Below are 104,970 nucleotides of genomic sequence, written 5' to 3' on the forward strand. Positions count from 1 at the left end.
CCTTTTTTTGGGAGTGAACCTTGGCACAGACATGTTTTTTCTGCAGAAGATGTACAGCTTTCTTCTCTTATTTGTTTGCTCTGGCATAATTTATTTTTGGCAATTAAAAAATGTTGCATAACATCAAGGTCATGCAAGAAACATGGTTCTACATCAGTGGGTCTGTAAACAGGGTGCAGATGTTTCCAACAGTGGAAACTATACCAACATGTGCACAACATTAAAGGTCTGCACAGGCAGTTTGCATATTCTGGCCCATTCTCTACAAATCACCTATGCACTACATCAAAGCAAAACCATGGTACTGTGATTTGAAATACATTTACAGCTAACCAATGATTTCCATTCATTTCCATTGTTTTGATTTTATATCTCCCAATTGTGCTCTGATAAATCCACAGTTACTGCCCCTCTTCAGCATTAAACAGCAGACAAAGGAAGTCAGCATCCAGCTGGTGAACAGAGTGGGGTGTTTAGCAGTTAAAGAGCCAGCTATTTTTCTCATGAGTTGGTTGAAAACAAAACACAGCTAAAAAGAGAGTGAATATTGAACACAAAACAGAACTCTAAATGTATACTAATGTTCCTCTGTGTTTGTTGGATGGGTGAGCAATGACCCTATAATACTATAATAATGTTGATGATATTATATATATTGTTTAGGACGGGTATGGTTCTTAACTTCTTAAAGGTACCATATAGTCTAAAGGTAGATGTCCATTAGTTGATTATAAAGCAGGTCTAGGTTCTATATTAATACTGTGAAAGTATCAAAGCGCTCTGTCCACAGAGAAATGCACACAGCCTGTATTCAGAAACTGAGCCTTAAAACCAGCCGTCAGGACCTCTTTGACTTTGTGATGTCACAACAAAGCAGTCTCTGCTCTAAGTCATGCCCCAAGCTCCGCCACCTGGACCCACCATCCAACCTTGCAGGATTTGGTTTCTCTGAGTGTTTACCTGAAATCTGCTATATTTTTATTTGATCACTTAGGAAACAGTCAGCCAATCAGAAGAGAGACTCAGAGCTTCCTCTCTTCTGATTGGATCACCGACCTGTTACTAGAGCTCCAGAGAGAAGCCTGAGAGAGGAGATGTAAAACTACATTGAGATGGTTTTTGGTTCTTAAAACCACAAATATACCTTCTATCAACACACACCAAATAAAACAGGAAAGTGTATCATATGGACCTTTAACTTCTTGATTTTGATTTGAATATGCACCTAAGTTTCTTTAAATCTAAAAACACTTTAACAAAAAGGGTACAGACTCTATAATATAATACATATAATACTTAATTGAAGCTTTCCAATGTAGGGTTTGGTGAGTTAGATTGGAATAAAAGACTTGTGGTGGTTGGCGACTCCTAACGAACCACAGACTACATTTTTCTCAGACTGTCTACCAAACCCTTTCCTCTGTGAAACAGAATAACATCCTCTGGCTATTTGGAAGCAACAGTAGTCAATAAGTTGCATTTTTTTTGTGCAGCCTGAGCTGTGATCCAAACCGTGTCAGCCTGTTCTCCTCTGATGTTGATTTTAAACACACGTGGCTCTGCAGAATGAATGTCTAGGAATCCTCCCAAACCTCAGTCGGGTGGTTTTAACAATCACTCTATTCTGCGTCCACCCTCATGAGGCAGAACTAATGTACCCTACACCCCCACCCCAGTCCTCCACCTCCCTGCTGTCTTCCCTTAGGTCCTCAGTTAGAGCAGCTTGGCACTCTCATGTAACACTGAACAATGGCTGGCGTCCGACAGACTGTGGAGCTGTAATCATGGGACTGAGTAATCCCGACAGGCATTTACTGTGTGTATGTGCGTGTAAGCACTTGTTTTCATGCTACTGTATGTGCTTGTGTGTTGACATGTGTGTTCTCCATCCCAAAATGTTGATATATGTATTTTTTTTTTTTCCAGTCTGTGGTTCTGTCTCACAGCAGCCAGTTCTTCCAGCAAACTGAGACCTCCAGCTGAGGGTTTGTTGAAGTGATCCCCGGTGGCCAGAGCTCAGCAACATGTCGGACTCCTTCGAGATTATCACCAGGCAAAGTTATTATTTTTCTCTTTTTGCATGAACTGTTCACAAAATGTGATCTGATCTTCACTGAAGTCATAAGTACAAACAACCACAATGTGCTGAAGCTAATAATGCTCAAACAATTACAATCACTCGTGTCTTTATTGAAAACAGACATTAAACATTCACAATGCTGGTGGAAAAAGTGAGTGAATCTAATCACTGGTTGAAGCAATAACCTCAGACCAGATCCTCCAGAAGCTGCAGATCAGACCTTCAATGTTCAGGAGCGTTCTTCTCACAGAACTGCAGAAATTACGGGACTTTCAGACAGAACGCAACAATGGCACCGCTCCATGATGATTTGTCACCGTGCCGAGCAAAGCACACGCGCAGTGCAACGTGCCGTTTGGCGAGCCTGTGAACATGCAGCCAATAACAACGATGCATCACACTCTTCCTTGCTTCTCCCCTTCTTCTTATTGGCACTAATTTAACGCTGCTTACTCTTGTGTTTCAGCACAGGAAAAGAGCTTTACTGCTGGCAACGATAGACTCTAGCTCGTAGTGACCTGTCCTGCTGTAGGTTTGAAAAACTCCCCCGAACAGTGCACTGACCCGGGGCCGCGAGCGTAGCCCAAATCACATTCTGTCTGAAAGCCCCATTAGTTAACATTTTGGTTCCTCCGGTTCCCTCGTCCTGAAGTCTCTGGTGTTTTTGGTTAGATGACTTAAATAAGGTCTGTGGTTAACGACAAGCTCAGACCATTTTCAAGTTTTATTCTACGAGGAAAGGCTTTTGTAGAAGAGGTCAGAGCTAAAGAAAACTACAGGTTGAAGTCTTAGTAGTGAAGTCATGTGACCGTGGTGTAGTTGGTTTATAACCTAACATCAGCTTTTACTTCTGCTGACTGTATTTAGGCGTCAAACATCGTAAAGTGGTGTTGATAAGTGAAGATGATCCTGCTGAAATAAACCTGTCAGGATCAGAAACTGTTGTTTATTTTCTATAATAATCCAAAAGACAAGGGGAAAATTCTATTGTCTTCTTGTGGAGGGAACCAGGGAGATTCTAACATCTGGGTTTTCCTACAAAAATACATCATCCCTGCAGCACTCAGTACTCAGGATGTGTGGTGTGAGCGGCTCTCATCAGGTCACTCCTCAGAATCTCTACTGGGCTAAGGTCTGGACTCTGACTCCAACAGGTGGACTGTCTTTTAAGCCATTCTGTCGTAGATTTACGTTGATGTTTAGGGTCATTGTCCGGCTGCATCATTCAACCTATACTGAGCTTCATTCATATTTAAGACATATTTATACATAAATGCAGAAATTCTACGTGTATCTACATCTTCTCTTGTATCTCCTGAGAAACCTGCTCCTGCTCCGTGATGCACACAAGGCCGGAGGATTATCAGATCAGTTATGTGATGAGAACGAGACCAACATGTTTGTGTTTTCAGTTCGACTCGTGGTGAAGTGTCAGTGAATGTCAGTGTGTCAGTCACAGTCCATGTATGGATGTATGTTTGTGTATTCATGTTGCTGTGTTAAACTTTGCCCCTGCTGCTGAGCTCAGCTCCTTTTCACACTCCTCTCTATTTCCTGTCTCTCCAACACTCCCTATGTAAACACAGTTTGCACTAATAAGCCTGACACAGCACAGTTTAATTGGTCCATCATTTCCTACACAGGCCCCCCCAACCCCCAAAGAAAAAAAAATAAATTACACAAGTGTGCACACGCAAACACACACACACACACACACACCGCCTCGTCCGTGGTTAAATACCACACCACAGCTGAGAACGTTCTCCTCTTTTCTCGGCCTTATAGCTTCCAGATCAACCTGGAGGTCTGTACCCTCCTCCCCCACCCCCCACACCCTACACCCTGTTCTTCCCAGAGAGTCCTTGTCAGCCTCACAGATGTTCCAGCACCCGTAGGTGTCACATGCTCCAGCGCCGGGTGTGTCCGCTCCAAATAAAGACCAGAGGACGGACTCTTTATTTTATGCCAGTGGCCCATAATGAAAACACTGTCAAACAACTGGAAGATGGAGTGAATGTTATGGACTTTATTTATGCTGCTGTGGATAAATCAGCTGAGGGATTGTACACAGTCGTTGCCACTATAGATGATCTTCATAGATGAATGATGAATTTATCCTCCATTACTTTATCCAACACTATGTAAGGTAGAACCTAGTTGCAGCGTAGAGGCACCAGGTGCGCAGGGGCCTCCCACTTTAGAATCGTATGAACATAAACACACTCACACACACATATCCGTCATACATATGCATGAACATACATGTAGGCATACCTACATGCAAATGTAAAGGCATGCACATTAAAAATCGTTGCGGTTATTTGAGATGGAGTTGTATGAGGTGCTTCATCCACAGTCAGTGTTTTACTTGCAGTTATTGTTCTGTCAGTTTGCAGCAGCAGCAGGAGCACAGGCTCAGTAGCTGAGTTTCCTCTGGCTTTCAAACAGAGCTTTCCTCTGACAATACGTTTTCTCTACTGTTGAACTTCCATATTCCTACACATAATCACTGTGTTATGCCGCAGATCATGAAGGGCTCTTTGACAACAAGATCAAGCGGTGTGTGTATGTGTGTGTGTGTGTGTGTGTGTGGAATAAGTGGAATATATTAATTTTTGAATAATGTTCATTGTTTAATGAATTATGAATTATGGAGAACTAAGATGGTGCTCCATTCATTCCTGTGAAAGTTTGCTCGCTGGGTGCATGGGCTTCCTCCTTCCCTCCACATTTTTGGCCCCAGAAAGCGTGCTCTCCGGCTTCCTGTTGGCTTCCCACATATATATGGCTTACAGCAATTAGATGGCACGCCTCTTCTTTATTTACAATTTTACAACTGCCCTCCTTTCTGACAAGTGTGTTTTGGAAAAGTGCTTTTTGGACCAGTGTGCATCATCTGATACTGACTGAGTTGTAATACCAAGTGTGGCCACAAAATCGGCTCACAGCACAAATATAACAATAAATGTTGCTTATTATATTATATTATATCAAAACGTGTCGTTGGATTACTATGTTCCATCTGTTTGGGTTGATTGTTTTTGGGTGGGGGGGTGGGGGTAGCCTGGGGGTCTATGATTCAACTCCATTGTAACTTTTGAGGCTGTAGTCAGCATTGTTGTGTTGTATTGTATTAGGTGTTCCTGTTTTTTGTCACTTCTCTGAGAGCACATACATGTGAAGGTCGTTTTAAAAAGCTCAAGTAAGATTCAAACACTTGGAAATTCTATAAAATGTATTATTGTGGCTATTTTTTGGGGGGGGGGGGGGCTTTATTTTGTCCAAATCTTGGAAGAACCATGATGTAGAAAATATACACAAGCCACATCTCAGTTGCCTCAATTCTTAAAATCTATCTTAATCTTCAAGGATGTAAACCATCGTAGATTCAGCACATTCCTTCCTCTATCAAAGCGTGTGAGGAAGTCTCTCTCTCCAGACACATTTCTCTGCACTGAAACATGAAACAAGATGTTCTCACGTCTCTGTTTCTTCCCCTCGTCTGTGTTTACTGACATCCTGAGACGGTGTTATCTTTCTTCAGCGTGTCCCCGGGTGTCAGTTTCTGTTTTAATACCACCAGAGAAGTGTCGGGGGGGGGGCTGACCTGCTGAGAGCATCTCTTCCAGGTTGAGGAGTATGTTTTAATGTTCCAATTTAGGTCGAATATTTGTGTTTTATGGTGCATTATAAACAGAAGGAGGAAATATGAGCCGTGAAAAATGGTTTTGGAGAAATACATTCATCTTTCTGTCCTTGTTAAGATGTTTTTCACACTTTCCCATGTTGTTAGTTTGATTTTATATGGATAGAATTTCCGTTTTTGAAATTCCCCATTAATCTGCCGTCAATAACCCACAATGAGAAGTGATGTTTATTAAAGATCAAAAGCGGAAATCTCCTTCTAGCTCTTCTAGTTTTTCTTGGGGAAGTCCTGGGCAGTTTATCTCACTCTTCTTCTCTCAACCTTTGTCAGACTGGAGAGGAAACATCTGTGAGCTGTCATCCTCCGGTCTTTCCACAGGTGTTCTATGGGATTTAAGTCTGAGCTTAACTGGGCCACTCAAGGACAGTCAGAAACGTGCCTTGTCTTGTCTGTGTGCTTCAGGTCACTGTCATGGTGAAAGGTGAACCGCCACCCAGTCTCGGGTCACGTGCACGCTGGAGGAGGTTTTCTTCAAGGACCAATGTTTCATGTTCTCGAAATGTGATGGAATGTAAATTAAAGAATATAAATGAATCTTGCTATGTGTTTATTGTTAATTAATTAATTTATTTATTTATTTTAAACCAAGCCCCGCCCACCTGGACCCATCATCCAACCTTAAAGGATTTGGGTTCTCTGAGTGGTTACCTGAAGTTTTTATTGGATCACTCAGAAAACATTCAGCCAATCAGAGGAGAGGCTCAGAGCCTCCTCTCTTCTAATTGGCTGGACCGGTCGAGGCAGAACCCCCTCACCCCCCCACCCTGACCCCGGTTCTGTTGGAGGTTTCTTCCTGTTAAAGGCAGTTTTCCCTCCCCCGTCGCCAAGTGCTGCTCTCCGGGGAACTGTTGAGTTTCTCTCTATAATAAATGAAGGTCTCGACCTTACCCTGTAAAGTGCATTGAGATAATGTATATTGTGATTTGGCGCTATACAAATAAAATTGAATTGAACTGAACCTTTAAGGTCTGTTTCCCTTAAATAAACAAAGCCACATGGTTTACTTTTGGGATATGAGGGTGAAAAACATTTTTCAGACTTGACACTTGTGAGCTTCAGCTGAAAAACAGATTGGATTCCTTGCGTAGAAATATCCAGACTACTTACCTTTTGAATGAAACTCAAAGTTAAAAGCACCATCAATCAGTCAACACTACAGATCCACTAAGACTAAACTTTCTCTGGACATAACTCCAACATCTAACCTTTCATATTAGACTTTTATTAGAATTTGTCTTGACAAGTAAAAATGATGCACTTATTTTGTTCTGTCTGGATATTCACGGTCAACGTGAAGTTCAGCAGTTGTACCTCTCTGTGTGTTTTCTGCTGCAGTGTTGTTGTTGACCTCCAGTCAGCGGGAATGTTGGAGATGTGGATCGGCCCAGACCTGCTGTGAAAAGCCTCCTTTGTCTCGCAGTCTGAGACCTCGTCCAGCATCGTGTTTCTAATGGCTTCTCCTGGAAGTCAGAGCGCGTGGCTGACGTAACAAGTGAAATTAAATGTCTCGCCAAAGCAGATGTTAGACAGAGGCTTGCTGGCTGAAAAGATGTGGATGTGTGAGAGGGAGAGAGAGAGAGAAAAATGGGTGGAGCTGCTGCCTGGAAGTAGAAGTTTAAACAGGAAAGGAGAGAAAATGAGGTGTGAGGTGTGTGTTTGTACGCGGTTTTGTCCGTCTGTCCATTTATATGCTTCTGAACTTATGGGAACCGCTGGGATATTTTTGTCTGCACGGCTGCAAGGCTAAAGGGTGGTGATGCCAGACAGCCACTCTATCTGTCCAACACTTTGTTCTGAGGCAGGAGAAATTCTTAACCCTAATGAAGACATCAGACCGGCTTCATCAGAGACCAGGTCTCAGCTTTCCAGACCCTGCCTCGGTTGCCCAGTCTAATGAGGCACCAGTTTGAGCTTCAGCTGACGGATTCTTTCACCATTTTTACATGATCACCGTAGATTTGTGCGCAGAACAGCACATCAACTACATCTGCGTAGTGAAGTTCTTCAAACTTTCTAAAATTCAATAATGATGGTATTTTATTTTATAATGTGCAACCCTTTTTTTCTAAAGGTCACATTTATATAATACTAAAAAAAAAGACACCTAATGCCACCGGACTATGTTTTTCATTCACAACAAAGAAGCCTTTTTAACTAATGTCTCTGTGAAGTCACAAGATGTTCATTCCAGACGTACTGGTACTGTTCACACTTTTCATTTGTCTCCTACAATCTCCGTTAATAGCAGCTGAGGTATAATTAACCTTTTTAATGATTATGTTTTGGTCTCTTAGCACTTAGTTAAAGTTAGGAAAAATTTCTGGGACATCCCCCATGGCTTCGTGGTTTGAGACACGTACCCTGTAGTTATGATGTCCCCTGTTTGATTCCAGCTTGGGAGGTGAAACATGTGGCAGCAGGTCTGGTTTTCGATCAACCCAAGAACATGTCACTCTAATTCAAGTCACTAATGCTCTGAGCCTCTCTTCTGATTGGCTGACTGTTTTCTGAGTGATGAAATAAAAATAAAGCAGATTTCAGGTAAACACTCAGAGAAACTAAATCCTGCATGGCTGGATGGTCCAGGTGGGTGGGGTAGGTGGCTGAGAGCAGTGACTGCTTTGTTGTGACATCACAAAGTTCCAGAAGTCCTGACAGCTGGTTTTAAGGCTCAGTGTCTGAATACAGGCTGTGTGCATTTCTCTGTGGACTGAGGCTTTGATACTTTCACAGTATTAATAAAGAACCTAGACCTGCTTTATAATCAAACAACACATGGACATCTACCTTTATACTATATTGTATCTTTAAACACACACACACACACACACACATATAAGTTATATATATATAACTTAGTACTAAGACCAAGATCTACTGTTGTGCTGAAGCTTTAGTGATGTCTCTCACATATAAGTCGCTTTGGATAAAAGCATCTTCCAAATGAGTAAATGTAAATGTTAATGAAAACGACAGGATGTGTTTAATTGTGTATTATTTAACCAAAATCACAGATTTCCCCACAAATTAACAAAAGTTCTTTAGTAATTTCACCTTCACAACACACAGAACACAGGATGTGGTCCACTGCGAGTCCTCGTCTCCCACCCACCCTGACCTCTTCCCTGCCAGTCCTCTGCGGCACCAGAGTACAGCACTTCTTTGACTGGAAGAAAAACATTGTCGAGGAACATAATCCAGCCAGCAAGTTTGAGGTTTCCTTCAAAACTTAATGACTTGAAGACAGGGTTTGCATGTGAGCCACAAAAGGAGGTCAGAGACTCAGGTAGATTTCACAGTTAGTGAATTAACAAGCAGCCTGGACAAAAATAACTTCAGTACATTTGTATTTTTGTTGTTGTTTTCAGGATGAGCACTGGTCAGATCATGCCTTTATGATGATGCCATAAATAAGAAAAATGACAGTGATGGTTTGTCACTGTTAAATTGTCTAACCTATGAGGTCAAACACTGATGTTGGTCCATCATCTGAGAGGGCCGGGGTCAGACCTCATGAGTCACTGGACATAATTCTCCCAAAGAAAGTGCTCCCTGTGACAAATGAAACCTGGAAACAAGCCGTGTGTGAGTGTGTGAGTGTGTGTGTGTGTGAGAGAGAGTGTGAACACACCTCGTGCATGTGTAAGGCATTAGGTGCTAAAACTTGGATCAAAGGCTCCGGACGGCAGCGGATCTGTCTGCGTTTTCTCATTGTTTCCGCCCCAGACATCGAAGTGTGTAAAGCTGCAGGTGAGGCCCGTCAGACGGAGGAGTCTTCCAAAAACAACGGAATGCTGGGAAATCCAGGAGTCAGGCAGCTGTTTTCCATCTTTAACATGTGGACACGGTGGAAGGGGGAGAGATTGAACTGTGGAAATACCAGATCAGACGGTGAGAGGTGCAAGGCCAGGAGGGAAAAAAGACCAGTATCCCGGCTTCGATGGAAAGTGACGGGCAGGAGACGTTCAACATACACAAACACAACAGGCCGAAAGAAATTCTTTCCTTTTATTGATCTCTACTGTATATGCAACATACGATTCACACCAAAGGGCCTCCAGCAGCTCAGAGCTCAGTACAATCGACTCAACTGATTACTGCTTTCTAAAGACTACTGACTATATATATTGGTCATTTTTGTTAAGGTGGCCAATCACATTACTGTTCAGTAGTGAGTTAGTTGTTCAACTGTCAGCATTTAGTTCAGTATAAAACTGGGCCTCTATAAGCAGCATGTCTATAATGATAAGGCCACTATTACCAGTATTGTAATATTTGCAATGGATGAAGTAACAGCGTGTAATGTGAAGGGTGTCGTTCATAGTCAATAGTGTAGCAGCCAGTGGGAGAACTGGGACTTCTCCAGATGGGCCGCTAAAACATCAGTAAAACATCAGACACTGCTGTGTTGTTGTGTTTATCAGATCAGGGGAGCAGGCTGCTCGGCACCCACTGTGGGTCTGTGTGGCCGTCCTCTTCCCACCGTCTCACTCTGTCAGGTTTGTTATGTGTTCGTATTAGAGCTGGAATGTTTGAGTGTTTTTTTTTTCCTCAGTATACTGGGTTTGCATCTCTCAATGTGTAACAGCACATGCACCAGCGTGGTGCACCTCTCAGGCCACACTAACATGATGCTGTGAGATAATAAAAGTATTTAAATCAAAATGCAAAACAATTACTAAATGCAAAAGGCATGAAATGTTGTGTAACTTGCAGCAGGAATCAGGAGTAATATCCACAGGCTGGGACACTAAGATGCTAACAAGCACCGAGTCCATGGTCTGGCTAAGGTACGTGAATGAATCTGGTGAACTCATCAGCGCTCGGCATGTAGATGCAGATGCTGATGTGAGTTGAGGATATGGGTGTGTTTGGGTTTGTACTGAACATCCCCAGCAGTGAGTGCACGCGACTACGTTAAACACCCGAAGGAAAAATATGTGTCAGTCTGTCAGCAGCTGGCTGGACTCTGTCACACAGGTGAGTTTGTAAGTCGTATGAATGGCAGTTTGTTAACACAAAAGCTACAGGTGGGAAAAGATGATAACTTTCATCAGTATCTCACGTACAAGATTGAGGGTGTGGCTATTTCCTGGAGGAAGTATGTACCAGTGGCTGTCAGTTGCTACTGTTCTATCACTGTTCTATCACTTTACATGAATAACAAAGTTAAAAAACAAACAAACAGTGTAAAGGTCTGGCTCCAGAACTCCAGCAGAACAGTGTCCAGTGAGGAGGAAATGATGTTTTACTGGTTTGGATAACAAAAAGTGATGTGACAGTGGTCAAGGCTTTGTTCTGTATCACTGAGCTGAAAATGAAATGAAAGGGAAGGAGTTCCTCAGAGCTCCGCAGTGGGCGAGGACTTTGGGCGAAAAGCTGAGATCTGTAAACAGGGGTTAAAATAATCACTGCCAGATCCGAGCAAAACAGCTGAGAGAGGAAACCTTGGTGTTTTTAATTTCCTATTTGGCCAAAGCTTTAGGACAATTTGTTACCACAGCTGTGAAAAAAACATGTGAGTTCATTTTGTTCTCGTCTCTGAAAAGAGAGAATTGATATCGACAGTTTAAATGCATTTAGTGAAGCAAAATGTCCTTTTGGAACGCTTGAATTAGACTTGTCCAGATCTGCTGTAGCTGCTCAGAAGGTGCAGGGAAAATGTGTGTTGGGTCTTTAATCAATTTGCACTCACAGTTTGCATGTAATTACTAGTTAATTCACTAAGTAGCAGCTCATTACACAGTCAGTGCCTGGATTGTCCCTGCAGGCAGACTTCTAGCACGGAAGCCCATTAAAATCCTGGTTTACACAGCCAAGAAATCTGCTTTCTATAACCTACTGTATGCTAATCAGGTTTCTAGGACTCATTTATTAAGGAAGCTCATGGTAATTATTAGAAATGTCAGAAGCCTGCTCGTGTTGCAGCCCCTCTCCTTTATGACAGCTGAGCTCTAGAGTGAAGTATCCTGCTGCATCAGCCAGTGAAAACTAGTGTGTGTGAATGTGAAATAATAGCTCCAACATTAATAATCATTAGCAAAGTAGTGTCATCATATTATCATATCAGCTGTCACTAATTAATATTAATTCTGTCAGTAGCTTGATGTCAGGTCTAAATTAAACTTGGCTGTGGTTGTGAGCTCTCTGCACGCTGCTGTTAGTACTTAACAAAGATAGTTTGTATCAAAAGAGCCTCCACTCTGCACGACCACAAGTTAACAAGGGTTTCTTTAGTTCCAACAAATCCAATGGAGTGAGACGTCTTCTTTCTAGTGGATCTATGTCACTGTCAGGGAGCGCAATCTCCAAACTGAACTTTTATTCATCTCATAGCAATAATTTTTGCTTATACACTTACATTTCCAAGCCATGAGCTTCAATATTTGGATCAATCATAAAAACTAACTACAATGATATGTAACAGGGTGAATGGTGCCTGTTCCATCACTCCCACACACCCTAAATACCTGTTCTTGCACTATGTAACATGAGTTCAGCAGGTGGCAGGAGTTCCAGGTGGACGGGGCCTGGGGCATCGTTGAGAGCAGTGACTGCTTTGTTGTGACATCACAAAGTTCCTGAGGTCCTGACGGCTGGTTTGGAGGTTCAGTTTCTGAATACAGGCTGTGTTCATTTCTCTGTGGACTGAGGCTTTGATACTTTCACAGTATTAAAATAGAACCTAGACCTGATCTATAATCAAATAACACATGGACATCTACTTTTATACTATATGGGACCTTTAAAGGACTTTGATTAGGAAAGAATCCAAGATGAAGTCTAGATGAGCTGTTATTTCCTTAGAACATAATCCCTCTTTGGATTCTTACGGACTGCTGGAGCATCCCCAACCAAATAAAGAGTGTTTGGAAAGTTAGCACCATCACTCTTTGTATACTGAGGATTACTTGTTCTTGAGCGCTGTGTACATCACTTAAGCATGTGGAGAAATCCAAAGCATGACTGTGCTAGTTATGCCTAGTTATGGTTAAGGTTTTATAGTGATTATTCAGAGTCTTGACGGATCATATTGTCTTGTATTAAATGTGGTTTTGGGAACTACCTGTTTAAGCTTCACTGACCTAATATTAGTAACATGCAAGAGAAACTTTTTATGAAGAGACTGAAGCTATTGTTGCTAAATACTGCAAAACAGACTCTCACTCAGATTAAGGTGAATACATATCAAAATTTCTAAATTCTCTAAGTTTAAATTTGATTATAGTTAATCTGTTAAGGCTTTCTGGAAATGCTGTGTAAATGGGAATTTATTATTCAGTCTTAACGAGAAAATAAAGCAGTCCATGTAAACACATTCAGTGACTTCACACAAAGCCTGTAATCTGTGAAGATGAATACACGTACAGCATCCAGTTTAGACACAAACACAGCAGTCTGAGTCAGACACGCAGACATTTGTTCTGTCCGAGTGTCTGCAGAGGGATTATATAACTAAAGTAACAAAAGATGGATGTGGTTGCCGGCACAAAAAAAAACAAAAAAACAAGGTCTGTCATTCCAGGAGAAGACGTAATCCAATCTGATCTCCTTTAAAAACCATTATGAGCACAAAACGGAGAGTGGGACCCTTCACTGCAGGCACGACACATCTGATCTGTGGCGGTTTTGTTATATGTGGCAAACTGCATGTGGGAGAAAAAAAATGGTTCTCTAAAAGTGGATCCTCTAAAAATGTTCAATATTTTTATGTTCCATATGTTTCCCTTAACCCGTTCAATAGGTGATATCCTGCGTATCTTCAAAGAGCCGTGCATCGTGTGCCAGTGTCCACATTTAACCAGCTCCACAACAAAGAAGACCCACGAATGCTAGGAGCTATTTTTCCAACTCCTTTTGAAGAGTTTCCAGGTAGATTTCCCCTCCAACGTTCACTTGACATCCTCAGTCTATTTAGGTTTTTTCAGCGGATGTCAGCTGCGCTAAGTTTGCAACTTTCTGACAAGCTGTCACCCCCCCAACCACCCCCACCCCCACCCCCACCCCGCCCCTGCTACCGGCTTGTTTTTCAAGAATTCGACTTCTGACCTTTTGTTGCAGGGCCTGAGTACAGCAGAGCTGCCCGCCACCCGTGACACACACCTCCATTTGGGAGACACACTCGCACCGCCGCCAAAATATCTCTGTCGACGGTTTCATGGCGTGCAAATGAATTTCCCTGAAACTGATCTGCTTGACAGACCCTGAAGAATTTTAATTGTCTTGTAAAATATTCATAGAGGGTTTTCCTTCAGAAAGCTGACACTCACCAATAAACTTGCAGCGACGTTTAATGCTGCCAGCTGACAAAATGTCCTCTCTCTGCTTCTCTTTCCATATTCAGCTCTCTCTCTCTCTGTCTCTCTCTCTCTCTTACACTTTTTTTTGTGATAGTTCAGCTTTTTTTTTTTCAAATTTCTGGTGTTTACAGTCAGTTTTTTATGTGCAAATTGCAAATCAGTATAAAAACAGGTGGAAGGAAATACATTCAGACAAAAGGCCTAACTTGGAATTTAAGTTACCAGCTGCTTACGGTGGCCCTGAGAGCTCAACACACTTCATCTTCAGAAAACACATGCAAACAGATGAAACACAAACTAACTCAGAAAACAGCTTCATCAGTTTAACACCTGTGCTGCAAATACTCACAACACAACAGAAAAACGTTGTAGCAGTTATGACAGGAGCAAAGGGAAAAGTGCAGTGATGTAGTATAAAGAGAGACGTAGGCCACGTCAGGAGGAGGTTGTGGTGTTTGATTCCCATGTGAAACCAGCTGTTTGTGTTGTTTCTATTATCCGTGACTGTTCGACAAAGTTAACCATGTTGTTATTATTGTAACCATGACAACAAAGATTGCCCCACAGGGGTGCTATTTCACGGTTGTTCAGGTTGGAGGAGTTGTTGTGTTCATGACGCATCATCACACAAATGTACTAAGATGGGACTGAGTCATGATCTTTTGTGCTTACTCACACACGCACGCACGCACACACACACACACACTCATTAACTAACTCAACGGTCATCAAACCTCTCTCCTTCATACTAAAACACCCAAATTGTTCACTCTGTGTTTTCATTTGCGAGTTCAGACAGACACACACACACACACACACACACACACTCCATCTCTTATTACATGGATCTGCTTTCCGAGCCCCTTCGCTGCAGACGTTCTGAACGCCTCCGATGGAAAACTGCAGTCCATTCACATCGTTAGTTCAGATTTTGGCTGCAGCGACCCCAATCTCTTTCACCACCACGACAATTGCCTTAGCAGACAGCCAGCACCACTTTGCATGGCCACAATGCTCAATCCAGACATTACCCAATATCCTGAGAGGGTCCGGGGGGATACATGCTGCTCATTTACACACATGCTAATACACCGTACGACTGGTCGACAGGTCTGCGGTTTAAAGTCCCAGGGGAGATTTATTAGGACAGATATGAATGACACTGTAGGAATGACTTAAAGGGAAAAACTCACCAGAGGACATTTACTCTGTTCTCTTCTGTTCAGTTCGTGACGTTCAGTGCACGTCTGGAACTTATTTTGTGGTTTGAATTTAGTTTTCAAAGCACCAGAGTATCTTCAGCCAAAAACAAGAGAGTGAATTTTCAAAACAGAGAGAGTCCTTTAATTTTCCACATAAAAAATGACCAGTAGAAAATTGGCAAATTTAATTAAATTCTCTAGGATCAATGTATGATTAAGCTCTTGGGCCCTTTATCTGTTTGCTTCTTTCCTCTCTGTGCTCACATATACAGAATTTTAATACCGCTGAATTCACAATAAAGCTGTTTTCATTCACATGTTTTTCTGTTTCTGTTGTCAGGCAAAGTAGCTACGGTTCGTCCAAAGTGATAGACCCACTGTACACGACCTGCCCAGCACCAAACAGACAGGTAGCAACTCACCTGGAAACACAGCTGAGCATTTGGCAGCTAAAGAGCCAGAGGTTTATGTGGGAGTTGGTGGAGGCCAAAACAGAGCTAAAAGGAGAATATAGGACTTAAATTCATCAGATGGATTCAAACACAACTCAACTTAAATTGCCAACCAGTGGATGTGTAAAAAAGCAGTTGTTAGCAAAAATGTTAGTCCTTTCAACTTTATAAGGTGATGATATGACAATGATGTGTTTATCTTTTCTTCTGCTGCCCCAAATTAGCCAAAAAAAGTGATGTCAACTCATTTTTCAAAATGGAAAATTGTCCAAATGGAGGAAATGCCTGTAAATATGAGGGGCTTTCTTAGTAGTATGTGTGAGGTGTATTGTGATGTGACGGAGAATCACTGTCAATCAAGTTTCATGGTCAAGATATGCAGTAATAAAAATAATAATTAATAATTGATTAAATATAAAAGTATTTATGGTTTAATCTTCTTTCAAGCAAGAAGAAGAAAGTGCAGAACAGAATGGAAAAATCACACTGTCAAATAATTCTAAAAATGTTTGGAAAAAGTCACAGCCACATACTATATGTATGTATTGTATGGTGTGTGTGTGTGTGTGTGTGTGTGTGGTGTGTGTGTGTGTGTGTGTGTGTGTGTGTAATGAGATGTAAGATAAAGAGCAGATAACCCCCCTCCAGCTCAGCTAATGTCTGGACCAGCTGGCTCACCCTCTCACTCTCTCCGCCTCACACTACTAACCTCACATACCTCGGGGTCAGAGTCGTACTAGAACTGGATTAGTGATGGGTGGCGGCGGTGGTGGTGGTGGTGTTGGTGGTGTGGACAGTTTCCAGGAATCACACTTGTCCCCTTCCCTGCCCTCTTATCCTTCGCTGATTTTCCAGTTTTCACAGCCAGCCTGGAAAATGTGAGTAAGCGTTTCCTGTGGAAAACAGTATTTTGGATAGTAATTTTGAATCTACAGTCGCGCTACTGTTAACAGACGGATGAGAAACAGTAGGACAGAGGGAAAAGAAAAACGCTGTGTCAACTGTGTGATGACAGATCTGAATTTAACTTTCCTTAGAGTATTAGTGGAGAGAAGCAGAGGAAGATGGATGGTGGGAGGCCTGTGGCAGGTCAAGCTCTCTTCAGCTCAGGGTCAAAGGTCAACATTTTGAGGACACTGCACAAGGCCTGCACTATAAAACAGATATTTATGGAGCCATTAGTGTGAGTGAGGCATTAGCTTATAACTCAAAGACACAATTAGCACACATGGGTATGCACACTTGGATATTGTGCGGACATAAGATAAAACACATGCAAGCACATGTTGTCGTTAATATAGCATCTTTCAAATTATTATTATTTTTTTAATATTTTTTAAATGAGCTTTTGTTTGCAGATAAATGAGACAACTGCTGCAAAAACTGGTGCAATCTGTGTCGCTCTCAGCTCTTAATTCCTCCAGCGGTGGAAAGCAACACCAATTTTAATTTTTGTATCTATACACTCTAACTCTAACACTTTGCTGTTAGCTTCACTCAATGAGCTGAAGACGGGCTGTGAGAGCCTCTCTGCCTCAGTACCTCCAGGAATGTTCATCACCCAGATTCACCTTATCACCAGCCGATAAACACACATGACAGTGAAATAAGCAGTCTCACCTGCCAACCCAAAATAAAAAGGTTGAGGCACGTGAGGGCTGTGTGGCCCACAGGCGCCAGGCTGCTGTGTTCAGGCTAATCTCATCTTCCTATCGACTATTATTACAGTTTAAAGAGCAGCAGTGATTTAGTGCCACAGAAAAATGCTTTGTTGAATTAATTGTGAATCTTTGTTTTTATTGCTGTAGCCACGTGATGGACCCACACACACACACACACACACACACACCTACAGTAAATTAAGCAAGAGTTCCGTGAAGCTTGCGTGTCAGTTTTTCAGTAAATGCAGACACGCATGTGTGTTCAATCTGCCACTGCTGCACTACATTATTCCTCTCTGACATGTTTATCATCTATAGCAATGCTTTGAATGCATGTTCATTCACATTACTCATCTTGACTCACTTTCTGCTGCACTGATACTCTGGTTTTTGGAGCAGGTCATACAAAACAGAAGACACAATTAGCATATGGAGTGCTATATTTTTTGACTTTACAAAACAACACACATTCAGAGATTCAGAGTAGTTTTCTAAAACAACATCAAGGTGCAAGGAGAAGGGGAAAAGTATGAAGAGGTCAAAACTCCAGCAAGACACATGGTATAAAAAATTGCTCTATGAGACCAACAAGTTTTGGGATGTGGCCTTCTCCAATACATTACAGAGAGCATTTAAATAAGATAAGTATATATATATATATATATATATATATATCAGTAAGTTATATGAGAGATAACCAAACTTGTTTAGAGATTTAGATTGTTTAGATTTTTATGCAAAAAGGGTTTCATACGTTTTTAAAAACACTTTATAAAGTGCCGTATATATACTATATTCATTGTAAGTGTCTTAAATATGTGTCTCTCTGTTTTCTTTCTGAGAAAATTGACATCACCACTTATTTTGGCTGCACTTCTGTGTCTATAAATCAACCAGATTGGAACATGACTAGTTAGTTTACTTCATTCTTCTTAATAGAGCTAGCCTACTATGTTCTGTGGTTTCCTACTTAAAAGAGTGTTCTGTTCTACCGACAGTCGATACAGGCTCCACACTTAAAATTGCCTGGATGGCAGCCATAGCTGGAAATGCATTAGTCTCTGCATTAGTAAAGCTGTTCTTTATGCTGCAAGAGTTGTTGTAGTTTTAATTGCTTCAGACCCCTTAGTTCATCAGCTGTGGTGATGGAATCCAGTGCTGTTTCTCACCAACATGATTCAACATGTTGCTTTCCTCAACAGTAGAAATCAAGAAAACACATAAGTTTGTGTTTTTTTCTCAGACCGTACATTACATATATCTGACACTTTCCTTTAATGATATCGATCCATGCAGATAATTTTGGTTTTGTCTCTCAGACTGTCTCTTAGATTTCTGCTTCTTCACAAGGGCGTGGGTCAGACATTGTCCAGCTATGTACTGACAATACTATCAGGGATGGAAATTCATTCAACTTTTCGGACATTTAAATGTTATTCAAAAGAAAGAAGCGAGAGAGATTTATTTTTATTCAGGGGTGACGTGAGGTCACATGTTTATTTAGTACTGTTACATGGAGTTATTCAAATAACGACCACTGATTAAAACTGAAAAATGAATGAAACCATTTACTGAACCCATTAAGTGTCTCATTATACAACAAACCATCAATGACACAAACAACAAGCAAGGCCTTATGCAAGTTAATGACCATGTTGTGCCTTAGCCAAAGTCCTGAAGATTTAAAACCTCCTCCTCTCTGGCTTCCTCAGTACTAACATATTTCTTTCTTGTAATAGAGAGCAGTGTGACAACATAAAGGTCTCTGCTACAGCCCCAGCATGTCTACACTGGGGTGATAAAGGTCTAATTAATAGCTGTCAGGGAGAGAGCAGCCGCCTGAACACACAGCTCGACCTGTAGCACATTCTGTACTTTACAGCTGTTGTTCAGGCTGAACGACCTTCATCCAGCACTGACAGATCAGCACTGCTGCTGTTATGAGGTTATAAGTTGCCCAAACACTTATGACTGAAAATTAGTGATTAGATTAAATTCAGTACTACTGTACTGCAGTGATTCCCAACCACTGTTCAGTCCGCCAGAGAATATAGATTTGATTAATGGCTATATTCACAATGAGTTAGTAAACTAGCTAGTAAGCAAGCTTGCAGGAGCGGTCTAAATAGAAAAATAAATAAATATAAAATATATATTAAATAATGGAAAAGTAATGGATAAATAGTTCAAATATTTGGCTAAAAAAAATGGATAAATGGTTTGTTAGCTTAAGGTAATGGATAGATGGTTTAAGTTAGCTAAAATAAATGGTTTAAGTGAGCTAAAAGATAATGTATGAATAATTAAGTTAAGTAAAACAATGGATAAATAGCTAAAAGTAATTGATTAATAGTTGAAATAGTCAACATAAGCTAAAATAATGAATAAACATAGCTAGGTGGATACAGTAAGACTGAAATAGATCGCTTAGCTAAAAGTAAATAGTTGCAACGTTCAACTGCCACCAAGTGGTAGTGTTACAAATGTAAACTTAACCAAGCTGACCTAAACACTGGCAGTTCAAATAATAAATATTGTTAAACAGCATCCACTCAGAAAACCATTCAGATCAATTCATTTGAAACATCACGTTTATTAATTGATTAATTAATCGGGCTGTGGGGTTACAGCAGACGAAAAATGCTTGTAACTGATTAGATCTGTGTTTATGGCTGCTTAAAGGTCATAGTGAATTAAAAAAAAAATGTGTCTGATCATATCTATTCTTGAATCAACTCTTAACGGTTAGGTTAAAAAAACCAATAAAGAGACAGTTACACTGGAACATTGCAGCACATTCAGTTAGATTAGTTTCTGACTGTCAGAGATGTGTCTTTTTCACTCCATAGGTTGTATAACAGTTTCTCAGGGTAGTTACACAACCCATTTGCCTCACCTTCAGCTGCCACATGAATATTTGGTTTTGATGAACTACAAGAGCGAGGTGCACAGTAGAACACTGAGTGCAAACAGGCAGATGTTATGCAGTCTATTCAGATGCTTCCCCTCTGATTTCTCAGGGTGAGCGAGTGTGCTCCCTGGTAAAGGACGCCCACATTTCACCTTCAGGTATTCAGACAGACGGCCGACGAGTGACAGCCAGCTAATCTTTAAGAAGGCTGTGTTCCCTGCTGCTGCTTCCTCCAGGTACGACAATACGTCAACTCATTCTCAGGATTGTTTATCCTTTGAAAAATGACTGTGAGTTCACTGAGTTTAGATTCCATTTAATCATTATTTCTCCAACAAACACGTTTCAATGAAGAATCTGCCCTGTACAGGGAGCAGCCGCAGGGTGAATCTGGCCGGAAGAATTAAAAGAGCAGTGCCTTCATTACCACTGTTGAAGTGTCCTTGAGCAAAGCGCTTAACCTGCATTGCTCCAGTTTTGGAGCTGTACAGAGGTCAAGAGGTCAAACTGTCTATGAAGTGAGACGCTTTAGGTGAGAATGTGGGTGTGAAGCAGAACATTTGTGATCAGTGAATCTACCCTACATTTAAAAAGCAGTGATTTTAGTTGCTATGGAACATCTAAAATGTGTTTCAATAAATATCACAGTAACTGACCAATCAGCCACCACCACTGTTAAAAGGTGTGCACAAGTAGCACTAGACCTAACTCGAACTAAATAGGATTTCAAAAATGTTTAAATAAATCCAGACTTCTTCCTTTAAAATACAAAGAGGCTTTCATAAGTTAAAGCTTCATTACCACTATTGACGTGCCCTTGAGCGAAGTGGCCAGCAGGTCAGACTGAGGTCGTACTGGGCGGCTTCCAGGTGTGCATGTGTGTAACTGGGAATGTGATCAGGGTGCTTAGTATTGCCTCTGGTGCGAGCGTGTTTCAAGCTCCATATTGTGTGGAAGCAGCAGTCATAACCGAGGTTCCTGGTCAGACTAGTAGCACAGCAACATTTATCTCTATCCTCATGAAACAGGTGGTTCTGGAAGGGACTACACAGGCCTACAGAGAGTGTTGGTGTGCACAGTATATAGCTGGTGGGCTAACAGTAGCTTACACTTTCACTAACAGCACGATACTACTCAAGCGATGTATTTGTATCATGGACTCTTGTCTACAAGCTATTCCTCTTTGTGCAGAGCATGGAACTCTCATTTCCACTGGTTTGCACTGTCCAGACAGTTTGCTATTGGCCAGTGTAGCACACATTTGTAAGTCAACATCAAAGATTTGCACAATTTACTTTGCGCTCTGTACAAATGCTGATTGCAAGTCTACCAAGGTGAACTGACCCTGTGTCTAGAGATCACAATGATACAGTACAGCAACACTAAAAATTTGTAATTTGGGCTTCAACAGAAGTGAATGGTTTGGTGGCGTCTAGAGAACGAAAACTATTATATGTTATATTATATTATATGCCCAGTTCCATTGAGGATTGGGATTTAAAACTACTCTGCAGTTCCTGGATTAATGACACACAACTGGTACAAGCAATTTCCTATTAAAATAAGAAATAATAAGATAATATTTCAGAAAGAAAGCAGAACGATGACCAGTCCTTGTGACTGTCCAGATCATCTGGAACTTCTGTGGAAAGAGAGTGAGCCGTCCAGTGAGCTACTGCTTAGAAATCATGCGTCACAGCAGCTGAAACGAAGTCAGAAAGGTCTGCTGACTTCTTTCACAGTGGAACGGCTCTATATTTGAGGCAACTCTGGGACGGGGGACTCCCTTCAGAAAATACATCCAGATGGCTTCATCATCAAGTGTCCCTGTACAGTGTGTGTGTGTGTGTGTGTGTGTGTGTGTGTGTGTGTGTGTGTAACCTTGGGTGTTGACTTCCAGACACACGTGAATATTATTTTCTCAGACCAAAGCCGCCTGTTTCATGAGAAGTGTGTGTGAGCAGACTCGAGGGCGGAGGCCAGACTCCGACTGACTGGGATCCTCTGGACTTCTGCTGAAACCAATTAACTGCAGCAAGAACCCGGCGTACAGAAGTCTTTCATTTAGTGGTGGAATCAATAAAGTATGATAATCATAGTGTTAATCACCTACATCTGTTTTCCCCAAAACGCTTCGCTGTGTTCTCTCCAAGTTCTAATTTACAAGCTGTGCGTTTTCTGGGTTTACATGTATGTGGGTGGGTCTCTGACTTCTTCTTCTATGGAATTTATGATGAAACAGGGTTTAGTCTGACCAAGTGTCCTCCCTCAGACTCAGATCCTGATAAGGCAGCAGGCGGTCACGGGTGGAACACAGATTTGACTCATAGCATTATGATACTAAAAATGAGCTTGCATGGGAATCCAAGATCTCAAGTTAAACACAAACAAGCACTTTTGAACCCAGAGTAATATCTTATCCTTCAGATATTATGAAGCTAAATGTTGAATGACGTTCTGAGAATAATGTATAATGTATAATTATATATATATATATATATATATATATATATATATATAATTTCATCCTTGTTTTTGATTTGTAATTACACACTGCCTTGCAAACCAATAAAGTAAACTGGAATAACCCACTGCCACAATGTTGAGTTCAATCAGTGAATGTGGCCTTTCATCTCAAATCTGTAAAAAAAAAACAGTGGGTGTATAGTGATAGTGAAATTAGATTAATTAGCAATAATTAAAGTTACATTTAATTGAATCTAAGTTTGGATTTCACCAGTACAGGGTTTAGAAAACCATTAATACTGATGATAATGTTTTTGGATTTAAAAGCCGACATGTTTGTCGTTAAGAACACATGGCCAGCATCACAGCTTTCTTTCATGGAGTACGCAGTTTGAGCTGGACTTCAACAGATTTCAGTGAGGAAGATCAACCAATACCCATCATTAACAAAATGGATTGGCTGGATTGACCCTGATCCCATTGCTGCGGACAAGCTCAGAAAATCCCTGGTATGACAGAGAAAAATTAGTATGTAGAACATATGTCACATTAAAATTAACTAATGAGTTTCAGCTGGTGTTTTTAAAGAAATCGCTCATTCTTGAACATTTGGGGAAATAACCCTTTTTCTCCTTCTTTCCAAGTGTGAAATCAGGAGATTGATATCGGTGTCATGTCAGTGTGTTAAGCATGAGACATGTGACTGTTCGCCTCAGTAGCTGTAAAAAGAGGGAAACAGCTGAAACACTCTGGCTCTGTCTAGTATGTAAATAAGTGTGCAAGCCTTTAAGCCAGGGTTATCCACCCCTCCTTTTCATTAACACTGCGTTCCAACAACAATTAGCTACTGAACAATGCCATGAACTCTATGAACAGTTTAACATTACATTTTCATGTAGCTGTGGTCAACAGAGTCATGATCTGATGATATATTCAGTATTTAATTAACGACACTAAATCAGATCCATTCTTCACCCCACTTATGAGCCATTCCCATTCCGAACACACACACTTATGTTAACACCCCGCCATGTTCACTTCAGATTTATACACTGTTGTAGCTCACTTCCCATTGTCATATATGTAATGTAGTATATTTACATAGGAATTTACTGTAATTAGCCTTAATGGAAGCTAATCATACATTTTCTTCCACTCAGGATTCTCTGCTTTGAACTCATCTTGATGTCCACATGATTTTACAGTAAGTGTGAGTGAGTATATTTGAACTTTTTGTGCAGCTTGAGGCATGTATGTGCAGCTCACTTCAGTCTGCAGTGTCTAACTGGGACAGGAGCATTTGACCATCACATCATCCAGCTCTGTTTTTCTCTGATCCCACTTCCTGTTTGCTTTGCACCTCAAATCCACAATCTACCCTCCTTGTTTTTTTTTTTTTAATTTATTTCCTTCTTCTCCTCTTGTTCTGCCAGGAAGTGATCCCCTGTCTGTTCATGGTGTAATGAGGAAGATCAATTTCTCACGAGACAGAGGGAGCTGTGTTTCCTGACAGGCTCTGATTAGTTAGCCACAAGATGGAGAGTGACCATAATTACAGGAGCTTGTTTTCTCTGTGCCCTCTGGGCCTGAACACATGTGGTGCTGACTTGGGGGGGGGGCAGTTTGGTGTTGGCTCACTGATACTACAAGCATCTGGCTGACGAATCATTTCTTTATCTGTGGCACAGCCTAGTGGTAAGTGAGAGTAACTGAGCTTAGTGTAGGACACAGGCACTTTCCTCAACCTGCAGTCATGATTTGAACTTTAACGGCTAAAAAACAGTATTTCACAAATGAATTTTCATGATAAAATCAGCAGACGTTTACATTTGATCACGTTCAGAACTTGCACTAAAACTTTACAGACAAATCCACCACACACCAGGAGCACAGGAGGCATCTAAGCTTAGGACTGAGTATCAAACTTCGAAAAACACCTCGTCATTTGATACCAAATTTCAGTCCCTAGGGAGTAAATGAGTCAATCTTGTCAGTGTATGTGAGCCAATCAGCATGCAGCATACTTGGGCCAAGCTCACACGATTTACACCAACACGTTTGAGTGTGTAAAGAGACCAAGCTTAAAAATAAAACTAAGGAAAAACTACAATTTGTAGCATAATGTGTATTTTAAATTTATTTTCGTTAAAATGGGTTTGATACAGTCATGGGTGGCTGCCTGATCGCATTTAATCAGTGGAGTAAAAGGTGTTAAAGTGATAGTTCAGGTTATTTGACGTGGGGTTGGATGAAGTACTTATCCATAGTCAAGTGTATGACCTGCAGTAGGTTCAGATCAGTGCACTGTCAGTTTAGAGAAGCAGCAGGAGGACCAATACAGAAGCTGAGTGATGAGCTGCTGTGGTCGGGGACAACAGTATTTTACCCTTAAAAATAATATCTGCCATTTGCTTCGGAACTACCGTATTCCTATGCACAAGTACACCTACAGCATGCATTGTATAACTCTGCAGATCAGCTGTTTGAGTCAGTAGGTGGCTTGAGCGTGAGTCAGTGTATATGTGGCTAAAATACATTTTAATGCTGACTCCGTCCACAGCAGCACATCTCAGCTTCTGTGCCGGTGCTCCTGCTGCTTCTCTAAACTAGCAGACTACAGACCAGCACCTCACACACTATCACTTTAAAGCAGCTTTAATGAATATTTATTATATTAACTATGGCTCAGATGACTACATACAGTGTGAAAGGAGCTGCTCATAGCGATGAACCATGACTGTAGTTCCCCTGAGCTTTGCAGAGCATTTTAGTATCTTTTAGCTCGTTGTTTTGGTTTGATGGCAACTCACGGTCTCACTGCTCTCATTAGACGCAGCAGGCTGCTGTTTACTGTGTTTACAGCAGAACCGCTCTAACATCCAGAAACATTAGTCAGACAAAGTTAGCAATTAGCTGATGAACATAATGGAGCATTTAGCAGCTAACTAGTTAGTAAACTATGCAAACATTTCCTAACACATTCACCAAGTGGACTCAAAGAGCAACATGAATCTGAAACGGAGAACCTGACATAAGATCAAGAGTTGAGGCTCAAGGAATGTAGCCATGTAGCACAATGCTAACCAGTTAGCTAGAGGGAAGAGCTGTGTTGTCAGCATCAAGTAACTAATATGAACTGTTCTTGGTTTGTGTTTAGCAGACAGGAAACACAGTTCAGGTGCTAGAATGTAAAAAAATGTGTAAATGTCCTTTGAATGAAAGTCAGGTTGATGCAAAAACACGAGAACAACAAACACGTCAATGGAACAATTTATTCAATAAATCAACATTTTTGTACAGTTCAATAAGACAAATATTTATGACACATTTCGTGGGATGATTCGACAGCTTTTTGTAGCACCTTAAACAGATAAATCAGTGTGTCCTGAACATCAGAGCGGATTAAACCTGACTTCATTCACTTTAATAAGAATACTTAAACTGAGCCGGCACCGTTTAATATGACGAACCGGGAGGAAAGTTTCCCAACAAGCCAACCGCTCTGTTGCTCAACCTGAAGTCCAACATTCCTATTTTGGAGTTTTTGTTTTTCATCTTAGATAACTGGACATACGCTGCATACCTGCCCTCCTCTCTGCTCTTTCCAGACCCTTCTGTAGACTTCAAGTGTTTTGTAGTGGTTATTTTAAGCCCTGAGTACAAGCTCCATCTGTATCGGGGTCAAATATTTTATAATGCTCTAAAAAGGAATGCTCCATATGAAGAAGGAGAGATCTGTGCTTCGGGATTATTTACAGGCTAAGACTATAATGCCTTTTTTTTAAGGAAAGGAAACTAGTCCAAAAACCTTCTAAGGATGGAAGATTATTTTATAGGAATTTATATTCTGATTAAATGAACTCCCACAATTTGGCCCACAAGACAAGCTTCATATTAAGGCCAGCATCGTGCAGCTCGGGCACGTTTAGGGAGAGCGCCAAATCAGGAGAGTGAACTGAGAGATTTGGATGCAGCTCCACAAGCTTGAAGTATTAGTTTTGAATGCGTTGTAAAGATCTGTCATTAAACAATAAACACGGAGGTGCAGACGTCTAGGAGAGCTGACAGACGGCCTCTTGCTCTTTAAAGCCGTGCGAGGTAACTGCCCGCTGGCAGCTCCACACAGAGGCAAGAGGTTTTGAAAATTGTGAACTTAGACACCTAGAAAATCCTGAAGGTTGACGTCAGTAAACGGCACGTGGACTGTGTTTAATGTTATAGATCAAGAAAGGGAAAAGAGAGGAAAAAGACCGAGTTCAGCAGAGGGTTCGGCTTTTTATAGCGCTTGTTCACCTCTATTCTGCTGTTTTAAAAGGACTATATCAGTGTTTTTGCATGTTTCACCCCATTTACCACGACACTCACTTTGTATTTCTACAAAGTGAAAACACACTGTAAGATTTGCTGTATGTATATATTCGCAATATGAAAATCAGTTTCCAAGTGGCACCCCCGTGGCCTGAGGTGTAAGACTCTGACCATGAGCTCTCACCCCTCACTTCCTGTCATGTCATTGCCAAGTATCGATATTGATTTCTTCCATATTTGCCGATTTCACACTTAAAGATTTTCTTCCACTCGCAGTGGTCGATGGATCTGCAGGAAGTAGCCTGCAGTAGTCTTTATGTAGCAGATTTCCTCTTGATTCCCTTGCAACATCAAAACACAGCCAAAAGCCAATCATCAGAGTCAGCGACTTCCTATTGAGTATGACTTATTCTTAAAAGAACGCCGCGACTTAAAAACAATTTGTGGAAACACATGAGCACGTAGCAACTCCAGCTTTCTTGTTTGTGTCTTGTAGTTTTCTATCAGTGATGAAAAAAAACATATTTTTAGTTAAACAAAAATCTGAAAAACACTGATTTAAATAAAGGTGCTGTGTACCTTTCCTAATGTTTCAATTCAATCTCATAGTGAGACTCAAATAAGGAAGTTGGATAAACAGCACTATGCTGTGGTTTTCCTTGGTTTGAGATGTCTCAGCAAAAACTCTGTTATTGTTTTGAAGTTTTTATTTCCTGTGGGTGAAACTTTATTTGTGCAGCATCAAATGCAGCTTCAACACGAGAGCAGACAGAGCGTCCTGAAATTTCAGTTCACTGTAAGAGAGGGAGCATGAATTATTGTTTAAGAGAAAAGAAAACAACAAAGGTTGATTTACTGTTGTAAATGTGTTTGAGGAGAAACAGAGACAGAGATCATGAGCATTTACCCACAGACAAACCCTGTATCCTCAACTTATCTTCAAGTGTGTGTTTGGCCTGATTCAACCTCCATGGATAAATTAAAGATGAAGCTTCTGAAAGAGGTCACGTTGACTTTGAACAGAGCCAGTAAATCAATCTAAAGCGCTTTGTGGAATTCACGAACGACTTCCTGCACCTCCCTCTACAAATACCAAGACCCGACTAAGCTCTCTGTATCTATGAGCAGATTTAATGCAGCAACAGACACAAGGCTATAAATAGGCAGCCAGGATACTTCAGTGTCTGTATCAAACACTGGCAGTCGCCAGGCTTGGGGGTTTGAATAACAGGAATCTGAGATGAAGCGAAGCAGCATCTGGAGAACTTCACCCCGAGAGCTGCTTGGTATTCCTAAAGACATTTTACTTTCAGGTATCCAAGGAATGCTCAGCGAGCACAGTTAGTCTCTGTATTTATGGTCCACCTGCGAGTTCAGAGGCATGCTGGCTTTTTCCTAGAAAATCCAGGAACACCCCCCCCCCCCCCCCCCCTACTTCCAGCTCAGCTGACTGAGGGTTGGTTTTCACTTCAACCAATCACATTTGTCATCTCTCATTTCAATGCAAGCCTGATGATCCTCCTCCTCCGCATTCACCTCCAGTTTTCATCGGAACCAGTGTCCATGGGCCCGACCTCTGACCTCTGCAGAAGTCCTGCTGCACATCACATCCATGGACATCCTCAGCTGCTGCTCAACCCCTCACCACCACTGTCTAGACCAATGACTGTACATAAAGATGGGTAACATGGCAGCTCCCTAAAAGTGAAGCCAAAACATCTCCATCGTCCCCTGGTGGCTGGCTGCAGTATAGGCCATAAACCCCGCCCCCTCCATGTTAGCAGATGTATGTTCAAATGTTCATTTTTCTCATACGTTTGGTTTTAATTAGTTATTTGATACCATAAAACAGAATGTAACGTCATGATAGACAGCTGTGATTGATTTGCAATTGGGTGGAGTAGGTGTATGGGTGGGGCTTTGATACTGCAGCTCCACCCCCTTATCATTACTGCAGAGACTTGATGGCAGCACTCGTAGATATTTTGGTTTCATTTTTGCACAATGGGAGGAAGTGGAGACGCGCCATCCATCTTTTATACAGTCATTGGTCTGGACTCCATCAGGGGATTTTCCTGTGACTACCCCCCTTTGAATGATGACATCACAATGGTGTCTAATCTTCATCTTTTCTGTTGCCAAAAACAATGCCATTTCTCCTCTCCCTCTCCCTGTGCTCAGTCACTTTCATCTCTAGGTAAATAATTATAGTATGTAATCTGTTTTGTATAAATGACAAACCTTATTAAATGATATTTAAGACTTGTATAGCTGCGATTTATAGTTAAGATTACATGTGTCCATATCCAACTATCAATAAACAGATTAGGTAATAGTTTGTTTATTTGTTGTTAAGTGAATGTGCCAATATCAACATGAACTGTTTTACAGTCCGGTGTGGCTGCAGACAAGAAACAGTGTATTTGTGCTATTTATAATAAGACAGTGAGAATGTAAGTTCAAGTTGTAACCACTTTGCATTCAGTTGATTTTTGTGCGTGAACAAAAAAAAAAAAAATCACAATCACAGCCGAGAACAAACTCCTGCTAACATCTGCAGCAGCCTACATTATCTGCCTCTCAAGATGGCCGCTGCGTCAGATTATGTGTCTAAAGTCATTGATCGCCTGCCGTGATTTGTGCAAGGAGAGGAAAACTCTGACATGCTGGTTTCTTTGGGCGTCCCCATGCTGCAATAATGGTCTTCTGCTGTGGCACAAGGGTTGTTCCCCAATTCCCCAAATCGTTCTGCTCAGCCCATCACTGCAGTGGTTCCAAAAAACTTCTTAAAGCAGTATCTGTTCATATGAATTGTTTTGTTGTGGCACCCCCGTACTTCTAAAGCTGATTATCTTATACTGACTTTAATGCTCCAGGTCAGCTCATACTTGAATTTCTCAGATTGTGTTGAGAGCTTCGTAAGTTTTATTTATTTATTTTTTTCACTATTTCTACTTCAACTACACAACGCTGGCAGCATTACTACGATACCCAGAAAACTGTGAGCTATCATGTCATCAGCTGCGAGATTTTTAAAAAGATTGATTCTGATGGCTATTACCTGCATCGCAGTTTTTGACCTGTCGCAGGCAGAGCAGGGAACAGGAGGACTGCTAGCTAGTGAAAATGGATGTTAGCATGCAATGTGGCTTTGTTCGAGCTCAGGTGAATAATGTAGAAGTAGCTTGTTTGTTTATTTACAAGAAAACGTCACAGGGGACGTTTAATCTAAATGTTGCCTCTGCCTCTATAAGCCAGTGTAGGAACCACTGCATTGATCATGAATTTCCCCTAGGGGATAAATAAAGTATCTATCTATCTATTCATCTATCTATTGCTGAAGTGATATTCTATAGTCATACTGTATATTCCACAGACTGACAAGAGTTCCTGTTCAGGTCGTTTAAAATCTAAGTGTTTGCATGATAGCGATTCTTTAACATACATAAAATCATTTTGTTAGTGTGCGTGTAAACACATTAAATACATTTACATTTTGCTTTCAAGTCTTGAAATGAAAGTAGAGTCGTGAAAACGTGAGAGAGCTGTGCTCGTCACTAACCTTTACATCTACTGTTAAATCAGAGAGAGGTGTGAATTTCCACTCTCTCTCTTTGAGCATCGACGCAGCTCCTCCTCCCAGGTGAGCTCTCACTGATAGCAGAGGTAGCTGATGATGAGTTTGGGTATGTCCAGTTGACCTATGACCTTCAGAGCTCTGGTGCCTAGCTTCTTCCTCACGGCCAACCTGCTGAGCTGCTGCAGACTCATGGGAGAGGCTGCGGACAGAAAACAAGGGTTAGATGCTTGATTTCAATATAACGTGGCTTAATGTTTCACAATGATAAAACTGGATGATGTGTGTCATTGCTGTGGAAAATGTAACTATGGTGTTTGGAAAAGTATATCATTAATTCTTTCAATAATAAATATGGGATTTTTGGAAGTATTTCTACCTTTGTCTGCTTGTCTTCTGGCAATAAATAAATAAAATTAAATGAGGACAAAACTGAAATCCTGTTCAATAACCTGGATTAAATGTGAGGTTACAAGTGCTGGTGTTATCTTAGATTCAGATCTGAGCTTCATTCCCACATCAACAAGGCGACAAAAACATCATGCTTCCACCTTAGAAACACAGTTAAACTTCAGCCATTTATAAATCAAAAAGATACTGAAGGACTGATTCATGCCTCGATCACTGTAACGCACTTTTTACTGAGAGACTTCAGCTCGTTTTACACCCTGCGGCTCGGCTGTGAACCAGAACCACGAGGAGAGACCACATCAGTTCAGTTTAACTTCCTGTTACATTTAGAATCCTTATATACAAAGGCCTTAATGGGCGAGGACCAAGCTACTTCGCTAACTCCCTTGTTAACTATAGACCAACAAGAACACTGAGATCATCTACTGCTGCTTTACTGAAGGTTCCGCTAACAGCTGTAAGAAAATCAGGATCAAATCAAAGCTGTGGAACACACAACCTGTAGATATCAGAGAAGCAGCTGACTAAGTTTTTTTAAAAGAAAGATTAAAACTTCTCTCTTCACTTCAAACCAGCTCAGAAAATTTGCAATTATGCACTGGAGCTCATCTTTGAAATGCTGTTATAAGTCATTCTATGTGATCCATTTCAACTTTTTTTTATTCATTTACTGTTTGTATTATGTTGTTAACATATTATTCCATCTCATTTTACATTAAGATTTTTAACATGTTTCTATAGTCTTGGTGCATGTAATGTTTTTGTTGTAAAGCATTTTGCGCTGCATGTCTTGTATGAAAGGTGCTGTACTAATAAAGTTTATTATTATCATTATCATTATTATTCATTGTATTTTAGTATTAATCATCACCTTCTCATATGCATCAGTTACAGTGTCTAACCTTTATATGGCCGACTGTACATATGAGCATCATGGTAAACAACAGGTGTCATTGATGTGAGACTTCCTGGAGGTGAATAATGATTCTTGCCTGCCATCTACTGATGCTACATTGACACTGCACTGTTGTATTGGTTTAAAGGCAGCTACACAAACAGGCTAATCAAAATGATTATTTCTACACGCCGCAGTGACTTTTGCAAACAACCTACTCTCATACAACTGTAGGCAGACTGCAGAGGGAGAGCCCGGCGTGGTGTAGTCCACAGGTCTCTTGTTGTGATGATCTCTGGCGTAGATGTTGGCCCCGAACTCCACCAGCGTCTCAATCATCTCCAGCCGCATGTTCTTAGCCGCGTGGTGCAGCGGCGTTTCATGTAGCCTGGTAGCGTTCACTTTAGCACCTAAACAGAAAAGGACATTAAAGGTCCCATATAGTGTAAAGGTATATGTCCATGTGTTCTTTGATTATAAAGCAGGTCTAGGTTCTATATTAATATTGTGACTATGACGAGTTTACCAGATTGTCCATGTTTGCAACTGCATTATGACACAATTATAACATGGCTTTGCCCAAAACAAAAAACTGTACCTAACTCATACAGGATTCAACTTCCTGACTCTCACAGACCACTGAAAAAATGAAGCTAGTGAGGTAGGAAATTAATGTAATAAAACTGGGCAGTTTATACCAGCGATTCCCAACCTTTTACAAATCAAAGCCCATGTCAAAATCTCACCCACATCTCAACCTGTAACAAAATGGAGACCAAATCATTCTCAGAGCTCATTTTATCTTAATGAACAAATGATCGAACATTCAGGACTGAACTGAAAGCTGGGGAAACATATAGGAATTTCCATTTTTCTTTCTTGTTTGGCGGTGAGGTCACTGGTCACTTGATTCACCATCTGTCTCTTGACTCTCTTTCATATTAAGTCTTCTTGTTGCTAACCAGCTTAGATGTTGATAATCCAGTTTTTACCATGGATGTAATCTGTTAGTGCACAATCAGACTGAGATAGCAAGCAAGTGTACGATGTCGTCCGGCGGCGACAACATAAAAGTTCATATCTTTGGCTTATCGCAGTGATAGGCCTTTTAACATTTAAAAACATTATTTATATATTTTTTTTGTATTATTACATCTTTTCAACAAAATTGTAGTGTTTTGCGAATGATTTGTTGGCCCACTCGCAATACCTTTGTGGCCCACCAGTGGGCCCCCGGCTCACTGTTTGGGAACCACTAGTTTAAACAATTTGTACTAAACAGACTGAAACATGCAAAGTACTCAGTATGGCCACATGTTAACCTGGTGCCTGGTACCATGGTGTCAGCTGAGGGAGGTATTATTACAGACCAGCTAATCTGTCCTCCACTTTCACAAGAATTGGAATCAAAACCCACAAATACATCTTCCATCTGACTGGATTTAACATGTGACCTCAAAAATCTGAGTGCAGTTAACATATAAGCAAGAGACAAACTTAAAGTCATGCAGTTTGTGTTTCCACTCACCTGCATTGAGCAGCACTTTGACACAGTCTATGTGTCCGTTAACACAAGCCACGAGCAGCGGGGTCCCGTAGTAAAGGTCGTACGCCTCCAGACAAGCGCCCATGGTAATCATGAGCTTCACACAGTCTGCGTTACCTGAAACACAAACGGCAGTGTTGTGTCATAAAAACCAACATCAGCCATTAAAGACTGGGTAAACTTGATTCCACAGACACTAGAGGGCATGTGAGGTGCGCTGAGGCACTCACCACCCATACAGGCCTCATGGAGAGGGGAGGCTGTGCGAGAGGTGAGGGCGGGGTTGGCCTTGGCGCCGTGCTCCAGCAAGAGCTTCACACACTCCAAACTACCAGCGGAGCAGGCATCACACAGCGGGGTGCTGCCGTCTACGTTCCTCGCATCCACCTGAGATGCATCATGGGACATATATATATATATATCCAACCTCTTCCCACAAAATAATATTTCCTCTCCTCATTCACTCAGTTGGTCTAATAACTCTGGAAAACTCCCCTCTGTGTCTTTCTTTTACCTGAGCCCCAGCTTCCAGCAGCAGCTGGACACACTGGGCCTGTCCGCGGAGGCAGGCCTCGTGCAGTGGTGTGATGGAGTCCACTGCCACGACATTGACTGAAGCTCCGCTCTGAATGAGGTGCTGTAGCTGGGAGGCCTGGCCGAGAGACGCCGCCTTGTGCACCTCTGTTCTCTCTGACCAGCAGCCTGCAGGAGAACAGGGTCAGACACTGCACAGAAACCTCAAAACATATATAGTCTCCTGTTCATCTCCTTGCATACACTGATCTGCTGGAAACCTGAGGCACAGCCTTATTTATAACAGGCCAACACTGTCTGCAAGTTGAGTTACTTGAATGAGCCTCTGTAGTGGATCAAATCCAGCTGAGCGTCATCTGAACACAAGCTTCAGTGGATACAAGAGAGGGAAATCTGAGCTTTTGTACAAAGGAGTTAAGTTGGTCAATGCCTCAAATTAGCTTATATTTGATTGCTGACCTAGAAACATTACATTAACCTAAATACATGTATCTGACCCTGAACTTTCTGATTATTTCCAGGTCTTCACTATTGTCATTACTGTCTTGCAATTAGGGCTCTGGGTTATATCTTATACACAGTTTTTTCAATAGTGACATAAACCTACTCAAATTAAAGTTGAAACTTTTAATTTAGTATCCAGACTGTTATTTCATTGAAGCACAGTCTGAAGAAAAAAAAAAGTAACTGTCCAAATACTAACAGTCTGAACTATATGTGGAGAGAAACATGACAGAAATATGACGTATGACATGTATGTCCCAATATCAAGAGTGATGTTGCCATGTTTGTAACCTATAGTCGGATATAATATTATCACATATATAGGCCTACATCCTCAGTATATGAAGATATAAGTTTATAACATTGATGAAATACACATAGTAATATTTGTACATGTACATACATACATGTACAAAATATGTATATGATGAATTTTATAAGGTATTGTGATATATATTTAATTCATATATGCAAGTTTATTAAAAAAACAGAGTATAGATAAAATGTATATATTCTTATATATGTTTATCTTATTAATTATTATTATTATAGATTAATCTATCTTCACATTCAGGGAAAATGGTCTCTGACTGTTGGATCCCACTGTTTATAATATCGACATATATTGACAGGCTCTGGGATGGATATATATTTATGTAACATATGTCTACAATATAAGCATACATACATAAACAGACAAACTTGTATGGGCTAGACATATAAATGAAAATTGTTCCAATCTCTAGGTTTTATATATAATTTTTACATATATATTTTTCATGTATGGACATATATGAAAATTCAATATATGTACATATATTTGCTTATGTGTTCGGTGGCTAATTAATGTGTAAACAGTATAAACTTTAACACAGACAATGCTACATACTAACGCAAAAAACTGTCACTTCCAGCAATTGTCCTTAAATTAAAGAAAGGAGTCTTAATTTTTTAGCAAAAGAGCCTGTATTTACCACACTGTTAGCATTCAACTCATATTTTAAGATGACAGAAACATATTGAAGTTAGAGGATTACTCTCCATACTCTACATTGTAAGCACCGCATATGTGTAATGCTATCTTCTAGCATCTACTGCAAAAGCTGTTAATGTAGTACAATCAGTGCACCATTCATAGGTGAGGCTAAGGCTAATTGCAGATTACATTATCCACAGTACAGTGTTGACAGCGCGTTACAGTTAACACAACACGCCGGGGACAGCACGTTAGCTTACCCGCTGTCAAACTAGGTCAAATTCTGTGAAAGTGGCAGCCTCCCCGGCCATGTTGTCTTTATTTCATACTCACCGATGTCTCCAAAGAAATATGGCTGAGCATTTTCAATCTCCATCCTCCTCCTCTTTATCCACCCGGAATTAGCGATGCTAACTCACAAACAGCAACACACGAGATGTTTGTAAACAGCAGTATCCGGGTAATGTTTACATGCGGCTGCAGCAGCAGACGAGTGGCATACCCGGGAGTCGAAATGCATGCTGGGAATTGTATTTTTCTTTAACACCAGTATTTATTCTTCAATATAAATAATGTTACATAATACACGACATTATATCATAATACAACGACATGGACATAATTTAAGACGTAATGATGCAATGACGACATAATTCCCGTCAACCCACACAGAAATGTAATATATGACATATATGTCCCTTTATCAAGAGTTAAGTTCCTATATATGTTAACTATAAGGGGATATATTATTATTATTATTATTATTATTATCATTATTTCATGTATACATTCTCTGGATATATGAAGATTTAAGTTCATAACATAGATGAAAAACCCATGGTAAAATTTGTATATTTACATACATTAAAAATATCGATTAGATGAATTTTTACCGTATATGACATGTTGCATCTATTAAAACAACATACATTTAAAAAATCTATATGATTATCATGTTTTTCTTATTCATTTCTCATAAATTTAAGATTTCTATCCTGTAATATACTAATAATAAATAATATATAATATCAACAGGCTTTCGGATGGATATATATTCATGTAACATATGTAACTTAAATATATGTAATGTACTATATAAGCATATGCATAAACATACATATTTGTATGGGTTATACATATATGTCAAACTGTTACAATTTCTAATAGGTTTTATATGTCATTATTACAAATATGTTTTTATTTTATATGTATATATATTTCATTTATGAAAATTCAATATATGTACATATATTACATCTGTGTATGGGACATGACATACATTAATCAATTTATGATGGATAACCTAATATGTTTTAAATTATAAGTAGATATGTTGTCCATGATGCAGTCTCTCATATATCCGTTCATGTGTCCCTCTGCAGTGATGGGGGACGGTCACAGTGCTGGAGGTAGCTGTGGATGCGGGGGGATACGTTCAGCTGACCTATGACCTCTGAGGCTCTGGTGCCAAGCGTCATCCTCACAGTGATTCTACAGAGCTGCTGCAGGCTCAGAGGATTACCTGATGAGAAGAAGAGGTTTTCAGATTAAAAAAAGCAAAACCAACAGAATCACAAATTAAGAAATGACTTCTAACAGCTCTCTGTCTTCTTTGGTTGTGATTCAGAAACAATTGAGGAATTTACTTTCATAAAACTCCAGGCAGGTGTGAGAGGGAGACGCAGGTGTTGTGTAGTCCACAGGTTTTCTTCCCAGGTTGTCACTAGCATATACGTTGGCTCCGAACTCCACCAACAGCTCAATCATGTCCACCATGTGGGCTCGAGCTGCATGGTGCAGAGCTGTCTCATGGAACTTCACTGAATTCACTTTGGCACCTGCAGGAAGTCAAGTGGAACTTATTTTTTTACATTTATGGAATCATTACAGCTGAAATTATCAGAATGATTTGCTAAAATCCATCTGACAATAAGCCTCCATTCCTGGGCCCATGTTGTTTGCTTGGTGATGTATTTTTCTTTAGCATGCAGCTATCAAACATGGACTTTGTCATAGTTTTGTCATTAGTCTCTTAGATCAAAGAGCAAAGGTCAGTCTGATGTTCATCTATCATACAGTAAGAAATGCAGGATAAAAGAAGAAGAATAGACCAGAATGCAATGCAGCCACACAGCTAAATCATATGATTTAAGAAACAGAGTAATTCAACAAGTCAATACTCAACTGGAAAAAATTTATATTCAGTTATTCAAAATGGAAGAAGCAACAAATCAAATCATCCCATTCTACTGCAACCAAAGATAATCAGCCTGTGCCATGGAAACATTTACTATATAGTTTAGAAATGTTGGCTTTTAGTCTGCTAAAGACAAAAGCCTTCTAATATCACTGAAACACGATGCACGTTTGTTTTAGCTCCTTAGTTCATTACTTGTGTATATTCAACTACTTGTATGTTCTTGTGTCATGTCATTATAAAGACATAAGGATTTATATGTTGTCATTTGCAAACTTAAGATAAGCATCTGTTATTATAAGTCATAACACTGGATTCAGACTGCAGCTGAACAATTACTCAAAATATTTCAAAATTGCAATATGCCCAAGTGTAATATCCAAATTGCCAGAGCTGCAATTTTTTAGATAAAGGTAAAATGTGTCATGTGTTAACAAACCGTAAATGAACCATTGTGGTACTCCAGAGACGCCCTGGCCCACAAATCATATTCTCCAGAAGTAAAGGAAGATGTTTGTTTGGTACAAGACAACAAAAACTACATCATCATCAGTTTTAGATTTTTTTCAGTGAAAAATTAAAAAGCAAAAATGACTAGTGACTCATTTTACAATATCTGCCAAAATAATCACAGTATGACTTTTTACATATCCTTCAGGCCTAATTTAGAGGCCTCTTCTCTGCAAGTTGTTGTGAGCATTGTGGGAAATGTAAGAAATTATTATTATTATTATTATAAAAGTAGAATTAAATGAGGCAGATTACAGGACAATGGGTAAATGTGGGTAATACTGACCTGCAATCAGCAGCTCCTTCACACAGTCCACGTGTCCTTTAGCACATGTGATGTGGAGTGGAGGTCCAAAGTAGACATCATACGCCTCAAGCTTAGCACCGCTGGCTATCATCAGCCTCACAACGTCGACACTACCTGAGAGGGGGGTGTACAGTTTCATTCACAGTGAATAAGGATGACATGACTGGGTGAACTCTCTCTTACTGCTGCTGTAGTGTTACCTCGTATGCAGGCCTCATGGAGCGGCGAGGCAGTGAGAGCTGTGAGGGACGGGTTCACTTTGGCTCCATACTCCAGCAGCAGCTTGGCACACTCCAGGCTGCCAGAGGCACAGGCGTTACAGAGAGGGGTGCTGCCATGGATGGTCCGAACATCCACCTGGAGAGATCACAGAAAAATCACATTTTATTTTTTCTATACATCTTTAGATGATTGTCAAGATTTTAGTAGCACATGTCGCAGTTGGCAAAGTATCAACTTCAGTATCAAATCCATTGTAACATTTGAGCCTGTAGTTTGCTTCACAAACCGCACAAAGATAGTATTTATTCTGTATTAGATTGCATCACCACTGCTTGTGATAAGGTGTCCCAGTTTATTTAAGCATTTTATTTATTCAAATCTGCACGAGTCAGGTTTGGTCCTCCATAGATTGGGGTTGGGTGGGTGGGGGGTGGCACAGGACCAGGGATGTTTATCTCACCTGGGCTCCAGCCTCCAGCAGCAGCTGGGCACACTTTGGATGAGCCTGCATGCAGGACTCGTGGAGCGGAGTGATGTTGTCCACCGTCACCATGTTGACCGAGGCTCCCCTCTCTATCAGCTGTTTCACCTGCAGCACCCTGCCGTGGAACGCTGCCTCGTGCAGGGCCGTCCGGTCCGCCCAGAAACCTAACACACACAGCAGCACAGAAACAGTACAGTTACACATGTATAGATACCACACAAGCTTTGTTCAGTTATTCTGTCAATCGATCAATTGCACAGGTTTATCTCTATGTAAACACTATTAATGTTACAATAAATAAACTATGAATATTACTCACTATTTAAAAACCAACAACATAAACTTATGAACTTAATATTTTGTCTTAGCTTAACTTTTTTTTTCTGGTTGTAAAAAATAATAATAATAATATATAAATATAACATAAAATTATAATAATACATACACACATATATACATTCTTCTTTCAAATGCTGTTATAAGTATAACGTCTTACTGATTTTATGCATGCTGTGTTATCCATTTTTAACTTATTTTTATTTATTTTTTTCTGTTATTATTTTATTATTATTCCCTCTATCTCATTTGACATTAATGTTTTAAACGTGATTTTACATTTATTTTGTGTCTTTTCATGTGAAGCACTTGGTGCATGTAATGTGTGTAATGCACTTTGTGCTCCATTACTTGCCTGAAAGGTGCAATACAAATAAAGTTTATCATTATTATTATTATTATTATTATTATACAGTGGACCCGACTGTACATACATATACACGTGTATACATACACACACACACACACATACACACACACACACTGATAAACCCCCTAGAGTTTTTGTTTATTTACAGTAAAATAAAAAATAAAGTGATAAAGTTATCATCTTTATGAAGCCTGCTGCCTAAAATACTTAATATGCTTAATATCTTCAGCCATAACTACTGAAACTACTCGATAAAAATGTATAACACTAACTGCTAGCAATGCAGTAAGTATTTAGCTAAAATGTCATTTAGCCTCACATAACTCTCGTATTAGCCTGTATGTGACGGTCATGGTTGACATTATTGTGGTCTGAATTTTAACAACAGTGCGGCAGAAAAAGTGACAGTACGAGCAAGAAACTGACAGTCTCGACATTCATAAGGAAGCTAACATTAGCTGCTGTGTAAACCTGTTATAATTGCTCACCGATATCACAAAGAATCGAGCGGCGTGCAGCTGTCACCTCCATGTTTTTACCGCTAATAACACGTTAGTGTTGGGGGACACCGGCTGAGGCACAGCACTAAATCCATAAACATTAGATATAACCATAGGATATAATGTTACAAGTGCCCAGTGGAGCGGGAGCAGAGGATTGTGGGACTCGTAGTTTCACAGGTGTCAGGTGTCCTGTGACGCTACTTGGAAATATTGTCGTGGTTTTTCTGAAGTCCCCAACACATTAAAAACTGAATATCATGTAGTAACACTGAAGATATCTAATATATCAGAACTCCATTGATAGAATTGACCAAACTTTTACTATATTTAATCGGTTTTAACTTATTTTTTATGTATGCTGCCATATACTTTGTGCCTAGAAACATCTATTAAAAGGTGTAACTGACACCTACCAGACATATTGGTGCACCTTTAACTTCTGTTGGGAGGCTGCAGTAACTCAGTTAAAGGATCTTTGCTATAAATAATTTCAAAACACCGGACTTACAATAAGTGTTAGTAATATTAAAATAGTCTGCAACTGTCCTAAAGGATATCATTTGTAGAAATCTATAGATGTATTTTCACTTCTGTTGTACACATTAACAATCATTCATCACTCCAGACACTGAGTTGTAAGAAAGAATGAAAGAATCAAACACAGTTTTTGTTTTTGACAAAGTTGTTTTTTTACTTTGCAGTACAGAAATCATTTGAGCCCAAGATGTTTTTTGAACGGTTGTCGAAAACAAGATATCACAGGGCTCTCATCAATTCAATACTGCTGCAGTACACATTTGGTCCTTCTTAAGCAATTACAGTCAAATCACACTTCCCATCAATCTGCTGTCAATGCTTGAGTTTTCCATCATTTTGCATAATACAAGAACTAATACATCTCCACTTATGCGTTATATTAACTGACTGTTGAAAACAGGTTCAGGTAGTTTATGCTGGACTATAGTTACCTTGTGGTTAAGTTTACAGTTTACTGTCTGGCTGTGCTGGAGATTAGACAACATAAAGGGGGTAAAGACACACAAAAATATCAAGCGCACACACCCCTAAACCATTTTAATTCACAAACTGACAACTCAAGATGGCAGCTGAGGCGCTACCTCACACAGCTGTCTGCTGCACCCTGTGAGGAGCACTCAGCTGCTCATGATTTTATTCAGACGCACAAAACCAAGCTACTTCTCTCACATCCTGACATGGAAAAACACCTGCAGAGAAAAATAACTTATATGCAGATATTAAATTTCTTCCAAACACCTTTTATACAATGACAGAAAAATTGGTTTCCCCTCCACACACTCTCTCTGTCAGATCCTACTGATTATGAATTATGATTTTATTTGGCATCTTTGGACTATGCATCATCGCGACATGATGACGCAGTTGAATGAAGGGTATTACTGTGTATTAGGCATAACCATCCACCTGAATGTGATTTGAAAAAGCATAGCTCCCTCCCTGAACCCTATCCAACAATTCTATATCATCTCTCTCTATATATCATGAATTTCCTCAATGGGCAGACCATTTACTGGGATAATCGGCCGGCCCATTGGTGTGTACATTTTTGTGTAGGTTTTCTATTTTTTGTAAGATTTCAGTTGTCGGCAGCGTTGTCTTTGATGATCAGGAGTGATGCGGACGCCTCTACTCTGCGGCGTCGCCGAAGATGTCCTGCTTCCTGCGCTCCATCTCGGCAAAGTCAAAGTCTGAGCCAGTCATCCTCCGATAGATGTCCTTGATGTCGTCACAGGTGGTCTCAAAGTGAGTCGTGGCGTCGTATGTACGGGAGATGAAAATCTAGATAAAATACAAAAAGTTTACATACGGTAATTATTCACGGTGATTCGTTTCAGATCCTCAGAACACACAGCGTTTCCTGTGTCGGCTGACACCAGCACACACAAGATGGCAGCAAAACGGCACAGTGGTGCAAAGATGGCATGTTCTCACACAATCGGAAATTCATCCGTTACATTAAATGTTACAAAGCGAGTCACCTTTATGCAACATGATGACAACAATAAATGTAGAAAATCTTAATATAATTTCCAACACTGTCAGGGTGGGGATCATACACATATACATCCACACAAAATCTGGTTTATGTTACAATGTAGTGTTTGGGATTTTGGGGCATATTTAATGTTATTTTTACATACCCGATCCTGCATAGCTACTTCAATAAACCCCACAATTAGTTAATTACAATTAGTTAGTTTTGGTAATGTTTCAGCCCATTTATACTTTACATGGTAGCCTGTCTTTAAGAAGACTTCCACAGGTTTATAGATTGAATTTCTTGGTTTGATTTATGGATCAAAATCTCTTGTTTCACCTGGCCTGTGTCACTGACATTATTTATGTTTGTGGGGGGCATTTTTATGCTTTTATTATTATTATTATTATTATCATTTAACTCTGAAAGTAGTGCAGCACTAGTCCCTGGTCAGACAAATATCTGAAAGCCAGATCAATGTGTTCTTCACATTCAGTAATAAAAGCTACGTTACTGGAATAGCTGAAATTACTTATACATTATTCTAATCATTACATTCAAAAGGGACACCGTACTTTATGGCGGACCAGGGATGTCACAGGAAAAGTATAATAATTTTACATTTCAATACACATTAAAAATAGGAATTGTACAAAGAATTTATAAATGAACGATTCATCCATCAATAAATAATCTGAAAAATATGGCTGCGTCCACACAAATCGTTTTAAAATCAAAACGGTCTCCGTCCAAGCTATCAGACCTGCAAATGCATATCACATGGCCATTCACGTACACTGGGCACGTGCTAGTGTAAACAGGAAGCAGATTGTCTACTCTGCAGTTGATTAGTTGCACAAAATACTACCAATGAAGAAGAACAAAGACGGTTGTAGTTAAAGCGTGAAAATACAGAATTTAACTGAACAACAGCTGCTAGCCAAGACAACAAAGTCAGTGACACTTGTAATTTGTTATCCATGTTGCTTTGAGCCTCCGTTTTAGGCATCAAACACTGTGTGTGGAGCAAAAGAGATGCGTTTTAAAACTTCAACGTAGAAGTGTGGACGTAGCCTAAAGCTGTAGGTATCAAATATTGAATCCTGCTGACAGCTTTCAGTCATGGGCTAACACATGCAACGACTGCAGGGAGGTCCTGTTTATTTCATATTATCCCGGTGGTTGTACCTGGCTGTCAGTGCCACTGTCAGTGGGCGCATACTGGTCACTGATGCTGACAAACTTCTGCTCGATGGGCTCCAGGAGGTCCAGGGCCGGCTTGATCTCTTTCTCTGGGTTGTTTGTCTCCACTGTAGTGCTGACGATGGCGATGTATTTACCCTGTGCTGCCACGTTGTGAGCAAAGGATATCATACAAACGTAGATGTCTGGAAAGAGGAAAAGCGACAGTTAAAGTCTGGTGCTTTGACTGTGGAGAAGTTCAAATATCATTTATTAATTCCTAATGTCTAAGATGTTAAGATCGGTGCGTTTAATTTGACTCAGCTTGCTGTCTGTGTAGTCTATTCATTGTCATAGCTCTGGGTAGAACTTGATAATATGAACAAAATCTGTTAAAACCAGAAATACCAACACAGGATTTCACACATTTACCACCACGTCTGTAGTTTTAGATATTCCAATGAACAGAATAACATCAAAAGTGGATAATACACTTAAGCAGCTGTCGCATTTATCTGCATTTCTATGGCTGTTTTAAAAAATTGGACTGGATATAATTTTGTGCACCAGAACACATCAGACCCCATTTTTGTTTTCTAAAATCTAAGTTATTTTTTCAAGAATTTTTATCATTTGTGTATGCAGCTCTTAACTTAATCCTAAACTTCCCTTTCCCTCTGCAATACAACATTTTTGTTTTCATCTGACATCAGAGGAGTCAGCCATGTTCAGGCCATCATCTTTTTTCTTCCTATGTTCTCTGTTTAAGATAATACAGAAACGATGAACTTTGAAGTCTGTTTGTGTCCCCTGTGTTCTCACCGTGCTTCCTGTTGACCTGATTCTGGGGGATGATGATCTGGCAGGAGTTGATGTCGCCGGTGTTGCCGACTGGGTGACTCAAGATGCAGATGACTCTGATCACTTGACCCACTTTGGTGGTGCGATCCATGACATAACTGGGGTCACAGATCAGCTGCTTGCACCTGGCGATCTGTGGTGAGTAAACACAGGCAGAGGTCAAAGGTCAGAGGAGAGAGTGGTTTAATTCCTGGTAAAGGGGATTTAAGAATGTGATTGTGCAATGGTTTTTTTCTTTAATAACTTCATCAGTATACACTCACTGAGCACTTTATTAAAAGACCTGTGCACCTGCGTATTCATGCAATCATCCATCAGCCAATCATGTGGCAGTAATGCAATGACAGATCTGCATAAATGATGTGATGCAGGCATGTCAATATGAAGCAGAGTCTCAGAGGAAAGTTTCAGACATCTGGTGGATCCATGACATGAAGAACTGAGGCCCTACCCTTCCTTAGCATGGCATTCCTAATAAAGTGCTCGATGACTGTATGTCTCTGTGGGATTTATCTTGACCTGTGTTCTTATTTGGTCAAAATTGTAATAAGCAAAGAGAAGAAATCTGTGGTTCTGCCTCACACTGTCAATAATGGTAATTTGATTGGTGCAGTATCTGTGTGGGTGAGCAGTAAAATAATTAATGATTAATAATAATTTATTATTAAATTCTAATGGATGCCAAAAAGCTGTTAGCTGTTGCTAAATCCAAAGTGCGACTCTCTATGCTGTGATTCAAATCATGAGGTGATGTACCAAGTGGTGAGGTCATAGCACCACCTGCTCCTGTTGGTTGTGACGCCTGATCATTTGTCGTCACCACAACTGGACCCATGACACAGAGACAACTAATGGTAGCGAGAACCCCTCCTTACCAGTGTTTCCCATACTTAATCTCCCTGGGCAGGCTGCCCAAGTCGAGCCTAAGACCGGCACAGGGAGATGAAAGGTTTTAAATGAGGTAAATCTTTGGAACTCTTTCAAAATAACTAATTTTTATCCACACACCTGTCTGCATAGTGTACACTGCATTGCACTAACTGAGTGAGGACTAGAGGCTTCTCTGTGCGCAGCTGCCAAGCTAACATGCATGTGAGGCGTTTAGGGGACGTGCCACCACAAAAGCAGACAAAATCCATGCTCCCATTACTTTTTCAATTTTGCAGTAACCCTGACTGCTGTACAACAGAAAAATCACCTCCATACCAGTACAATGCCTTTAAAACAAAGCTTATGTTTTTTTTTTGACCACCCCAGTGTAGTCAAATACTGTCTCGATGGTCACTCAAATGACAGATGTTTAACACAGGAATCCAATATGTTGAGAACAAAACACTCACCTCTCCCTCAGACTTGACTCCAACCACCTTCCCATTCTCCACCACGATCTCCTCGATGGGCTTGTTCAACATATACGTGCCACCGTAGATTGCACTCAGCCTGGAATGGAATCACAATGTTACTTCCTGTTATCAAAAGATAAGAGCTGAATGAATGGTAGCGTTTTGTATGAACCTATCCAATATTAATAACATCACACAGGAATATGTTTAATACTGAATCAATAACTTCCTTAATGATGGGGTTCTACGGTACTTTTCTTTCAATGACGAAAGCATGACGAGTTTGTGTATGTTTTGCGTGAAATATGTGGTGATGTGAGGCATCGCAAAATACAATGACTGAATGAATGACAATTAAGAAGCACTTCAGTTCACAATGCTCAATCTCCAGGTATAGACTCCTCTTGAGGTGAACATTAATACAAACAAAAACAAACATTACAACAGTGAAGGCAGTGTTGTAACCTCACCTCAAAAAGTTTCGCCATTTTTAAAAAAAAATTCTTCATCATGTCCTATGATCATGTCTCACTTGAACTACTGGCTACACTGCCCTACGATTTCCAGTGGTACCATTTCGTCTGTGTCCCTAAGCTTTCAGAAAACGTGCACAAACACAGATGAAAATAATGTAGAGTACGGAGAGAAGGTTCTGTCTCTATCTAATGTTGAGCATAAATGTTTTACTGTTACTGCTAATGTTTATTAATATGAAATCAGTTATGATGCAGAGGAACTGAAAACAGGAGTCTGCAACAGAGCATTTTAGTTCCTTCTTCAGTTCCTTTGCATCAATAGTGACTGGAACATTTTGCTCATAAAGAGCCATGTGTGATGTTACTTTGAGACATGACGTCAGGCAGTTAAAAGTCCTTGTGGGAAAAGTGCACCGACACAACAGATACAAATATTACACAGTCGTTCCTACCTGGCGAAGCCTTGTGGCAGTTCTCCCAGGCCATACAGAGGGTAGAGGTACGGGCTCTTGCCGTATCTGGCCAGAGACTCACTGTAAAGCTTTATCCTGTTTATTGTTTCAATGCAAGGTTGATCCAGGTAACTGAGTGAAGAGAGACGGAGACCATTTAAAACTCTCAATTTATCGAGGCTGGGGGAGACAACATCACAGTAACGTGCACTTTAAGTTAAAAATTACACTAATCAAAGAAAAGCCACTGACTCGTCTGTGCGGTAGAGGGCGAGGGAGTGGCCAGTGAAGTCTATGACTTCCTGGCCAAGGCTGAACTTCTGGAAAATGGCCCTCATCGTCGTCTTGTTGGGGTCCACGCCTTCCATGGTTTTGGGGTCATTCTCGTCGAAGTTGGCGATGAAGATCAGAAACTTTCTGAAGCGCCGTTTCTCAAACAAGCCCATCAGACCTTTAGGAGACCGAGAGTTTAGACTTTGAGTGGACCCATGTCAAAGGCAACGGAGTGAGAGAAAAGCAAGCTTTACTATATCAATTCTACATGCAAACAACTTTTGAGTGTGTGAAGGCCTAGAGCCAAACAACATTATTGAAAAACTCGTAAAACCAGTGGCTCTGTCAAAAGACTGAAATTCAGCAAATGAATCAAAAACATTGTGATTGTTTCCACATATTTTTTTCCTAATCCCTGTTCAGTCATTTTTCACCACATTTTCTAATAACTTACTGGATGCCAGAGCCTCAGTCTCAGTAGAGGGGACTTTATAGATTTTGCCGGCCTTGTACACGTAACTGCCTTCAATCACTTTGAAATCCAGGTAGCGAGTCACCTGTGTAATCAGCAGCATGCGGACCAGCTGACCTGAGAGGAGGAGACGCAAACATCACTGTTACTTGCACAAAAACACAAAACGTTACTTCATTCATGAAAATATTCATCAAAGATCAACATCTTTATAATTTTTACCCTGTTACTGATCTTTTCTAGCTGCAGTCAAGTGTTAACTGTGATTCCTGCTGATACTTGAATACATTTTAAATGTTAAACCTTGTTTTAACTGTGACACTCCTTTTCCAGAAAGTAAGGAAGTAACAGGAGTCAACATTCAGTAATAACTAAGCTAAAACTCACAGCCCTGTGTGGAAACAAAGATCCAACTGCAGTTATTTGGTTCACACTTAGCATGCCCTGTTCTGCTAAAGAGGTCACAAGCTAAAGCTGCATGTGATATGCAGACGGTACACAGTGATCTAAGTATACCATTGGCCATAAGGAATTTAGGGATGAGGTCCACGTTCCAATCCCGACCCTTTCCCATCGACTCAGGAGGGCTGCCAGGAAGGTTGAAGCGCTTGTAGAGCTGTAGAGAGACATAAAGTGAGGTAACTATTAGAGTTGGGCTCACTTCAGTAAATTTTCAGGAAATTGTATTTCACAAAAATGTCACACTAAGCTGGAGGTACCAGTGAATGAATGGTCTTTCAGAACAAGGTTGATCAAGTATAATCCACCGAGTTAAAAAAGCCACTTCAGCCTAACCCACAAAGTAAATATGCCGACGTTTATTCATCACAATGCCACAGTCTGCAGCTTCTTCATATGGTTTTAATTCCAGTGTCACAAATTCGACTCACATCTTCCAGCGGTGTGATGGATGCGCTCTCGGCTCCATAGTAGGAGTTGCGGTCCATGTGCAGAACCTTCTTCCCCTTCACTGACATGATGCCTGATAAAATGCATTCCTGTTGGGAGAAAACAAAAAGGGGAATAAGACCAAGATGAACTATACTGGGAAACTCCCATTTCCCAGTCTCTACCTACTCTGCACCCCGCTTGTATCAACATACATGCCAGTCATCTTTGATTTTATCAAACATAGGGCAGATTCTCTCAACATTCTGTGTTTTGTTGCTGTGATTAAACTAACTAAACTCTTTCCAGTCGTCACATCATCCGCCACTTTGAAATAAATGGACAAATGTGAACTCTGTCTGGCAGGGCTGTGGCTTTTAATCCTCTGATCTGTATGGTTGAAAAGTTTTGGCCTCAGTGGGCCGGTCCAGTTGGAACAGATCACTGGAACAACTACTGTTGTGCAAAGTCCTCTGCAGACAGTCAGAATGCCACACAATACTGTTTTGGTCAGCAACTCATCCCTGCCATCATAGAGAAATTATACCACTATTTATAATTACCTGATCAGTGGCTCTGTAATTTTTTCTTTTATTGTATTTATTATATTTTTTCTATTGTCATTTACTACATTAAGCCAAAAATGCAAAATTGTGATTTCATAACAGCATTTTTCTCTGTTATCCCGACCCAGCTGAGTGTTGAAGCTGAGTGTTGAAGTAAGCATCATCTCAGGGTTTATTGTCTACTTTCCTCTTTACAAACTACCGAGAACAAGCGTGCAGCGTTGGGATAGAAAACTACTACTACTACTAAACTACTGACTCCTTTATAAACTCCAGCCAGAGCTATGACCAGATCACCGGAGGCAACAGCTAATTCTGCAGTCGAACAGGCATGTTTCCTATTTGGGATAATGAACATTTTCCACACATCCCGAGCAAAAAAACATTTCATGTTGATCTCCTCAGAAGCTCTCGGTTATTCTGGGTTGTTTTCTACGCCCCCCCGCCCGCCCGCCTGCACACACATCTAACCGCTGACCTCGGAGACCCCTCTGTAAAACCATGTTGCAAATCAATAAGTGGACTTCAATGGGGTATCCTGATAGACACATACCATGTAACCTTAGCATGCCTTCCAATGGGGGTCCTTTGTTGTGTCATACACTTAGTCTCTCCCCTTGTGTCCATTCTTTTCTGTACTTTGAACTGACCAATAAAGACAAAAATAAGTATCTCTGATGTTTAGCTCCCTGCTTTGTCAAGCATTTCATTGACTGTATTAACCAAAACCAGACATTATCTGTTCTTGGCCACCAGAGCCACACAGAAACTGGATTTATACTCAGCACAAGGGATTATCTACTATAGACAGCTACATTGTAGGTTTTGATTAATACTTTAACATTGGATTAGTGCCACCCCAACACTAGATGGACATATTGTATGTGATTAAGCCATTTTGCGGTAATTTTATCCTTGACAGTAACATATGTTCTCATATAAGTTAATGTACAACTACAAATCCTGCAAGTTATTCAGTTGTTTTATACGAAAACTTAGGTGTGATCGCTCCTCAGACATTAACAGAACCAACAATAAAAGAAGACATTGGCAGATCTATGTATTGAGTTCTGGCACACCTCATGTCAACATAATGTGTGCCATGTTTTTGTGAACTGTGAGGATGATCACAGCTTTCATAGTTAAGTTTAAGTTTCTAAAGCTTGGTAATGATGAGGGAAAATGTGCATATTTGCCAGAGTCTGGAATTCCCAACGGCCAAAGGCCTTAATCCGATTACAGCAGCGAGTATGTAGATGCAGGAAAACACAGTGTGTATCATATGACTGTGTGGACTTTAAAACTTTTACTACCGAATGACAGCTAACATTCTCTGACAGTATGTTGTATAACTTGTTTCTCACATGACAAAATAAACATTCACAAGTTGATGTCGCCTACAGTCCCTCAGTGTACAGACTGTGGTCTGTTCTAACAGGAAGTGACAGGGTTCCTACCATTTGTTTGTTTCCACTCTGCACCTATTTCATTATGGTGAATGAAGGCTCAGTGTCAGCCCTGAAGGCTCACTGCTGACTGTCAGCTCTAAGAGCAGCTGTCTCGCTACAAACAATTTAATCCTCAAAGGGACAATTTTCATTTTCTCCAAAACTTTAAATCAATCAATCATTTCCACAAACTGACTGACATTAACGGTAGAAAATGGGAAATTGGACACGGAAAAAACAGCTGACCACAGAGTACCAGTAAAGTAACAGAAATGCTAAAACTATAATGTTAAAAGCTGTGAAAACCAAGCAGAAATATTGTTTACCACAAAAACCTTGTGTTTCTAAATGTATGTATTCATTACATTTCCAGACACAGTACAGGCCTCTCTTTAACTTAGACCACACATCATGCATCTTTATAGCATGTGTAGTCTTCACACTACATCCACACAGAGGAGAAAAGTGAAGTGACACCCGTTAGAGAGATTGGTTTGGACCTCAATGCTTTAACCTTAAGGACCATTAACACTGCGATTTTTTGGTCTGTTCCACATTTACGTTGAGAATTGTAAGAAAAACATGGTGAAACCACACGGTGGCTGTAGACTGTGCTATGAGACCAACAGCCAGTTTCGAGGTTCAGTGACCACAACAAAACTGAAAATGTCAGAAACAAATTTCTCACGATGGAACTCCTGCTATGGCTGAAACTTCCAAACCAACTAATCAGATTATGGCGCGAAAGGATCCAGAACACTCAAAACATAGTTACCTAAAATTCATTTTGCAAAAAAAGTCATATTGTCATCTTATCCCTTCCACAAACCGGCTTTACAATATATCTCATCTCTTTCAGTGCATTGGAGATTCAGTGCTATGGCCGAAGCTTCTTTATGGTTCTATTACACTTTCTTAAGAGGTGGATACAAGTTGATGACGTCTCTGCTTGCATCTTTTTCTATTTACATTATAGCACTACAAATCACCAGAGGTTCACTGCACAATCTGCGATGCCTCCAAAATGAAATTGCCTGATATAAAGTGTGACTAAGACTTCATCTCACCCATCTTGTGCAGTGTAATATGAAACTTTTTGAGCTTGTACTTATTGTTACAGTACAGTCTATAGGTGCCTTAATCTGTAACCTTTCTCAACAAATCTGCCTCCACACTTAACACCTCCAGTCCCCGGCCTTCAATGCCAAATTCAATGCTGTCTTTTAGCTGTTAACGCCTGTTTTTCCTGTGTGAACCCGAGTTGTGATATTGTCTGAAAACGGCTCACAGGACGTGACCCAGTAAAGCTCAGAGCTGTCTTATACATAGGTGCTCTCCCAAAATAACGCACTGCAGTGAAATCAGATCGCTTCTATCTGTAAACGTTTCATCGACTATACGACACTGCAACACCACTGTCACGAAGGACACGCAGTATGGCTAGAGATGAATCTCTGTGGAAGACGGAGCTGTTCTGGTGTGTCACTGTCACTCCTTGCATTTGACATGTGACTGAAACCGACTGTTGCTTATATAAATACAGGCTTTGACACAGAGCCGGAGGCAGCCTAGTCATCACTACCTCAGCCAGATGGTAGTAGCCATGCTGACAGAGAGGAAAACAAACTGATCCAGCATACAGTCAGGCAGAAAATTAAGCCAAATGAGGAGCAGAGGCAAAGTCTCTGTTCAATTTTTAACACATAAGACCCATAAAAATCTGAGAGCGGGCGAGAGGCAGCAAAGTCCAACACACAGAGCAACAGCTGGATGAGTCGCTGCAGTTCGAAACGATTACAATCACATGACAGGACACACACAGCATGAAGATACAAGCTTTGATTTTACTGCACTGAAAATCTTCCACACACTTTCAAGTGTTTCAGGTCACAAGAATCTGTTGGTCTTCAATCCACCACACTCACTGAAGCAAGAAATTATTTGAAATCAACACAAGTACAGAGCTGAGAGGATAAATCAATGAATCAATCAGTCATCAATGCAATAGTCCCTGTTTCCAGATTCTCTAATGTGACGATATTAATCTAATATCTAATTCATAGATCAAACATTTTCAAAATCAATAATGAAAATAACTCCTAATTGCTAACCAAATACATTCACTCAATTACTGTGCCTTAGTAGTATTTTGAACTTGCAATGCTTCGATTAAATATTTTCATTTGCTGATGTTCTTTTGTTATAAATTATACTGTACAGTATAAAACTAAACTGTAGTTTACTGTGTTGCACCTTTTAAATTATTACAATCACCTGTTAGTTAAACAGCAGATAAAAGATTTACATACAAACCTGTATTAAGTTTACAAAATGAAGAGGAATATCCTGGCCTCAGGGGGATTGATTTTTATGACTGTACTGTGGGTTATAGCTGTATTAGATTGACATAAAGGTAATAATACAAATCTTCATGTTTTGTAAGTTTTTTGTGATTGAAACTTCTAAACATGCTGCCATTTCTTATTCATTATATTGTGAGCAAAGGAAAGAATTGTATCTATTTCCTTCAACATCATTTCCTCCTTTTTTACAGACACAAAGCCAGCAGCTGTAATCTATTACTGTGAAAACAATTAGCAATTCTACTTCAGTATATTTAACTCTAGGGCTGTAACTAATAATTATTTTCAGGATGAAGTAATCAGTCTATTATGTTCTTGATAAATCATTTGATGTATTAAATGTGAAAAAATCGTGGTGGGAAAAAGAAATTCCTAAAGCCCGACACGACATGTTCATAAGTCTTGTTTTGTCTGACCAGAGCTCCAAAACCCAAAGATACTAAAAAGCAACAAATTTTCCTGTTTAATAAGTTGGAACTAAAGAACTGGAACTGACATTATTGCTTGAAAAATTATTTCAGGACTAATCAATTATCAAAATGGTTGTCAATTATTTTTCTGGAGATCAGCTCATCAATTAACAGCGTAACTGATTCAGCTCTATTACATATGTACTGATATATTTCCAGAAACATGAAGTTCTCAATGGAGAAATCTTACATTTTCCTGGTGAAAATTTTTCCCACACCACTACTACATTTTGTTTTGTTGTTGTAGAGATTGATGTTAAACTGTCACAGCAGTCTCTGTAGGTTCATCACGCTACAACCTCTTAAACGCTGCCGTATTCGCTTCTTGAAGCTTTACAAACAAAAGCTGGACTAATAGTCTCCACTCTACAATACAGTAGTAGGATTCATGAGTTTGACAATTTTAAAATGACATAAGTTGTCATTAGTGGCAGATAATTTTCCATTTAAGAATATAAAACTAGTACACTGTATAAATAGTAGGGATTAGCGTCTATGTAGAATCATATATTTGTAAGACGTAATTAATCTTTATCTACACTAAGTCTGTTCCCCCTGAAATGCAGCACTGCATAATTAAAGTTTTCTTTCCTATTAAGCACTTGAAGAAACAAAATGAGCGGATACTGCCTCATGGCATGTTCTAACGTGAGTAAAATCACGTACACATAGTGAGCTGGAACAGCAATGTTTTGGAGTTTTAATTATAGGCCTATCGGTGTTGTGTGTGATCTGTTAAGTTACTAGACATTGCAGTGCTAGTGCTGTTGTGAAGCATAGAAGGGGAAGCTTTCAGACTTACAGAAGTGAAGTCACTGATTTGCATAAGGGAAGTAAAACTACGTGAAGCTTCACTGGAACGCCTCAGCCTCCATCTGCAGGGCTTTTCAGACTGGCTGCCAGTCAGTCTAGCTCTCGCTTGCTTCCAGCGTACGTCCGGAGTACTTTCGGTTCCTCAGCCTTGGTGGAACCACACCCAAATGTGAGCTAAATCAACACACTGCCCACCAAATTTTAACCAACCCCCTTTCTCCTTAGCAGCTTTGTCCGTGCTTCTGAGCTGGAACAAAAAACTTTGTAACAATGTTTGCTGTCATTAAAACATAATACTTTACATAAACCTAACAAGGTTGGCTTGAGCTGCAGACAATATTTGCATTAAAAGTGTTTACTGAGGTTCTCTGGACAAAGAACAGCTCAGAAACTGCAAAAGAATTTAGCCCCTCAGAGTGGACAGGAAGCTGGCCTATGTCCTGCAGTAAAGTCATCACGGGATTTCCAGGACATGCTTCAGCCATGTAGAGTTGACAGTCAGGAGGCCTGTCAGGAAGTATTATTTTGTCCGTGAGTATAAGGCATGGTTAATGCTGACGAAGTTAATTTCCGGGTAAACAAACCTTACATTCACATAAATAGCTCAAACACTGCCACCTCACATTATACTGCATCAGCTATGCTTGACTTTTCGGCGTGCAAGTTCAAACGTCGTGAAGTAGTTCGACTTCAAGTTGCAGGTTAATAATCCATTACTAAAGTTTCTGACTACCAGTTGCATGGTCCACAGTATTTCAGCTCTTAGGGAAAGCAATCAGTCCGTCCTTTTCCCCACATACCTTGTAGTTTAGGTCATTTAAGTGCAGAGGCTACATAAACTTTGCGACAGTTAGCTTGATTACGCTTGAGAACGAACTCGTCAGCCTGTTGAGCGCCTGCATGTAAACTTAAGACAGCTTCAGTTAGTTGGGTAGTTGCTTTAACTTAAAACTTTTGTCAGAAAAGTGGTTACCTTTGCTGAAAATACATATAGACTAAAATTCAGTGAACAACCCACGTTAACAAGCACCGTGTACGAAAGATTAATCGATGAAGCCGTGACACGTCGTTATATGTTCGTTTGCAGGCTCATTAGTTAGCTTAATTTAGGTCGGCTAACGTTAGCGGACTAATCATCCGCGTTATAATCTTATCTTGACAGAGGAAAGCTGCTCGATTTGGCGCTCAACTTCCAAGTAACCGGTTGAGTAACTGGGTTTACTACATCCAGAGTCGATATAGTACTCACTAAGCAAAGCAACAGATAGAGAGCTTAACTTTTTATTAATCTAAGTTAGTCTACTGTCGGTATCGCAAATCTTCTCCGGCATTGATAGCAGTTGCAGATAGCACAATGCTAACAGTTAGCGGCCGCTACTTTGCTCACAGTTTCCATTAAGTAACGCTCACTCTGTGTTAGCGGCTAAGCTAGCTACTTAGCGCTAGTCCTGCTGATTAGGCCCAGTTAGCTCAGAGCCAAACTGTCAAGTGCTAACTGCGTTGGTAACAGGTTGCAAATCACTTCAACGCTGAGGGCCGCAACGTTTGATTGTTTCTCACCGTGAGTCCGGTGCCCAGAACGATAACGTCGTATTCTTCATTCATTTTTCCAAATCTTTTCTCCTCTGCTCCTGAATATCGGGAAAGAAAATGGAGACCTGCGGGAGTGGAAATGAGAAGGGGCTGCGGTTCAGCGTCAGGCGCCTCGGGGGGCGGGGCTTCTCAGCTGTCAATCACTTGGCAGAGGCGGTGCAAAGTGTCCGATTGTACATGAATTACAATACTTAATCTAGTAATTTTACTATGGCTTTCCTTTTGCATAACTGCAAGAGACCATGCAATGTTAATTGGCATGTTACAACAATTAGAAATTAAGACATTTTCTTTAGCTCTCACACTACCTATAGTTCACACTTGCTTAAAATAAAGCTTAAATGGTTATAGGGTTTCTTTCTTTTTCTTAATCACAAGCAATATTAGAGGCTATTTGTTATTATGATATTTTTACTATTTTTATAAGTTTTACTTATTTTAAAATATTTATTTTAGCAACTCATTATCATCTCATATCAAGATTTCCACCAACAAGAGAAAGGTCATGATGTATAACCAATGTAGTCTCACTTCACTGTTTGCATTGCTGGCATGGACACACCTGTTTAGTAAATCAAATGACAGCCTCAATATCATTTACTCAAGTCCCAGGTCAGTCTGTATAGGATTGGTAATCGAACCAACAAACTAATGATAATTGTGGTACAGACATTTAAAAAAAAAGTGAACATCTTATTTTCAGGAGCCAAAACTCATTGAGATATAAGACAAAAAAAAACCCTAAAATTAAGAAAATCTCTGTAAAAAGTTTCATTGTAACATTTTTTTTTTATGTTCATTCAATACATTAATTCCATACACATTGACATGCATACACAGTGTTTTCATATGCAGTAATCCACACCAGCCAGCCAAGAAGACTGTAAGTATCAGATGTGGTAAGTGATGTTTAAAGCTTAGGTTTTGTTCAGTATCAGACATCACGGCAAGCTAGAGGGTTTATGATGATATCAAAATATAATCAGACAGAATCCCACACAGGCGCGCTTATCTTAAGTGTATCCAGTCATGCTTAAACTTAACCGCATAGCGTTTTCCACACATATCATGAAGCAGCGTGGTTGGCCTTCTGGTAAAAACACCATCATAGCCTTTTTAAGTAATTTTTGGAACTCAAGTCGCCAGCACCGAAGCCAATGTAACAGACTAAGGCCAGACTTTAAAGGGACTATATGTTTTTTTTCTAGTTTTCTCTGCTGCTGACCGTCATGGTCGCTTGCCAAGAGGTTCAGTCATTGCATTTACAAGACAGGAGGTTATAATACACCATCTGAGCAGTGCTACTTCTTCAAGGCAGATTGGAAGCCACAGTGGGTAATGAAAACACAGCTGGTTAGCATGCTAATTTCAGTAGAAGAAAAGAAGTGATCCACCACTCAGGACAAATCTTGGCAAGTTTGATGGTGAACTTGCAACATTTCTTCAAGACTGGTGAGTAAACAGCTGTTAATTCTAACGTTGGCTACGTAGCTATAGCAGAAATTTCCATGTAGCTCTTTTAATTCAAGTCATGTGACTAATAGTAATACCCCCAGTCCTATCACGTAAGAATACACTGCAAAACACAATACTGGTAAAGATTTAATGTATCCCATACAACCTTAACTAGTTGACCTTAATCACATTAAATATTTCAGGTTGTTTTCTTCACTTAAATTAATTGATCCAATTGCACATATGTGTAATGTGTAGCATTATAGTATTGTTTATGATGTGTCTGGAAAGCCACATTCAAACACTCGTATGACATCTGGTTTCCTGGCGAGCTGTCGTGCTGTCGTGCCGGATGCGTCCTCTGAATCTTTGAGTCCGAGCTGCAGAAGCATCCTGGCTGCTCCGGCATGCTGCCCGATGCAAGCCATATGAAGAGCTGAGAAGAGAGGAGAAGGGAAGAGTAAGAAGGTGGTAAACACCCCAGTGATTGTACAATAATAATAATATTCTGCAGTAATAATCATTTTACTTTATGTGGATATCTATTTGCTCTCACTGTTGCAATAGCTAATCTTTACCCCGGCCCCACATATGAACATGAACTTGCAAAGATTTGAAACGTGTTTGAGAGAAGTAACACATCACAGAAAACATTTAGCAGCTGGGTGTTTTTTTCCCCCCAAACTTTAACCTTTACTGTTCCTTATTTAGCCATGGTTATAGAGAAATACTTTGAATTTGATTTGGAACCAACTTTTCAGGGGCTTTCAGTTCAACTATTTCACAACTTCACCAGAGTAGCTGAAGCGCAAGGCACATTCCATTGCTTACCGGTTCTTCCCTTTTTGTCCCGAACATGAAGATCTGCTCCCAACTCCAGCAGCGTTTTTATAATGGACGTGTGGCCCTCCTGAAAATGAGGAAGGAGAGTTTATTTGCATACTGTAATTTAACAGGCGTGTTAGTAGGTGTGAGAATAGGCTTCATATTCTACTACAGCTAATTTTGTCTACTCAATATATATAAGTGTGGCATATCCATCCTGAAAGAGGACTCTACCACAAGGGCTGCACAATTAATCGAAACATTGTCGAAATCGCAACATGGCCAAGTGCAATATCAAAATCGCAGGAGCCGCAATTTTTTAAAATTAATGTAAAATGTGCCACAACATACCATCAGACGACATAATTATGTCTTTGTGCAGAAAAATAAGCCAATACAAACCATTCTAGCAGTTGCAAGCATTACCTATAATAGTTTATTATACCTTCAGTTTAGGATGTGATACAGTTTTAATAGAGTAACTGCTTCATTTGATCTGAGAGAAATAATTAACCTATGAGGATGTATGGGAATTGAAAAAGAAGAACCTTATAAAAAATGAGTGATCTAACCTGGTGGTGCCCAAACTTATTTGTTGTAACATCACAGCACTGTCATTTGAACTGAAGTAACCCTTCATCAACATTACTATTCATTTCAACCATTTATCCATTACTTTTAGATTTTTTTACCATTTACTCTCATTTATCTCTTACTTTTAGCCATCCATTTCAAACATTTATCACTCACTTTTAGCCAACTGTTTCAACCTCTCTGCTCACCGACTAACTAGTCTTCACACACTCTCAACACATGGGGTTCAGGCGTTACAGCTGATTCAATATGTGGATATACAGTATTTTTAACATATATATTATATATACTTGTATTTTTAACTAACCTTAGCAGCGTAATGCAGGGCAGTGAGCTGGATGTCAGTCGCTCTCTGGTTCACATCTATACTCAGGTCCTGCACCAGGAACCGCAGGGCCTCCTCCTGGCCGGTGACAGCAACCTGGTGCACCAGCTGAGCCCCGACTTTGTCAGCCGCTGTCGGAGACGCCTACAGGGCACATAGGTCGAGACAGGACATAGATATCTGAATCTTTACAACGGTGCAGAAACATTAGTGATTTGAGATGCACTCTGTGTGATGTGCTCTATGATGTACTCTACCTTGTGGTTTTCTAAAAGCAGCCTTGCCACAGAGATGTGTCCGTTCCTGACAGCATCCATCAAAGGAGTCACTCCACAGCTGTCTGTGCTGTCTGGGGTGTAGCCACATCTGGAAGAAGGCCAGTCAGAGTTAGCTTTAAGCTGCAAATGTGAGAAGCTCCACTGGAGCAGTCAGGGGTTAAGGACCTTGCTCAAGGGCACCTCTGCCTTTGGGTATGAGAGAAGAGTAAAGGATGCCTTTTCGATTTCCCCACCCAGATTTATCCTGCCAGTCCAGGGATCGAACCGGCGACCTCTGGGTCACAACTGATTATCATTATTCCTTTCCTATTATTTTAGGGCGTTCTTAGTCTTCAACTTATATACACAAGTTACAGATGTAATTGTATGTATATAAATGTAGCTGATTCAAATTTGACTTTGGATATGATTTGTTTTTGGGGACGTATTCCACATATAAAATTTCTACCTACCTCTCCAGTAAGATCCTAACGACCTCCTCACAGCCATGCATCGCTGGATGATCAACAGAGAGAACAGGAGTTATAGTCTGACACTTCTAATCACACAATCTTAAGTATTTAACCACCGCATCAGGACTCTCAAAATCTGAGATCTAACTGGATCTTGGGAGATGAACCACATATCCACACCATATGATGGAACCAGGGATGCTTCACCTGCAGTGTGCAGCGGCGTCCTGCGTGTCTTGCTCTCTGTCGTCCAGACATCTGGCGTAACAAGAAGCAGGTGCTGTACAACCAGGGGATCACCCTCCCTGCAGGCGATGTGGAACGAGTTCCAGCCATCCTTGTTTCTCAGCGCGGGGTCGGCGCCGTGACACAGCAGCTCCTGGATCACGTCAAGGTTCCTCCGAGTGCAGGCCATCATCAGAGGAGTCCTGAGAGAGACAAGAGAAAACACCTCCTAGAAGCATCTCCTGAAGGGTGGCAGTTACATTACAAGTGTACAAGCAAATACATGTAGTAGCATTTATTGAAAGATATATTTGGAAAATATGGTTTAGAAATTTATACAGTACTGTGCAAACGTTTTAGGGTGCTTTAGAAAATAATAATGTCATGAATAGTTTCAATTCATCTATCAACTTAATACAAAGTGCAGTAAACAGAAAAAATCTAAATCAAATCAGCAATTGTTGTGATCAACCTTTGCCTTTAAAACAGTATCAATACTAACAATACCATAATGTACCCAAACCACTTAAGAATGGAACAAAAAAATAATATATTAAGATATATGCAAGTTTTTTTTATTCTATTTAATATCTTTTTTAAGGTAATTTGAGATGAGGCATTGCACTTAAATCACCTTGGACCAGGAAACAGTCACAAGTGGTGCGACTCCAATGTAACTACAACACGAGAACTATGGTTTATGGTTGTTTCGTATGTATGTTTCACCTATTGAAAAATAATTCCGTGAAAGTTTCGTAAATTAAACTGTGGTAGATCAAAAATGTCTCCTTCGAGCCGGATTCGAACCAGCGACCTAAGGATTTCAGCTTACAGCCACTACAGTCCTCCGCTCTACCAACTGAGCTATCGAAGGGAGCTGAAATGCATAGTCTGACAATTCGTTTTTAAATCCAAAAGAGGGCGCAATGACTTAATTTTTGTGTTAATTACGCAGTTAATGAGTTAAAATCACCCTCACCAGTCAGCCTTCTTCAGGCTGTCCACCGGAGCGCCTTCCCGGAGCAGGTAGCTAACACAAGCCTGGTGACCCATGGATGCAGCTTCATGCAGCGGCCTCTTGTAGTCGTTGTTGTACACTTCCACATCCATGCCTACACACTTGATTAGATACTCCACAATGTCCAGGTGTCCATGTCTGGCAGCGTAGTGCAACAAGGTGTCTCCTGACCGGCCGAAGTGTTTGCTGCTGACGGTCTGAGCCGCCGCCGAGCCGCCTGACGTTATCTGTTCCTCCAGAGAGCTCAACTGTCCGTCCTGAGTGAGCTTCACCAGCAGTTTTAAATGGCTGTCGTCCATGCTGGGTGGAGGTTAAAAGCTGCTTCTGGAGCACAGAGTGACAGAGTAACCGGCCACAGTTAGAGAAAATAGTTAATCTGAACTGTTTGAAGACATGCTGCTGGAAACAAGTGCTTAGCGATTTGTTTTTCGTTTTTTTTCCGTGGAGTTGCAAAAAATTAAATGGCCAACCATGACCTTACCCTGTACTATCTTCACTATCTTCACATATATATATATGTATATATATATATATATATATATAAAAGCAATACAAGAATGCACAAAACAAACATAAATAATCATTAATTCTTCAATCATTACTTTTATAACATGACAAATATATTGTGTTATTAATACCGGAATAACAAAAGGTTTGTAAATTCAAAATAAATACAGTTTCGGTGGATTAAATGTTTCTATCTTGATGGAAAAAGCTTAATAACCATGATAAATGTTAATGAATTATTGTATAACCCACATTTACATTTATATTATAAGGACAGAACATATGAAGTACAAAAAGTAATTTATTGAGGCATATAACTTATTCATATACAGACTCAAAGGAAAAAAAAAACATTATGCAATCATAACAATATGAAGAACAAGGTGAAGAACCCTTTGACCACATGGGTATCTAGCTTATATGTAAACATGATTAGATAACTGTGATATAATATGATTTTTTTTCAAATTTAAAACACATATTAAACAAAATACCATGTTTCTTAAGTCAAGCATTACGTGTAACAAATAATTGATTAGATATATGTTTTGAAAAATTAAATCATTATTAATTATCAGCACATAATTAATGAATTACAGGATCAATATCAGAAATATTCACAAAGACCAAACTAATATAACTTAATCCAAGAAATGTGACGAGCCAAACTTGAACTAGGGATAAACTTTAGTTGTCCTTTGCAGCAAGAGTGACACCGTTGGCATTATGGGAAATGTCGTTTTTGTGGTGACGTGTGATTTGGTTGCCAAAAATGTTTTTGATCAGTTATTTGTCACAGGATGTGTTCTTAATAGTAATTTACCTCGTATTAACATAATAAATAGGCGCTTTAAGTAGATGTCAGCCCGATGGTTGAAATAGGGCAGCCTCGGTGTAATTTTTTGTGATGACCATCATAGATTCTTTTTTGTTGCAAGTCACAAACAAGGAGCAAATCTGTTTTCACAGCAGAAATTAATCTTTCAGTGTCACTGCTATTATTCTGTGAAGTGGGGCGAGCTAATACAGTTTCTGGCTAAATGTCAGAGCGCTGGTGAACAGGATGAGTCACATCTGGAGGGAAGACGGAGAAAAAAAAGGTGCATGGGAGAGAAGAAAAGTGGGCTGCGGGTGAGGGTGAGTCTCAGTCCTCAGAGATTTTACAACATGGACCATGAACACTAGGAATGAGACTGACCATAACCACCACCCTCTTTTTCTGGTGAGTACATTTCAGACACTTTTAATGTGTTTTAAATTGTGCTACATGACAGTCACACACTCTTCCTCCCATGTCTCTGTCTCCTAAAACGCACATTTACTTGTTTTGCAGTTATATGTCTATTGTGTGCTGTGAAATATGTTTCTTGTATTTTGTGTTTACATTATGTAGCCCTGATGTACTGTAAAAAAAGAAAAGAACTTTTTGTCCTGCTACACTGAAAAAAATATCCATCTTTAAAGTTAGTCTATTTACCTTTTAACTTTTTGGAAACTCAGCAAATGTATGCTGCATGACACAGTTTCACTCATTTTCATCACAATTTCATATTGTTCTGGAGATGAGTGCCAGGTTTTTGTTAAATACTGCAGCCCACGAGGGGAGTGATCTGCCTGCTCTCAGCTTGTTTCAGACTTTGGGAGATTTTCTTCTATAGTTTTTCTGTGTTGTCAAAAAAAAAGAACTACTTTATCGAAGTAAGCATTTTTTGCAGTGTGATGACTTATGTGGTCTGGTTTGGACCCCCATCCCCCATCCCACACACTCACACTCACATGCTCAAACACACACACACACACACACACACACACACACACGTGCGCACACACACAGATATGTTTCCATCACTTCAGTGAACATTGCATGACTTACATTGACTTACATTCATTTCCTGGAAAGTTACCCTAACCCTAATCACTGCTTGCCTAATTCTAACCTTAACATTAACTTAAACCTTAAACCTTGAACGAATCCCAACTTTAAACAAAGTCTTCATGATTGACATTATGGGGATTTGCTTTTTGTCCCCAGAAGAACATCGAGTCCCTGCAGTGTGACTGTGTGAACAGATTTATGAGCACTACAAACTCAGACACACAATTATTTGCCAACTTTTAGGAACTTCTTTTGAAGAGCAAAAAAACTAGTTTTCTACCTAGCAGCTGGCTGCTACATAATAAAAAATGATTCAAAGTAGCGTTGTTCCTCAAGGATGTCCTGAGAAAGCCATTTACTTAAAGTAATGTAAAACACAGTGAAGACTTTCTGTTCTGGTAACTTTTATTTGACAAATTAAAAAAAAAAGATACAGAAATGTAATAAAATAATATGAGAGTTCATATTCAGTGGGGAAAATCTGCAAAGCACTGATAATGCACATTCGGATTGGTGCTCATATTACATATGAAGTAAGCTGATAGTAATTTGTCCCGACAGGATTATCGATTGTTCGAATGCAGGCCACAGACAGCATGTTAGGCAGCTCTGCCTTCTGCGAGGGGTGTATCTGAAGCTAATCAGCTCCAGATGGTTTCAGCTAGTTTTACTCTAAACAGGGACAAACAAGTAAACCGCTGCAGTCCAGTTTAGCCTGCAGGTTCGTGAGGAAAAGCAGAAAAAGGAAAACAAACAGAGTAGGTGTCACACTCATTGATCCGATTAAATTAATGTTGGTCACAATGAGGCGATAAGTTGTTCAGAGTTTGAGAAGGTTGGGATGTACGGTATGTTGGGTCATTTTATTGTGCAAGCATTTGTATCAGTGTAGTTATATGAAAGTTTAAAAAGCTGGCAGGCAAGTAGATTCGTGAATAAAGCCCTGGCATCAGGAAGGAAGGAAGTGGTGGAAGGACAAAATGCAGCCATGTGTGTTTTCCAGTGTCTCCCGGCCTTGGGGCTCAGTGACTTTACTGCAGGTCAGGTCACGCTGGCAGTTTGTCACAGTCATACAATGTATGTCTAGTCCAACTTATGTCTTTCAGTGTTTGTTGCTTTGGAGGCATCCCAGCCAACCCCTCCTCAGGATACACTCACCACTCACCTGTTTGTTCATGCAATTATCCAATCAGCCAGTCACGTGGCAGCAAGGCAATGTATACAATCCTGCAGACACAGCTTCAGTTAATGTTCACATCAAACATCAGAATGAGGAATAAATGTGATCTGGGTGACTTTGACTGTGGCTGGTTTGAGTGTTTCTGAAGCTGCTGATCTCCTGGATCCTGGATTTTCGAAAGTTTTGACTCAGAATGGAGCCAAAAACAAAACCATTCAGTGAGCAGCAGCTCTGTGTTGATGAGAGAGGTCAGAGGTCAGAGGAGAATGGACAGACTAGGTCAAGCAGCCAGAAGAGCTATGGTCACTCAGATAACCACTCTTAACAACAACGATAAATCTGGCATTGATTTGATTTTTAGTATTTACAAGCCTCTTCTCTGCACTTCAGTGTCAGTGTGGCAATAAATCTTTATTTTTATATGATTCTTCTCGCAAATCAGCAGCCGAATGTTTTGCAGATTCCATTTCAGCCAATTTCCTATTGTTTCATCCCCATTTACATATTTATACAATACTAATAAATGTAATGAGTTTTTAATGTTAATGTTAATTATTCCTGGAGGATAGTTAAAGATTAAACATAAATATAAATAAATATAAACATAAATTATTAATATATATTTGCTCTTGAAAAATGACATCCCACTGATAATTTACAAAATGGCGGCTATAGGGTCAGTCTGGCCATTCCAACTCTTGGTATACATGTGATCAATCATGTGATCCCCTGGGTTGCTCTTAAAGAAGGAAATTACTTGATAAATTATAATTCATCACATTCAGCCAAACTTCTTTACTCTTAAAGGTCCATATAGTACAAAGGTAGATGTCCATGTGTTGTTTGATTTTAAAGCAGGTCTAGGTTCTATATTAATACTGTGAAAGTATCAAAGCCTCAGTCCACAGAGAAATGCACACAGCCTGTATTCAGAAACTGAGCCTTAAAACCAGCCGTCAGGAGTTCTGGAACTTTGTGATGTCACAACAAAGCAGTCACTGCCCTCAGCCACGCCCAAGCCCCGCCCACCTGGACCCGTGATACAACCTTGCAGGATTTGGTTTCTCTGAGTGTTTACCTGAAATCTGCTATACTTTTATTCAACCACTCATAAAACAGTCAGCCAATCAGAAGACAGGATCAGAGCCTTCTCTTTTCAGATTGGATCACTGACCTGTTGTTACTAGAGCTCCATAGAGAAGCCTGAGAGAGGAGACGTAAAACTACATTGAGATGGTTTTTGGTTCTTAAAACCTCAAATATATCTTCTTATGATCAACACTTCAACTAAAACACAGGAGAAGAGTAAAATATGGAGTTTTAAGTTGCTACTTTGGAGATTTCTGTGTGTGATTCTTAGAAGTTTAGGAAAATGTCATCTTTTTAAGTCACTTTCAGCTGTGTTGGCAGGTTAATACTCCACTGAGGGAACGGCCAAATCCTTCATTGCTGCGTACATTATTATTAAAGCCAAGAAATATTTCATCTTTTGTTTCTCTGAAAGTGAACTTCTCTTCAGTGACCTAATATCTCTCCATTTCTCTTTTCTCTGTTTATGTTTGCAGATGTTGCTGGAACCAAACATGAAATATGGCTCTCCTGAGAAAAAGTAAGTCAAAATAACGCATGATATAAATGTAATATGGCTGATTTATGGTCTCAGGTGAAAAAAAATTTAAATGAGAAAAAAAAGGAAAGTGTTCATGCCTGTCTCCACTTCCTGTAGCTGTGCAGTAACAGACAGACTCGAATATTTGCTTGTAGTTTAAAAGTCATATGGACCATAGTGTGAGTTTAGTTTTGTGTTAAAAGTGAGGTTTAGTTGGTGTAGCCATAGCCAGTGTAGGACCCCCTAATTTCTCTGTAGTGAAAGTAACAGGAAAGCATCTAGCTTGCATGCATGTGCACTAAATGTGTATGGTTGTTGGGGGAGGGTTTAATTAGGTAACCAGATGACAGGGTGTAAGGAGTTAAATTTTATGACTCCATGCAGTGTGTGAACAGCAGTTTGGACTCAGTGCTAAATGCTTGCAGCCGTTTGCCTCCGAAATGAAATTTTACCAACAAAAAAAGATTTTATGTTTTAAATTTGTGATAATTAACAACATTTATTTGCATGTTTTAATGTCACCCGACGATACTTGATCCTTGAGAAAATCTGCCATATTTTGGCTGGTGAAACATTTATGCTAGAAAAAAAAAAAAATAAGGCAGAAAGTTCAGTTTTTAAAAATCAGATTCTAAAACATCTGAAAAACTACATCTGTGCCGTCCTCGATCTGTGTCAGTATAAAGTATTTCAGCCAAAAACTGCCGTGCAGGTAGCATATTGTCCAGAATTATTCATAGCACCTGGATGAGCAGCTGAAAATGATAGGAGTGGCTTGTAACTGGTTTCAGATGGGTATGTGATTCTCCTCTCTCTCTAGTCTGCCTGGCAGCTGGTGGAAATTCTCCATACTCAGATTAAAACACAGCGTGTACGTCTGTGACTTTGTGAGGAAATCATTACATTAAAACATCGGCCTGGTTTACACAGCTTGTTTGGTGCTAAAATAACCAAACAGTTCATCTACAGAAACTTAATCAGCAACAGTTTGGATAATGACTCAATTGTTTCAAGTAATAGTTTCTCATTATGTTTCTTACTGTAAAAAATATTGTGTTTGAGAAGATTCATTACAGTCTGTTAAGTATGGACGAACTAAAGCCTGGAGGCAATTAGCTTAGGTGTGCAATCAAAGACTGGAAGTGCACTAGTTAACACATTCTGCTTCATTCGTTTAATCTGTACTTTGTTTGAAGTACAATATTTATATGTATATGTATATGCTGGTAGGTGTATTTTTAAAACTTGGACAAACCAAGCTAGCCACTTATGATGCTAGCTAGCAATATGAAGACGTGACCTCAGACTTTGTAACCTCACGATGGGAATTTTCATTATTATTTGACATTTTCTGGATTAAACCATTTAAAAAAGAGAACAGATTATGTGATGAAGTAAACCGTCATGATCTGTTGTACCACTGAATGTTTGAAGGGAAATTCATTGAAAAACAAGCAGTAAAACAGCTTCTGAAATCGCTCACTACTGTCAGTGCTAACTGCACTGTGCTAATTGCACAGTGAGGACTGACTCCTGCCTCTTCCTGTGTTGCAGTTAATCATGTCCTCCTGCTGCTGCTGCTGCTGATGTTGTGCCTGCTCCTTCACAACACACTGCTCAGAGCCTCCACTCGGCCCAAACTCTCAGGTACATCCGCTCAGGTTTTATCCACGTCTTTTATTTTTCATGATTGGTGTTTTATGAATTTATGGACAGTAAAAAAAAAACACACCAGTCGTATCTTTCAACAAATCCTGTAGCTTGCAAATACAGTGAGTGTCACTAGCATTTTTGTTTTGTGACCTCCGTTTAATTTCATTTTAATTTTCATGTCAGCGTCCTCATGTAACCTGCTGTCTCTGATTCCTCTCAGATCACTGGAAGAACCTTGGCAGTGCACCTCAAGCCCCTGCAGTGAGAGTGTCAGAGGTGGATAATGTCATCCCCGTCATCATCTGTGCATCCGAGGAGCGTATGGGTGGAACCATGGCGACCATCAACAGCATCCATAGCAACACCGACGCCAATGTTTTCTTCTATATTGTCACATTTCGCGATGCCGTGAAACTGACAAGGTTTGTCACTTGGGAGCCGACATCACAGTGTTATCGCTTATCAAGTTTATTTATCTAATCCAACTCTCTTTGCCTCTTCTCAGGCAGTACATTGAGAAGACTAAACTGAGAGGCATCCGGTATAAGATCCTGGAGTTTAACCCCATGGTTCTACGAGGGAAAGTGAAGCCGGATTCCTCTCGACCGGAGCTGTTACATCCGGTGAGTTCTGGCTTTGCTTTTGTTCAAGCAGCAATACAAACGTTTGACGTGAAGCTTCGGTTTCAGTTTAGGTGAAACAACTTTGCTTTTATTTTGCAGCTCAACTTTGTTCGCTTTTACATACCTCTGCTTGACATCAACCATAAGAGGGTGATATACTTGGATGATGATGTCATCGTGCAGGGTACGTATATGTGACCATCCAGGAAAGTCAATGATCCCCTCCAGGTGTGTTTTAAACATATAAAGAGACTGTTTGAAATAATAATTTGCACCTGGTAGGATTGTTCCACAGAAAACATTTCCCTAACAAAAATATTGCAGACACAAGACACTTTATTTGTCATTATAGACATACAACGAAATTATGTTTGGTAACTCTGAGACTAGGAACGGTAGAAAAGAAGATTAAATGAGTTAAATCTGAAGATAGATAGATAGATAGATAGATAGATAGATAGATAGATAGATAGATAGATAGATAGATAGATAGATAGGTAGATAGATAGATAGATGGCAGGTTAACAGGGACAGTGTGAAAGTGCCTGGTCTAATAAACTTACTTTGTTTAGCTGAATGAGCAAAATTCAGGATTGTTCTTAACTATACCTAATAACTGCAGATTTAGTTCCAGATGTGAAAGTAATACATGCAGAGGTTTGTAGGTCATTATGAAAACAGGACACACTACATCAGTGGTGACACACTACATCCTGTGAGCTGGGGCCCAATCATTTGCAAACAAGAACAATTTTGGTGAAATGATGTAATAATAAAAAAATTTATAGTAATATAAAAAATGTCAGTATGTAACTTTTTCTGTAACTTTGATTGTTTCTCTCATAACTTATGAAGCAGACGTTCAGCAGGTTTTTACCAGCAGCTGAATTCTCCACAGAGGTGTCCTCCTCTCCACAACAAACACACCAGGAGATTAAAACCAGTACAAACACCCAGAAAACAGTTTACCTTTAAAAATCAGAGATTCATGGCGCCTTGGCGGCTCAGCTGTTCACCTGGTAGAGAGCATACCACAACGGCTTACTCCTACCTGCAGCTGCCGGGGTTTCACACCAGCCTGACTCTCATGTCTCTCTCACTGTAGCTATCTGAATAAAGGCGAAATGCGAAAAAAATCAGTAATTCACGGCGGACACATGATGTCTAGCATTAGCTGGAAACTGAGACTGCTTACCTTTGATTCTTTAATAAATTATGAACCAGACGTTCAACAGGTTTTTCCCGGTTAATCCACAGTGATGTCCTGCTCTTCATAAGAAACGTACCAGGGGATTAAAACCGTTAATGAATAAAGCTGTTTCACTTTTTAAAAAAATCAGTGATGCTCTTCAGCTGAAACAGGACAGGACGTCTCCAGCTGAAGAGCTGAGCTGTCTAACACTTGCCTGCCTTTTTTTTCTATGATAACTTAAGGTCCAATAGTCCGATGACTAAAATCCTTCATCAGGTTAAAATATGACCTGTGGTTGAAAATGCTCAAAGTGTGAAAAGTGGATGTAGCGTAAAACTAGATAAAAGTCAATCTCGGATGTGGGCCGGATGTGGGCCGGATGTGGGCCGCCAACATTTTCAAGTGGCCATGAGTTGGAAAATGTCGGGAAACACTGACCTACATCAACTTTATGAGTAACTTCAGGAGTAAGAACTTCCACATCCATAAACATTATTATCATTCATTAAAAATAATCAATCTAATTGCTCAGGGATGAATGTCTGTTCTCAAACTATTAGTGAATGTTGTTTAGTTTGTCAAGCATGTTGGATTATTGTGTGGTGACAGGTGGAGAGTCTGTGTGTATACTTCACCTAAAGGTTGTCATGTTTTCAAGGAGACATCAAGGAGCTGTTTAACATGAAACTGAAGCCGGGACACGCTGCTGCGTTCGCCACCGACTGCGACCTGCCCTCCACGCACGAGATGGTGCGCAGCATCGGCATGCAGGTGGATTTTTATTTCTTCTATCACTCTGTGTGAGGAAACACTGGATCCTGAAGTTGAATGTGAATTGGTTTGCTTGTTGCGTTAAGCTAATATCAGTAGATGTGTACAGTCCATGTGCGTGTGAAAGTATTTTTTGATTACACTTTAAACTTTAAAGTTAATCATTCGACTCTGAAGTGGATTCATGAGAAATGTATTATGAGCCGCCTTTCTCAGGTGACCTCTGATTGTAGACTCTGAAATGTGGTGTCCTGTCCTCTGAGCTCGTCCCCTAGACAACCTACATGGGCTTCCTGGACTACAGGAAACAGGAAGTAAGAGACCTGGGAATTAACCCCAGAGACTGCTCCTTCAACCCTGGAGTGTTTGTGGCAGATCTCAGCGAGTGGAAGAAACAGAAGATCACCAAACAGCTGGAGAGATGGATGGAGGAGAATTTCAGGTAAGATCTGGTTTGGAGAATTACTCCCTTAGTTGCTGGACAGTCATTTGTTTGGCAGACATATCAAAGGAATATAACTCCTATTCCAATGTACAAAATAAGTACAATTTCCAGAACCTATTGTGTTTTAAAATAAGAACCAGTCAATAAACTGTTAGTGAGGAGCATCTGTGATGATAAGAATGTCTCCGGACTTCCTCCATCTGGTTGCTGAAAACAATGCAAAGATGTTTAAGTAAAGTTATTATCATAACCAGCTGTTTTCCATGTCCGGCACTTTCAACTGCATTTTATGAATCGAAGCTTTTGTATAAATATCAGCTTTTATTTTTTAAGAACTTTTCGTTTCTAAAGAAGTAGAAGCATCTGTGTGATCAGACCCCTTCCCCTCTCTCTCTCTCTCCACCAGGCAGAACATATACAGCAGTGCCATGGCAGGAGGTGTGGCCACTCCACCCATGCTGATAGTTTTCCACGACAAATACACAACGCTGGACCCGCTGTGGCACGTCAGACACCTCGGTGAGATCCTCACTTTTCATACACTGATGAATTTCACCGTGAGTTCCTGAATGGCACGGTGGAACCTGAGATGCAAAAACTAGTTCAAACGAAACAGGTGTTTCCTTTGTACATTTACTTATTTATGAGAATTTGGTGCTATTTTATTGAAGGTTTTGTCAGTATATAACTTAGTGAAAACGGAGCTCAACTAACCTGGGCCTCTCAATAACAAGTAAGAAAATATCCTCTAATTTTAAGATGCTATAATACTTATAAGGAATCTTAGCTTGCTTCATGCTAAACATTTTATACCAGTAAGAGTAAACTGATTGTAAATGAATGCAATATGTATTACTGAGTGTGCACATCAATGAGAAGTGTAATAATAATTCATAATGACAGGTACACCGGCCATGCATTGTGAAAAACTAGAGCTAAATAGCTGTCATTGAACATACAAATATACATTCTAGACAAGATTAACAAAAATAATAAATAGCAAAATATTACAATAGAGAAGCAGGTAATTTACCATATAAAATATCCCATAGATAGATAGATAGATAGATAGATAGATAGATAGATAGATAGATAGATAGATAGATACTTTATTAATGATAATATTAATCATTTATTAATCAATCAATGGCAAGCGCACTCATTATTTCTGATACACACAGACATAGAGGAAACTATAATATCGTAGCTCTTCCCTCAAGTCAGTTTCAAACAGCACTCCTGTTCTCCCAGGCTGGAGTCCAGACGCCCGCTACTCTGAGAGCTTCCTCCAGGAGGCTCGGCTGCTGCACTGGAACGGACCGTTCAAACCCTGGAACTATCCTGCTGTTCACCTGGATCTGTGGGAGAGGTGGTTCATCCCAGACCCCTCCGAAAGATTCTCCTTGGTACGACCTGATAGCGAAAGCTGAGGTCAGCTGCTGTCAGCATGTAGAGCTGAAGACCTACTTGGACAGAGGGGGGAAGGGGGGGGGGGGGGGGGGTAATAGGAAACATACAGGGGAGATGCTGAGGAATGTTCTTGAGGGTGAAAGGTTGTGGGTTGTGTCGGTGGAGTCGGCGCTCTACGTGTTGCTAAATGCAAGTAAAATGTGACTTACCTGCTGTTGACAGATACCTGTAAACATATTAGAATATCAATAGTAGGAATGTGTTCAAAGTGAAAACGACAACAAAGATCTTTGTCTTTGTAAAATGTGGTAATAAGCTGCAGAAAATCTCTTTCCTTGCTAACTTGAAATAAATTTTCAAAACTCCTTTTTTTTCACATTTTCTGGTCTTTATTTTCATCCATACTTCAGACATGGCATTGGAATCTTGAGGTAAACAGAATGATATGTCACTGATACATTACTATAATGACTAACTACAGGCTCCTGGACATTGTTGTGCCAGGAATTAAATAAGATTACAGCATTTTGCCTTCCTACTTTTTAGATGTCAAAGTTAAAACCTGCGTTAATTGATATTTTTCTGCTCTCTGGATGGCAGTGTTAGTCAGTCGGGGGACACAACTTTGGTCTTGGTCCATTGCAGAGACATTTTCTACAGACGTTCATGGTGCCAAGAGAAGGAGTCTTGAAGTGGTAGTTCAGATGCACTTGTGCGTTTGTTGAGTTTGTGGATTACAAGGAGGGTCTGGTCTCTTTCTATAACGTAGATGCTGCAGCTTTTATCGACTCCTTTAGTGGCTGTAACTTCACTGAGAAACTCTGAAAACTGAGATATTCTGTCATTGACTCGTTGTTCTATTAGTGGGAAAAACTCTGTCCATCTTGTGCATTAGACAAAGAACTTCTGTTGATTATTGTTTCTAAAATATCTCAATACTACTTTCTGGAGCAGAACAGCCATTTTCCCATTCAGGTACAGTAAATTTCATTTCAGGAGCTTCACCTTAAATTCACCTTAAATCTTTGTTAGTTTTACATTTGTAGACTGCAGGTCTCTTCAAATACACGAATCACTAGACAGAATCACTGGAGTACGTGTGTTCTCCGAGGGTTGGTGCAGTGTTGGCCCAGCTCCACTGGGAGGCGCCAGAGCAAAGGTAAAGATCCTTAATGGAGCCACTGTGGTTTCTTCTCTGATTGTTCAGGAGTTGTAAAATCAGTTCACTTTCCAAATAATTTCACCTTTTACTTAATTTGCAATCAATCATTTTTCCAATACATAATTGCAAACTACACATTATATTTTGTACTTCCTGTGGGCCAAAATAGCAATGTGACACATCATGAAAATACCAACATGCAGTATGGATGAATACAAACAAATATGTTAATAATTCCACAATTTATTGGTTGATTTCTATATATTACTGGTTATTTTACTTTGTTTTTGTCCACACATTTCCATGGGAGGAGTCAGTTCTTTAGTGTTATTGAATGACATTGACTCCTGAATCAGAGACCATGTTAAATTTCACTTTGTGTGTTCTACGTTTTGTTGCGGTTTGTTTTATTTGCTGCTTTAAGATAAAATGAAAATAACAATATCTATGTAAACTATGACTATTATATCACTTGTTTTTTCTTTTTAGTTGCTTTTCTTTTTTTAATAAAATCACAGAATTGATGGAAATCATCAAATACACTCTGGGGGTCTATAAGATCCGTCTCCAGGACTTTTCTCTCTTCTCTTGCCGACTTGTGTCTTATTATGAGAGAAACACGTTATTGCTGGCATATGGAGATAATCTGTGGCTGAATACAGTTAGTTTGAATTTTAATTAGAATGAAATACCTTTCACACTCAAACAAACACTCTGGGAGTCTCAGCCTCTTACCTTCTGTCAGTTAAAGACATTCTTTCTCTCTGACGTCACAGGTCTTAAATGGTCTTAAATCTCAGCCTGGGATTTATTTCACTGTTTTGCTTTCTTGCCTGAGAAGACAAAAACTCCTGTCAATAAATATAAGTCCTAATAACAGATGCTAATTTACATGGGCATGTGCATGGAGCTACAAATTACATGTGAATTTTAAGAGAAAATACTTTTGTCAGACACCTTAAAGTTGTATTTGCTCATTAGTTGAGGGAGTTGATGCCCTCTCTTATTTCAGGAATGATGTTATTCAAGCACCGCGTTGTTTTGAACATCCATCAAGGGTTACCTAGGGTTAAGGTCACAGGTGTGTGTGTGTGTGTGTGTGTGTGTGTGTGTGTGTGTGTGTGTGTGTGTGTTTGTGCCTTTCCTCCTCTTGGAATCTGTTGAAGCGTTACTGGACAGTGGGAGCTGGCGCTGGCGTGCATCAGAGGTGGAGGTGTGTTTGCTGTTTCACGTCATCATGGCGTCAGAGTTCAGGTTGTTGTGGAGTTGTTGGACCCTGACGCACCACTTCAGCAGGATGCCAGAGCCTGAAAACTGATGAGGCACCGAGCTAAACATCTGCTCCGGAACTGAAAGATGTTTAGCTAATTCAAACTGACCACATCTTTTGAGCAATACCACTGACTCAGTGTTTGCTGTATCCTCCATCTCCTGACACTGCAGGCCTTCAAAGCTCGCTCTCTGATCTGCTCACTGTGGCAAATAAATGAGGCTGCGTTGCTTCTAAAGCAATAGTTGGACATTTTCGGGAAATGCTTATTTGTTCTCTTGCCAAGGGTCAGATGAGAGGATCAATGCCACTATCACGTCTGAAGAATATGAGGCTACAACCAGCAGCTGGGTTGCTTTGCTTAGCATTAAGTAGCATAGGGGGAAACAGCTAGTGTGGCTCTTTCCAAAGGCGACACAATCCACCTCCCAGCACCTCTAAACCTCTCTATTAAAAAAAAAATCTTTTTTGGCAGGTGGGGGTGGGGGTGGGGCGTTTAATGCTTTTATTTGACAGGACAGTGAAGAGAGACAGGAAACAGAGGGGGAATGACATGCAGCAAAGAGTCTGGCTGGCCGGGAGTCAGACCGGGGACTCGCTGCGTCCCAAGCAGTTGGCTATCAGCTCGCTCCATGAAGCTCACTATTTTACACATTATATTTTTGCTTGTGTGTAAAAGTGTAAAGAAACTTGAGGTTTTACAGAGAGGTATGTACCAGGCTGTCTCTTGACCGGGCGCAGTGACTTCCTAGAGTCTTGTGCCGATTGCGACGTTGCCAAGCAAAACTCCAGGAAGTCACTGCACTTATCTGGAAAAGATATAAAATTGATGAAATCTGTTTTCAGAATAAAAGAGCTTTTGTCTTTTTAGCATCAAGTTGAAGTTCGAGTTTCTGCCACAGCCATATGCACACATGATTGTTGCTCATATATATATAATCTGGTTTGGTAGTCATGTTTTTATATAATTGAATCCATATACTTTGCAGATTGTCACGTGTGACACGGCCGCTGTAATTCTACAATTTCCCTTTGAGCTTAATAAAGCGCTCTATCTATGTGATGATTCTTACGTTGCAGGTTGATCATCAGGACAGTTTGCTTGTATTGCGGCGTGCTGCGATTTGTTGCTTCGATGAGCTGGCTATATGAGCGAGTTGACTCAGTGTTATCATATGCACCCCACACAGTCAGACATGTGCACTGCCGTACCTGTAAGCACACGCAACAGTGACATCACGCTGTGTGGAAAACACCCTGAGAATAATGGAGAATTTAGATGTTAAAAAATCGACATCAATTCAAAAATAAAAGAGAGAGAAAAGAATCTGATGAAACTCTGGAAACTTTGTACTCAGAACTTGTGCAGCTGATGATGATAACATGACATTTGTATCTTACACATCACCGTGGAGACCAGCAGAGAGTGAAGTCACCCAGGTCTTGTGTTAAGCAGGGCCTTGCCCTGTGAGGAGACTATGTGAAAGACTGCACGTATGCTGATCACAGCTGGCTGACGGGGCAGGAGGAGCAGACGCTGTGTGTGTGTGGAGCGTGGTGTGCAGTCACGTTTACCTTTGCTTTATGGAGACTGCAGATCTTGTGACATCACTGCCCCTCTGATGGGTTTTCCACAGATTAGTTTCCCCTGCTCTGCCAAAAAGTCCTAACTCTGGAGTTTAGAGACATCACATGATTTACATCTTCAGTAGGGTTGCCTGGAAACTAAGTAATTACTTTGCATTTGATGTATTATCGATCAATAAACTCTTGTGACTGTGTCCTAATTGTTATAAATTTGCATAGCTCCTGAGTACATCGTGAACTTTCAACCAAATTTGGAGGACATGTGCACATATATGTGGACAGCCAGTAAAAGTGGCCCCACAGTAAACGTGTAAATGTAAATGGTAATTACATTGATACTTCAACTCTTGCACCAGTTACTCTTGTACTGTAATAGAGTCTAACATGATTTGCATTTTTTTTTTCAACTCAGCTTTCAGTATCAGCCACACAACGTTAGCAATAATCTATCAGCACACAATGTATGTATGTGCAAGTGGCAATCTTAGAAAACGTTTTAATTGATGGAATGTGATGCTGCAATTAACCCGTGAATTATGTTCACTCATAACAAAATGTGCTCTTGAAGCTGCAACAGCTGCCGACAGTTGCACTGCATTTTCTATCAGAAACACTGATTTTCGTAGAGGTTTTTGGTCTTTTCATGGGATTTGTTGACAATAAAAAAATAATAGAAATATTTTTCTTGACAATGATGGTCTTTGAGGGAGCAGAGAGCCGGACAATCCAAAATGGAGGAAGCTAACATAGCTCGCTAGCTATGTTGTGCCACTGACATTCATGTAACCTCTATGTTACAAGTACGTCTTTTGAATAGTATCTGAACTCATTGTCGCATTAGTTTCCCTATTCATTAACTTTTTATGGAACAAAGTGTCGAGTTATGATGATCAAACAGAAGTAAAGAGGCCAGTAGAGGGAAAATAGAGAGAATCTCCCAGAGCTGTTTAGCTGCAGCTTGATTCATTCACATGGCCAAACACCACAAAGAGTAAGTTAGAGAATATGAATATGTTTTGTGTGCGTGACAGAGAGCGTTGATAATAGACTATCAGTGTTGAATGGTGGTATCTTCTGGCCAATCGGTGCGCCAGCTGCATGATAGTTATTTGGTGTCCACATCAGGCTGTATTGATTGGTGGCTATAATGGACTAATGGACTCGTGCAAGTGCCAGCATGAAAAATATTGCAGTCAAAGGGCAGACACATCCATGATGGGACTGATCATGGAATATTATGATTCCTAACTTGACTTGGTTACTTGGTAAAGTGACATTTTTGTGAATGAGTAGTTCCTACATGGTAGCTCAAGCGTTTGCCTGGGACACACATGGATATCATGTAATCCTTACTTTTCTAAGACACAAGGAACTGGAATGCTAAGCTAGGAATGACCAATAATTTACTTTGTTTTTTCATGTGTACCTTTTTTAAACAAAAAAATGAAACGACATATTTGTGACCCATTTGTAAAGATTTATAAAAGAGGTCTTCAGTCGGATCAAATGAGCTGTGTCCCACAGACAGTGCACAGAAGTCAGTGAGTATTAAGTGATGAACTAACACGTTGCTGGTTTTGGTCTTTTCATGGAATCTGCTGACAATAGGAAAAGTATAGAATAAAGTCAGCCTCATTCTTTAAAGGTGAATGCTTTACACTAAATACATAAAGAGGAGAGGGATCTACCATCCAACAGCTCTTCACAAAAACTTGATGTTCTTCCATACATTCTCTTATGGCTTCTCTATTATGTGTTATGTAATGCAGTTATTTTGGCAGTCTGTAATATATGACCTTAGAATGCAGTGTTCCTTCAGATCCTGAAAACCTGTTAACCTACAGAAAGTCTAAATTTACACCACACTATTACAGTCAATTACTGTACAGCTGCAGCAATGTGGAGCAGGCGGTTAACTCTCAGATCCTGCAGTCTATGTTTGAGTGCACATGTGATTGCAGTGTCATGTCTACTTTTCCCTAACATGAGCTGTCTCAGATGCTCTCTTGGTGGGAACATGTGACTTGTATCCCGTGTTTGTTTCCACCCACAAATCCAAGTTTAAAACAGTGATCACTGGAGGTAAATGGTGTTTATGCTTATAGCGACCAAAATGTATACCCACAGTCTGCTCTCTGTCCGTATACATTCACAGCAAATTAAGAATGACAAGAGGAATCCCAGTGTGATCCTCTTAGTGCGTACTTTTCCACTACTTTTGATATTTGAATTCTTCAGCCTGGTGTTGTCTGTAGGTGCGTGAGGCTTTGCATGGATCAGTGTAATTGCACCGTGGATTATCAAGGACGCTACCCTCTCTCTCTCTCTTCAAGTACCTGCCCTGTCTCCCCCGCTAGGTAGAGTAATGACACGTTCTTGCTCAAGCCAATGACTCACTGCCATATTCCTGTCTCAGCAAAAACCACCTCAAACCAGAAAGCGACACGACATGATTCCTGAAAGCAGAGTGAGGATTTAACTAGGCCAAAGGGCAAAAAGGCTCTTGATAGTTGATAAAATGGAACTAAATTGAGGAGTGTTCATTTTTGCTACTCTTGTTCCAAAACTGAAGCAGGAGAAAATATTAACATTACCATGACGTGTTTCACTGAATCATTGCAGCGACTTTTTGACAAACGATAGACAGAAAAATGTAAGAGTGGACAATTAACTTATGGAGGAAGGGGAAGCAGCTAGTCTGGATTACTCCAAAATTAAAATTAAAATCCACCTCTAAAACTTTATCAATTAACATGTTTTACCTTGTTTGTTTAATTTGTACTTATAAGTGCATTCCCTAATCAGCAAACTATTCCTTTAAACAGTACAAACACGTAACTTATAGCCATATTTTTATTTCACACTGATAATCATGGAATGAAATTAGCTTCATCTCTTACTCTGCCTAAAGGCTGTGTCTCCCACATTACAAGAAAACTGAACTGCAAGAATAAAATAATCCATTGTTACAGGAGCTATTTGTAAGTTTTGCTATTGCTATATAGCCAACATTAGCATTAACAGCTGTTTACTTACCAGTCTTGAAAAGAGCTTTAGCCATAATATGTCCTCTGAGAAGAGCTACATCTTCAGGGCAGCCTGAATGCTACGCTGACTCGGTATCGGAAAGTGACAACCAGGCCAGGGGTTAGCTGGTTAGCGTGCTAACCTAAGTCGAAGAAAAGAAGTGATAGAAATAGAAGCAAATAAAACAGGTTGCTTTCCACCTCTGGAGACAGTTCTTGGTGAGTAAAGGAATGAAGTTTGATGCTGAACTCACAACTTTTCAACGACTGTTAAGTAAACAGCTGTTAATGCTAACATTGGCTATGTGGCAATAGCAAAACCTACAAATAGCTAATTTAGTGTACATTGCTATGTAGCTGTTGACGTATGATTGTCTGACCAAAATTCTGCTCTATAGCTGATTGTTTCGTTCAGTCAATCTATACATTTCTTTATGAAACGCAAATTAATTCTTATAAAACTCAGTCTTTATGTACAAGGGCCTTAACAAGGACACTGATTCTTTTATAATGCCATTTTTTTATGCTGTGCACCTCAAATGAAATTCCACGCACCTCCATGATGTCTCAGAGATCAAGATCTCAACCCTAGGAAAATAAAAGTAAAACTCTCTGCACCACTAGATTCCATTATAGGTAAGTGAGAGAATATGTTTTTTGTAATTTAGGTGAACCAACCCTTAAAAGGGCATTCTGTCTCCTCTGGCTGTATCCCACAATGAGATTAAAAATTAGCTACTGGCAAAGTAATATTTGGGTCATTTTGCAGATCTCATGGTATTTCAGCAGATAAATGTTGTAGTGTAGACACAGCGAAGTCACATGCTGCTACAATTGAGTTCGAGTGCAGAAATTTTCTACCAAAGTAAACACTGTCTTACAATCAAACGACAAGAGCGTTGGTCTGATTTGGCTCCAATATTCAGACATGCAGGTAGATTTCTACATCCACAGTAGCAGGAAATAGATCAGAATGCAATGCAGCCACAAGACGTGATGGCTTTTGATTGAGGGTGTGACACATTTACCTTTTTGTTACTGGAGAAATTGCTTCAATATCATTTATAACCTTTCTCTTTTCAATTCAGCATCGGGTTTATCATAATTATTTCAGGGGATCGTAAGAATCCACACAAGGAGGGTTGACAGAAAGTAGACCAGGACGTCCTGGTACAGATGTTCATCATAATGACAACTTAAGAGTACCTGAGGCTGGAATTTTCTTTGAAAATGTTCATTGCATTAGAAGTCGTATAACTCTAGCAGCTACAGTAGAAATACTGCTTTATAACTACCGTATGTCAAGGTTCAATCACACAGCCATATGTCTGTGCTGGTAAAGAGACGTTGAGCCCCAACTGCTCACTTACTGTAAATCAGTGTAGCCCACATCAATTACACACTAGAAGCTGAAAAGAAGCAGGACAACCCAAAACCCTTGAAACAAATCTCTAGTTCTTCACTTATCTTTGTGTTACATCCCAAACCTTTGTCAGCTGACAGATACGCACACTGTTCTGTGTATCTACGATTGAGCAGGTCAGTGATCTTCAGTACTGTATCGAACCATAGCTCACTGACAAGCTACAGTCGTGTCCCTTTGGATCATTCAGTCATAGTCAAAACACCTAGATGTGTATTCACCCTCTTATCCAGGCTGAGCTGCTGATATGTAACAGCTACAGCGTCTCTCAGCAGCAACTGTAGCGGTTGCAGCTGTTGCAGAGGTCACACATTGTTTTTCATGCGCCGCTGAATTCACGATTCTCCTCAACAGGAGTTATTGTTTCAGTTTTTTTGAAGATACAACAAATGGTATTTTCTGAACAGTCTCAAGTCATTAGGAGCTAACTTCATTAATTCTATGCATTAAGGTCATTTCACTCATCATGAGTGATGAAATCAGCTGTGGCTCTGGAAGACCTTTATCAGGTCTTAGAAAATGATCTTGAATTAAGCTTGAGACTTCAGATATTTTGTAGACAACCTGCATTAAGGGCTGATTTCTTTCAGATCTTTCAGAACTAGTTCATAAGACGACCACGACCTGTCCGACCACGTCAGAAAAACCAAAAGTTGTTTCAAACAGCCACACAGTGATGACATTGTGACGGCCCCAGGGCCTCTCCCACGGCTTGTGTGTGTTGTGTTGTTGCTGCGTTGAGTTGTGTGTCCTGTGTTTTCATGTTGCAGGTTCCTGGATATTGATTTTCTGTTCAGTTAATTTAGTACTACTGCCTTATTTGTTCAAATTTTGTTTTTTGGTTATCTGAATTAAGTAAAAGCTAATTACTGTTAAATAAAATTCCCTTGTTTTGGTTACGTCCATGCATGTCTTCTTTGATTTGCTGTGGTCTCAGAGCTGGGCCATTACATCATGGAGAGGAGGGAGGTGGGATATTGTTTGAAAAACGGGGATATTGAAACATTTTCAGACAGTTTCTCCTGGAAGACATTCATAATGTTGCAGTAAGTTGTTCACATGAAAGGTGCAGTGATCACTAGTAGCGCTATGGAGCGATGTCTGTACCTGTGTTACATTTATGTATCGATTTTGCAAATATTTTAAGAGGGAAAAACCTCATTTGTTAGACCTCAAGGATACATTTGGTACAAAAAGAAATAAATGTATACAGAGCTTTTAATTCTCTTCAAAAGAGTTCAGTGCACCTTCTTCCAACACAGAAGGTCTAATGAGAAAATTAATAATATTTGGAATCATCATTTTTGAAGCTTGATATTTAGGAAATAAATCTGAGCATATCTCAGCCTCTGCTGCATCAATTCTGACCTTTTCCTTGCAAGTACCCAACTTTAAGAGAGTGTTCACTAAATTGCTGAGTACACTGAAGAATTTAGAATTCAGAAAGAATGTTTTAAAGGAGTCTGGCTTTGGCTTTTAGTCTATTTTAAGTGTAACTGTGTAACATTGAAATCTGTTACAGGACTGTAGTAGCCTAAATTTTAAAAGCAGAGGAATCTACACGCTTAGCTTTCTCAACAAACTTCTTCCAGACTTTCTCAGTTGTCAACTTCCACATTGCATCCATGAGCAACAGCTGCTCTTGATTTCTGTACCTTCAGCGTGATGGTGGAGCTCAGTGCATGAGCAAACAAAATAATCTGCTTCCTCACTGCTTCACTGTCTCTCTCAATATGAACATAATCTGCATTATCAGACTTGCATACGTGTACATTTGAGCCTTACAGGTGTTTCTGTCCAAAGTATGTGTCTGGGCTTGTGTTGGAGATAGTGTAAGTGTAACACTTACATAAAGGTTGAGTCATGTTGTGTGTTGGAATGTAAATGTTTTGACAGTGTGGATCCAGAGGCCTCTGCGGACAGGTGTACGATGTGAGGACTGTGTCTGCTCTCTGTGTGTTTACCGCATTCACATGGATGGACTGTGGCGAGTCTGTATTACTTTGCCAGCATCTGGTGTAGTTATCCTCTTGCTTTCCATTAATAGAAAATGACCACATGAAGATGATTAGCCTTTACAGAAAGGAGAGAATGTACACAGTAGGTCTGCAATGACCCAATTGCACATTTATAAAAACTGTCATTTCCAGCAGCAGCAGTGGTTTTCAGCTACTTGCCCAACACCGCAACACATGTTTGGCAATGAGCATCTAGCAGCTAAAGACCCAAATATTTTTAGGAATCGGTCAGGGCCAAACCAGAGCAAAGAAGAGAATAAAAAATCAACTAGGTCTGTCATATCCCTTGATAATGGAGCGTGCTACAAATGACAGCCTTTTCCGCCCTTTGGATTACACATGTTTCACCTCCAGAAACAATCCACAGACAGTGGAGCCACGATGGAGAGCTGCTCCTCAACACCACCATATGACAAATCATCCAAACAATACCAAGACATAACCCACACAGTAGTGTACTACTTTTCTCCTGGAATTTATTAAAAATGATCAATAACTATCAATATAAAGTGATATGAACATATTTATAGTGATAGAATTCTCCACCAAAGTCCTCAAATTGATAAAGTTATCAAATGAACAAAAACAGGACTCTCCGTCAGTGCTAATGCTAACGCTCCATCTTTGCTGAATGTGTAAACAGGTGTGTAAACGATGTGTAAACCATTTGCATGGCAACAAGCTGTTAACGCAACATTAATATATCACCACCTCATAAAACTGTCATGATGAACATTAGCATTAACGCGTAGTCGTGTTTCTGTCTATCTGACAAATTTAAGTCCAATATTCACTTTCCTTTCAGATCCATTTTACTTACCTGAGCAAAGTGTTTCTGTGGTGGGATCAGACAGTGTTGTCCAGCTCTGCTCTGATTGGTTCAGCCTGAGGGCAGATTGACCCTCAGTCATGTAGATCACAATCACCTGTGTGATGAATGTGTTTGTGTCTATATTAAGCCTCCTCTGCTTTGTGATGGTGAATTGAGAGAGCGTGATGAAGATCCCTGCAGATGGAGACGTTGACATCGATTAATCAGTTGACTGAGACAAAAGACGTGTTGAAAATAATCATGTGACCCTACATGTACACTATGCTTTTCTGTTTGTTAAAAATGATACAGCATATTCCTTTCTTTTATATTAGCTTCACAACCATTATAGCACATGAGTGCAGCACATTTTACTGCTCTAACTTGCAGTGCAGTAAAATGTTCTGCCATCACCTGATATGTTTAAATGTTGGTATTTTTCCATTTCTTCCATTAGGCAACAGGAACCAGATCTGGTCTCATGCGAGTTTCCACAAGGTTAGAAATCACTGCAATAAGTTATTTATCTCCAGTCACTTGACCTGCTTCAGTTCGTGGTTCTCAGTTTGTACAGTGTGCTTTTGAATTCTCTGCTTTTTGTTAACACTTGGATGATGTTAGATATTTTTCTGGTCTAGAAAATAACATGAATTCTTCAGTCTCTTATTCTTATGTGCACATGACTCCACAACTGTGACAGCAATCTGAAAGCCTGATATGTGACACAGTTTCTGCCGGCTGACATACATCAGCTGCACGCAGGACGATATGACATAACCAAGGGCTGGTGGACGGTCAGGTATTTGTTATTTACATAGTGATAAAACATGGGAGCAGAGTGATAACACAAAGGCAAAGGGAACCAAACACATACACAAACACAGACAAGGAATGTGTATTTGTAATTTGTGTAGATAAGTTTGAAAAACCCTAGAACGGCCTTTTAAAACCACCTAGAGGGTGAAAGAGGCAACATTTCCCTTCAGGTAAAACCCTCTGCCCCCTCAGGTTTGGATACTCAACTCAGATCCAAAATCTCACAGAAACCAATTCCTGCAAGGTTGGATGGTGGGTCCAAGTGAGCTGGGCTTGGGGCATGGTTGAAGGTGTTGACTTCTTAGTTGTGACATCACAAAGTATCAGGGAGTCCCGACAGCTGGTTTTAAGGCTCAGTTTGTGAATACAAGCTGTGTGCATTTCTCTGTGGACTGGGTCATATATGAATGGTAAATTTTGTCATAATTGAAGTCTTGAGTTATGGCTAAAAAGTGTTTTGTTAGGTCACTGTGACTTTGACCTTTGACCACCAGTCAGTTCGTCCTTGAGTCCAGGTGAACGTTTGTATCAAATTGTGAGGTCACTGTGACCTTAAACCTTTGACCTTAGACCTTTAGCCATCAAAATCGAATCAGTACATCCTTGAGTCCAAGTGAATATTTGTGCCAAATTTGAAGAAGTTCTTTCAAGGTGTTACTGAGATATCGTGGCCACGAGAATGGGGCGGATGTAAGTTGGGTCACTAAATGATTGTATTGGTTCATCTTTAAAGTTTAGCCTTTTCTACAAGGCTTACATACTGAGCCAAGATATTCTAGTATTTAGCTCCAACCACTCAGGTTTAATATCTTTATCAACCTCATGATGCAAAAAGTCAAACCCAGAGGACTTTATTTTACATAAAGCCAGGATCCCCAAGTTTCTAAAGCACTATGTCAAGCTAAATGTGAGCTATATATAAATGAATGACAAATTCAAGGAAAAACCTGAATAAATACAGTAAGTGGTGAAATATAACAAATACGATTCCTTCTCCACATGGCCCTACTGAATAGTTAAGTATGAGTAATGAGTATTAAAATGATGTGAGAGAAAACTGTTCATCCCTCCAGAAGAGTTCAAGAGAATCAGATAATCAATGATAAGGTTCACTGAAGCTGTTCTGGAGTCTTTTTCTTTCTATCATCTGTCTCCTGTCTGCAGCTAAAGTGAAGTCCTGGAACAAGCAGATCCGGGATGTGAGGATGAACTCAAACAGCCTGGAAAAAGTGGGTTAGCTGCTGTAATGCTGAAGTGACTTAAGGAAAATTAGTTCAAGGGAAATGAGCGGAACATTTGGGTTCAAATGGTCAACTCAACCCTCTGCTTGTTAATAATTTGCTTGTGATGTCGGTCGTGAAGTGAGCAAATGGAAAAATGTGAAATATATGAATTCTGAAATTCTCCTGTTATCCCCCTTTGTCCTTCCTCTCTCTTCTGTCCAATGGCTTGTCTCCTGCCACACCCCCTGACACTCATTAACTCTGCTCAGTCATACGACCTTCACTGCTAGCTGCTGTCACATCATACCCTGATCTTATGTCTCGCCATGTTTGATTGACATTGTCCCTTGTCCTCCATTGGAGAGTTTTGTCGTGTAATGATTGACTTCTTTTCTTTTCTATTGGGTCACAATAGTTTGGTCAAGGACATAGTAACATGGAGAAGGGTGGACAGAGTGTTTTAAAGCTCCATACAGTATAAAGGCAGATGTCCATGTGTTATTTGATTATAAAGCAGGTCTAGGTTCTATATTAATACTGTGAAAGTATCAAAGCGCTCAGTCCACAGAGAAATGCACACAGCCTGTATTCAGAAACTGAGCCTTAAAACCAGCTGTCAGGACTTCTGGAACTTTGTGATGTCACAACAAAACAGTCACCGCTCTCAGCCATGCGACAAGCCCCGCCCACCTGGACCCATCATCCAACCTTGCAGGATTTGGTTTGACTGTTTTTCTGAATCTTTACCTGAAATCTGATATATATATATATATATATATATATATATATATATATACATATATATATATATATATGTATATATATATATATATATAAGAGAGGCTCAGAGCCTCCTCTCTTCTGATTGGCTCACCAACCTGTTGTTACTAAAGCTCCAGAGAGAAGCCTGAGAGAGGAGATGTAAAACTACATTGAGATGGTTTTTGGTTCTTAAAACCACAAATATATCTTCTTATGGATCAACACTTCAAATAAAACACAGGAGAAGAGGAAAATATGGAGTGTTAAAAAAAATACTGCATTAATTATTAATTATATCTTGATTTTTTTTATTATTATTAAATTATTCTATCATGTATGTCTTTGTTTCCTTTACCAATGCAAACACACGAACACACACATACTCTTAAATCATACTCTATACTCCATCACACTACAGTATAATTCTTTATTTACAGAGTGAAGGACATTGTCAAACAGTAACATTTTAACTACAGTTAAGACTTCCTGTCCTACCATAAGGTCACGTTTAAGGAGCAGTGGAAAAGATGAGATAAATAGTCTTTGGTGACATACAGATATTAACTTACAAAGATCATTTAAATACACAAGTTTCTTTAAATAGTTTGGCTGAATACACACACACACACACACACACACACACACACACACAGTAACATATATTTAAGTATACTTATATATACCTATATAAGTATAAATCACAGTCATCCTGATGCCACATGTAGTGCACTGACATCTTCAAACACATTCAATCTCAGATGCAACATTTACAAGAGGAACCTCGTTCAACGTTCACAAGTTCATTACAATGAGTGAAATTCAAGCCGTGAGAGACTATCGATACACATGCTTGCATTAAAGTGCTTTCCTGTGACCCTAAAGCGATCAGGTGACTTTCAAAAGGAAAAAAGCAAAAGCAAACCTACTGAGATCTTCCTACATTGTACAAAACTGACATTTTCAACAGGCTAACTCTGCACTAATTCCTACTGTTATGTGTTTCTACGGGGGAGGTATTAGCGGTCGTGCACAGTTTGCTTACACAACTCAACAAGACGCAATGCCTGACGTCATAAAAACATACTACGCAAAAAGAAAAAGCCTGGGAGCACAATGGTCCCGAGTACAGATCAAACACAGGAGATAAAACGTCCTGATAAGGTGCATATTTCAGCTCAAACACATACGCACGCACACAAGATGTGTGAAAAGGTACATTTTGAAAAAGAAGAGAGATCCACCAGGGTTTTGCAGCGTTTAAAAAGCCTTTTAATGATTCGTCACGAGACATTGATTAGCTCCATTACAGCTGAGAGAATGGCATGTTTCACCTCAGCATGCCTTTGAACAGATTAGATTTAGGGCTAAAGGAACCAATGATTATTACCCTGTGACCTCCAGGCTCCAATGATTACAGATGAGAGAGGAAAAGAGAGGCAAGATGGGCCGAGAGACTAAATATATGAAGAAGCTGTTGACGAGGAAGAATAAGATAGGACACCCCGAAATAAGATGTAAAAGAGCACATTAATGTATGATGTCAAGTATTGCCAGGTATTTGGTGAGTTTAAGCTAATGCTCTTATGATTACACAACATTTATGTTTGTGAATTATGTGCAGAATAACAAAAACTAAAGTACCTCTATGACTGAATAATTAATAATCTAAATGACTGCACATAAATCAGAAAGTCTGGCCTGTATTCCTACAAAGAAACACTAAACAACTCAACATCAGGCTACAATATAGAAGTCTCAGAAGTATGTAAATAATATGTAACATAAACATGTTTTCTCACTAACAATATGGGTTTTAGTAGTTTTGGTTGCATTTTTTTTTTTTTTGGAAAGTTTAAGGCCTGTCAAATTCTAGCCTGCACTGTGAGGAGAGCCTGACCTCAGTTATTCTCAGTCCATCATCTGCCCACCATTTCAAAGACGGACATAAATAGAGAAAAAGGAAATGTCTGGGCATGTATTTTGGATGGTGCTACGCTATTTTGTGTGCACACATTTGAAATTGGGCTCTCTGACACCTAACATTTTGGTCACTGTGGTCTCTCATTAGAAACCCGCATTGTAACAGTGGAGCTTGAAGCCGCTGCCTCGTGAACTGCTTTAAACCCATTTAACATACAATGTGCTTCCAATAAAATTTGATATATTGTATTGTGCACGGTGTTGTCAGGTATTTCCATTAAGAAATGTAAGGAACAGTTGACTTTTTCAAATATATTCTCATTAAAAATCATCATAATCCACCATATACAAAGACAAGTGTGTTCTTTTAGAAGATTGGAGGACTTATTGGTGGATTTTCCCGTTTTAGAGCCTCATTATGACCTCCACTTTTAGTTTTTGCCAATTTATAGTAAATGACGCCCCAAAACATCTCATTGTCTTACAACCTCAAACTGAACACCTGGTCATAAAAGGAAAAACAATACAAGATGCACTTGAGAGTATTAATCTATTCCCAGAGTCCACGTTTCTTAATTGGTCGCTTGCTATGAAGCATCATCTCACTGTACTTTTATTAAAAAATGTTTTTTGTTTTTGGCACAGAACCATTTAAAGGGTCAGTTCACCCAAGTTACCAAGAGAAAAATGTTTTCTAATGTACCTATGCAAAGTTAGTTTGGGTTTTATTTGGCCGAATGTGTGAATGAGATTTCTACCTCCACCCAAACACAATGGAGGTGAACTGTAATTCAGCAGTGACATTTGTCGCCAGGAAAATCCCCAAAATACTTCCAAAATAAGAGAGTAGTGTTGTTGATTTGAGTATTTTAGGTGAACTGACCCTTCAAGGCTGCATGTGTGCAAATGTGCGGAAGCCATCCGCCTTAATATTTATGTATTAGTGTTGAGTGTGACCATGGGAGGCTCAGGGCCCCCCCTCCCCTGCTGTGGCGGTACATATGACTGAAGTGATTAAGCCAGGTTTATTAAACTGCTGTCAACCAAAGGTCCTGACTTGCAGGGGGAACTTATGAATCACGTGAAAGGGCTAATATTTCAGACTCAGCCTCTGGCAGGGAAAATGCCAGCAGATCACAGAGTGCTGATCCATGGTTCCAAGGTTTACTTTGCCGCCTACTGTGTCAGCCAAGCAGCCGCTATAATGCAACACAGACACTGTTCCTTTGGGTGTTCAGATTCCTCCCAAAGCACTAGATTCTGAACTTTCTTTTTCAGTGTGGAGTTCATGTGGTTAAGTCCTGAATGCTCTTAAACTCGGGTATAACCCAAGAGCTGTGGCTGGTTTCAAATGTAAACTGTGGTCTCGAAACACAAAGTCCCGCTGAGTGATGAATTCCCAGCTCGGCTGAAAGCTTGTGGACTATTCCAGGGATGTCAGTGTTCATACTGAAATATGCAGTTGTGAAATGACAAAAAAATGACAAAAAGGTTGGGCACAAAAAAAGAGGTAAAAGGGTTCATTGGGTCATTTAAGAGGTCTTTGGGAATACATTGGTTTTGACAAGGCTCCAGCTCAGAGAGCAAGTTGAAATCCACATTAAGGGCTTAAGTGTTTGATCAATGAGCCACAGGATAACCACCACTGGGGAGGTCAGTTGGCAGACAGGACCAGGCCACTGGATGGTGTTGAAGACAAGCCCTCATTCTTACATTAACAGGATTAAGACGTCAAACCTTCAGGAGGGAGAATCGAAACGACTTCAATGTCTTTCAAATGTTCTCGGGATGGTGGGAGAACTGAAATCAGGGGTTTCAAAAAGTTAGGATCTTGAATTTGAATCTTTAAATCCATCAATCAGCACAAAAAGTAGCAAGGCGTGACGCTCAGTAATAATTGTCATTTTGAGATGGATAAACAAAAGTTATGGACTACATCAAACTTTAATGCAAAGACTACCAGTAATACATTAAGAGATAAATAAATGGAGATATACATAGACTGGTTGTGGGTGTTTGGACGTGTCTAACTCATCCGTAACTATGGGGGCTTCTGGGGTTAATGGGGGACGAGTCCTCTCTACCACTTTGACCAATGAGCTGATAGAGCCGGTGGCTGAGGTTCTGCACTTGGCAGGTTCCCAAGACGCAACCCACTCTCATCAGCTGGGCGTGCTGAGGGTAGTGGTGGCCCCCTCGCGAACCTGAGTGGGCATGGCGACGAACTCTCAGAGCCCTCTTCTTCATCTGCAAAGCTTCAGTGAGCCATGCCAGACTTGGAGAGGCTGTTCTCACTCCTGAGGCCGGTGGAAGTCTGAGGAAAGCCGGCAGCCATTTTGGAGATTGTCTGGAGGCTGAAGAGGGGATGGCAAGATTCGGCTGGCTTCCTGACACCAAGGAGTTGTCCTCTCTCTGGTTGATGAGCCTGCTGAGGAGGTCCAACCTGAGGAGGAAATACATATCAGGTGAAAAACTGTCCTGATTCTCATTCATTCATTGGGATTCAAACCACGTCAAAAAATATATATGTGATCACTGAAATTAGCTGTTCAGGTTGCAACAGAGAAGAGAGGTAATGGAAGAGAATGTCACAACAACTTCAAAATACCATCAGAACAAGGCTACGAGTCGACCGCCATACTAGCTATTCTGTGAGGCTGTGCACTGAGACACTGTTTTCAGCTAATTGCTAACGTCAGCACGCTAACATTCTCACAATGACAGTGTTAACTCTGATGTTTAGCAAGTAATGTTTACCACATTGACCATATTAGTTTAGCATGTTAACAAGTGCTAACAAGTACTAAACAGGAAGTTCAGCTGAGGCTGATGGAATGTCGTGTTTTGCAGGTATTCAGTCATAAACCGAGGTTAATCTAATTACTATAGCCGCGAGCATGAAAATAAAACTTAACTATGGGTTGTAATAAACTGCTTGTACAGACTTAATGAACAGAGACGTTATAAGAGAGAGAGAAAAACCACATAAAAAATCCTGAATAGGAAAGTCTGTAATGCCAAAGATGGTGGTTGTATGACACAAATCCCACCCCTCCGTAAAATAAGCCAGTCATCTGCTTTATATCAGCCAAACGGGAAACATATCAAGCCAATCGTGTTGTTGTGTCATAGTATTAGTATAATCTGTGGGGGAAAAGTATTTTAATCCTTATTTCAGGACAAAGTCACCACATTTGTCAAACGGTTTTTATCAGATTTCCCAAGATGGCTGCCAAGTGGTGAGACTTGCCTATATGGACTTTGGATATGAATTCGTGTTTCATATTTTATGACAATTCATCCAATAATTATCAAGACTTTTCACATCAAAACCACGAATGTCAATCCCATGGTGAGCAGGCTTCATCCTCAGGGAATCATGAACATCTGTACAAACTGTAATGGCGATCCTTCCAATAGCTGTGATATTTTAGTTTGGACCACAGTGGACGATAAATTGTCTAAATTATTGTTGCACCTATGGATAGAACAGGGGTAGAAAATGTTCCTGCCAGTGTTGTTACTATAACAACTAACGTTGTAAGGGCACTGGTAATTATGCAGAAATCCGATTAGCTACAAAGCAGCTTTCATAAACAAATCATTTCTTGCCTGTTGTCTGAACACAGAGTGGCTCCCTGCACAGTTACCTACTCATATGAACACTGCTCATCTCTTAATGCACAACATAAAAGTTAATGGTTTTTCACATGTTGCCTAACACATGTTCTCTGACACTGCCTCATATATTACATTATACAATCTAATCCCGCACCTCACTGCATTTTAATGGCCGGCTGAGATTCAGCAACAGTAGCTATGGGATCATATGGGCACAGTGGTGTTGATGTGCTCCACAGGAGAACATTCAAATCTCACCAGTGGGGTTCAGTAGATTAGTTCTAATGGAAATCAGTTTATTTCAAGGTTCTTTAATCCTTGTTCTGCCTTGTTTCAATTAAGTCAAACTGTAGACATCTCTTACCCATGACCTTTTAAAGAGTCAGTTCATCCAATTTTCTCACTAACTCATAGTAGTAACTAACCAATAAGTCCTCCAACCTTCATCACCATGGTTATTATAACAACAGTTGGCTTGGTTAGGGTTAAGAAAAGATCGTGATTTCAGTAACAATAAGTACTTCCTAAACATTAGACAATCTTTGTTGTCATGGTTACAATATAAACTACTTCTTTCGCATGGGAATCGAACACCGCTTTTCTGTGTCATATTCATCCATCCACCACACCTTCCTCCCGACATGGCCTTTGTCTCTCTGTACTACGTCACCGCACTTTTCCCTTTGCTACTGCCGTAATTACAACAACGACTAGGTGTCGCCTAGCAACAAAACCTAACTATGGGTCATAATAAGCTGCTGCACAGATGACCTATGGGACAGTCTCTAACTAGCCATGCAGCTTGTCTGGGGCTTCTGTGTCCAGGTTCTAAGATTTTGATCTTTGATCTTTGATTTTGATCTCTGTGTTGCTGAAAGCAATGAAAAATGACCCTTCTATTGTTCAAGCAACAAAGCACTGACCCTGTTTTGTTTTCAGTAGAGTGTAGTTCCAGTAAAAACTGTGAGGTCTGTAGATTGTTGAGAGCAGCCAGGATATTGTTTCTGGAAGGAGAAGATGCGTATGAATTGTTCAAATGTGGCATTTCGGTGCTTTGAGTAAAAGACAGAATTCAATTTATCAGAAATCTCAAAGACTAGAGCCAGATCTATGACTTATATGAAGATAACTATAGTTAAGTGAGAAAACATGTTTGTTTAAACAGACCCTTTCTGAAAACTGGGCTTCTGAGACTCCACATCAGACTAAATGAACTGTTAAGATGAACATGTTCTGCAGTGCGGTGGACCAGCGGGTACAGTCCGTTTAGCAAACACAGCGGCAAATGACTCGCCATCTGTTCATTGTTTGACAAAGACAGTCGCTTCTAACAACGTGACCCTGCAGCTCCTCACTGAACTGTCACTGCTGTGTTTGTACAGCACATTGTGACTGGAGTCCCTGAGTGTTAACCCGTCACCGCCGCTGAGAGAAGTAAACAGAAAAGTGCTGTTGCCACTGGCAGCCGGTGGATAAATAGGATGAAAATGTTAAATGTTAACAATAGCTTCTGCTTGTGCAGAGAGGTTTAAATACAGCATGAGGGCAAATATATCTACCGTATTTGTTTTGAGTTCGTCTGAGTCAAGGGAAAAATTCTTTCACAGTAGCAGGTTTGGCACTGTTTCCCATGTTCTTGGAGGCAGAAGCCACAGCTGATCTAATTATAAAAAGTGTGTTCCACTTGTAAAATGCTGACTTATGTTATTTCACCATGAACACTAAACCGTTACTCTGACTGAGAGGTTGAGATGTGAGACATCGCAGCAGACAGCTTCTCTTACCGTCTATGCTGCGGTGGGTCTGGGATTCCTCTCTATGTAAAGCTTTTTGCTTTATTCAGCCAGTTTCATCTGCACACTCACTGCTAGCAGGTTTGGTAGCCTGCAGAAGACCTGCTGTCCAACAGTGGCAGTGGCTGAATAAATAGTTGTGCAACGCCAGGCCACAGACAGAGGCGAGCACTATTTCCAGGACAGACCTCGGTGTGCTGTGGTGCCACATCACCAAGTTACACCCACCTGGTCTGCAGAGTGAAAGTTATATTTGGCTGCTCAGGAAAGCTCCTCACATGGGTCACAAGGCAGCAGTGGTGGCCCTGCACCAAATTGCCTTATTTATATTCCATATGTTTATTTTTCACTTTTTTAAAACTGCTTTAAAGCTCCATATTTCCCTCTTCTCCTGTGTTTTATTTGAAGTTTTGATCCATAAGAAGATATTTTTGTGGTTATAAGAACCAAAAACCATCTCAATATAGTTTTACATCACCCCTCTCAGGCTTCTCTCTAGAGCTCTAGTAACAGCAGGTCGGTGAGCCAATCAGGAGAGAGGAGGCTCTAAGCCTCTCTTCTGATTGGCTGACTGTTTTCTGAGTGATAGAATAAAAATGTAACAGATTTCAGGTAAACACTCAGAGAAACCAAATCCTGCAAGGTTGGATGGTGGGTTTAGGTGGGCGGGGCTTGAGGCACAGCTGAGAGCGTGCCTTTGTTGACATCACAAAGTTCCAGAAGTCCTGACGGCTGGTTTTAAGGCTCAGTTTCTGAATACAGGCTGTGTGTATTTCTCTGTGGACTGAGCGCTTTGATACTTTCACAGTATTAATGTACAATTTAGACCTGCTTTATAATCCAACAACGCATGGATATCTACCTTTATACTATATGGGACCTTTAAAGGTGGGTGAGCCCAGTGTTTTTACCCCTCTATCATCCTGAATACTTGGTAAACTTGGTGCTCTTAGCTAATTGTCTTATCTGAGCAACCCTCACATCTTAAGATCTCTGGATCTTAATCAGCTCCAATTGGCTAAGGAAGAACATCTGAACTCACTGGCAGACAAGGACCACATGCCTGTGCTACGACAGCAATTACAAAGATGAACACTTCCTTGAAGAGTTAGGATAAAAAGGGGGCAGCTAATGTTTTCAAGAGACGAACAAATTTCGCTGTTATCCGCTTTATCCCACAACTCAATGATAATACAGAACTGGCAAATTGGCAGACGATCAAAGACATCCACGTTTCGATACCTTGCACGGTCTTGCAATAGCTTAAAGGCTTTAACCAAATATTCAATTTGACATAAGATGATTTCAAAAGATTTTACAGCTCAATAAAAAGCAAACGACAACCGTGTTGTGTTGCCTTGTTTGGTTTTTCTTCTGCGTTGCTGCTTTTAAGAGGTGGAATGAAGGTTGAACTCCTGTTTTGATGACACGCTTCAGCTGCCATACCCTAACCCTGCAGAGGGCAAGTCCTACCTCCCCCTCACCACAGTACCATGCTGCTGATATACTACCTGATTACCAAAGAGGCTGAAGCTTACCACGGACAACCTTAATCAGCAGTAAATATAGCACAGTCATTTCATTTCATGTAATCTTCTACTAAGAAACAGTGGGGAGATTGTTGTTAGCAAAATACAGGAAAAAAATAAAGGATTGTGCTTTTTCACTGGAGTTAATTGTTCATGAGTATTTTTGCTTTCATAACCTCCTCAGCGAGCAAAGCTGGACACTGAGTCCAGCCAGTAAATTACATGGACAGACAGAATGCCACGTTAGAAACTATGTCTGCTCTTAAACCACATCACTGCGATGCAAGTAGACACAACACTTGCATCAAACAGCAGACAGGTTTTCCCTCCCCTCAAAGCTACATTTGTTTTCCATAAACCATCTGCACTCCCAATATACACAGTAAGCTGCTCCTCTTATAGTTTACATGCACATTCATGCCTCCACAACGTTGCGGCTCTCTGCGTGGAGCGGAAACCTGCTCTTAAAAGATGTGGAGGGTGGAATTTAGGTCTTAGCCATTAATCCACAGTGGAATTCCCTGCCTGTTTGGTCGCAGCTTTCACCCTCCTCAGCTTCCAGCCTGGGTTTGATCAAATTGACCCTGACGGAGCCATATGACTGTTTACGCTGTAAATATATACCTGAACAGCCCAAGCCAGAAAGAAGACGTACGAGAAGAGGCCTCTCTTGAGATGATTTACAGCAGAGGCAGCACTGCCTTCCGTCATTCTACAAGCTCAAGTGTTTTTTTTTTTTAGAAGGTAGACGCGATGAAGAGAGGGTGATGTACTTGTTGTTCCTTGATAAGGTGTAAATATGTCAGAACAGAGATAGCAAATCAAGAGGACGGGCCCAAAGCCAACTGCATGTGCAGAGCGGCTCGTCAACAACGCAGGATGCCCTCCTGTGTGACACTAATTCAGTCTGTTTTTCAGGTAAATATTATGTTAAGAGTATCTACGCTGAACAGCTGAACCCCACGCTGTTCAAATCCAGATATACAAGAGTGAGTTAATGATTTACCAGATCGTTTGAGGAAAAACATGACTTTATTTGGCCAAATTTTACACCCACAACATATACACACAGACTGATCTATCATGTCATCATCGTCGCCGTCCCCGGTCCAGACGGAACCAACTCGACCACAAATCAGCTTCACATCTTCTCCAGTTTCCGAGCAAAGAGCTTCTTCCCATCTCTGGAATCTGTATTGTAAAGCCGCTTTGCTCCTAAAGCCATATTTAACTTGTTGTTTGGCCCTGGACCCCGGCTATTTTCCCTCACAAAAGAAAACCGCAGGACGTTATGTAAAATGACAATTTAGGGTATGTGTTGCGTGTGATCCGAGGAACATGCAATTTCTCCTTGTTTGGAAAGCAACCATCAGACATTGTTACGGCGTCTTTGTGTATGTCATGACCTTATCAGGACACATAGGGACAGCATGGACACAAACACAGAACAGGGAAGGAATGACAGACATCTGAGCTCAGACACACTCAGCGTCCAGTTGGAGAAGAAATCTTTCATGTTGTCAGCGTGTGATGTTAACAGAACAGGATGTGCTCTGTGGAGTTAAGGAAGACGGAGAATTTGCTGGCCTAATTAAAGCCGCAGGACGTTTATGTGAGGTGTGCAGAGAGAAATGTGAAAGTGAGAAAGAGGGAGTGTCGGCAGAGGCAAATCTCTCTCTGCGTTATCGGAGTGAAATACATGTATAGGCCAGGGTCAGCTACAGTGACACTTCTACTGCAGACATTCAATGAGTACTATTTATATTCTTTAAGAATACTCAAGAATCAGGCACGTGATTTGACGTAATGGTGTCCAGGTGGTTGCCGAGAAAAAAGTATTTGCCTACTGCCACAAAGACAAGGGCTCAATGCCCATTTGCGTTGTTTTTGACTTGGATGCCCGAAGAGCACTATTTTGTTTGCAGTGGGAAGCCAGTGAGGGATCATGTTGCTGCATTAGTGACTTCTACCGGTTGGTCCTGGTGCCTCCAAGAGTTGGTTGAGGGTAGGTATTAAGAGATGTTGACTGGTCACTATGTGCCAGACCTCAGGACTCGTTACTGGGGTACTCTATTTTCTCTTTAAATGGGACGCTACAATGTAATTGGCAATGTCAGTTTTGAATTGTAAAACTGGAGGTGTACTGCTTTTGTTTTCGAGAGAGACATGATCAGCTACTATGCAATGCAAAATGTGGTTAGCTAACCCAAACACAAATGCAACTAGCTAGCTAACCACTACGTCTAGAAGGTGATTGCAAATGATTAACAATAAATAATCCCCAAAAACCACAATTTGCAAGTTGCGAAATAAATCTATCAAGTGTAGAGATCAAGTCTAATGGATTAACTAAAACTAAAGCCAGGCTGTTCTCATCAGAGTCAAGTCACTTAGTATGAGCACAACAGGCTGGTAACCAGAGAGAAGTGATGAAGTGAAGTGATAGTAAGTAACTGCAATGTATCCAGTTTTCCAACCAATCAGATACAAGTACACTTTGATCAACAAGGACAGAATAAAATACTTTTAAGTTATTTTTTGAATTTTGGGATAAAGCACCAATGACTAATGGAAAACGTATAAAATACACATGATTACAACAATATGAATGTCGGGTTCAAGATCTTCCTTACAAACCCCACTCTGCTGCTGCATCAGTTTCTCTCAGACTCAGAGAGGAACCACAGTGATGACCCACATGCTGTTAATGCCCCCACACTTTCAAACAGAGGGGATTGAAGGGGGATTACAGTGCTGGGCAGGTGTACCGGAGGAGGCCTGGGCAACACAAACAGAGTGGATAGTGGATACAGGAGCCTTGCTTCCTGTCGTTTTGGTTAGGTTTCAGCAGCAGGTGTTCGCCGTCTGAACACACATGGCTGGTCATACACACACACACACACACACACACACATACAAGAGATGGACACATGCGTGCTCGCCCACCAGGAGGAAAATTCCACCCTGAGATCTTCTTCCACTGCATCATCAGTACTAGATGTTAAGTGCTTTCTTTAAAAGCCTTGCTTTTCATTCAACCCCTTCACTCCTGCCTTACTGTAGTGTCTCTGAATGTGGATCATATTCATGTATAGTGTGTTCATTATTAGTGTGTTATCAAGTTACTTATACAATTTCATACTTTTTGAAATAAAAGCACCAACAAGTGATGGTAGAGAATAAAGTGTTTGCCCACTTCCACAAAGCCCAGGGTTGGAGCACAACTGTGGGAAGCCGGTGAGGGATCATGATCTTGTTGTTGTTGTATTAGTGACTTCTACTTCTTACAAGGAAAGTCTAAGACAAGTACCACCGCAACATCAAGGCATTTCTGATTGTTTTGTTTTTTTTTAAATGTACTGACTTTTAAGGCTTTAAATGGCTCTGCCCCCAATTACATCTCAGATTTATTGACATGGTATGTGCTCAACCAAGAATTAAGATATGCGGAAGGAAGCCTGCTGGTCACCCCAAGGTTAAGGCTTGTGGCTGAGGGTGACTGGGCATTTTCTATTAGAGCCCCAACAGTCCAGAACTCTCCCAGCTGAAATCAGACGCTCTAACTCATGAACTTCTTTTAAATCTCTTCTTGAAACACATTTCAAGAAGTACTTAGTAACTTTGTTAAGAAAAGTGCTATATATAAAAGTTATTATTATTATTATCATTATCATTATCATCCCTGGGACCAATTTGAAATAGCGATTTGTGAGCACTACTTGCACACGGATCACAAATGGGTCAGTGTCCTGTTTCACACACGTGCAAACTGCAGATAAAATGCAGATTTGAGATTCTTCTTGCATTGGTCACAAGTATATGTTGTATGTTTTTTCTTTGATCAGTTGAATATGTCAAAATTAGCACAAGAGGAAACATGTTGCTGGTTTGAATCCGACCAGGAACCTTTGCTGCATGTAATCCCCCAACTGTTTTTCCATATTCTTGTCATCTTCTGTAATGTACATTATCAAGTAAAGCCAAAAATGTCCAAAAACAGTCTCAAAAAGTTCAAATTTTCCAGCTTTTAATATCACTGCCGCCCCCTGACACCACCACTGCAGAACTCATGATCTCTCAGTTGGGTGTGATAATGCTTCATGGTTCTTGGCTTTGCTCAGTCATAACTTAAAGGTCAATACAGAACAAAGATGGATTGTATAAATGAGTGAGGGTAGACCTGCCTCTGTTCAGGGTCTCCATATCACATCACTGAGCCTCAGTCTGATTTACATCGGTGCTGACACTGAGCCAATAGCTGCGGATCCAACATCCACCAGAAGAGGGCATTCACACACTGACTCATCAACATTCCTCACTGCGCCTCAAACACTGCAACTCCACACATGTATTGCATCGCTGGCAGGTCTCCCTCACACATCAGACTGAGTAATTTATGCGTGTTGGACTATTAGGAATAACACTGGCTGCTGTGCTGTTGTCCAATGTCTTACTCAGGGCTTTGCTATGAAAAGCTCTTGTCACTTAAGGGGTGGAAAAGTACAGGTGCCACACAGAGCCTAACTATTTCCTTTACAATAGTCCACACTGGTATTTCTGGCCCGGGCTATTCATAGGGACAAACTGGTTTTCCAACCTTGGAAATAACATTTTTCCGTACAGAATCACAAGGCAATTAAATCAAACAAAACCTTTTATAAACAGTTACTCATGTGACAGAGTCGGAGGAAGAAGAAGAAGGAGCAGGGAAAAGAGAAACACAATCCTGAGAGAATAGAAAAAAATAGAAAAATAGATAGCAGATTAACTGCAACTCGGATGCCAAAAGCATTTATATATAGGGTGCATAGTAGATGTGCTTGTAAAATGCAGAATTTAAAATTTTTAAATCTCTTATCTTCCATAGGAAATAAAACAGTAAGGTTGATTACAAACATATCAATGAAATAAAATACACATCTTGTAGGTTCTTCATAATGTTCTAAACAGTGATAATGGGACCTTTAAATATGAAGTAACGAGGCCAAACACTGTCACTTACTCCACAGAAACAGAAGGCGTTTTACTGTATCATGGGAGAGCCTTTGACCTTGCAGCCTATATCATGGACTATCTGCCCGACACAACAACACGGCACAGTAACCCTGGTGTGATTTGTGACACAGGGTACAGGCTCTGATTCAGTAGCACAACACAAAGTCAATGCTGAAACTATCATAAAGTGAATAAGGATGAGCCTCTATTAAAAAAGAAAAAAGGTGAATGCTTTAATAATGCTAATGTCACACTTTTGTTCACTTGTAACTTCTGTGTAGCCTAATTAAACAATGCAAAACGCCATTGAAAAAATATAGAAATTTGGTGGAAATAACTCCACTTGAGGCTGTATACCACATGCTGGCATAAAGTAACAACATCATTGTAACGTCTGCAAGCTACTGACGTGTTCAATACATGATAATAATATCGAACGACCACATTATAGCCAATTATCTTGAAAAAATTGATATAAAATTGCGTATTAATCACAAGCAAAGTGGCACTTAAAGCTACAAGTAGCTGCGACTGGCGCATCAATATTTAAACAAACTGTAATGCGGCTCCAGGTGCGTTTATCTTAAATGCTCGGAGTAGCCAATCAGAGGAGAGGAGCGGGGTTTCATGTGTAATAAAGTAGCAGTCTAATAGTAGCCTAAAGGTCTCGGTGTTCAGCAGTGCGTCCTACCTGTTGCTGTCGGGGCGCTCCTCGACCGGTAGAGCCTGAAGCTGCTGGAGGGAAACCAGGCTGATGCAACACACAGTAAGCGGGAGAAGGCACCGCATCTCTGGTCCAACTTCAACTTTACACCCTCTCCGGAAAGGAGTGGGCGACCACACGGACTGGGTGAAGGTTAAATCCCGAGAGTGGGGAGGGAATTTTTTTTTTTTTTAACAATTTGTTTAAAAAGAGAGAATATGCCGCCAAAAAGGTTAAAGCTGGGTTCAGATATCCAAGAAAGTTTAAGTGAAACCTTTGGGGGAAAGCAGAAAATAAATGATCAATTAACCTGTTGTTCATAACCTACTATAACAGAAAACAGAGAGTGAGTGCATCTCATTATTATTAGCATAGTCCCATTTCATTCCTTTAGAGCTTTAAAATAAAGAGAACCTTTTAAAACACAAAGTCTGCACTAAAAAGAAGTGAATCCTTCACCAAAAGTCCCATTAAACTCATGCACCAGATGAAAACTACATTACTATTACAATGTCCAACAGTGCATCTTAAATCTATCATGCAAATGTGTAAACAGTTACACATAAGGTATAGAAACATGCTCATAATGTCAGTAAAGAAAAGTCTTACCCTTTTAGGATTTATGACTCTGACTGAGTTTAGCTTGTTGAGTTTTTTTTTTTTTTTTTTTCTTCCACGAATCTAAACGTGTTGGTCAAGATCAAGTTCTCCAGTGAGAAGCTGTGTGCCGGGTGACATTGTGGGTTTAAATAGTGAGTGGGCGGAGTTCAGTGCCGGTGGGCAATTTCACAGGCAAAGGTGCAGTAAAACCTTCTTGTCTCTCATGCTCGGGAATCTCCTGCTTTGATGTGGTGTGTGTGTGTGTGTGTGTGTGTGGGGTGTGTGTGCGTGTGTGTGTGTGGGGGGGGGGGGGCACGACACAAAAAACAGCCATAAAAGTGAAACTGAAAGAGATAGATAATGTTTCAGGCAGACAGGTCACAAACACAAACATCATATTTTAGAAAAATGCTATGCAGAACACTGTAACAGGGAAGCTTAAAATGCCAATAAAGTACATGAAGTTTACTATTAACTGAACATTGAGCATAACAAGTTCACAGGACTATTAAAGGACTATTGCAGTGACTTCATACATAACACTGTAAACATACTAGTGAATAGTGCAGCACCACAGGTCCCTATGGAAGTATTATAGATGTATGGCAGTGATACCATATGAGCTTTAAAATAGCCTACATTAAACATCACTGTAAAGTAACAACTGCGCACCACAGATTTACCACAATAAAAGTCCCTATAGCTCTGGATGGCAAGGATATTATAAACTGAGTACTACTCTGCACCAAGTATGCTATCACCATCAACCATGTGCATACTCAGGAAAATGACCCAAATTTTCAAGAATTTCTCGAGCAGTTTGTCTTCCAGACCAAACCCCCCCTTCCTATCTCTTATCATCATTGTCAGCCGTGTGTTTAAGATAGATAGAAAGAGATGCAGGAATCAGCACAGAATCCCCAGAACTTTGCTGGTAAGTCACGCCTACAGTTTCATCATGATGCATCATTGATCATTGATCTTGGCGCTGCGATGTTTCCTTCACGTGGTTTGTTGCTGTTGTCGCCGCTTTATCAGAAGCTGCATGTGGCAATAAGACAATTATTTGCATGATTTATCAGGGAGCTGTAAAACAGAGGTGCAGAAATTGTTCTGATCACCTTCAGATATGTTATAAATCTGTTATAATAGATAAAGGGCAGACAGGTCTAAACACGTATCTTACTACTCTGTTCCATGACTCAGATGAATCCTGCTGCATGTTTCAGCCTATTAGTGAGGATTTTTGTACTGACTCCAAGTCCCCTCCTTCCTTTTGATTTGACTGATGCACAGACTCACGACTAACACATACACCTGATGTATGATCGAGGTTATGTAACATTCATTTCTCAGAAATGAAGTCAAGCGGGTTGTCACCAGTGGAGTGGACGCCTTTCCTGGTATCAGAAAGAAGCTGCGCATCCATGTAAGAGAGGAACAGCAGCAGAGGCCGGACAAGCAAAACAGCGTCTCCATGAGGGATTTAAGGATGTCATGTTTGTTATTCGTCTTTTGGCCGATGCAGAAATCATCTCGGGGTCATGACTTCTTCATCTAAATAAACATCAGTATCCCTTCCACAGCAAACTACGCTTGTAGTATATGTAAAGGCATGACTTTCAGTTTAGGATACACAGAAACAGCCCCAGTTGCTTCCTTTTTTCGATGTATTCCATCACATTCAAGTCACAGAGCTATACGCAGCCAATTCACTGAAAATGAATATACTTGTTCTGAAGGTGTTTCTCAAATCAAAAAAAACATATCAACATATATCAACATAAACCAATACAGCTGATGATAAAAGGTTGTTAAAAAATTTGGATTAGGAAATACAGTAACCAAAAAAGCCACTGCTGGGAAACAGCAAAAAAAAAAAAAAATTGATAGAAGAGTTTTTTGCGGTTTTTGGAGGATGCCTTCAGAGCACATTTTGTCAAATCAATTTTTAATTTTCAGAAAAGTTTTATCTTCTGCCTGTGCATTAACCTGTCACATTTAAGATTCATACTGCTGATTCAAATACAGTTACATACGGTAAATTACTGACAAAAGTTTGACCAGTATTGTGTTGTAAACTTACAAGAATACAGTAAAGACCTGTACAATTATCATTATTTCTAGTAATACATTTTAGTAATGAACAGTAAAAAACCCAGTTCCTTGCAGGCAAAGCTGCTGCCAGTTAATAACTCTAAATCTACTGTGAAAAGTGTCACGGTGTGTGTCATCTCATATTGAAATATTTTGAAATCAATTTTTTAAAATCCTTGATTTTAACTGTCAAACAATAAATGCCAACTTTTCTATCAGTCCTGAAACTTTGCACCAACAGTCAGCAAGAAGAAATCCATCAAGGCAAAAGGCACAAAGCCCAGTTTCTGAATCTACCGGTTGAGTTTCAAGCTGAGTAGGTAGAGCAAGAAAGAAAAGAAAAAAGGGATTAATCTCCTGGAAAGCAGCAAACCTCACAAATCAATGATAAGTAACAGTGAGAACATAATCTGAAGCACCACGAGCTCCTCACGATTTTGTGTTCTGCGCCGCACAGTTATTGCCAACCCAGGATTTAGCTTCACCATGCTACGTGATCCCCGCCTGGTGTGCGATGTGAAGCGTGGCGTGAGCGATATTCACTCAGACAGATTCGTTACTGATAGTTGCCAACTTCTCACCCTCGCCGATATCGTCTTACAGCTCAGCCCTGCTCAGGCCTTTCTTTGATCCTCTCCATCGGCCTCCGATGTAGTTTAGTTTCGCAGTAGTTATAATGCCATCAGAGCGGGTGACACATCGTGACCTGACAGTGACACACTAATCCAGGTTTGGATGAAATAAAAAGACCCTCTAGTCGCTACTACACAAGCCACTTTGAATCATGTTCCCAATTCATAGCTTTCATTTTTATATTCTTAAAAATGAAGCCCTCACATCGTTGTTGCCAGCTGAGTGTGGTTCTGACCTTTGACCTTGGGTTTAGAGCTGATCCACTCACATATAATATTTCATGTTTATTCTTTCAGTGACCTTCTCCCACACTCCACAGTAGTACCCATTGATTTAGCAGTGGTGGCACAATGAAACATCTCCCAACACAGACAGCTGATAGCGGCTCATTCATCACTCTGACTTGGCTGTGGAAGCAGGTCACTTCCTCACTGATTCTGGTCCGTTTATGTAACAGTTCTCGGCCATGTGACAACAGCCGGTGAATCTGGCCCGGGCTCTGAACACAAGCTTCCCGCCTGGTTTGATCTTTCAGTCGTGGACTGGCTTTACTTTTGTTTTAGGCGGCAATTAGCGGACATGAGTACATACTCTGTGGAGCCAGTTTTACAGCCTCCATCTATCAGGCTTTGAAACTCGTCCGAAAAAGGAAAAGTTGGGACGTAGGCAACTGATCAAAGAGCGGAGGGACCTTTATTCTCTGTGTTGTTTTTGTCAATTTGAATCTTTGAATGGGCGAGACTGGGCCACAGCCTGCTTTAAAGGTTGTGTAAACACTACAAATGACCAGTGTTGTCTGGTTAGGCGTGATAAAGGCAAACACTGACCACTGTGAAGCAAACTCTCTTATGTGTTAAAGCTCCATATT

General features: G+C 40.3%; 6 protein-coding genes and 1 non-coding gene across 7 annotated transcripts; 1 reads left to right on the forward strand and 6 right to left on the reverse strand.

Moving 5' to 3' along the window:
• Positions 1-26,036: 26,036 nt before the first annotated feature.
• asb13a.2 (ankyrin repeat and SOCS box containing 13a, tandem duplicate 2) lies at positions 26,037-36,035 on the reverse strand. The gene is made up of 6 exons (XM_056367961.1): positions 35,863-36,035; positions 34,030-34,217; positions 33,746-33,902; positions 33,498-33,632; positions 32,188-32,379; positions 26,037-30,865 (listed from the first exon to the last, which is right to left on the reverse strand). Exons 1-6 carry the CDS (start codon positions 35,903-35,905, stop codon positions 30,738-30,740), a joined length of 843 nt encoding a protein of 280 aa, XP_056223936.1. The 5' UTR covers positions 35,906-36,035; the 3' UTR covers positions 26,037-30,737.
• A 36-nt stretch (positions 36,036-36,071) lies between these two features.
• asb13a.1 (ankyrin repeat and SOCS box containing 13a, tandem duplicate 1) lies at positions 36,072-40,603 on the reverse strand. Its single transcript, XM_056367960.1, has 6 exons — positions 40,444-40,603; positions 39,226-39,413; positions 38,744-38,900; positions 38,523-38,657; positions 37,176-37,367; positions 36,072-37,051 (listed from the first exon to the last, which is right to left on the reverse strand). Exons 1-6 carry the CDS (start codon positions 40,484-40,486, stop codon positions 36,894-36,896), a joined length of 873 nt encoding a protein of 290 aa, XP_056223935.1. The 5' UTR covers positions 40,487-40,603; the 3' UTR covers positions 36,072-36,893.
• Positions 40,604-41,122: 519 nt separating this feature from the next.
• Positions 41,123-55,799, reverse strand: gdi2 (GDP dissociation inhibitor 2). The gene is made up of 10 exons (XM_056368022.1): positions 55,643-55,799; positions 48,425-48,532; positions 48,051-48,150; positions 47,517-47,651; positions 47,042-47,240; positions 46,790-46,921; positions 45,859-45,958; positions 44,480-44,651; positions 43,664-43,863; positions 41,123-42,276 (listed from the first exon to the last, which is right to left on the reverse strand). Exons 1-10 carry the CDS (start codon positions 55,685-55,687, stop codon positions 42,124-42,126), a joined length of 1,344 nt encoding a protein of 447 aa, XP_056223997.1. The 5' UTR covers positions 55,688-55,799; the 3' UTR covers positions 41,123-42,123.
• A 645-nt stretch (positions 55,800-56,444) lies between these two features.
• ankrd16 (ankyrin repeat domain 16) lies at positions 56,445-61,279 on the reverse strand. The gene is made up of 7 exons (XM_056367780.1): positions 60,809-61,279; positions 59,812-60,032; positions 59,605-59,647; positions 59,132-59,240; positions 58,857-59,018; positions 57,962-58,040; positions 56,445-57,566 (listed from the first exon to the last, which is right to left on the reverse strand). The coding sequence occupies exons 1-7, from the start codon at positions 61,144-61,146 to the stop codon at positions 57,403-57,405; spliced, it is 1,116 nt and encodes a 371-aa protein (XP_056223755.1). The 5' UTR covers positions 61,147-61,279; the 3' UTR covers positions 56,445-57,402.
• Positions 60,616-60,703, reverse strand: trnay-gua (transfer RNA tyrosine (anticodon GUA)). Its single transcript is given in 2 exon segments — positions 60,616-60,651; positions 60,667-60,703. It is a non-coding gene; the product is annotated as a tRNA-Tyr (tRNA).
• Positions 61,280-62,157: 878 nt separating the features above from the next.
• On the forward strand, positions 62,158-72,165 carry glt8d2 (glycosyltransferase 8 domain containing 2). Its single transcript, XM_056367864.1, has 10 exons — positions 62,158-62,576; positions 65,976-66,019; positions 67,574-67,666; positions 67,893-68,094; positions 68,178-68,295; positions 68,395-68,479; positions 70,146-70,258; positions 70,534-70,700; positions 71,110-71,222; positions 71,955-72,165. The coding sequence occupies exons 2-10, from the start codon at positions 66,001-66,003 to the stop codon at positions 72,131-72,133; spliced, it is 1,089 nt and encodes a 362-aa protein (XP_056223839.1). The 5' UTR covers positions 62,158-62,576; positions 65,976-66,000; the 3' UTR covers positions 72,134-72,165.
• Positions 72,166-86,624: 14,459 nt separating this feature from the next.
• adm2a (adrenomedullin 2a) lies at positions 86,625-101,514 on the reverse strand. The gene is made up of 3 exons (XM_056367986.1): positions 101,382-101,514; positions 100,761-101,046; positions 86,625-90,574 (listed from the first exon to the last, which is right to left on the reverse strand). Exons 2-3 carry the CDS (start codon positions 100,856-100,858, stop codon positions 90,163-90,165), a joined length of 510 nt encoding a protein of 169 aa, XP_056223961.1. The 5' UTR covers positions 100,859-101,046; positions 101,382-101,514; the 3' UTR covers positions 86,625-90,162.
• Positions 101,515-104,970: the final 3,456 nt, after the last annotated feature.

Source organism: Seriola aureovittata, chromosome 22 (assembly GCF_021018895.1).
Source record: "Seriola aureovittata isolate HTS-2021-v1 ecotype China chromosome 22, ASM2101889v1, whole genome shotgun sequence".
Taxonomy (NCBI): domain Eukaryota; kingdom Metazoa; phylum Chordata; class Actinopteri; order Carangiformes; family Carangidae; genus Seriola; species Seriola aureovittata.

Excerpts from the sequence above, each read along its gene's own strand:
- asb13a.2 (XM_056367961.1), bottom strand. The coding sequence starts at position 35,905 with ATGGAGATTGAAAATGCTCAGCCATATTTCTTTGGAGACATCG. Across the intron at positions 32,380-33,497 it reads CAAAGTGCTGCTCAATGCAG|GTGCTAAAGTGAACGCTACC; the intron begins GTGAGTGGAAAC and ends TTTTCTGTTTAG. Across the intron at positions 30,866-32,187 it reads CTGCCTACAGTTGTATGAGA|CCTCTCCCATGAGTCTGCAG; the intron begins GTAGGTTGTTTG and ends TTCTGTCCGCAG.
- asb13a.1 (XM_056367960.1), bottom strand. The coding sequence starts at position 40,486 with ATGGAGGTGACAGCTGCACGCCGCTCGATTCTTTGTGATATCG. Across the intron at positions 39,414-40,443 it reads CTCGATTCTTTGTGATATCG|GTTTCTGGGCGGACCGGACG; the intron begins GTGAGCAATTAT and ends TGTGTGTGTTAG. Across the intron at positions 38,658-38,743 it reads CCATGAGGCCTGCATACGAG|GTAGTGTCGACGTTGTGAGG; the intron begins GTAACACTACAG and ends CCCCCCTCTCAG.
- gdi2 (XM_056368022.1), bottom strand. The coding sequence starts at position 55,687 with ATGAATGAAGAATACGACGTTATCGTTCTGGGCACCGGACTCACG. Across the intron at positions 47,241-47,516 it reads GACTGAGGCTCTGGCATCCA|GTCTGATGGGCTTGTTTGAG; the intron begins GTAAGTTATTAG and ends GGTCTCCTAAAG. Across the intron at positions 45,959-46,789 it reads CTGCCACAAGGCTTCGCCAG|GCTGAGTGCAATCTACGGTG; the intron begins GTAGGAACGACT and ends ATTCCATTCCAG.
- ankrd16 (XM_056367780.1), bottom strand. The coding sequence starts at position 61,146 with ATGGACGACAGCCATTTAAAACTGCTGGTGAAGCTCACTCAGGACGGA. Across the intron at positions 59,241-59,604 it reads GTTAGGATCTTACTGGAGAG|ATGTGGCTACACCCCAGACA; the intron begins GTAGGTAGAAAT and ends GCCTTCTTCCAG. Across the intron at positions 58,041-58,856 it reads CCCTGCATTACGCTGCTAAG|GAGGGCCACACGTCCATTAT; the intron begins GTTAGTTAAAAA and ends CCTCATTTTCAG.
- glt8d2 (XM_056367864.1), top strand. Across the intron at positions 68,095-68,177 it reads GATGCCGTGAAACTGACAAG|GCAGTACATTGAGAAGACTA; the intron begins GTTTGTCACTTG and ends GCCTCTTCTCAG. Across the intron at positions 71,223-71,954 it reads GTGGCACGTCAGACACCTCG|GCTGGAGTCCAGACGCCCGC; the intron begins GTGAGATCCTCA and ends CTGTTCTCCCAG.
- adm2a (XM_056367986.1), bottom strand. The coding sequence starts at position 100,858 with ATGCGGTGCCTTCTCCCGCTTACTGTGTGTTGCATCAGCCTGGTTTCC. Across the intron at positions 90,575-100,760 it reads GAGCGCCCCGACAGCAACAG|GTTGGACCTCCTCAGCAGGC; the intron begins GTAGGACGCACT and ends TTTCCTCCTCAG.